Genomic DNA, 144,179 nt, shown 5'->3' with positions numbered 1-144,179 from the left:
GGATATTGCTTTGAGAGATTTTGTTTAAAACATTTATTGGAGGCATATATTACAGTATATCATTTACTGGCTGGAAGCCATGCAATATGTGTCTTTACAAAAAAAAAATTACCTTGTAATAGGAGCCCCTCCAAGGCATAATTATATAATAAAGTTCTTATTGGGAAAACTGGAAGTAGGCCAAGCCTTGTCCAAATATAGTGAATGTCAGAGCCAAATTTATTATCCTTAGCTATTAACAGGAGAAGGCAGGTTTTGTTTACCAAGCCTAATTCTCTCCTAATTACAGCCACTATAAAATAATTACTATCCATGGGATAACAACACAAGACAGAGTGACTAACAGAAGTAACTGCAGGGGTTAGAAAACAGAGTGCAATTCTGTGTCATTTTGAACAGCTTGTGTACTGCCATGAACAAATTAACGAACTTCATTAAGGAATTATGTTTTAAGAGTGGCTTTGCGGTGAAGCAATAAAGCAATTAATGCATCTTATTTGGTCCTGGATCTGAGTTGCAGGGCAGTTTGAGACAGCAACTAATTTTTTTTTTTTAATTTTTTTGATGTATCAGGTTTAATAGGATACAACCACATTACTGGGCAAGATGGTTAATGAGTATAGAGAAAAGACTCTGTTTTGGACAAATGATATCCAGCCCCTGCTAACTTGTTCTGTTTTTATGAGCAGATTTCTTACCGTAGCAATTTTAATAATCTACTGAAGACAAATGCAAACTTTTATCTAATTCCATTTCACAACCTATTCTTACGTCCTAAACTCTGTTGGATTATACTCTTGATGAAAGGTGTAGCTTTCCAAAAGGCAAGACTATTTTCTATATCTATCTGAGCCACAAAACTGTGAACTTGAAATATTATTTCAATATTTTATATTTGCCTTCCACACAAATCAAAACGGAATATTATCCAGTTGAAACATGATGCTTCATTAAATTCTCAATGTTTCTCATTCCCACATTCCTTAACCTCTTCCATCTCATCACAGCCCCAGAGGTGTAAAGAAACCTTGCTGTAGATCTTTGTTCCCTTAACACACATATACCACAGTCAGCCACTATTCTTAAAACTTGTGCACAATGGCAAGGGTGAAAGGTCAAATTGTGCCTCTTGATGGTTCAGTGTCTCTTCTCTCTCTCCACCCCCAGCCCTACTTCTCTCTGTAAAGGGTCACTTCTCCCTGAAGTAGGAAAAATGCTTCTGTTTTGGTGACTTGGTGAAAACATACAAACTCAGCACACTTGAGGAGTCTGTTTTAGATACTCCTTTTAATAGGCCTCCAGATGGCCACATAAAAGCAAAAGGATTATTATAGTAACTCCCAACTGGGCCATTAGACATAAAGGTGGACCAGAGTTTCCTTTAAAAACTTTTTTTTTTTTTTGAAAAATATATGACCTGATCATAAAAGAAAAAAATCCTTGGTATAAAACTAGGGGAAGAAATTCTAAATCCAGAAATTCATTTTTGTATTCTATTTAGCTCCTCAAATGTCCTTTTATGCAAATCAAGTCTCTCAATTTAAAGTCAGAGCATCAACATGTAATCTTAGATTTTTTTCAACAATACTGTGCATGCTTTAGATTTTTGGTTCTTTTTTTAATTTAAAAAGTTCCTTTTTTTTTTTTCTTTCCTTTTTATTCTCCAGACACTGAATGTTTCTATAGGGAACTAAAGTTAAGAAAGAAACAGGCAATAAAGAGATTCAGGAAAAACATTTCATGTGGAAAAAGAAAATGTCCTATCTCAAATATATATATATATATATTCCAAGTGGCTTTTGAGTTGTAAGGTCGACATGAAATGAGGGTCCCTCAGTGGCTGAACACCTCCTCATTGTACAATCAATTAAAGAAGTGTCATTGAATGTCTCCTTTCCTTCTTTGTCAGAAGTCAGAGTGGCTCTGGGGTTGAAAGGAGTACTGGCTGGTTTTACACAGTAGAATCATGGCTTCTTCTTTCCCACTTTCTTCTTTTCTATATTTTCCCAAATATTACAATAAGGATGGTTCATTTTATTTTTAAAAAGTTTTGTTTTGGAAGTTTCCACCAACATCCCCTACTAACACACATACATAGATTTTGTTCCCCAGAAGGCAAAGCAGACATATGAGTCAGCCAGAGGCTATTGCCTAAAGCCTGGGCAAGCTACTTTTCATCCAGCCCCAGTAAACTTTTACTACAAATCAATTTCTCCCAGATTCTAGAGTTAGCTTGTTGGTTTGTCCTAGTTTGAATGGTGGCTTTTCATCTTTTCTTATGCTTCCTTAGGAGTTTTAGTGAAAAATTAGAAGAACCAGGATTGAGAATTACTAGCTAGTTCCCATTTTGAATTGGAAATTCCCTTTATCTTTTTCATTATCATTATTATTAAATATTTAAAACACATAAAAGCACAGAAAATAATAAAAACATATAGTCAATAAGATTTAACAAATCTTAATGCAATATAAAGTTTTCATGTTTGCTTTTTGTCTTTCTTCCTAATAAAATGTCACAGAGAAATTTGAAATCCCCTCTTGTATCCTCAGCTGATGTCATGAGCCCTTTGGCTGTCATTTACCGTTCCTTCCCAAGAGTATAGTAGCCACTGGCTTAAACTTGGTTTGTGACTTTCACATGTATGTTTGTATATGTTTACTACATATGTATATGTCCATAAATGATATATTATTCTATGTTTTTACATTTACATAAATGTTATTCTATGACTTGATTTTTCATTCACTATTATGTTTTCAAAATTTATCCATGTTGATGCATGTATTACAAAATTGGTTCATTTAAAAAATTGTTATATAAGCTTCTGTTGGGAATCTGAATATAACGCAGTTCACTAATACATTGTCCAACAGATAATGAGGCTTCCCACGCCATGTAATCAAACAGGTGAAGGAAAAGAATCCTTTTTTTTTCTGGTTTGTGATATTTTAATTTTGATACGACAAAACTTTTGTTGTTGTTGCTTAAAATTGTTTTTTAAATTGTTGTAAAGCATGACAGTGACAATACAATTACCACCATTTCTAGCAATTCACACCAGTGGTGGTAAGTGTAAAGGTGGAGAGACCAGGACAATGTGCTGCAGTTGGGAAGGAAGTTTCCATCATGTCCCACAGAGTAGAGGGCAGAGCTACCAAAAACTCTGTCTTCTTCATGATGAATGAAGAAGCTGGTCCAGAAACTTTTAAAACTTATATAGCCCAGATTCAATTAATGTTATGAAAACAATGCATTGACATGGTGGATGGCAGAGGAGTTGGCAATGTATCGTGTCAATCATGGGTTCACATATTCTTAAAGGCCCCGAGTTAAGTATCAGTGTGTTGTTGTACCCTAATGGTTCTGCAGACTCACCGCATTAATGCTGAGTCTATAACTGGTGTGATATGTGGTGTTCATTTAAGCATTTACAGACTCTCTGTGTCTTCATTTGAATTGCTCTATCCAGTTTAGAGCCTTTTAAACTCCATTTAAAAAGTAAACACAATTATAAATGTAAAATGTTACAGTGCTATCAGATATCTAAAGATGGCAAAGATTGTTGACTCAAGATCACTAACAACCATTTACCAGACATTAAGTGTAAAATGTTGCATATTGAGGCATCATTTAATAAGAAGTAAGAACAGGCAACATTGATGCCATTATCACTCGTCTTTCTTCCCAAGGATTATAATATTTCAATTCTCCTGTTCACTATGATCAGCCATATACACAGGTAAAGTAACAATTCACCTTTGAAGCATACTTCAAAAAACATGGGGCAAACAGAGCTTACAGAAATCTCCCCCCAACATGCCACATGGTTTAAAATTCTCATCATTTGAGTTAATTCCTGGTTTGAGGCACTTTATTTACAAGAGTCCATAATATGAGATAACTATGACTCAGCAAAATAACACAGTAAGAGTTTATTATTCATTAAGACCTTAGTGGGGATATGTTCATAGGAGCTGTTTACCAGTAACCTGTCAATATTTTAAAGATATTGGACTATTTCACTCTTACGCTACGACGAATGAAGAGAAGTCTATATTGTAAGAAGCAGAAGAGAGAACCAGAGGAAGCAGCTTTGGAGGCTGAGGAGACAGGATAGTTAAGTGTTGAGAAAAAAACACCAAAGAACAATTGTGTGTGTGTGCGCTGAACACATGAAATGTATACATGAAAAATGCCTACTTTAGGATTTTGCTCATGGCTAAGCCTTTCTGTGAAAAACGAATTATGTCACTCCTTATACACGTATTATTTTATGTCTTTAATCTAAAACTAAAAAAATCCTAAATACTTCAAGATATACTCTATAAATTAATTATTTTAGCCTTGGATAAAAATGTACTTTAGTTTTTTTTCTTCCTTGAGTTTTTATTTCTCCTTTAAAAAATTTATTTTATGCTTTGTGGCAACTGAAGGAAATATTCCTACAAGTTTAAAATGCTGACACTGCAGAATATGTTTGCTTGTTGGAATTTTGTTTGTATAGTATATGCTTCAGGTAAAACACCAAGCACTTTAATATTGAGTAGGAATTAATTTAAATATTTGCTTCATAAACAATGCAAATTTGCTTACAATTACACTTGAATCTTGATTTAAACCAGCCGTTTTTATGTAACAATTAACAGCTCAATAATGCTGTTAGGGGAGGCCACTTTCTATATGCTTTTTTGACACAAAGCCAAACCTGGGGGATTAAGACCGAATTTCCCCTAAAAAAAAAAAAAAAAAAAAACAACATGTCAACAACTGACCTTGGCCGCATGCTTACCAATTTACCAATTTCAGCCACTGGGAGGCAGTATTGCGTAGTAGTTAAAATCTTGAATTTTTGGCATCAGCAGTCAAAGGTTCAAATCTAACATGATTGTGAATTAGTTAACCTTTAAGCTTCATTTAACTCGTTTCTATTTTACACTGTTGTGAAGATTAAATGAGATATTGTGTGTCAAGTGCTGAACACATGCCTGGTGCTTAGAAAACCCAATAAATCTAATAGGAAAGCACACTATATACAGATGTATTTCAACCTGCTGATGCTTTTCTCCCTCCTCATATACTCACCTAACCTTACATATTGCTCTCTTAGAAACAAGTGCCATGGACGCAGATGCAGAAACAAAAAAAAATTTCATGAAGAGAACTTCTCGCATTAGACCAAGGTACTCAGCAAATATGTTTCTCCCAAGTGCCTCCCACTGACTTTTTTGTTTTAGGATTGCTCAATAGCTCTAGCACTTCCCATTTTCTAATTTTTATCATTGTCTCCTAATACAATGTCATCTATGACAACTGCATTAACCACTGGATACTATGGGCATTTATCACCTCAGTAAGAACATGATGCTATTAAGTTCAAGAGTCTAGTGTATCACTTAAAAAACAAAACTGTATACTGCCAGAGTAGTCTTTATATCCATATCATCAAACTTATCACCACCTCATACTAAACTTAAATGTTCCAAGTAACACATATATTTCACTAAAGGATCATTGGTAAATATATCAATTATGTCTACAGAGATATACAGAAACATCTATTCTTGACATTGCATTAACATTCGGAAACCTCATAGTAGTTGTAGTTCTTGAGACAAAGAATACTTTCAAAGAAAGGCACTGTCCCAGGCATATGTAGAACGCTCATGGTGGAATCAACAATTGATCCTGTATCCAGCATATTCCCTGATCTCAATTCCACTGCTTACATCTGGCCTTTAACGAGTATTTTGATGACTTCATTCACAAGTCATCTTTCAAGTTTTATTAACCATCGACTCTAAAAAAAAAAGTAGCCTATAGATTCTTTGGGACCTACACCAGTTTCACTCTATCTTTATCTCATAAGAAGGGGAATTAATAGTAGTTCAACATTCATGTTTATGGTTAAAGTCCTCTCACATCCTTTAGAATTTTAACACATTTTCCATTTAGTATATGATGAATCTATAGATACATAAAAATATCATCGATTATCAGGTTCTTCTCATGATCATCCTATAGTAAGTTCATCCTGAAATGTAAGTAAATATATCACATGTTCTACAGTCATTTTACTGACATATGAAGGGTTCCTGTATTTGCCCTTAACTCTTCTGGGCAGAAATTCAGAAGCAGAACTCTGGCCTGTTAAGAGGCACAGCTGTACCCTGCAGGTAGAATGAAAAAGGTCCTAGATGAGGTCTCGAATGCGTGTCCTTACATGCTTCATACTGCAACCTAATGTACAGTTGCAGACCACCCCACCTGAGATAATAAATGAGAAATTCTCAGGGCTGTTGAGCACTTTGCAAATTTTCACAGTGGATCAGCACAAACTTAGTTAGCACAGGTGTTCATGTAATTGTGATTCATTGGAAAAATTCTCAGTGCTCAATAGCCCTCACACTCTTTTCCCTCCTAGGTGCTGGTTAAGTGTGAGTATATTGTTGGGAAATGTGCCATGACGTCGGGCTCCAGTGGTGCTTGGCTAAAAGGTGTACAGCTGATTTAAAAAAAAAAAAAAAGAAAGAAAAAGAACTGCTAAATGTGTCCATTTTTCTGGGCCCATTTGCTTAAGTTTCCAACACCAGAGATGACATGTATTCAATACTTCAATAGATAGAAACCAAGTCCAACATTTAAAAAAATCTTTTGAGAGTGGATAATATTAAAACTTTTCCTACAGTTATTTTAAAACCATTAAGTCCCAAACAATGTGAGGATCTCATTCCTGATTTTTTTTTGCATTGTAGCAATGGTCTTCTGGGGAAGTGTGCTCAGTACCAGCTAATTGCCAGCTCTGCTTCTCTGCTAATGTTGGCCACCCTTTAGAATAAGACTCAGGGAAAGCATTCTGAACTAGTAAGACAGCTCACTCTGCAGTCAGCCCTGGTATCAGCCTTCACTTTTCTATTTACAGAGTGAAACAAAATCACATGATGTAAATCTCTTAGTAATGATACAATATTTGCATAGCTTTTAATGCAGCAAATTAAGTGACTTGGATTTTTAAAAACCTGACCGTATAGTTAATGCATATTGATTAGGCTCCTACATTATTTCTGACTCTAGTAAACACCCAGAATTTGAGAGCAAAGGAAAAGCAAAACCATTTGCCTATGATCTCTGATTTTTTAAAATAAAAGCTGACTTAAAGGGATTTCAATTTTTTTTTTTTTTTTTTTTTTTTTTTTTTTTTGTGGCTATCTCCATTGGAAATTGATTCAAATCGTATTCCTAATAATCTGCTCAGGTGTGTTTTCTGCCAGTTCCTATGTCTCTGTCTAAATGAAAAAGTGTCTGTCTTAACAATATATTGATTATTTCCCCTTAACAGAAGTGATTAAACAGATCATATGTTGGTATTTTCTTTCAACTTCTACTAATTTCTTTCAAGTACTTGGCATACAAGTGTATCCTGATTTCAAGAGCTCTATAGACCTTTACTAACTCCTTCCTAAAGAAAGAGCAAAAATGTACTTTCATAAATTATTCAGGTGATCAACCAAAAATATAAACCTAGGCATAGATGGAAAAGTTCTCAGTTGCGCTGTTACCTCAAACCAAGAACCTACCTGGTAGCATTTCAGTGGAGAGTCTGGTCTCTTACTTGATACTCAAATACCAGAGACTCCCTGAAAAATGGATGTTTTGCCTTTATGTGCAATAGAGAACAAAGCATTGGTACTGACAGGAATCTCGAACTCCCCAGCAGCTACCTTGTGTTTGCAAACGAGACACTAGGCAAATAGACATACTATAGCATATGCTTTAGCTACAAATCTTTGTATTGTCTCCTGTGTGTGTGTTTTTCTTAATCGATAGTGGACCAGGGTGTTCCTGTGATTCCATCTGCCTCAACTGGACACAGACTTATATGACCTTAATAGCTCCTTTTCCCCAAACCTTTGCTGATCTTACCAAGTCTTATTAGGTCTGTGTGTATTAAGAAAGTCATTCCAAAAGAGAAGAAAATCATATTTGAAATACAGCAAAATTTTCATGAAATACCAGAAGAAAAGAAAGCAATTCAAAGAGGAAAAGTTATCAGAATAGAACACTTCTAAGGAAGCAAAATGTTTATATTGCATTTCTAGAAGTTTCTATGGTTTGTTCTTTATCCTTATCAGAACTTGTTTTTAAGAAAACAGGGCATGGGAAGGGCAGTGAATACCCTGAGCAGAAGTGTAAGTTTGCTACTCTTGTCCCTTTAGGTGTGAGAGTTTCCAACAAATGAAAAGTCATTCTCCAATTTAGTAATGAGAGAGAGAAAATTTGTTAAAAGTTAGTAAAAGACTTTTAGAGTCTCAAATGAAAATATTAATTCTTACTGATAAATAGATGAACACAGAATCTTTAGTATAAAAATTGTGGATACATTACATTGCAAATAGCTGTACAAGCATTCCTTTGTCCATAAATGTTTATTCAAGATGGCCTCTAAAATCTCCTCTTAGAATTTTGAAATTATATAGACTATGTATAAATAAGAAGTAATATTTGAAGCCAGATCAAACAGTTAGCAAATTCATGATGTCAGGACCTTTTATTATCAAGATCATTATTTTTTTATTGTAAGAATTTATTTTTACCAGATAGCTAAGTTCATAAAAATAGTTGTAAACCTCTGATTGCTACAGAATATTATAGCATTAATTATATTTTAAACTCTTCAATCATTTAGGTTTACTATTGTCATCCTAAAATTAAAATTTTTAGATTTCTATTTAATAGTATAAGTAGACTTTTATTAATTTGTTCAGTTTTGTTTCCAAATGGTAGGATTACTTTCTCTCTCCCTCTTTCTGTCTTTGCCAACTCTCAACACCATTATAAGTGCTAATTTATGTGGTGATTCTACTATTCTAATGCTATTCTATAATTCACAAACTATTTGGTATTTCTCAAAATTGTTCTCCAAAATACTGCAGTCTTGGTCTGTCATTTTCCCTGTTTCTGACTTTATATAACTATATATTTTTTGTTTACAATTATTACAGTGGGGTGTACTTAGTTTTGCACTGACCACTAAAGTGATCTTCATTAGAAATAAAAGAAAAGTATTCCTTTTTTTTCTAGATTCCTCTTTTTTCTGAAGTGAAGCTGGTCTTGGACAAAGTTGAGACCAGTAGTGACAGTTAGAAATATCATGATTTTAAAAATCTGTGCAGTTGGGGGTAGGGATGTTTCCTGAAATGTTTGTATCATTATTTCTTGTACTATTCCCCTTCAGAGCATATTAAAGCAAAGCAACTTCTCTTAGGTTTGGGATGCTTTTTGGTATATTCTTCCTGAAGGCAGTAGAATGGACGAAATCCGTTCTTCTCCAAACCTCTGACTCCCTATTTCATGGTTAGAATATCAGAAAGCCAAATGTATTGCCATTTTGAGGAGGGGATTTTTTCAAGTTGGCCTCCTTTTTATCCAGATATTGTTTAAGCTGCATTACTTACTTGTATTAGAGAGAGCTGAATTTCTGTGATATTGGAGAGGGGAAAAAAAGTCCTCTTCCATTAGATTCAAATGTTTTCCAGATCTACTGGTGGTAATTGACATAATTCATTTTAATGAGTTAGAAGTATTTGAAGAGCTTGCAGTGAAAACATGTGGAGCCGCTCTATAAATTCCTAGGCTTTTAGAATTCTCTTGGTCTCCAGTGTTTCTGCATTTGCTCTATCCAGTAAACTGATAAACAAAAATGATTTATTGTAAAATAGTTTTAAGTAAAGAAATGTCCTCTGAGAATACAATAATTGTTTTCATTTTCCTTTCCCCAGTGCCAGTGGTATAATAAAATGTTAATAGATGCAAATTATGCATGATCTTTAATGCATACTAAAGAGGGACCGTTTAAAAATCAGGTACCTTTTGTTGGTGAGTAAGCAGTAGAATATTGTTTCCTTTTAAAGATCTTGTGCAAACTGGAGGGTTTCTTTCTTGATGGCCTGCCTGCACAGGCCCACCTCCAGACTGCTGCAGTTAGACATTCCAGAGGAGGGGTGGAGGCGGGATGGGGGAGGAGAGGCAAACAAAAACACCTTTGACTCCAAATGATTCCATAAGGAAATCTTGGAAGAAAGAAAAACAAACATCAGTCCAACAGGACAGCCACTGTGACTTAAAGAAGAGAAAATTGAAATACATGAAAAATCAATGAGGTAATAATTAAATTGTGGGGCACACCATACAGCAGCCAGGACTCTTCATGCATTTAGTAATGGAGACACGGAGCTGAAGTCATCAGTAGTTAAAAGGGAGCAAAGAACAGCCGTCATCCTGAAGCTAATTTCATGATGAGACACTAAAATACACATACCTGCTACAGTATTGCAGGATATTTATAGGAGGTTAAAGATACAAATTAAAGTCCAGGAGCCTATACATTCCTGATTACCCAGCATTCTTAAATCAGTTCTCCTCAGTCTCACACCTGGGGTCTCAGCTGCAGCGTAGCTGTCATTTACGCTACCCATGGCCCAGGATTGATGACAGTCATTCGCTGATGAAGCTGTATACATCATTTCTGTCCGAGCTGCACTGGCCAGATGGACCCTGACCATCCATCGCCTGTCAGGAACGCATCTGTTCACACTGCTGCTAGGGGTACTAACAAGTCATTGGCTTTCCAAAAGGACAGTGTCAGCTGGATAGGGCACAACATAAAAACGGGTGTTGTTGAGTTTTTCTTTCTTTCTTTCTTTTTTTTTTTTTTAATCAGATGGAATTTTTTTTCCTCTTAAAAGGAAATACACTGCATTAACTTTTTAAAATAAATAATAGAGAGATACCCAAAAGATCAAAGATACATTGTTAACTTCATAGGGACAAAGCAAGTTGATTTTCCTTCTTAAATTTGCCGCTGTTTTAATAAAATATGGTCTATTTGATATGATGTTAAAAAGTTTGTAAAGATCGAGGGAGTTTCTTTATTAGTAATTGTTTCTATAAAAAAAATCAAGATATTTGTATATTGGTTTTTCTGAATCCAGGTTACTGTTGTTAACTATTTTACTTCTTAGTTTAAATAAAAATTATTTCCTTATCTGAAATAAAAAGTAATCCAAAGAAAGTTTTACAATAAACTTATACATTTAATCAATAATAACATATTTCAGGTTTAGTAAAGATCATGTTTACATTTTAATTTATTCCTATTTTAAAATATTTTTTAAAAAAGACATTGTTTTATTGTCAGGATGAAGTAGTACCTATAATTTACCTGATCTTTGCATGTCAGGAACCATCTGAGTAATTACCCTATATTATTTCAGTTGCTCTTCACATCCTTATGAGGCATAAATCTTACTATCCCCATTTTCCAGATCAAGAAACCTAAAGAATAAGGAGTTAAATAATCTACATCTAGTGTTAGTGGTAGCGAGGCTGTGAGCTCAAAGTAGTTCAGACACCGAAACAGCTTAATTGCTTTTTGATTTGGTCTCCTAAACATGAACTTCAGATACAGATCAACAGTCATGGCTGCCAGTATCTTAATACATTTCTAAATTCTTATTTTTGTTGGCAAAATGGAAATATTTTGCCTCAGCAAAAATTTAACAAAAAGATGTTAAATTAAGCCAGAATGAGGACATGAGTCAAAATCAGACAATTAACTGTTTTTTTTAATTAAAAATAAAATTTAATATTTAAAAATGAGTTTGTTATTTGGACTCATTTCAAAAAAATTTTGTGATCAAGAACCACACAAATGTTCTTAAGTGGATAAAAGTGTGTAATCTATAGATGGAAAAAACAGATCATGTGGCATGACCAGTCTTCACCAGGTAATCAAAGCAGAGGCAACTGTTAGGATGAATATTGAATGTGAAGAGGTATGTTTGCAGAGGTCCTTAAAATACAATTTATTTATAAGTATATGTTTCAGATACAGTCTCCAGCTTTTTATTGCTTCAGTTTCCTGATTTAGAAAATTATATTTTACAGATTTGAACGAAAACCTACTGCAAAAGAAAAGAATCTAATTTTATTAGATGGAAAACTGATAAAGAGATGAAGGCCATTTTCAAGGTCACAGAGAAGGCATTTCTCTATTGGCAAAATGTGAGATACACGGTTGAAAAATATGAGTTACTCTAAACCTCATTTTGGCTGTCGGCTTTGGCAGCAGCAAAAGATCTACAGGGAAATTTCTCCATAATTCTCCATTTTGGCTTTATAAATTGGCAAATCACATGGTTCTTCTTGCTATGAGGGCCTTAACCTCCAATTAATTTACTTTGCTATTTTCCTTACAATTTTTCTTTATGTATAAATATGGTAAAACTTTGAAACAAAACAAAATTTCTTTATGCCTTCAACTATTTTAAGTCACAAGCAAATACACTTTACAAAAAAAGTTTCCACAAATATTTATAGTAAGTTAATATATAGTGATTGCCATGTTTGGTTTCTCCTGTATTCAAATAGGAATGGGCCATGATCTAAAGGAACTAAGGATTTCTAAGAGGAGAAAGGAATATATACAAATAACTACAAACAAGCTAAACTATCTTTAAACTGGAAAAGCAAGGTATTATATGAAATCTGACATGAGATTGCTTCCAGCTGGAATTGTCAAAAAAGCATTATGGAGGAGGTAGTATTTGAAATAAGTCTTGAGGACTTTATTTCAAATACTTGTGTTAAACCAAAGTGGTATATCAGGCAGAGAGAACAGTTCCCACATGGGCCTAGAGTTAGAAAATCAAGGGGTAGAAGAAGCAAGAGTGAGTAGACTTATTGTCTGTATCTGCAATAATCGGCAGCCGTCCGTCTCGAGAGACGATGGTGTAGCTTCTTAAGTGTCTATCTGCACCGCCGAGAATGGTTGTGCAGTCCGACTCGGGAGTGACACGGTATCTGTCTCCTCCCGTGTTGAATCGACATCTTGCGATGACGCTGGACTGTCCTCTCCAGTGAAGCTGAAGCTACAGAGCCTGGGCAGGGTGATATGGAGGGTCTGCTGTTGCCCATGCAGCAGATCCCCCCTCTCTTCGCAGCTGAGGGATCCAAGGGAAAGACGGAGTCAATACAGCTTGGCTTCAGGTGCGCCGCAGGAGTTGCCGGTGTTGACTACAACGTCAAACCGCCTTAGGGACTCCGGCTCCGGATTTTCTGTCGGGGTTTACTCCCTTAGCCTTTCCCCTGAAGAGGTATGCCGCAAGGCAGCGGAGGTTTTTTGGAGTCAGAGTTTTCCTTCTCTGATGTGCCCTGACTGGAAGATCGAACCAGCGACACTTAGCTCGCAGGCCGACGCTCAACCCACTGAGCCAAACCAGCCAGGGTAATCTGCAATAATATGTTACTTATAATAGATGCTTTGTTAATGTTTCCTAAATGAGTGAGTGAATAAATGAATGAAAGAGTAAAAATGAGTTAAAATTATTGAGGGTCTTATGTGTGAGTGAGATTTTACAATCCCATCATTAAAAAAACAAAAATATCTATTGTGGTAAATATAATATTATCCCTTTCGTAAACAACTGACTCTTTAATGATAATCCCTAGGATTTACAAATATTTTCATGGTGAAGGGGACTTTGCAAATATGATTAAAGGTAGGGATGTTGAGATGTGGAGACTATCTTGGTTTATCCAGGTGGTCTTCATCTAACAGCATCAGTTCTTAAAAGTAAGGATATTTCCCACTGTGAAGGGGGGTGGGATGGAGATGGGGACTGGGGAAGTCTAAAAGGGATGACATTGCTGGCTTTGAAGATGGAGAAAAGACACCACAATCCATGAATAGAAACCCTCTAGAAAAAAAAAGAAAGAAAGAAAGAAAAAAATGGATTTCTCGCAGGAACTCCTAGAAAGGAATATAGTCCTGCATCTTGAACCTGTTCTGACGTCTGGCCTACAGATAATAAATGTGTGTTGTTTTGAGCCACTAAGTTTGTGGTGATGTGTTAAGGCAAATACATCTAATTTGTGTTGTTTGGGCATTCCACAGTTTATGGGTCCATTAGGGTATTTTCAGTCATCATGTTGCTACCTAGGAAGTCAATGTTGAAAATGTGTATCTAAAATTTGGTACCAAGTTCTAGAAATAAAAAATAAATTTATTATTATAATGTATATGATATATTTATGGTTAAATTAGGTAACATTAAATTGACCCATTAAATGTTGTATTTATTTCTCAATATTGAGATTAATACTAGAATACTGGTAATTTTCATTATTAATCAAGATATTTTAGTTCGATCATTGCTTTGTAACTTTGTGATGCTTTTTTGCTTTTGATTAATAAGGTTTCTTAAGGAACAAAAGAAGTTTGACAGAGCAGCAGAATTATTAAGTTGCATATTGTGTAACTGTCTATTCTATCTTGTATATTCTACAGTAAGTAACACAATGCTTTGTTAATGCTACAATAAATAATTATTGTTTGATTTGAATGGTAAATTCTGTAAATATGATTAAAAAGAATGAGTTTCCTGTCCCATTTATCCATCCATTCAAAAATAAATGGCTATTCAGTGTACCAGACTTCTGTTTACATTTGGCTGTCTTTAGATGCATTAAGTGTTGTTTGTGATGTAGCCCAAAAGAAATAAGTAGAAGGTCAAGAATTTATCTGATACTTTAGGTGGTATATATGATCATTCCAAAGAGAATCGAGAAAATATTTTGTTGACAGTGTTTTTTGGTAAAAATTAGGAAAAAATCTTATACTGACAGCTCTGGGTGAGAGGTTGGGGGTAGAGGTATAGATCAAAGAAGAAAAGGGACTCAAGGACACGGGCAATAGTGTAGTGATTGTGGGCGTGTAGGGGGGTGGGTAGAGTTGGAAGAGGGTGTAAGGGGAATAAATGGTTAATGGAAAAAATACATTTAAAAACGGCAAAAAATGAGTGTAGAATTTTGTACTGAAGTCATTTTTAGTGTGTAAATTTGTAGTATTATAGATATACTGAGCAACCAGATGGGGAAAATAATCCACACAGAGTACATTTCTTTAGTTAAATCACTACTTGCTGGCAACAGGACATCAGAAGCACTGTCTCTGAGCTTTCTGGCCGGAGCCCTTGTCACGTCCACACCAGGCTGTGGCTGTTTGCAAACATCCCTGGTCTTCACTTGCTGTTCATACAGCATTTCACTTGTTGGGTTTTTTTTTTTCCCTTCACTTCCAGGTTCGTACTGACAGAATTTCTTTTTTAACTTTGTGCCACACAGCACCAAATTCCACTGTTCAATTACCCCTCGCCTCTGAATCGCCACAGAGCTGCTCAGAGAAAGAAAGTGAGGTCAGGTTGGCTGAGCAAGATACTGTTTCCCAAGATGAGAGGCTGGATTGGGTGGGAAACTTCCTGCTGCTTTGGAGGCTCTGCGGAGCCCTGAGGGAAAGTGTGTGGGTGCAGCGGGCCCTGGGGGCCCTGCTTAATCTCACAACAGGAAAGTACGCTCCAAACAAATCACCAACAGATTAAAATATTAAACCAACCACATTTCTTTTCGTGTTTGTGAACCCCGGCTTGGCCACAAATTTCACTTCGCCTTGTTGAGGAGAAGCAGTTTGGTTTATTTTTGCTTGCTTCCCTTAAATAAAAGAAAAGTCAGCTGAGTCCTAAGTGCAAAGCATGCCGCAAGCCGTGGTGACTCTCCTATCGTTGGCACCTGAAGCCAAACTCTGTTCTCTACCCCCATGGAACGTGCTGGTTTCCATTTCTTATTTTTCATGTCCTCAAGGTGTAAAAAATAAAAAGGAAAAGCTTTCCTTTTTTTTTTTCCTGCTAGAATAAAGAACTTTTATGAGTTTACACCACCCACTTCCCTGACACTGTTTTCCATTCCACCTCATTCACAATGTTTTCATCTTAATTAAGCTCACTTGAAGATCAGAGGGTGTAGAGGTAAACAGACCTGAGATCATTGCTCATTCTCTCAGGTACTTGCCATGTAACATAAACAAGACACATAAGCTTTCTGTGTCTTTAGTTGTAAAAATGGGGATAGCATCTAATTAATTTATTCATGTATTCATTCTACAAATGAGTTTGACTCTACTAGGCAATAGAGCTAAAAACATAAACGGTACCTGCCCTCAAGGGGTTTTAACCTCCTAGATACAGATTGTGAATTCAAAGGTAATCACTGTAAGGAAGTGAGAAAGGCGTTAGGAGGCGAAAAGCTCCTAAATGCTGTGCGATTGGAGCACCTGACAATGCCGTTGCCTGCAGGAGTGTGGGCAGGATTAGGGGAGAAACATAAAGCACCAGGACCCTAACAGGTAATCAGTAAAGGTTTCTTCCTGGTCCAGAGGATACTCTTAATTAATTGGCACTGTGTTTTCACTTCTTTTTATGATGTTTCACAAATGGATTTTTAATATTTTTATTCCCGTATTTTAAGATCCTGACAATGAGACCTCAGGTTTCATGTTTCTTATTAAATCTTTTACTTTAGTGGCAATGAAGTTAAGCTCTGGCCTCAGACTTCTAGTTAAAAAATTCATCTGTGACACCCAATGGCCATTGGACCTTGGATAACTTGCTGAACCTCTGTGTTTTTGTTTCTGTTTTCAGCAAATGAGAATAACATGTTTGCCTACCTCACAGGATCATATCTGGCTTAAAAGTCAAGTATAAGTAGTTAGCAGAAAATAAGTATTAATTGATCCTGGTATTATTGTTGTTGTTGTTATTATTATTATTATTAACTCTCTTGCCTTCTTCAGAGTATGAGATAATAAATGCTGAGTAACCAAAACTCCAGTTTTGCTCTCTTATAGCATAAGAATAGCAAAATGCCATTCAGAGACCATGTTCTACGGTTAGTTGAGGAGAAGGAACGGAGAGGTGCAACACAGTCTTTTCCATCTGCAACACCTAAACAGAAGCTAAACAAGAGGTTTCTTTTTATCAGGATGATCTTTTCCTCCCCAGTGAACTTTTTCAAACCTGTACTTCCATTGAACCACAATGCCTGGCATGGTGTCCAAAACCTGGTAAGATCTTGAGTATTCCCACATCATATGCACATTTAACTTTATATAAGGATGAATGAATGATCGAAATCAAGATGGTTATAGATTGTCACATGGGGCTGGTAGATCCTGAGACAGCTCATTGAATCTATGGAAAATATCTGTAAAAAACATGAGCATTCCCTGGGAAAAAAAGCTTATAAAAAGTTGCCAAGTAGGTTACCTGACCAAAAGACATGAAATAAAAAGCATATTGGTGAAAGAGGAAGAAGAAAAACAGAATACATTAAAAAACATGGTCCCTTAAATCGGAAAAATCCATATTTATATCTTGGCTCCATCTTGTTGCAGATATCTTGATGAGATACAAAAACTCTAATATTTGGTTCCCTCATTTGTAAAATGGAGGCATTCAAACCTGCTTCAGTGGACACGGTGAGGATGAAAACAAGTCACGCACGCCAAGTGGTAGCAAAGCGTGGCAGTTGAGAGACTGATCTATGGGCTCTGACTATCTGGGTTTATAAGATCTGGAAAAAGTCCAACCATTGTTAATATAATGAAACTGTTTGCCCAGCATCAACATAACCTGGCAGCTAAGGAGAGTGGGTTGTAATGCGCATGCGTGAACATTGACAAATTCATTGTACTAGTCAATGGGAACAGTAGACGTGTTGAGTGAGCATGTGTACTGTGTGGCCATTGCATTCAAAATGACTGAGAGTGTGGAGCAACGAATCTGCATCAAATTTTGTGTTAAGCTTGAACATTCCTCTGCAGAGACTGTTTGGATGATTCAGAAGGCTGCAGCTATGGGCAACTGGTGATGGGCAGCTTCATTATGACAATGTGCCTGCTCATGCATCACCTTTGTGCAGAGTTTTTTTGTAAAACGTCAAATCACCCAGGTGAGTCAGCCCCTTCAGAGCCCATATTTGGTGCCCTGCAACTTCTGGCTTTTCCCAAAACTATAATTATCTTTGAAAAGGAAGAGGTTTTAGTCTGTCAATGAAATTCAGGAAAATACGACTGGGCAGCTGACGGCGATTGGGTTAACTGTGTGAGGGGCTAAGGTGTCTACTGTGAAGGGGACTGAGGCGGTGTTGTCCTATGTACAGTGTTTCTTGTATCTTGTATCTTCTTTAACAAATGTATTTTTCATAGTACATTGCTGGATACTTTCTGGACAGACCTTGTAAATCTCAGCTTTTCCACCTAATAGCGGTAGGTGTATTGATTCACCTTTTTGTGTCTCAGTTTCCTTATATATAAAATGATGATGACAATAATTAGGGCTTCTATGAGGATTAAATGGATTAATAGCTGTTAAGGTGCTTAAAACAATATCTGGCACAGCATAGAGCCAACATATGTTTTCTATTCTTATTTAAACAATCTGAGATACTGTAGTTATTTTCTATTTGTGATTCTACACAGGCTATAGCTTCCTGATCCTCAAGTGACTAATAAGAACCTCAGATAAGAAAATTTATCATCCTTGAATTTTTAATTGACTGATTCTATAGAAGGTTAATATTTGGGATCTGAAATTAGTTACCAATGCCCATAGAAACTATTAATATTTGGATTTTACTTGAACTACTTATCATTTTGTTTTTGGTGCAAGAAATTATATAAAATATAGTACTATCATTCTTTAAAAAAACCTCCTTTAAAGAAATTAAACATCTAGACTGAGATGAACAAGATATATCCTATAAAATAAAAGGAGGTATTCCAGATGAGACAATAGCTATCTGCTCACAGTCTTTTGAGAAGACGAGGCACTTGTTTGCTCCCATGTACCTGGCAAACAGACATTGCTACAGATATAAAATCTGTGTTTTTGTTTTCCTTTTTTCAACCTGTGTCTAAAATTACCTGGTTTCTTTCTCTGGTCATCTCAAAATACATTAAGAAGAACATTTAAGGCTTTAGAATATTAAAATGTTACAGCTAAAAGGAATCAGAAATAGCTCTAACTCTTCATTGTACAGATGAGGTGAATTGACATTGCCTAAATTTTTTTTTCACTCATTCATTTATTTAAAAATAACAACAAAATATCATTGATCACTGTACCAGTTGGGGTTCTCCAGAGAAACAGAACCAATAGCATGTTGGTAGATGACAGAGATTTATTATAAGGATTTTTCTCATGGAATTATAGGGCTGACAAATCCCAAGAGTTGTAGGGTGAGTCAGCAAGGACAGTCAATGGTGTGGTTTTAGTGAGGTCAGCAGGCCCAAGACTCAGGCAGAGACGGTGTTGTAGTTCAAGCACAAAGGCAGGGAAAAGTTGATGTCCCTGTTGGAAAGCAGTCTGACAGAAGAAATTCTCTCTTACTTGGGTAGAGGTCAGCTTTTGTGTGCTATTCAGACCATCAACTGATTCAACGAGGCTCACCCACATTAGGGAGGTCAATCTGCCTTACTCAGTCTACTAATTTAATTGTTAATTTCCACCAAAAGCACTTTACAGAAATACTCAGAATACTATTTGCCCAAATGTCTAGGTACCCCCTAACCCAGTCAAGTTGACACATAAAATTAAGTATCACAGTCACCTAACTGAATTGTCAGACATTTTCTAGGCCTTGAAAAGACAAATAATGTGTTTAAAAGGTTTAAATTCTAATAAGAAAAACAGAAATGTCGATGACACAGTGTCAGAGAGCATTTAATGCTATGTGAGTCAACATGTCACATCCCCCATAAACTAATGGGAGATCTCACATGCATTTAGTATTCATGTCTCCTCTAGAACTCATAGTGTTGAAGAGTCCAGGCCAGTTATTTTTGTAGTCTACTCCTAACTTTGTGTTTTCCATATATTTTCTCATAAGTAGATTGAAATTAATGTATTTCTGGTGAAAATAATACAGATATTGTGTCCTTCTCAATACACCATATGAGAAAGTACATGGTATTCATGTTAGTTATGTAGGAGATGTTAACTATGGTCACTTGGCTAAGGTGATGTCTGTCAGGTTTCTCTAATGAAAAGATCACTTATATCTGGAGTTCAGCCAAACTCAAGGTTAAGGGCGCAGTCCTCCAGAGTGAAAGTCTGCCCAAGAATTCTGACAGCATCTGCAAAGAGTTTATTAAATTGCAAAGTCTGAGAAAACACCCCCCATAAGACTATCAACAGTTTAAAAATGTAGGAGCTCCCAGGAACACCTTCAGGTTCAATAGTTTGCTAGGAAGACTTCCAGAACTCACACAACACTATTATATTATACTTAGAGTTTATTCTAGGCAAAGGATGCAAATTAGAACCAGGCAAAGGTAGGGAAGCATGGGGCAAAGTTTGGGAGGTTTCCAAATACAAAGCTGCCATCATCTGCAGGACAATGTTATCCTCCCAGCATTTACTGAGACAATACTCAGAGTATTGCCAAACAGGCAAGAGTTTTGGAGCTGCAGTTACCGGAGTTATTTACTGGGGTCTCATTAAATAGATATGGTAGATTGAATCATTGGCTGCAAAGTTGAACTTAATATTCAGTCCCCTCTTCTCCCCCTGATAATCATATGGTTGGTATTTTGGGTGTCAGCTCTCAGCTTGAGTAATCTCATTAGCATAAACTATATAGGGGCCCAACATAATCCATATTTTTAACAAAAACAATTAAATGTGGTGTGGTCTTAGGAGACTGTTATGAATCAAGCTGACTTCTACTGTACACAAAATTCCATGATTTTAGAGCTTACCTGCCAGGAACCAGGACAGAATGCCAGACCATTTTGGGGGATTGAGACAATATTATTTATAACTCAGTTTTCTTTAGATTAATAAGTGTCTTCTGGGAAAATGCTTTGAGGTTGTATAGTCTCATGTGTAAATATCCTGTTTCTCTTCATATTTTGCCCACTAATTTAGCATCCATTTTTAATTTTTCTCTGCAATAATTGTTACTATGATGTTTGCCAAATGATGAAGGTCCTTGTTTTTAAGAGAAATACACTGGAGGATTTATGGGTAAAGAGACATCATATCTGTAACTTACTATCAAAATGTTAAAAAGAAAGAATATGTATATATTTTAGACAGAAAGAGAAAACAGTAAAGAAAATGTGATGCTAAATTTTGGAGGAATCTGTGTAAAGGGCCTTTGGAATTCTAAACTACTTTTAGAACTTTCCTATAGGTCTAAAATATGTAAAAATAAGCAGTTTTTTAAAATAATATTTATATCAATAGTATATTTGATTAGGACTATTTATGAGTTTGAAACAAAGATATGTGTGTATTGACTTTAAAGATAAATCTTCAAATTATGGCTAATAGCAATAGGTTGTCAAATATGTTCTAAACTTACCAGAGTATTCATTTATTCCTAATTCCCAAATAAAAATACAGAGTAAACTAGAAAAGCTATGTTTTTTGGGTAATATCTGTATTCTTGCTTCTGAAAATAGACATAACAGAGGGTTTAAATGTTTGCCTGACTATTAAGTATCCTTTTTAATTAAGTTGTCATAAGTTCTGTTCAGGGAACTTATGAAGTAACTCCAAAAATAACAAAATTTTTTTTTGGCTCCAAGATTTTTAGAAAATGCTCATTAAAATCTTGTTAAATTTATTTTAATCAAACTAAAAATTGTGGAGATTCCAATATTAAAATAATGGCTCTGTAGAAAGGATAATGATAAAAGTTTCATTTCAGTTATAACTATATTTTTTAAAAGAAAATCTCTAAAATGTTTAAAATACAGTTTTTGTAATAGAATGGTAGACTAAAATTTGAGGCAAATTCTCTGGCAAAAGAAAAACTGGTTAAGAGAAGAAGTATGTAGTGAGACATCTGTAACTCAGCTCCAATTCCTAAATTTGTTTGACAGTTGTTTCGGTGTTTGTGATGAGCAGTTGCTTTCCCTGCAGTAAATACTAGTTTGTTAGAACCATGGCCATGTTTTTTCCCTGCATTATCACAAGATGTTGGCTTTCGAGTAGTGTGGGCTACACTTCCATTAGCAGCAGATTATATTCTGTCAGTTCATTGGGATGAGCCTGGCAATCAGTTTGCCAATGTGCTGGGAGAGGTCCAACAACTCTTTGAGAGTGGAATGGCCTTACCTGGAAGAACTAGTAGTCGGCATGGGGCAATTCCCTGGGCTGAGCCCAACAGCCTGCAGACAGGAGTCATAGGAGTCCTCTGCTGGCTAAGGCTTAGGTGACTTCAGAGAAGCCTGCTGGGAGAGTTCAGCAAACCACTGAGAGAAAGCCACTGGAAACAGTCTGACAATAAATTAAGGGAAAATTTAATGGCACTATTCCAAAAGCTATAAAAATAACCCATTAGAATTTAAAGGCATTACATAAATCCACAAGGTGAATTCTTAGCAGTCTGGTGCATAGACTAATTTTTAAATTTTTTTCTTATCTTTCTTTTTCTTTTGCAATTTATTACAGAGTAGCATCCAAGTGATACAGAAACACCAAGTATATAATTTATAAAACATATTTATATATTACATTAAAATATGGGAAGTAATAAAATCTCCTAAAATTATAATAGTTATGTGTAGCTCACAGCTAACTAGTATAGAAATAAGTTTGGTTTACATTTTGTACCTTCTAGTATTTTTAATATGATTAAAGTTGGGTGTGGGTTGAAAGACAATTTATTATATGAAAAGAAATTTTTCTTATGAATGAAAATCAAATCTGTTCTTTAGAACCGGAAAAAAAAAGATAAACAGCAATTTAGTCTTGAAATTGATTTAGTTTTGTTTCTCTCTGGGCAAAAACATTATTGATTTTTAATTTAGTACTAATAAGAAGAAAATTCAACCTCCACCCTTTATCATGCCCTAAAAAGTCTATTTATTCACTTACCTATTTATATCAGGCAGCTTTAAGTAAATAAAATTTCAGAATTAATACCACTAACAGACATTTATAAAATGACATTTATTTCACCATATCAAAATAAACCAGAAAAGTTAACAAAAAAATGACAAATATTTCTGTTGTGAATTTTTACTTTTTAAATAGCACTTTTCATTTGAGATATAGTAACAGTTTCTAAGTGATATTGATATATGAGTCAAATAAGTACTGACTCACTGTAAGTTGCCAGACTAGTATTTTAATATTACAGGGAAGTCACAAAAGGGATGTAAGACACAGCCCTCACTTTGCAGGAGTTTACCATCTTAATCTATTCCCATTGCTGTTTCTCATTCTTAATCAAATTAAATAAAGAAGTAAAACATACTGTGCCCTAAACCCAAAATAGCTACAGTTTGATCATGTAACTTGTCTCTAAGTAACTAGCAGTAAATTACTCAAATGACCAAAGTATTTTTAAAAAACCAACAATGATTTTTCATTTATGACATCTGGATGGATCAGGAAAAAGTATGATTAAGAAAGGAAATATAAAAGTGGGAGTGTAACAATTTAAAAATGGAATAAAAGCTTTCATCTGTAAGACATTCTTTTGGAGTTTGTGTACAGTAATGTGTTATTTGTTTTAGATAATAAATAGTGGAGAGGACTTAAGTTTTGTACAGAATAGGATGGAGACATAAATTTTCTTGCATGATTGGAACAAAGCTATTTTAAAAGCAGCTTGGTGGACTTTCTGATCTTTGGTGTATGGGACAAGGCAAATGGGAGCTTGCTGCTTCTCTAGAGTGTTGGTAGCACACCTTACTTTCTAGGAGGAGAACACAGTATATGTTATTTGGCTGATTTCAGAAAAATCCATTTACCAGTTGAAAATTATATTATAAGATAAGAAGAGGGTAAAATTTATGATGCTTGCAAAGCATGTATTGATATTTAATCAGGCTGTTGTTTAAACAGCTGATCCTGTGGAATGTTACACAAATATTGAATTTTTCTGGTATTATTCTAGATGTATTCGAGGACTCTTCCCTATTGCTTTTCAAGTAACAGTATCAAAATAGTGTAAGTTTATAATCATTCAGCCCTTAAATTTAAACATCAGCATTTGTGCTCTGTTGGAATAACTGCACTGAATCTGGGGTTTGAACACATCACACATAAAATATTTCCAGACCTTCCTTTTGTTCCTTTGTCATTATAAGTGATGAACATAAACAGGTCATTATAATAGCATATGATTTTCAAATAAAGTGGTGCATGATTTTCATACAATGAAATGTATTTTTACATAAATATGTTACTTTATATGTTTACTTGTGAAAAATAAGTAATTATATTTTCTTAGAAGGTCTTTGCTAATTACTATTGCAAGGGCAATGCATACTGTTCTGCATGGGGAAAATTAAGAGTCAGTTAAACAACAAAATATATAATTAACATTTCTATATTAAATATCTCATGTAACATGTTTACATATGTTTTCCAACCTAATACATATACGAAAACTGTGAGTTACTTAGGGAATATAGTTTCCCCCCACATATCATAAAAGGAATCACTAATTCAAAATAATTGACTTTTAAAAGGTCATATTATACAATTAGTAATCTGCAGAGAATAGAAATAAATTCAAGTCCTCTGATTTTATATGCTTTCCTACACAAAATTTTGCTAACCTCAAAGTTTCTGATTCATAGACAATAATATCTAGATTAAAGTTCATGCATCATGTAAGAAACGCTAAGTTTGGAACATAATCACTTGATAAGGTAAGATTCAGGTAAACATAGACAAATAGATTCTAAGTTTAGTGAATTTAATACAGTGGGAGAAAAAGTTTGGATATAGATAGTTTCATGCATGGTGCAGCTGCCATTTTCAGCAACTTGGGCTTTAGTTTCTCTCCCACTCATGCCTCCTTATCCCATTATGGCTGCTGTAGCTCCAGACATCATATTTGCACACTCATGCTCCAAGCACAAAGAAAGAAGAGGCAAAGCCTCTTTTCTTTTGTCAGAAAAAAACACATTTCTATCAGCAAATTTCCACCTTGATCTCAATGGACATAACTGGATCACATGATCACTCCTAGCTGCAGACAGGCCAGGGAAGTGAGTATCTGGCTTTTTCCAGTCTCTGTAGTGGTTGGTGGTCCAAGGAAATGAGCTTGGGATGACTGAGGACTGGTCAGTTAAAGTGTCCGCCACACAGTAGAATGTTAGGGGGGAAAAAAGCAAAAACTCCCTGCTCTCATGAAGCTTACATTCAAGTACCAGGAAGAAAAAGAAGTACGTAAATCACTGTAACACATGTTAGGGAGTGAGGTGTCTCCTTCTCATTAGAAATAAAGATTAAAGCATTCTAGCTACTCAGAAAAAGGAACAGTTATAACTCTCCTTGCTAACACCTGCATTAATCAAGACACTTCATGCAGTAAATAACAGCAGACTGAGGAAAAGAAAAGGAATGTACGGACTCATAACTGAGCATTACAGGCACAGCCAGACCCAGGAGCTTAAACCAATCTCATCAGGGTTCTGTCCTCTTTCTCTCAGCTCTTGCCTTTCATGTGCTATGATTGCAAAAATAATGGGAAGCTCTATGTTTATTTGTTCATTTTACCTTCAGTCTCAACAAAAATAAAACTATACCTATTTCCGGTAGCTGTCTCCAGTGAAAGCCCTGGGGATAGTCTGATTACCCTGGCTTGGTCATATGCCCACCTATATACTGAACCTGTCAGCCTTCATGGTGACCAGGGGTGTGGGGAACCTCATTGGCATGCCTGATGATAGCTTTGTGTTCGGTGTGTGTGTGGGGGTGGAGGAAGGGATTGTTTTAGGGACATTAAAGGTTATTTATTAACTACCTCCATGTCAGAAAAGAACATTTCTTAAAAGGAAAAGACACTAAACTCACCAAAAGTAACAATGTCCACTACAAAATAAGTGCTCTCCATTCAAGCAAAAGGAATTGTGAGTTTTGACACACCACAGTCCCACAGAACCTCAGGAGGGAGATGCTAACACAAACTGGTTTGCTTAACAGGGCAGTAATTGCACCAGCTTGTGCTGACACTGTTCAGTGTTGCTAATGTAAGCGTCACATTGTCATTCCTGGTGAGTACCTGTTGCAGCAAAACAGGAATCTAAATTTTATCTTCTACCAAAAATACACCCCTGGAACAGGAGGCTGTGTGTGTGTCATTGAATATTAAATTTATCTAATGCTTTTGATCATATAATCCTACTTATTCAGTATATTAGAGAAACATAGCATATTTCGTATATTCATGCCAGATACTTGATTTTCATTTGATCTCATTTTATAGAATGTTATCTATCCTGAACGAACACACACTTACCCTACAACTTTCCTTGACCCTAATTTTCCTTTTCCTCAGATGAGTGGGCTATTCTTGCTGCCACCATTTATCATAACTGTTTTTCTTCTTAGACTTCTATAATGTGGCTTCAATTCTTAACGCTCTCTTGAAACTTCACCCAGGAGTTCACCTAATTTAGTGGCCCCATCTCTGTCCAGATCTTCCCTGACCTTTGGCATCTTTTCTGTTAATCAACTTCTACTTTTCTCTCTTTGCTTCCATTATGGCTATCCAGAATTTGACCCTAAATTCTGATCCAACATGGTGACTCACTTTTCACTTGCCCAGAAATAAAACTCTCTTCATAAAACTCTTGCTGAATCTTCTGTTTGGAGTTGCTTATTCTCCAGTCTAAATCCTACCTTTCCTTCAAGTTTAACCTCAGAGTTTGCCAGACATTACAGTCTGCAATAATTTCTCCCTTCATTGTTCTCCCATTTTTTCAATATCACTCATTTTGATAATTGTCTATTTCATGAGTTTTTCATTACTGATATTGTGAATTCCTGGAAAGCAGGAACATTTTACTTAATTTATCTCCTAAGTTATCTCTAAGTTATTGTTGAACACGTCACAAGTACATTACAAAACTGTTTTTCTCTAAATAAACATGTTTAATATTTCTACAAAACCATAGAAATTTAGCTGTAGTAACAAAACATGTTTTAAATTTAAGAGAAAAAAAATGAAAAAAATTAGTCAATTATGTAAATTAAACTCTCATGTCCCTAAGTGCAGAATTTCTGGGAAAAGAAAGGTGTGTAATGCCATATCTCAAGGGATGAATACATTCCAGAAACATCAAAGAATAACACTTTAATCTTCAGTGCAATTAATATCCATTGCAAAAATTAAACCCTTCAGAATTAATATCAGCATAGCAGTATAGAGATACAATATTTTAACATCTCTACATTTTAATAAGATTTTAATAATATGAAAGTAATGCCATTATAAAAGACAGTTTACATTTTTACTAATTCTAATAATTTAGAATTTCATACACAGCAAAAAAAAAATAGTCTAAAGCATAGAAAGGATTAAAGGATACAAAGTATTTTAATTAAGAGCAAATATCAAAGCCAGAATGAACACAACTCAAATTTGAATTTTAACATATCTAAATACATTAATAAAAGTAAAAATGTTTCTTCCAGTTAAATATGTCTGTTTAAATTTGTCTTGAAACACAGCATTTCTTGAAACAATCTACTTTCACAGATTTAATGATACCAGGCATCTCTTGTCTAGTGTTTCAATGACTGAAAAAGTCCAGCTCATACTCTATGCTTTCGTTGTGATAAAACACAACCTTCGTTGTTTCAAACTTCAGCTCTTAAATTTCCTTCTACTTCCTTTTGTGCATTTTAAATGTGTGACAAGCAGCATTCTTTTAGTCAAAATTCCTAAGACTTTTGAATGCAGATTATTCTCATTGGCTATTGAAACAATCCTAAACTGGGTTATTTCTTGTTTACTAAACTGCACTTTTTAATGTTTGTTTTACACATAAAGCTCACTACAGACCTTCACTGGATATTTAAAAAGTAAATTTCATTTGTTTTCATCTTATACAGCAGTTCCAGACTCTACAAAATAATTTCAATTTTCTATGATCATTATCTCAAGGCCAAGCTTTTTTAAAAAGTCATCTAGTGATATTGAGCAAAGACTATTTTTAAAAGGCACCTCAGTTTTTCATGTTGCTTCTTCACTCGGAGTTGTAGAGACTGGTATCTTTCCAAGTCTATTTCCTTTTCTTAGTTGTCTATTTATATGAAGTCTGTGTTTCAGTTTTATGTGTAATTCGTGTTTAGATGGCCATTGTAAAATTAAATTTGCTTAATAACCAAAAAGAATAGAATATTCATCTTTGATAATCAAATTAATTCGGTGTGCTAATATCGCTTCAGTAGAAACTCATGTGTTCCTGAATCATTCACATTTCTGCTGCTTGTTCTCTGTTTTCCACTGACACATCATTCATTTGGTTGGGTGTAGGTTATTTGTGTGCAGAACATCATCATACCTTGTAGTACATCTCCCTCTTCTTTTTATCCTCTCAGCACAATGTTCATAACTTTTAGGATTTATTTGATAAATGAATGAACAGATGGCTTTGTCATTGAGTTGTCTGAAATTACCAACTGATTTCATTTATTCCAGAAATGACACAGCTGTACTACCTTGAAGTCTGCTGTGTTAATAACACCAAAAATTCCTAAGAAAATTTTGGACTCAAGATTAGTGATGAGCAACATTTTTGATAAGGGATTTAGTGTAGAACATAAAAATGTTTGCAAGTATATTCTGTGTGCCGAAGAATGTTTTGCTATCCCTATTCTTAAGCATTCATTTATTATTTATCTGATAGAAAATGCTTCTTTTCTTTTCATTTTTAGCTAGTATGTTGGCATCTATATACCTGGAAGCTATAGAAGTAACTGACTTTAATACTATGCTAGCTAACAAATTTTACTGTTTAGTAAAATAGCTTTTAAATTAATCTTTTGTCTTTTCTTGGCTTATGAGATATTTTATTAATTAAAACATTTATAGTATATTCTTTAAAGGAAATACTTTTCACCGAAATGAAACAAATAGTATACATTCTCAGTGAGACGTATCTCTCATTACACTTCCTTCAAAACAGGCAATGTTCACTACTCATTTTCTTGACAACAATTTTAGCAAGGATTTAAACAAAGTATAAGTGAATAAGTATACGTAATACAATTGTCAATAACAACAAAAACTCTGCCCTTGGGGCAGGGACAGGAAGCCATATTAAGCCCAAGACACAACACTGACCCGAAAAAGTCCTCTGCCCATGATCAACAGCAGACATGAGGCAGGGCTGGAGTTCTGCAGGCAGAAAGTTCAGGAACTCTAAGCAAGTTTTCTTTTAAAGCTTGGATCAGAGGGCCTGATTGAGGCAGACTGGAGGTGGATACCGGACCTACAGAAACTCATTCACATGTGGCTGTGTTCATGTACAGCACTTTTTAGAAATTGACTAATATTGTTTAAAAATAGTAAGGACATTTTAAAGTTCAAGAACTAAACATGACCACATTTTGCCACTTTCCAAAGGTAGATAAAGACTAAGTGTAATGTTTGCTGACCAAAGACTGCAAAATTAAATAATATTTTTTAAATGATGAATTACGGTTTAAAAATGTACTTACACACTGGGTTGGCCAAAAAGTTCATTTTTTCCCCCATGAGGTGGCTTTAGTAGTACTTAGCTGTCTTTAACCTCATTTGAAACAATTTTGTTAAATTGCATTGTGACAGTTGTCATATCAGTGTGCATTTAAAGAAAAAAAAATACTTATCAAAGTTAGCAAATTTTTGTGTAACCATTTTAATATTGGAGATGGAAAAAAATAAGCAACACTTTTGGTGTATTATTCTTTATTGTTTCAAGAAAGGTAAAAAAGTGACTGAAACACCCACAAAGATTTGTGCAGTGTATGGAGAAGGTGCTGTGACTGATTAAACATGTCAAAAGTGGTTTGCAAAGTTTTGGGCTAGAGTTTTCTCGCTGGATGATGCTCCCTGGTTGGGTAGACCTTTTGAAGTTGAGACAATAATTGAGAACAATCAACATTTTACCACACAGGAGACAGCCGACATAGTCAAAGTATCCAAATCAATAAAGTTATTGGTGAAAATGAAAAAGTATCTTTTACTTTACCGAAGAAAAACTCAAACTTTTTTGCCAACCCAATACAGTATGCTATCTGATCCTTAAGAACATCTCACTGGACAGATGGTTTAGGAAAAAGAAAACAAAAAATATTGTTTAGTGACTCAGGAGACATGGGTTTCGGCCTTAGTCTACTATCAGCTAGCACTATCCAATGAGTTATCCTACATCACTCCCAACTTTTATTTCTTTAACTATAAAATGAAACATTTAAATAATGTCAGTTGATCTCAAGCAGAGATTCATAGTCAATGGGTCCTGGTGATGACCAAGTAATCTGATACAGGTGGTCTTAAGGATAGACTTGGAGAAAGATGCTGAACTCAATGATTTCTAATGCCCTTTTGGGTTTTAACAGTCTATGAGTCTAAGTAAGTGGGACAGATATTATTGTTGTTATTTTACAAGTCAGTAACGGTGACCTAGAGGTTAAGTAACTAGGTAGGAACCATGAAAATAGTAAGTAGATAAATACAATTAAAACTAATGTCTTCATATTTCTCAAAGAGTGTTTTGCTCTTAAGTCATTTTGTACACTATGACAAACATCAGTCAGTTATTTACTATTATGTTCATTTTTTTCTCCTAAGCATATAGAGAAAAGAGATTTCCTGGTCAGCCATAGGACTGAATTTTCACTGATAGCATTTGGAAAGAAGTAATAAACTCAAATTTGTAGTTGTCCATAAAACCCTCCCATACAGAATCTTCCAGACCCTCCCCTACCTGCTAAATGAGTAGGGATATAAATGGGTACCCAGATTAGGGAGAGCCACAAGCAGGAATGGGCCAGAGCTCCTGGATGACAACTTGGTGCTCAGTCTCCGCAACCTTCATCACCCACCAGACCTGCAGCAGATTGTGCTGTGAGCAGGAAATAAACCTGTTTTGGGCTAAGCCACTGAGAAATTAAGTGATTTAGCAAAGAGTCTATCAGATATATAATCCTCCCACATTATACCTCAGTAGAGGTATAAGATGGCAACAACATCTAACTTTGAGATATTATCCTGTTTTTCTTTTAATTTTTGTTTTGTCCTTTGACCTTTTTTTCCCTTCCATGGCATGCATAACCTCAGGATCAGAAGATGGCGTGGGCTGAGGACTTGGGGAAGCGGCTGATCAATAACACAAATTATAAATCTGTCTCATTTTATTTGTAAATGCGTAAGGCCAGAACAAGGAGAGAGTTTGTGAATGTAGATAAATTATTTTAACCAAAAGCAAGAAGGAAAAAGTCTTTCCCAAAGATTACACAGCAGAACAATTTTTAACATAATTCTTGTTGAGTTCGACTTCTCAGCTGTTTTAGATTTAAATAGGCATGTTGATTTAAAAACTGCAGTTAGTTTTCTTTTATCACGTCAAGGTTTTTTTTTTTTTTTTTTTTTTTTTTTTTTCTGTGCAGCTTATCTTAAAGTGACCACTCTAGGCTGGATGGAGCCTGGATCAAGGGAAGTACGAATGCTCTCCTATTGGCTGAGAGCAAACTTTCCTCGAGTGGGGAGGGGTTAGGGATGACCTTGGAGACCATCAATAGGTTCATACTTGTCTAGGCTATTCAGTTACACACAAGACAGCGTGGTGAGAGGTTGTGTGCTGTTCTATATAGTGAATCATATTCCAAAGTGTAGTCCGAGTTCTTGTATGTATACAAAAAGTAAGCAGAATTTATTTTTTAAATTACATATGCACTTATTTCCTTTCCTTCAGATCATGTCTGCCTCTACTATTTCTTGTCATAGGTGCCTAAACAACCCTGATTCATTTTGCTATCTCTGTGGCAGATTCACCATTCCCAAAGGACAAACATCAGTGCATTTGTTAGGCAAGCCTATTCTGCATATTGCAAAGTAAAACATGGTAATCAAGATAAATCTTGGGCCCTCACAAAGTGTGGAAGCAGTGTGTCAAGAATTTATGGATACAGTCAAAGGGAATATGTTATAAATTGCCATTTGATATACCTATGGTTTGGCGAGAGCCCAGAGATCACTGAAGCGACTATCAACTTTTGTACTGTGAAAACGTCAGGATATAACAAGAAAAATAAATGTAAAATAGAGTATTCTAGTCTACCATCAGCTATACACTCAGTGCCTCATTCAGCTGAAATCCCAGTGCCAGTTTTCATTGAACTACCCTCTTTCAAAAAACAGGAGTACAGTGAAAAATTAAGTGACAGCAATGATAAAGATTTTGAAATTGAAGATGACTGAGTTCATAAGGGATTTGATCAGCATGAACTGAATGATTTGGCATGAGATTTGGGACTATCCACAAAGGCTTCGGAACTCCTAGCATCAAGACTGCATGAGAAAAACTTGCTTGAAAAAGGAGCAAAGGCATCCTACTTTCAATCAAGAGAAAGTGCATTTCTGCAGTACTTCCAAAGTGACAGTGGCTTTGTGTATTGCCATAACATGCATGGTTCAATGGAGGAATCGGGAATTCTAGTCTAGAATGCAACTGAATGGCAACTGTTCACCGATAGCTCAAAGTGGAGCTTGAAATGTGTCCTCCTCCACGATGGCAATTGATCTGGTTCAGTCCTAATTGGTCGTTCAGTTTGTTTTTGTGAAAAATATGAAGACATAAAGAGAGTCATTGATCTGTTGCAATATCACAAGCACAATTGGATCATCTGTGTTGACCTTCAAATGGTCTGCTTCATTCTTGGTCAGCAACACGGATACACCAAGTATCCCTGTCTTCTGTGTATGTGGGACAGCAGAGCTCATGAGAAGCATTGGGTGGAGTCAAATTGGCCTCCAAGATCTGACCTCAAACCTGGTGATCCAAACATTCTCCATGAGCCACTTGTTGACAGCAAGAACATTATAGTCTCATTTCTGCACATAAAACTGGGTCTCATGAAGCAATTTGTTAAAGCTTTGCCAACTGAAGGACAATGTTTCAAGTATCTCACTTTGGCATTTTCTAGACTGTTGTTTGAAAAGATAAAATACCTTAATATGTATGTTTGGTAGCAGAACTTTACTACTTGTACACAATTTGACTTACAGTAACAATATATATAGCCTTTATATGAATAAAATAACTCTAAATAGATAGTCTATTCAGCTAATTTTTCATTATTTTCCTTTGTATGTACATTTTGTATGATATTTGGGACAAAGGGAGGGTAACCTGTACATTAAAAAGTTGATGTGATAGCAAAAAACTGGGATCATTTTTGGATTTAGATGCCAAAAGTTAGTAAAAAACAAGTGTCATATCTAACTCAACTAAAATGATCTTCCCCAGTGTTACAAAAGGGTTGCCCTGTGCTATAAGGAAGGTGATGCAATTGGTGCCAGAAGTACTTTTCCTGCTCTTATTCCTCACCCTTTCAATGAACTTTAGGTAACTAGAAACTGCCAGCAACTGCATCTCTGGACCTGAAGACATGTTTCCAAGAACTGCAGGAAGCCTCACTTCTCCCTGGAAAGCAACAGGCTGGGAGTATGGAAGAATCGACCTGCCCCAGGAACCTTTGAGAGTCCTTGGTTTACTGGTGTGTTTTTCTATTTCTTCTGAGCATATCATTGAACCTCTCAATATCTATCATATAAATACCCCAGTTTTCTCTCTCCTCAGGTGGACTAGTTCTTTGTCAGTATTTCCATGTAAAGTGAAGCTCCAATATTCCACTGGCTTGATAGCACACATCTTACCGTCTTTCTTTTCCTCTATTATTTCCCCCCACAAATCTACTAGTGTTCTCTGCACTTCTAAAATAAGATCCTTAAATTTAAATTCTTGAGTCAGGGTCTGATCCTGGAAAGATCCAGACTACGACATACAAAGAAATCTGTGGATCGTAAGGCAAAAGTCACTGTATCAACTTTTATACCACAGATACTAGAAGTGCTAGGAGAACTGAGTTGTTAGGACCTGGAAGCAGAAGGGGTTTACACCTTATTTCTTGGAAGAAGCCAGCAGTGGTATGGCAAGATCATAGGAGAAATGTTTCCATGGAGTGTCTAGGAAAGCAGGGTCATGGGCAAATTCACAAATTACCCACTCCCAAAATTCGGAGCAAAAGTTACGGAGAGCTGAAGGACCTGAAGATACCACATAAACCTGATGTCTCAGCAACATCTGATATGCAGAAATGAATGAGGTTCATATTCTACCTAACGTGACATACTAGAAGACTAGAAACTGTGACATGACCCAGAGTGGGATAGGAATGAGAGGAATCAGAAAAAAACGGATTAAATTGCATCAGTTCAGTGGCTGGGAGCTCAAAGATTGAAAGTTAAAGAATGTTATATTTCTTGTGTATCTGAGTTCAAAAATCAAGATTTATGCCTTTTATGATACTGTGGTATGTTGGATTATAATTTATTATTCTTAACTCTTTCCTTTCTCAAAGAACTTTCAGTGTATCCTGTGGGAAAAGTATTAATCCCTTCTGTGATTTTGGACTTGGCCCTATGACAAATTTTGAGCAGTAGAATATAAATAAGTCTGCCAAATATCATATCTGAAGAGTTGTGTTTCCATTTAAGAGTTATTCTTTCAGTTAGAATCTTAGAGTGAGAAGATATGTAAAGCCAAAACTAGCTGACCTGTGACATACATGTAATGTGGATGAGAATAAATGTTCCACGTTTAACCACTGAAAGTAATGGGATACTTGTTTGCACAGCAGAGTTGACCAATACACACTAAGGGAGAAAATCAGACCAAAGCAACCAAGAGAAGGCTGTAATACAGGAATTGCAGTGACATCTTCTAAGGATGGGACAAAAATTCCAGGTTAACTCAGTGTTGATATTCTGCATTCCAAATCTATCAGTCACTATTTTTACTCTCTGGAATTCAAAAAGCAGTTCCACTAACAATTGATGAAATTTATCAGTATATGAGAATAGGAGAAAAGGAATTCAAAGACTAGCACTCTTTTAAAGCTTTCTGTGAGGAAGTTTTGATCTCATTATCATCAAGAGTCCAAGGCATTCTCTTTTCAAATGATTATAAAGTTTAAATGCAAGTGGGGAATTCACATGAATACTTAAAACTGTGTCACTGAAAAATCCTGGAAATGGCTGTTAAATGGTTTCACATACCTCCTCTCAGCTAAGCCTTTCTCAAAGCATTCTATGTCTTTGGAATATAAGGTGTACATGAAAGAATAAAGTAGCCTGTCAACTTCTTGTTGGTATTTTTAAATCTCCATAAACAGTATTTATTCTATATATTAAAGGCTTATTTTTAGGATGATTCAAAATAGCTTTCAGATAGCAAATTAAAGAATAACTAGTTGAGTCTGGTAATAGTAATACATTTTTTTATGCCGTGAAGACATTATTTAGTGTAGGATTTCAGTAATCATTTGCTGAGTGACATCATAATCTGAAAGATAATTATTTTTTTATTTTCTTTATGTGGATCATTCTATGTTTCAAATGTGCCAAGTTTTGTTTTTAGTTTATTGACATACAGGAAATTTTTAGTTTCATGTATTTCTATATTATTATATATGGTCTCTTGACTCATTGACACACACTATTTTAAAACATAAATCGTTAACCAGGTTCTTATTACTCATCCTGCTCCAGAAAAATTTTGATGAAGTACAGAGACATTTCATGACGGTTCAAATGTATTTTTAAGCAAACCACTGAGTTCATTAACTTTTCCATACTTTCACCTCTAAATTTGCCATCCTAATATTTTGTCATCCCTACTAACACAAAAAGTAAATTATCCATGCTTCTAGTGATTACTAGTTCCTCTGTTTCTGGCCAATATCCCAGGCCTTCATGATTTCTCAAGGATTTTTACTGTGGTGCCTGTTACTCTGAAGTCCTCAATTTTTCCCTTTCTCCTAGATTCTTTACAGCAGCAAACAACATAGTCATAGTCTCAGTGTTGGGGTTGGCTGCCTTTGGGTATGACATAGATTGCTAGCTGGTCACCAAACCTGTTTGGTCTTCTTCCTGACCACTCAATTACATGTCCCCGCCTTCCCTACATATAGGAGCAGTCATGTTACTAATTTGTGATCATGAAATGTGAGCAGAAGTGATGTACCACACTTTAAGCCTTTCCCAGGAAAGCCTCCTATGTGTTATTCTCCATGATATTTACCTTCCCTGGTAGATGTAGACACAAAGTGATGTTGACAACTTTATAGTAAAGATAATGATTCTACACAAGTCCTTGAATTCCTCTTAAGAAAAGTGCTGCTTACAGATCAAGACTCACTAATTCAGCCTTGCAGGAGCCACACAAAAAATTAACAGTGTTTGGCCACTGAGATTCTGGATTAGTCTAATTGAGAAGCTACTATTATCTTTCCTAACCAAAATACAAGAGTGGAAACAGGAAGACCAGCTGGGAGGCTATTATAATATTCCATTTCTTTACTCCTTTTCAAAACTAAACTTCTCCAAAGAATTACCAGTCTTCCGTTTCCATGTCATCACCAAAACTTCTTTTGATCTCCACATTGCCAAATCTAATCTTTAGTTCTCAATCTTAATGGTACTTATGGACACTAATTTTAGCATTGATTGTTTTCTATGCATAAATGCCCTTTTCGCATCATTTTCTTGGTGTCACTCTCCCTTGGCTTTCATTGAACACAGTTGCAGGATCTCCCTTATCTTCTTGATCTGTACATGTTTCAGTGAGCCAGAGCCCATTTCACAAACCTCTTCTCTTCCTTCTTAATCCCTAGGTAATCTTATCCATTCCACATAAATACCATCCATTTGGTGACTGACTACAAAATTATAACTCCAGGTTACACCTCTACCTGGTATGCCATATACACATGTCCACTGGCCCATTAAGCCAATTCACTATATGTCTGATAGACACCTAAAACTTAACATATCCAAAAACAAAATCTTGATTTTTCCCTACCCTCTCATCTGTTCCTGTCCTAACGATCCCTATCTCAGTGAATGAATGATAACTCCATTTTTCAGTTATCCTTTTCAAAAATCTTTGACTCCCTTAACTTTCCCACATCTCATATACAATTTACTAGAAAGGTCTGCTACCTTTTCTGCAAACTCTTCTCATAGCTATCTTAATTCAAGTTTCCATGAGTTCTTTCCTGGGTAATTTAGTAACCTCTTAAGTGGTTCCTCAATTCTACTCTTGACTTCCTAGAAGCTGTTCTCAAAAGAGTCATGCTTTTGGAACATATTTCAAATTATGTCATTTCTTTGTTCAGACTCTCCCATTGTCTTCCATGCCCACAAAACACAATTGTACATGCATATAGTCATCAGCAAGGTTCTATATTTCCTAGCCATTCATTGTATCTGCAAGAACAATTCTTATTATTCAACCCTGGCTTCCAGGCACCTTGGCCAACTGTTGATGCTCAAATACACCATGCACTTGTTGTCTATGCCTGAAATGCTCTTCTCACTGCTTTTTACCTGGTTTATTTCTACACGTTATTTGGGCCTCACTCAAATAGCTCCTTTCCAGAAAAACCTCCTCTGACTCCCTTATCTAGAAACAGTGCCCCTCCCCCAACCACCATGCTCTGCCTTCTTGCCATGCATTATTTCTTCTTTAGAGTCCTGATTACTATTTGACATGTAATGCATTTCCTTCTTTATGTATTCTTATGTCTTCTCCATTTAGAATGCTAGCCTCCTAGATCTGAGACTTGATCTACTTTTATTTTACTATTGTATTCACAGGACCTAGAAAAGTGACTGGTACATTGTGGGTGTTCAATAAATATTTGTTGAGTGAACAAAAAATTGAAGTAAATTGGATGATAAGGTGAAAGTGGAAACAAATCAGGATGAGCTAGGTAGAACCGATAAGCCTCTGGCTTCCTAAAGGAAAAAAAAAATCTATATCTTATTTGCAACTAATCTTAAAGACTCCAAAATAGTAACAAATGTTTATTAAATGTCTACTATATGTTAAACATGACTCTAGATCTTGGAGATTAAGTAATGAAAAAATTGACAAAAATTCCTGACCTGATGTCATTTATACAACAGGAACTTCTCCTGATTTATGGGTGAATTTCATTTCTTGTTTGAGGTTGTTTTCCAAATTTTACAAAATGTACATAAAGTATTTTACAATAATAACTTGTGATTTTATAATAAGAAAAGATAACTAATGAAAATATGTAAGTAAAAATAAATAAATAAATATTCAGATGTTCAGACATAGTCATAATCAAATCCAAACTACATATATATGACTTCCACATTTCTGCCATTGGATAATTTTTATTTTGGCTGCCCTTCCCAAATGTGAGTCTTTATTTATTGTAAATGGTTTTTGTCTAATTTTATTTTATACTCTTGTTTTGTATAGCCTTTTAAAAATATTATAAGAAATTAGGATATAAATAAAACATAAAATAAATTATACAAAACAGAGCACATACAACACTTTAATATGAATACTAAGGCTTACTGTAATGCCCCCACTAAATCTTCTGGGAAAATTTTCCACTCAGGAGCAATTGTGCAAAATATATCCTAATCCTACTGATCCTACTAATCTTTGAACCAGCTAGGCAATGCATGGGAATTAACAAATTTTCTTCTTTTACGTATTTCTCTGCCAGTCTAAAAAATATTATAAGGGCTCTCTCTCTATAGATACCTATGTGCAGTCTCCTCAGCCCAACCCCTCATGTGCACCTTGGTTACCACCATTATTCCTATGACTCTATAAATTTGTGACTCAGACCCAGATAATCCCTTTCGAGCCCTAGACTCACATATCCACTTGGAGGTCTCACAGACACCTCCAACTAGAAGATTCTAATACTGATCTCAACTGCTCCACCCCTGCCCAGTTCCTTTTCCTCTTGGGTTCTCTGTCACAAAGAATGGTATGCTACCATCTGTTCATTCATCCAAGCCTAAATTGCAGATGTTTCCTAAGCTATGCTTTCTCTGTGACCTACCACAACATTACTTCCTGTTAGGTCTACCTCGCAAATATTTCTGATATGTGCACATTTTTTTCCATCTTTCCCACCACCCTAGTTTAGGCTCCTTACATCTCAGAACTGAACTTATGCAATTGCCTTTGAACTAGTCTTCCACTCTTTTTATCTCCTCTTCAATCCAGTTGTACTCATAGCATGAATGTTCTCAACCATATTGTGGGTCCCTGAACATACTGTGAATCTTTCACCTCTGTACTTTTACACGTTTTTCCCTTTTCTTGACATGCTCTCCTCCACACATTTTAACGTACATACTTGCTCTTAAGCTGATATATCACATATTTCTGAGAGAATTTTCTTTCTCTCTGAGATGTATATATATAGTTAGGTGTTCCTTTTATGGAAGCAATCTGTTAACCTATCATTGCTCTTGCCATTTTTAATAATGAAATTCCCTTCTCTGTGAAACTGTAAACTTCTTGGGGGTATAGGTTTTGGAAGGCGCTTGGGAGATGTTACATAATAAATACTTATTGAAATTAATGAATAAAAATAAATTAATAAATAAGAAATGCCAAAGTGGTTTGGGTGTGAGGCAAATATATATATATATATATATATATATATATATATATATATATATATATATATATATATTTAAATTATATATAAAGGTCTATATATATAGACTTGAGAGGGCAATAACACCTCTGGAAAAACTTTTAAATTGACTGAAAGTTTGTTGATAATACCTCTGGTATGATTTCTTAACTCAGAGTCAGCCTGAAGGGATACCCTGTTTGTATTCCTATAGTAATCTTTTGAGCAGATCTGGGTTTTAATTTCACACCTAAAGTAGGGCCAGATATCAGAGCTGTAATTTTAAAAAAATTTTAAGACTACATTTTTTCACAGAGGTCAGTCTCAAGGCTGATATCATATATTATTAATAATTGAAGCTAATCATAGAACAACTAAGGCTATATGGCAAGTGACTTTCCATATTACTTTATTTAATATTCCTGTAATTGTATAATAGTTATCTATGAAATAGCCAGCATTAACCCCATTTTGAAGATGTGAAGGTTTAAGTGACTGGCTCACTATTACTCTGTTATTAAGGCCATGTTTGTCAGACTATAAAGCCTGTATTCTTCCTATGGTCTCACACCATCTCTTGGCAATTTCCAAAGTTTGTAGTCTATCAGAGGGTTTAAGACTGTAAGCTGTAAAGTCAATCAAACAGTGTTTGCATTCCAATTCCAATACTTGTTGTGGATACTTCAACTAGCTACTTAACTGTTTTAAATCTCAGTGTCCTCATCTTTAAAATAAAGAATAGTACCTATCTCATAGGGCTACTGTAGGAATCAAATAAAATAATTCACACAAAAGTACTTACTATGTAATAATGGCTCAATGAGGGAGAGATATTATTATTAGTGTGAAGACATTAGCTTATTCCATTTTCTTGTATTAACTGCTTAAATGTACTATACCTCATAATTAGCAAATTTTATATATTATATTTGATAGGTGATAGGTGATAGATAAATAGATTTCTGTTTCTCTCTAACTACCTCTGGATAAACCAGGCAAAAATTCTATAGGTAAACTGTAGCATAGAGAGTGGAAATTACCTACTACTATAGGCTCATAAAAAGTAGGAATCAAGATGTAGAATTTGTGTCTGCTGTTCTAGTGTGAATTATACTCTATCACATTGCCTTAAGTTTTCAGTAAAGGAAACATGAGGAAACTTGTTCTGTATATGGAAAAACTTCTCAACTAGAAGTCTCGAAAATATCACTAAGGGAATTGTATAATCTCTATTTCTAATGTTCCTCCTCACAGCATAACAGAACATGGTTCTTTTTTGATACTCCAGATGTTTAGTGATTGTAGGCAATTGGTTGAACCAGATCATTTCTTTTGTCCCCTTCTAATTGTGTAAGTTTATGAAACTATGACACTATTTTAAAAACAAATTACTCTGGGTTCTCTATTTTGTTCCACTGATACGTGAGTCTGATTTTATGCCAGTACTATGCTTTTTTGATTTTTAGATATGTCCATCAATAGATTAGTGGATAAAAGTTGTTATATATATACAATAGAACATTACTCAGCCATAGAAAATAAAATCTTACCATTTGCGGTAGCATGGATGGACCTAAAAGGTATTATGATGAGTAAAATAAGTCAGACAAAGACAAATACCATATGACTTCACTTATATGTGTAATCTGAAGAGAAAAATGAACAAACAGAATATAAACAGATTAATAGATTTGAGGTCAGATTTATGGATTCCAGAGGAAAGGGGGAGTTAGGGGAATTGAGTAAAAAAAGGTGAAAGAATTAAGTTGCCACCAGCACAGGTTTGTGATATGTCATTTTATTGGTCCTGCTCTCCTGTAAGTCAGCTGGGCAACTGCTCAGCTAGCAGCCTGCTGAGCAGCCCTGCACCAAGGAATAGACAAGAGTCACACACAGTAACTATACTGTTCACTCACCTTTTATTGAATGCAGGTTCACTCAGAGTAGAACATAAACATACATTAATATCCTACTCACAGTCTAACAATCTAAGAGAAATATAACATACACACAAAGCAATCAAGGAGGGATAATGAACCTTAGTCCCAGAGTCTCAGTCTGCAGGTCCTGGAAATAGCACAGAGGGAGTTAGTCTTGCATGGACGGATCTCCAGAGCCAGGTTGGCAGCAGGGCAGTCAAAGTCTTCCGTCCAGTAGGGGAGAGCCTCCAGCAGCCTTTATTAAGAGAGATTAGCGTGGTGTGGAGCAGCATCTTGGTGTGTGTATCTCAGCTGTCTCAGCCGTGGTCTGGAACCTGCTTCAGTTATGCCTTGAAAGTGGTCTCCATCCTTCTGTGTCTTTTCATGTATCTTGGCACCCCTGATGGCAAGTGGGGAATTTGCCCAGGAGTTTATCTATGGGTGGTCCCACTCTGCAGACATGGCTGTTCTGATCACATGTGCAGATATTTTAGGTATGTCTCCTTGCCAAATGTGTCTGCTCTGACTTAAGTAGTTTTCCTCTTGAACTAAAATGCCATGGCTGACTGGCAGCCATCTTAGTTGACATGAGTGACTCCACTTTGTTTTATATTCTTTATGCTATCTTAATCAGACCAGTGCCATTTTATTGGTACTGCTCTCCACAGAAGCACAAGTTGGTAGTCACGAAATAGTCATGGGGATGTAAAGTACAACATAGGGAACATAGTCAATAACACTGTAAAAACTATGTATGGTGCCAGGTAAGAGATCGAAATTTGGAGGGAACACTTTGTACAGTATATGATTGTCTGACAACTATGTTGTACCCTTGAAACTAATACAGATTAATATTAAATGCAAACTGTAATTGAAATAAAACCAAGTGAATCTGTATATCCTTTTACAGTCCTGATGCTATAAGCCTTAAGTCAAACCAGGGACGTTCAACTTCAAGGCAAATGCACTATCGAGAAGAATGGATGAGGGGCAACCCATATGCTGGCCCATCTTCACTCCTGCAAATTGCATTCCTGACAAGAGAACTGACATAGAGTGAAAGCTCCCTTTTAGGTCAATGGATCTGAAAATGAAAGTTTCATCATGATTACACAAAAAAAGTCCCTGACCAATAGCAAAGGCTGCCACAAAGGCACATAAATAACAACAACTAGTACTAATAGGAGACTCTTACTAACCTCAGAGCTTCTAGATACTAAATTCTTGGGCACCACTTACAAAGTCAAGATGCCATTGGATAAGTGAGGCTACATAAACTGATAAATTAGTACAGCAGGTAATTAACTTAAGTTTCAATTGATAATTTTACCTTGGTGGTTTTTATTTTATGTGCTGTTTTTCTCTGGAACCTATATCATGCCAGACAAAAATCCATTTTGTGGAAGGTTAGTATTTAGTTGTATCTAGTCAGGAATCATATGCAAATTAAGTGCTTCAAGCAGTTTGCATACCAGATCAATAGCAGCATATGGTATTGCTCAGCAGGTTCAGTCTAAGGGATTGGGGACATTCTTTCTCCCATAAACAATGAATTTCATATACTGATATGTGTGCTTTTTCTTCAGGAGTGGGGAGCACATTTGCCAGAACCACTGAGAGCTCAAACACAATATTGTGCTTATTTTAAATGGTATAAAATGAAACATTATTTTAGCAGGGAAAGCATTCATATTTTAAAATATTCCAACGTAGTGAATTTTGAAAAAATTCATCTGAGATGTAGGAGGAGTGTTATTTTTATTTAAAAAATTCTATAAATAATTGCTTCATGTTGATTCTTGCCATTTTAAGCACAAAAGTGTATTTAATTATTATTTGTTGGTTTGCTTGTTTGTTATTGTATTGTTTCCATTTATTACCTCTATATTCTCTTGGAAAAAAGATTGCAATATTACAGAGTCAGCTTTTTCAATTTGCCCAGTAGATTGGAGTTTACCTGACAACAGTCTTTCAATGGACTGATATTAATATCTCTTAATTCAGACTCTAAGCCAGAGGTTAGCTTTTATCTGAAAGTATGTTAATAGTGCCGCTTGAGTTGTAAGCCTGTCCCCTCAGCCTAGAGAGTTCATTAGTTTCTCTATGAGGTGCAGAAGAGGAGCAGGAAGCCAGTGCGAGTTATTCATCGCCTTATGACTCAATTCTAATCATTCAGCCTGTGTGACTGACAGAGAAATGCTCTCCACTGTGATTGAGAGTATTGATTTCCCAACCCCTTTTGGGGCACACTGGAGAGACACAATCAAAGGTTTCGGCTTTCAAAAAAACCTCTTCATCTGTCTTAATCATCTGATCGATAATCAGCATCAAGACTAGGGATCTTCAACAAAGCCTCCTCCAATGTCTTTATTTCTTTTCTTCCATTGGGCTACAGATCTGCTGAGTCAAGGTGATCTTAATAGATCAGAAAGTGAACAGTAAGCAACAACAGTTGTAGTCTTTAGTGACGGTTGTTAGATCTAGAAGTTCCCATTATAAAAAAATGTAACTGTCTCCCTCTTCCTCTTCTCCACCCACACCCTTCATGGGCCATTGGCGGCAAACTAACCCTTGCGAACAGGACCAGACACTCTGAGAACCAGCAAGTGAAATCGTTTCTCTGACCCAACCAACCGGAACAAAGAGTGTGGGGGAGTGGGAAACATTCATATACAATGAGATAGTTCATGAGTTTCAATTTTAGCCTGGAAGACTGTAGGCAAAGTGAAGTCTGAATTATAGTCGAAGATGGAACAATAAGTAATGCTAAACATTCGGTTTGTCCAAATAGAGTATCAGTACATAAAGCTTTCCGGTTTAAGCTCCTGAATGTTTAAAAGTAAGGTTTCTGCTCTGTTATGAGCATTTTATAGAACATTGCACATTTGATTTTTAAAAGGATTTTGTGAAGTGCTATTTGAAGCTCGTTTAAAAATAAAATCGAACTACTGTTGCCACGTCCTCCAAAAGTGCTTAATGAGTGTTTAAAGTTAATTTGTAAATTGAAAGGCTATCATTAAATTCTGACATTGCCTTCTTTTTCCAAAAAGAGGTAACATCACCAGCCTTAAAAGTTTGCTTTGTTAGAATTACAAGAGGAATTCTGTTTTCTGTAACTCCACAGATTTGCTGTACTAAATGGTTAATTTGTGATTCTATTTAAAGTATGTTTTATTCAGCTCTGAGAATTCCCTACTGAATAAAAAACAGTAACACTTATCAAAAACCATCTATATTGCCAAAGTGTGAAACGTTTTCAATTAAAATTTCATTCATGTTTAGCCAGTTTTTCAATTGAATTTAAGAAGCATAAAACACCTATAATCTAATGTATCCTCTGTGACGAGTGGGTCTGTATTTTGCTGAATTCAGAAGAACCTCATCCAATATAATCAGTGCATTCATTCCAAATATAAGAGCGACGTTGTGCTGCAGACTTCTTACATGCTACGGGACGGCAAGAAGCAGGCGCACAGCACTAATACTTCCAGTGAAAGAGGCAGCGGTTTCCCACAGCAGCTCCTTGATTTAAATTACAGAGCACATTTATTATGCCTCTGTTCCTCAGACTGCGAAATACCAGAGTACAGTAGCTTTGTTCTGACCCCTTCTCCAAAGCCCTGCCTCAAAGTGTGACTAATCTAGTGCCGGATGACAGCTAACTTCAACAGCAGACAACACAAAAATTGAAGACACTTTTTATCCTCTTGCCAATCTGCGAGTGTCTGAATAAGCCTAGTCAACTTCATTACAAACTCATCATCTCTTGTGTAGATAATGATAGCCTAGGCTGGTGGAGAACTCAGCTTCTTGTTGTTTTTACTGACTTTCTCTGCCTCCAGGCCAAGCATCTGTGGGGATAATGAATGGAGCAATTCTTTTGGCACTAAACAAAAAGCTCTTGGGGTGGGGAAAGGCCCATGGCGTCAGTCTAGGTCCAGCTCTCACAAACGAAAATTCTTTGTTATGAATTGGTTCTCAGAAAATAGCTGTCGTAACCAGAGAAGTGAAGGACACAGAGTAACTTTGTACTGTGGCAGGAGGTTAAAGGCAGTGACTATGTGAAAGGGTTCAGAGGGATTTGATTCTTCTTTTATTTTTGTTTTATTTCATATTATTTTTTGAGTTTGCTTTGGCTAAAACCTATTTGCACCACATAAAATAAAAGTATAGTACCAGCTGGACTATTTAGGATACATTCCTCCTTGCTTTCAAGATGGTAGACTTTCTGAATTATTTCTCCTAGAGCTAAACATAAGGCATATTTAAAGAATATAGAGAATATGAGGTTATAGCAGCTGGAAATGTACACAGATCAAGGAGTACTTTTTAAAATGAAACTCATCCATTATTATGTTAGCGTGTGAATATGTATTAAATCTTCCTTCGTCTCCTTAGGTACAATAATAAGTTAGACTTCATAATGATACATAATTTAAAATATTAAAATATGTTTTTAATATTTGGATGGAAACAGGTATGATTTAGAAAACTAGGTAACAATTATATATGCCTCATAAGTCTAGTAGCTTTATTTAATTTATGTATATTCCTAAGAGCTATTTGAAAAGGTTAAGTTAGCAGATTCTGCTAATGCTATTAGAAATAGTAACCTGTGGCACATTTAGTAAAAAGGATGTCTGTTAAGTACTGCGGTTAAATATGATAGTTATTGTGCCAGTTTCTTTTCTTTTCTTTCTTTTTTTTTTCTTTAAGAATGTGAAGTTGGTATGACAACTCCACAAGAAAACCTATTCCCTTGGCATCTGATTATTTACTTTGAAGTGATATTAAGATGATCAAATTATTTAGCTCTATCAATATTTGTTGGTTATAAAAATAAATGTAAATGTTCTGACTCCTACCAATTTTAAATACCTTCATACTATATCAACTAATCTATATGTGCCTAACTTATAAAGTAGTTGACTTGTTAATTTTGTTTATTTTAGATTGATTTTCCATTGTTACTTTCATGTGGGCAATCAAAAAAGAAGGAATGAATGAAGATGATGCCTTCAAGTCAATTTACAGTGTTCTGAGCAATCCCAATAATAACTGTAGAGTCATAGAGTAGGAGAATCAGTAAGAGCTAGGAAAAAAAAATTTACAAATCTTTAGCTAAAAGATAACTATTTTCTTATTCTTTGTGTTAAATAATATACACTGGCATTTATTTCTCATAATTAAACAGTAAATGCTGTATTTTACATGGAAATACACTGGTATCTTGTGAAGAGAACAGATTAATGTAATGTTTTGCTACCTTTGACCTTGTATCCTTGAGTCTCTTGATTCTATGTCACCAAACATAGCACTGTAATAGAGTTGAGGTCCAGCTAATAGTGTGCGCTATTCTGACTGTCATGCTCCATCATTGTAACTTACTTCATGAGGTCCCCAAAGTGGTCTCGTGAGCACATGTGCACATGCACGCACACGAGCATGTGCTCTCCCCCCACCCCCCCCCACAATGCTCATTGGCAGAGTCAAAGAGGTAATCAGGCAATGCTTTTAAATACAAATTCTTCATTAAACTCATAAAAATAAATCAACTTGTTCAAGGACTGAGTTCTAAAATGTTATGTTCAAAATGAATTTAAATCCACCTCTTTTTATAAAGTTTATTAGAGGGCATCACAAAGCATCCAAGTCCTTTCATTTTTTACATTATGCAATTATGGCAAAGTTTTATTAATGTACATTTCAATGTTCGTTTCCACCCATACACATTAGGATTTATAAAGTAAGTATTCTATGATGTTTATGTGTGTATGTTTCTTGAAATTGTTTCCCCTTAGATGACCAATTAAAAAACAAAAAACAAATACATTGTTTTATCAAACTAAATTTATTAAATAACTTACTTCTTTATTATCTATTTCACTGTTACTATATAGGAATATATGTATGAGAATGGGGGGCTGGGAGAGAGAGAGAGAGAGAGAGAGAGAGAGAGAGAGAGAGAGAGATTTTCCTTCCAACTAATAAGGAAACTATGAATTTCAAGCAGTTGAGCATTATCCCAAAGCTATTACCCAGCTCTTCAAAGTTGAAGAGGGGATTAAAATTCCTTAAGAACTAGTTTTCTGATGAGTCTTAAAACATAAATGAAGAAGTAGCTGTAACTGTTTCTAACTGAAAGAAATACTCAAGAATTATTAAGCAGCTTGTCCCTAACCCACTATGGGCTTTTAAGTTCCCATCTTCTGCCTCTCCCCCATCCTGTCATCTCTTCTCCCTCACCCTCCCCTCTTCCTCCCCTCATCCTTTTCTCTTCTTTCCCTTCTCCTTCCACCTCTCCATTCTCCAGACTCATTTTAGTGTCCAATCCGTTAAGTTATAATGGTCAATTTCTGCTATCTGGTCATTAATATTGCTTATTTCTAAATTCACTTGAATATAACTCTTGGACTATATAATTTCAATTCCAGATATTATCCCAGATGATTGGTCTGCTAGGTCCAACAATATTTTCTTTCAAAGTAAAAATCATAACTAAATAAACATTGGTTATAATGATTGAATCTATTTTTAAAACACCACAAATATTTTATTTTTACTTAAAAATATGAACAGTTGCTATTTTTGTTACTTCATTACTATTTTTTTGCACAAGCAAATTTAAAAGAAAAATTCTCAGTTATTAACAGTAAATATTACCTAGAAATAATAATAGTCACTTAGAGAAATGTTTCTATCTCTACCTTATATAGACTGGAAATAGGAGTAATTTTTAGCCAATAACATTTTTATATGTATGTCAGCATTTAAATTACATTTTATAAAATTTTAAAACTATTGCATATATTTTAGTTTACTTTTTTTTTGCACCTGAAATTTTACTAACTGAAGTTTCATACCAAAAGCATGATGCTTATCTGAATAAATTGAATATTAAGTATAAAATTATTTTTTAAAATCTAAAGATAAAAATGTTCCCCTTCATGGCACCAGAGTAGAAATGGGTTACATCTGCTTCCTAATATGGCCTACCTAGATACTTATAAGACCATCTGACAGATCAGTATATATGTAAACAGGATACCAGATCCCAAGTGCAATTAGAACATCAGATTAGAAATTCTTTATTCTACAATTAAAGCAAAGGGTTTAAAGAAAAAACAGTACATTTCCAATTCAATCAACTAAGTACAAGTTAGTTACTACCATATCCCATTTCTAAAATAGTAGCTTTTGTTGGCACATGTTAGGAAGTAAATATTTACCCAGAGAAATGTAATTTTCTTTTTATTTATTTAGAAAGTTCATGAGCTGGTCTCTGCTTTCTAATTTTCTTTTTACTAGTTATAAGGTAGTAGAGAGACTTCTCATTTTCTTCATTTTGATATTAGAATTACATAGTTGAACTTGTGCATATTTAAAAGGGAAAGACAATATTTTCACGATGTTAATTAGCAACTTTCTTACTTCCATTATGCTTTCTTTAATTAGAAAATCAACCTTGATATAACATCGATGCTTATTTTCAAAGTTATTTTGAATAGCGTCTGCTGATGAGAAGTATGCAAAAAACTTTCATGTCGTAAATGTAATTAACTAATAATTTCATCATGATTGCTATGACTACAATTTATTTATTCTTAATTTATTTTTATACTGAACTGCTTCAGTAAAATGACAAATGATTCCATTAGCTAAGAAACTAAAATGTCAATTTACATTGGTCTTTGATGACTAATTTGCTGAGTTGAGGTTTTTGTTTTTGTTATGATAATATTTGGCTATGCTCTGTGAGCAAAATTTATGAGGTCTTAAATATTAATCTTTCAATTTACTGAAACAAGGTAATTTTCAGCTTTAAAATGTGAGTGGTTTCTTTTCGGGGTCTTGAAAACACAAGTTTTAGGCACAAACTTCTGAAATATTGTCATCCAAAAAAATAATGCTCACTTTGTTTCCTGGGATCAAAATAATCCTTTTTCACTAATGACTGCAAATATCAGCTCATTTCTAACCCAGTTTCCAATGGCAAACATTATTCAGTTGTCAGTAACAGAAAAGGGATTACATCAGCATTCAGGGGGAAAAAATGTTCTGTTCCTTCTCACTCCATAGTCTATGTTCAATCAGCCTGGAGCTAATGGAAGCCCTCCAGTGCTGAGAAATAAACAAACAGTTGGGCAAATAGTCCAAAATCAAATCTAGTATATAAGGTGGACAATACATAGTTAGTTCCATTACTGAATCCTCCCTTGGGAACTGGAGCAGCTCAGAGCCCTTCTCATTACACACCAGCACCATCTGTAGCCAGCCTGCGCCTGATTTGGGAATGTATAAAGTACACACACGCACACAAAAATAGACTCAGAATCAGGAGCCAGAGAATCCTATTTCAAGTTTAAATTTTGCTTGTGAAAGATCATTTGGTTTTAGACTCAGCAAACAGTGGGCCTCATCACTCACAATGAGGGACGCATGCAGCAAGGATTACTTCAGATCAAGGAGATTGAAGGTAATTGCTACTTTCCACGGGGATATATCTAGCTCTCATGTAGCTCAGGAGAGGTACAGCGTGGTCCCATTAACAGCGGCAGAGCTTCCATTCCACTTCTAATGGCAAGCGCCCTTTCCTTGCGGTGTTTGGTTTAGTGCTGCTGTTGCTGAAGTGCAATATTTAATTCTAAACTGAAAATGAAAAGGAAACCAATGGCATTGGCATCTTTCAAAACCGGAGACACTTTGCATATGAATGTGTGTGAATTTCAAGAAAAACTCGGACTTAAAAATGGGGCAAACGACCCTTATTTACTAAAAATAAATCACAAATTATTATTAACAGGAGGTAATGATGTCGGTTGTTTCTGTTTAGGGGCTAAAAAATGGGGACATTTTTATAATCTTGAAATACATTGCAAGATTATATGCAGTAGTTGCATAATTTCATCCAAGATATGCCACCTTTCAGCAGACAAAAGTCACTCTATTATCGATTTTATTCTCTTCCTACTTTCATTCCCCTCCCCACTCCCCGCCTTCATCTGGTATCAGAATGTCTCTGGAAATCTGATCTTCCTCCTCTATTTGAATGATTCTCATACAGAACTGAAAATGACTGCGGTTTTTTGACTTTTGAAAGCCACAAAAAGTCTATATACATACATATAATTGAGGGAGAGAGCACCACATACAAAATATCTAGGGAATCATAGGCAAGGCAGACCACATTCATTTCAGCAGATCAAAGAAGGCACTCTGCAGTGTTTTGATATTGGCTTCCTGCCCAAGCAGAGGCTCTACACCATGTAATCTAAACCCTGGAAGTAGCAACCAGCCCCAACCTGGGAAAACCCACAATCCCCAAATTGCATCTTCCACCTGCCCCCCTCAGCACACAGCACAGACTGGAATCACTCATGATCTGTAAGACTGCTCTGGCCCTCACCTGCTCCTAGAAGTGTTTCCAGGCAAGTCAAACTTTAGATTCTTTTTTTTAAGTATATTTTATTGATTATATTGTTACAATAGTTCAATTTTTTCCCCTTTGCTCCCCTCTGCCAAGCACCACCCCTCTCCCAGCAATCCCCCCACCCCCCAAGTCCATGCCCTAGGGTCGTACATACAAGTTCTCTGGCTTCACCCTTTCATATCTTCTTCTTCTCCTTCTTCTTCTCCTCCTCCTCCTCCTTCTCCTTCTCCTTCTTCTTTAAAATAATTAATTAATTATTTTAACAATAAAAAATAACAATCCCTTCCTCTCAGACTTAAGACCCTTTATAATCTTATAAAGGCCAATGGGCGAAGGTCTCAAGCTCTTCTAGCTGCTTCAAGCTGGACATGGTTGTCGTCCTACCTACACTTGGGTCCAGAAATCCCTAGTAAGAGTGTGGGTGTGGAGGGGAGGGTGGCCTTCCCACATGGGGAAGGATTGTGCAGACTCCCGGTCAGTTGGCTGTCCTCGGACCACGGCGTGCTTGGTTTAACAGGCTGGCATCCTTGTTGTATTCTGGGGGCAACAGATTTGGCAACAGGGCTAAAAGGCATCATTCAGTCCATAACCACTAGATGACAAAAGGCAGGTATTAATTTTTCAATGTCCCACATTAGGGAAAAAGGGGGCTTCTTTGGAGGAAGGTGTGGTAGGCACATCTCACCTGTCCAAATCTCTTTTGTCCACTATACTTAGTTTGGGCTGAGGGAAATAGTTTAGGTTTCCCCCCTCTCAGACCTCTGGGCCCTTTCTGTCCAAGCCATTAGGATAGAAAAGAGAAACCAGTTTTAAAGTGAAGCCCACAGACCACTCTATACTTCACCAACCCAGCCACTTAGTTCAGCCAAACCATTGAGTCTCAGGAGGCAGCCGTGCAGACAGGATTAAGTGAGGTCTATATGTACAGACAATCACTCAGGTAATGAGATGATAGGCTTATGCCCTTTGAAAACAGAAAACACATGTTAATTTCTGTAACATAACCCACAAACAAATCTCTAAATCTGTAAGACTGTTATTGGAAAGACATCCAGTTGCAAGGCATTTGACATTCTTCTTGCCTGTAAATTAAACATCTTTGATGATACCACAGACATAGTTTAACTTTCAAATGAAAACAAATTTTAAATGAAAAGAAATTTTAAAGACAGTTAGCTGCACTACTTTATAGTCTACCACTGAGCATTGTGATTTTCCTTGATCCTTTTAATGACACCATGTGGCTGCAGGAGCATTAGTTTTACTCGCTCCTGGTTTGGGGGTGATAAAGACCTCAGCCATGGCCTGGCAGTATCCTTAGGTGACACCCTAAACCCCTGGCGTGCTAAGCTAAATTTTAGACACTATCCGGCAAATATATAGATATTTCTGTCCCCACCCAACCTCATACTCTGAAATGTCATTTTGTTCTAAGCAAACAATTTTAAGTGGGCAAAGTTGTTGCTGCTCCTGATGGTGGTCTCTCTGATCCATCCTGTGAGGTAGAACTTTGGACTTCTTTAGAATTTGACTTTTCATGTGTTTTGTCTTGGTTGAGAAAAGTCAACAGTCCTTCAAAATACTCTTGATAAGTTTTATTCATTTCTGTTCTTAGCCTCAAGTCTTGTTTAGTAAATCTCCTTCACTCTAGATTCTGGCACTGACCTTTTTTAGAACTCTCCGGGAAGGGGAGGTGGTGAGGGCTGGGTAGAGGTAAGCAAAATGGGGGAAAATAGGGACATCTGCAGTAGTGTCAACAACAAAAATAAAGTTCAAGAAAGGAACTCTCATAAAAGATGGATCTGGAATCAAATCTCATTTCTATAATTATCTGGTTGTGGATTTGTATAAATTACTTTTTCTAAACTTCTGTTGCCTCAACTAAAAAATAAGTATAATAATAGCACTTACATGATAATATTATTTTGAGTATTGAATAAATTAATCTATGTAATGATCTTTATCAAATTAGCCCTCAATGAAATTTAACTATCATTATTGTTACTTGGTAATAATAATAACATAAACCTGCATTGTAATTTTTCTGATGCTTAAGCTTCTGTTCAGTAGTTTTTGATCCTCCTTTATACCTATCCAGTTTTGATAACTTGTTATAGTGCCCAAAACAATGTATTTAAATAACTTCTTATGAAAAGACAATAGCTATGATTTACCAAGTAGTTCCTGTTGCCAAATACTGAGCTAAGTGCACTGCAGATAAATCACACTTACTTCTTGTAACAATCACAGAAAGTATAAATTAGTAATACTTTCATTTTACAGAAGAGTAAACTGAGGCTCAGGAAGGTTAACAAATATGCTCAAGTGCACAAGAAGTAAATAACAATGTCATGATTTAAATCAACCTTTGTATGTGACAGAGATTATCTTGAACATATCAATACTTATTTCTTTCTTCTTGTGGCTTCACAGACTGTATTCTCCAGCTTTCCTTGCAGTAAGGCACCTCTGTACAACTGGGTTTTAGTCAGTGGAATGTGAGTGAAATTGATGTGCACAATTTCAGTTCATCACCCCTTAAAAATTCCCATTCAAAATATTCTAGGATTTTTTCCCCACTTCTATCAGCTGGATGTCAATAGCACATGGTGGAAATGGCACCTTGATCCCTGAATAACAGCATGGAGTAGAGCACTTCCCACCATTCACTCACTTTGCCAACTAAGCTGGAACAAAGTTGGTCTGTATTTGAGTCTTATGCTTTCTAGTCTCTTTCTTAATCACTGTCTGAAGTTACTGTGACTAATACAGTGTCCAATCCTTCTAAAGTATTCTGACTTTACCATTACAGTATGCCATCATAAGACAAGACAGAAAAGTGTCACAATTTGCTGAATCACAAATGAACTGTTGAACAGATTCACAGTTGGGTTTCCTCCACTTTGAAATAAAGGTATCCAAACTTTCAATCAATTATTTCAAGGTAATATAAAATGAAGCCCTTACATTAGATAATTGTACATTTCAAAAGTTTGTTACTTTTCATGTCTTTTGATAATCCAAAATGGTATAAAAATGATACAGGCTGGATAGCTTTAATCAGGGGACTCAATCCCCTAAGCTTTTTAAAAAGCTCTTAAAAAGTAGATATTGCAGCCTTGATATTGTAGCTCTCTATGTAAATGACACACTTTCAACTGAACTAAATCTTGGTAGTCTACAAAAAAAGAAGTCAATTACATTTTTATAAAAGAATAGCTGTCTGCGAAAATCATCTGCATATTGAGGGCCAGTAGTATGATAATTTCTTAAATATTGCCTTCTCTTAATCCATTGATTAGCAACATCATGACAAGCAACTAATGTTCTAATTTACAATGTACTCAAAACTTTTCAAAATACTGATTTTGACTTACAAACATTGAAATTTAAGTCTCAGTGCTAATGGAGAGAAGGTAGTGTAATGTGTAGTCAAGATAAAATGTTTGGAAATTATACACTTTTATCATAATATCCTCTTCTACAGTTGCCAGCTATGTGATTTTGAGAAATTTATTTAAAATCTCTTGGCTTTATTTTTCTTTCTGTAAAATACAAACAATAAATACACCTCCTTTAAGATAGGATATAGTAAATAATATGTCATCGAGGAAAAGCATATTAACTAACACATAATAGGTTCTAAGTAAATACTAGCTTTTTAAATGCTGTAATTACTACAAGCCATGTTTTTTTTTTCAGAAATACTTTATTTAAAACGATGTTTATTTTTTATCCTATCCTTTTTCTGAAGAGATAAATCATAAAAAAATATTGCTAAAAGCAATGTTTGGGATTTTATTGTTTATGTTTTTCTCTAGGATTTTTTTCTCCTTTCTATTGTCTTTTTTTTTAAAGTATATTTTATTGACTATTTTGTTACAGTAGTCCCAATTTTTTCCCTTTGCTCCCCTCTGCCCAGTACCCCCCTTCCTTCCAGAACCCCACCCCGCTTAGTTCATGTCCATGGGTCGTGCATATAAGTTCTTTGGCTTCACCCTTTCCTATATTATTTTTAAATTCCCCCTATCTTTGTCGTACCAACAAATTATGCTTCCTAATCCCTGCACCATTTCCCCATTTATCCCCTTTCCCCATCCCTGCTGATAATCCTCCAAATGATCTCTATACTTATGATTCTGTTCCTACTCTGGTTGCTTAGTTGGATTTTGTTTTTATTTTTTAGATTCAGTTGTTGATAGTTGTGAGTTTGTTGTCATTTTAATGTTCATAGTTTTGATCTTCTTTTTCTTAAATAAGTCCCTTTAACATTTCATATAATAATGGCTTGGTGATGATGAACTCTTTTAGCTTTACATTGTCTGGGAAGCACTTCATCTGCCCTTCCATTCTAAATGAAAGTTTTTCTGGATAGAGTAATCTTGGTTGTAGGTCCTTGCTTTTCATCACATTGAATACTTCTTGCCAGTCCCTTCTTGCCTGCAAAGTTTCTTTTGAGAAATCAGCTGACAGTCTTATAGACATCCCTTTGTAGGTAACTCTCTGTGTTTCTCTTGCTGCTTTTAAAGATTCTATCTTTATCTTGAACCTTTGGCATTTTAATTATGATGGGTCTTGGTGTGGTCCTCTTTGGGTCTAGATTGTTTGGGACTCTCTTTGCTTCCTGGACTTGTATGTCTGTTTCCTTCACCAAATTTGGGAAGTATTCCTTCATTATTTTTCACATAAGTTTTCAATTTCTTGCTCTTCCTCTTCTCCTGGCACCCCTATGATTCATATGTTGACACATTTAAAATTGTCCCAGAGGTTCCTAAGCTTCTCCTCCTTTTTTTCAATTCTTATTTCCTCATCTTGTACTGGTTGACTGTTTTCTTCTTCCTTATATTCCAAATCATTGATTTGAACTCTGGTTTCCTTCCCTTCACCATTGGTTTTGTGTGGATTTTTCTTTGTTTCACTTAGCATAGCCTTCACTTCTTCCTTTATGCATTTGCCCTACTCAGGCATATCTGTCAAGCCTGTGAGCATCTTTATCACCAGTGTTTTAAACTCTTCATATGTTAGGTTGGCTATCTCCTCATCTGTTAGGTTGGCTATCTCCTTGTCACTTAGTTCTCCCACTGGAACCTTGATCTGTTCCCAATTATGGGCCATACTTCTCTGTCTCCTTATCTTGGCAGGCTCCTGTGTTTTTTTTTTGCCTCTGTGTCTTAGGCAGAGCTGTCACTCCTGTTATGTTGTAAGGGGTGGAGCCTTAGGTATTTGTCAGTACAGCATGACCTGTTTCACCACATTGTGGTGCTGTGTGTTGAGGTGGGGTCAGAAAGGGAACAATTCAGCACTCACCCCTTTTCTAGGCACTTCTCCCACTTGCATATGGGACTGGCATCTCTCTAGATGTTGCCAACCCAGAGTGGGTGGGTCTGTGGACATTAAAGGACCATGGGGGCCCTTTAAACAAGTGGAGTCTGCTGAGAGACCAGCAGTTTCTTCCTCCGCCCCAACCCTCACTGGTTTGCACAATCAGAAGCAATGAGGCTTGATTTTTCCCTGATGCTGGGACTGTGAGCTATGTGGTCTGGTCAGGAACTGGGACTGCTCCCCAGGTATCCCTCCCCACTTTTTGCTGGCCTGCCACTGTTGCTGCTGCCACCACTGCCACTGCTGCTGCTGCCACCACACTGCGTCCTCTCTACCCTGGCTCCTCACATTCTACCTGTATGGATGAGTATTTCTTCTTTATATCTTTGGTTTTTGGACTTCCATGCAGCTTGATTTTCTGGAACTTCTGGTTATCTCCAGTTTTGAGGTAGTTGCATTCCTTCCTAGTTGTGGAAGGAGACCCAGCATGTCTGTCTAGGTCTCCATCTTGGCTGGAAGTCCTCTCCTTCTAGGATTTTTATAGTTTTGGGTCTATATTTAGGTCTTTCAATCATTTTGAATTTATTCTTGTGTGTGATATAAGAAGGTAATCTAGTTTCATTTTTCTGTACATATCTGTCCAGTTTTTCCAATACTATTTATTGAATGAACTACTAAATCCATTGTATGTGCTTGCTTCTTCTGTCAAATATTAATTGACTATCAAAGTATGAGTTTATTTTTGGGCTGCCTATTCTGTTCCACCAATCAATGTATCTGTTTTTATGCCAGTACCATGCCATTTTGATTACTATAGCCTTATAGTGTAAACAACTGGGACTACATCAAACTAAAAAGTATTTGAATAGCAAAGGAGACCAATAAAATAAAAAGACAATCCACAGAATAGGAGAACATATTTGCCAATATATCTGATAAGGGGTTAATATCCAAAATTTATAAAGTATTTACAAAACTCAACACCCAAAAAACCAAAAAAGAACAAAACAAAAAACAAAAAATCCATTTAAAAGTGGACAAAGGACCTAAACAGACACTTCTGCAAGGAGGACATACAGGTGGCTAATAAACATATGAAAAGACACAAAATGCCACTAATCATCAGAGAAATGGAAATTAAAACCACAATGAGATACCATTTCACACCTGTGAGAATGGCTATCATGAATAAATCAACAAACAACAAGTGCTGATGAGAATGTGGAGAAAGGGGAAACTTTTTGCACTGTTGTTTGAAATGCAGGTTGGTACAGCCACTATAAAAAGCACAATGGAGATACCTTAAAAAATTTACAAATGGAACCACCTGAGGAATGAACAATTCTACTTCTGGGAATTTATCTGAAGGAACCCAAAACACTAATTCAAAATAACATAAGCACCCCTAAGTTTATTGCAGCATTATTTACAATCACCAAGATATGGAAGCAGCCCAAGTGTTCTCCAGTAGATAAATAAATAAAACAATTATGGGACAATTACACAATGGAATACTACACAGGCATAAAATAAAATTTAAAAAAGGAAATTTTACCTTTTGTGATACCATGAATGGATCTGGATAACATTAGTTTAAGTAAAATGGGCCAGTCAGAGAAAGACAAATACCACATGATTTCACTCCTATGTGAAATCTAGTGAACAAACTGCACTAACAAGGAAAATAGAGACAGACTCATAGATAGAGAGAAGGATGGCAGCTAATGGGGTTGGAGGAGGGGAGAATGTGGAGGGATCCAGGAACAAGGAAAAATAACTCATGGACGTGGACAACATTGTGGTGATTGCAGGGGGAGAGGAATATAAGGGGGTTAAGTGGTAATGGAAAAACTGCAACTAAGAAATTAAAAATAAACTAAAATAAATATAAAAATACAATGATCTTTACATTATAAATGCTGTGTTATATCAGATAGTTTGGACAGAAAAAAATGTGAATTATATTAGTATTTGCTATGTCTTATTAAGAGGCAATAATGTGAATGAAAGTGATATATTTCATAGATATTTCCAAGAGATGTGGAGTTCTAATTTCAAATTCCAGGAAGCAGTGACTTAACACCTAATATTTAAATGACCAGAAAAATGTTTTATTTGTGGTCAAAGGCTTTTTTAAAAAAAATTAATGTAATGATGTCAGAGGATTGTGGAGCTTAATCAAGCAAACCAGGGCCCAGCCATGTGATGCCTTGATACATGACCCAACAATTAGTGTTGAAGGAAACGGGTTTTAATGGGTTTTTATTTACAGGATTCCAACCTCGGGTCGGGGGGTGGGGGCTGAGAGCACTCCTGCTCAGAGCCCTGTTCTCCCATTTGACCTAGCATTTCCCCTGCTCCCCACCAGACTATAAGCCAAAGCCGTGCCCAGAAGTTCTCCATATCCTTATCTGTTCTTAAGCTGGCTGTGCAAACAGATCTCCATTTTCTCTGGAATGTGCACTTGTGGGTTTCAGAGTTGCCATCCTCTTGCAGCAGCTCTCTCCTTCAGGAACTGGGGTACATTGTCCTCAGCCTCCTCTGTGCTTGGTTAGGCAGGTTCCCACATAGCTCATCTGCTCTCTCCTTATGCCCTTTCAGATCATATTGTACTGCCTCTCTAAGCCCACATGGCTTCTACTCCCTACCACATCAGGCTGCACAGCAGAATCCCACTACAGACAGTATGGCTGCTGCTTTCTTACTACACCAGGCTGTCTGGCAGAACTGCTACACCACAGACCATGTGTCTGCTTCCTCAAAGAAGAATTAGCTCCTTTCTCCTCACTGAAGACAGCATGGCAGAATTCTGTTCTCTTTCAGACTGCCCTTATTTTAAATGCTCAGCCCGGAACTTCCGTTGTGACCGCATATCTGGTGCCTCCTGCGACGTGCTACTTTTGCCAGCTCCCCCCATAACTTTAACCTTTTCTTAGCTGCCATCTGCAATCAGGGCAAGCATTCCCCGTGACACAGGGGCATCCACCTCTCCTGGCTATGTCACAAGTCACTATACTCTGTGAAAGTCACATACACCTTTTGCCCAGGGTGGCAGGCAGCACAGCTATCCAACTTTCCATTGTTATGCAAAGTATCTTAAATACCATATAGTCCACTTCCCCTTTCCCCCAATCCAGGTTTGTTAGGCCATTGTGGGGAATACTTCAGGGAACCCCCACCCTGTACCCTTTTAACACAACATTCTTCTCTCTCAACCTGATCACAAACAGTGATGAAATAGAATATTCATCAATTCTCTCCTCCCCTGAGAAAAGAGAGTGAGTTAGGAAATAATGAGTCTCTTTATTTGGAGATTAAAAAAAAAATATTGATTAATTTGAGAGAGAGGAAGGGAGAGAGAAGGAGGAAGGTAGAAAGGAAGAGAGAGTAAGATGGATGTTTTTTTACACTCAGGCACTCACTGGTTGACTCTAGTTATGTGCTCTGAGAAGGGATCAAACCTGAAGCTCCAGGGTATTGGGACAACTCTCTAATCGATTGAATTACCAGGGAAGGGCATTGTTTCTTGTTTAACTGTTTTTTCTTTTAAGAGCTAGAAAATTTCAGTTCCTTTTCTTCTATTACTCACCTGTCTTGCTTTCAGATGAATTATTTTAATTGGTCCTCTTTTGGCAAAATTAGAGGCACCTCTTGAATCCCACTTTTATTCAAGCTATAGCTCTAGAGGGTAGAATCAGAAGGACATCAACAAGATTTTGTGTATGAGCTTTGGGAGTTTTTTTACCTACAAGACCCTCCTTTCCCATGCTACCTCACTGCCAATATAGAAACATCTTAAAAGGAAACCCTTCTGCACGATTTAGCAGTACTTCTCATTAGGTAATTCTGAGCCTCCACTTTAGCCTCCACCCATCCAAATTGTTTCCCTGCAGGCAACTGAACTCTGCCTTTCCCCCACTAAACTCATTCTGTGCTCTCCATAAAGCCCTACTTTCTGTTTCTCTATTTTTGTTGATAGCATCATCATCTTCTCATTAGCTCCAAATAGAATCTTTAGTCATCTTTGACTCCTTCCTCCCCTTCAAGTTCTAAAATCAGGCACAATTAACTGAAATATCACTCATATTTAGCCTCCTTCTGTCTATCTTTGTAGCTTCTTCTATAGTCCAGGCTCCACTCATCTCTTGCCTAGACTAACATGTAAGTTCCGTTTCTGAACTTTTTGCCTCCATTCACTTTCAACCCACACAAACCCCAAACCATTCTCTATTCCTTTGGTATAGTTCTCTTTCTAAAGTATGGGTATAACACTGATACTCTCCTGCTTAAAACCCTGGAGTAATTTATTACAATATCATCTCATGCTTTGTCTCACTCACTTTTCCTTTCTGTCACACTAAATCTTTCCAAGCTGGTAGACAAACTTGGACTTTCTCGAACAGAAATTGCAAGGTAGTAAGCAGGAATTGCTTGCAGAAAACTACTTTTGCTAACTTTTGATTCTCACAGCCTGAGCACTTTGAAAGGATTATTCTCCTGGGTAGTAGGAGGAGAGATTCTTTGAAGAACTGAGGTGTCAAGCACAACACTGAACACCAGAGGGTTTACAAAAGCTTTTTTTTTTTTTTTTTTTTCATGAGGGATAAGGGAAAGATCCACTCTAGAAGATGCTGGCAATGGAATGAGTGTTGACTTGATGTCAGAGAAGACAACAGCCACATTAGGGTAGAATTTATGACAGGTAGGGTTTTCTGGAAAGAGACATGAGACAGCGTGTTGTGAAAGCTGTTTTTAGGATCAACATTTACTAAAGAAAGGACTAGGGAAGCAGGATTGAGTACTGGAAGCAACTCAGTTGTGGTGCAGGCTAGGCAAAGTCTTGGTCTATCCAACAGGGAGCCCTAGGGTGATAACTGTCTACTAGAGCTGTCTTGCATCCCAGGCTGCCCTGAAAGGGGAAAACCTTGAATGAGAAGGTTCTTTGCTGCTAAAGGAGATCCTGAAGTAGCTGAGAACTGAAGGCTGTCTTCTGAGCATATCCCTGGCAACTGAGTGGCAAGCCGTGTGCAAAGGGACTGGGTGAGCTTCCCAGTGACCAACGCAATCTCTGTAGGACCATTTGGGGTCTGGTCTGAGGAAGCTCCTTAGTACTAGAACCTTTGGGGAGGAGAGCAACTTTGCTTGAAGACTCACCCTTTCTCAATTAAATGTATGAAGTATAATTATAATTTAGTGTAGAGGATTACTCCTAGTGAGAGCAATGCCTCTTCAGTCCCACTGAAGGAAGCAGATGGAAGCAGACAAGGCAAAAAACTCAGGAGCTGAAGTCCAGCCTCAGAGAGCTTAGCAAAATTTGCAAACCCTTCAACAGCCAAGGGAATTGCCAATAAGAACCATTCATGAACACACATGAGCATTTCTAAAAATTTTCAAACATTAGGCATTCTTTTAAAAAATTTTTATTGAACTTATTGGGGTGACATTGGTAAATAAAATTATATATGTTTCAAATGTACAATTCTATAATATATCATCTGTATATTGTATTATGTTTTCACCACCCTAAGTCAGGTCTCCTTCCATCACTTTATATCCTGCCTTAACACTCTTCTGCCTCCACCCAACCCCTTTTCTTCTGGTAATCACCATACTGTTATCTGTGTCTATCTTTTTTATTTAGCTTAATGCCTTTACTTTTTTCATCCAGCTCCCCAACTCACCTCCCTTCTGACAGCTATCAGTCTATTCTCTGTATCTATGAGTCTGTTTCTATTTTGTTAGCTTGTTTTGCTGACTAGATTCCACATGTAACTGAAATCCTATGGTATCTTTCTTTCTCTGGCTGGCTTCTTTCACTTAACATAATACTATCCAGGTCCATCCATGCTGCTGCAAAGGATAAGATTTCCTTTTTTATTTTTTTAATGGCCAAGTAGTATTCCATAGAGTAAATGGGCGACAGCTTTTTTATTCACTCATCTATTTATGGGTACTTCAGCTACTTTCAAATCTTGGCTATTGTAAGTAACACTGCAATGAACATAGTGTTTCAAATTAGTGTTTAGGGTTTCTTCAGATAAATTCCCAGAAGTAAAATTGCTGGGTCAAAAGGCATCTCTATTTTTAATTTTTTTGAGTTAACTCCATACTTCTTTCTACAGTGGCTGCAGCAATTTTCACTCTCACCAACAGTGTGCAAGGGTTCCCTCTTGTTCATATTCTTGCCAACACTTGTTTATTGACTTATTGATGATAGCCATTCTGACAGGTTTGAGGTGCTATCTCACTGTGGTTTTGATTTGTATTTCTTTCATGATTAGTGACACTGAGCATCTTTTCATATGTCTATTGGCCCTCTGTTTGTCCTCTTTGAAGAAGTGTCCATTAAGGTGTTTTGCCCATTTTTAAATATTTTGTATGTTGAGTTGTATAAGTTCTTTTTAAATTTTGGATATCAACCCCTTATCAAATGTATTATTGGCAAGTGTATTCCTCCATTCAGTGGGTTGTCTTTTCATTCTGTTGTTGGTTTCCTTTGCTATGCAATAACTTTTTAAATCAATGCAGTCTTATTTTTCTTTTTTCTCTTGTCCAAATAAATATATCAGAAAAAAGTATTGCTGTGAGAAATATCCAAGATTTTACCATCTATGTTTTCTTTTAGGATTTTTATGGTTTCTAGTCTTACATTTAAATCTTTAATCAATTTTGAGCTTATTCTTGTGTATCGTGTAAGAACATGATCTAGTTGCAGAAATCAAACAAGAAGAAATAAAAGGCATTGAAATTGGGAAAGAAGTAAAACTGTCATTATTTTCAGATGACATGATACTATATGCAGAGAACCCTAAAAAGTCCACTAAAAAAGGAAAAAGAAAAGCTACTAGACCTGATAAATGAATTCAGTTAAGTAGCAGAATACAAAATAAATCTATAGTAATGTACCAGTAATGAACTATCAGAATGGGTAACTAAGAAAAAAATTCCTTCTGTCTGCTGGGTGGCTCACATACAAGGTTGCAGGTTCAATCCCAGGTCAGGGTGCCTACAGGAGGCAACCAATCAATGTATCTTTCAATTTTCTCTACTCTCCTTCTTCTCTCTCTAAAAATACTTTTAAAATCTCCTTGGATGAGGATTTTTAAAAAATCCCATTTACAATTGAATCAAAAAAGTAAAATTCCTAGGAATAAACCTAACCAAGGATATAAAAGATCTGTATTCAGAATATTATGTGACACTAATGAAAGAAATTGAAGAAGATACAAATAAGTCAAAGCACATATCTTGTTCATGGATAGGAATAATTAACATCATTAAAATGTACATTATACCCAAAGTGATCTATGGATTCAACACTATTCTTATTAAGATACCAATGGAGTACTTCTCAGAACTAGAACAAATATTCCAAATATTTATATGAAACCACAAAAGACCTCGAATAGCCACAGAAATCTTGAAAAAGAAGTTGGAAGAATCACACTACCTGTATTAAACTGTACTACAAGGCTATGGTAATAAAAACAGTATGCTATTGGCATAAAAACACAAAAAGACCAATAGAACAGAACAGAGAGCCTGAAAATAAACCTGCACCTTTATGGTCAATTAATATTTGACAAAGGAAGCAAGGTCATACAATAAAGTAAAGACAACCCCTTCGATTAATGGGGTTGATAAAATTAGACAGATATGTGCAAAAAGAAAAAGAAAAAGAAAAAGAAAAAGAGAAACTAGACCTCCCTCTTGCACCATACACAAAACTTAGGCATTCTGAAGCCAAGTAGTTGCAGGTTGAATCACAAAGATTTTAGCATTATGTGTGATGTTCTAATGGGAAATTCTGTGATGTTTGGCTTATAGTATTTTCATACCAGTTGGGGTAAAAGTAGGTGTACAGTTGTTCATATGGAAAATAATACAATAATTAATAAATAATAATATCAATACAAGAAAATATTCTGTGTTCCACATATAACTGTAAACCTAAATTTGCCCCACCCTCTATTTGCACGTTTGACTTCTTTACTAGATTATAAATTTGACAGGATTGAAAATATCTCTTATTTGCTCACAGGACATTAAAAACAAATACTCTCTTATACTTTCCATCAAAACAATTGGTTGTTTAAAAAGGACCATATATATATATATTTTTTTTTTTTTAATGTGAGAAAGAAACATCAATTTGTTGCCTCCCACACATGCCCCAACCAGGCACTGAACCCACAATTTAGGTATATGCACTGAACTGTTGGTGAACACACTCTAACCAATTGAGCCACACCAGCCAAAGCCAGAATAATATTTTAAGTGTATAAAATAAAATACAAAGTGTTACAAAGGATTACAAATAAAACCAATCCTATTGAAATGAAGTTATCAAAATATTTTAAAAACAAACATGTATTAAAAAGGATTATATTTTTAATAACCATAAATTTGATGGCATTGTACATTACCTAAAACAGTCCTCCCCTCCTGAGTATCTATGGAGAGGGGGTAAAGAGGGATGCTTGTGCTTGTGAAATGCATACTAGAAAAAGAAAGAGAAAGAAAACAAGTTACATAAATGTAAAATTTTCCTCAGAAGCTCACTCTTAAAATAAAAATGTTTAGAAAACACTGGTCAAATTTTCTGAGAATAAAAAGATAATAAAAAATCTAATTGCTACTATGTGTCGGGCACTGAGCATACAATATAATTAAGAGAGAGGAGAATGAAATGAGTTTTCAGTCATATATAATAACTGATATTTGTAAAGTGCTTTCACTTAAATTTTCCCATTTGAATAACTAAGGCACGAATCTTAATAATCCTCAGTTTACATGTGAGGGAACTGAGGTCAGATGCTTAGTTGAAGATGGAAATATGATTTTGAATCCATGATTTTTGATACAATGTCCTCCTTCCTATGCCATGTTTATTAGCTACTGAAGCTGAGTTGAAAATGTTCTTAAAGTGGTACATATTACATAATATTCACTCACCTTTTCATTTACTTAATTCACAAGAATTTAGTTAGCCTGAGGACTAAGGGGATACACAGATGAAATGGACCAGATTCTAGCCCTGAGAATGTCTGTATTTTGAATCATATGACTCTGTAGAAATTAGGAGGTGATGTTCCGGGATGTGCTCCCAAGCTAAATCTAGGAAGAAAGAGAAGTAAGAAAGTTCCATGAAGATAATGTCAGGAGAGGCACTCTAGAGTAAAACAAATTGACTCTTTCTCATGGAGATTGTGATGTCAGATCTCTATGTGGATAAATTTGGAGTAAAAGGGTGGAGAAAGATAAGAGAAGCCATACCCTGGAGGATGATGTCTATACTACTGAAGAAGTAATTCTGTACACAATAAGGGCTAGTAAATAATTTTAAGCTGAAGAATCGGGATTTTGGATCCAACACCCTCACCGTGCAGCAATGTGAAAACTGCTTTCACTTAGGAACACAGTAGCATTGAGGAAAATTAAACCATAGCAATAGTCAATGGGAAGGAATGTTGCAGTCCAAACTAGCAATGTATAACGGGGTGGGGGGTGGGGGGCTGGGTGGACAGTCTTAGAGTTACTTAGAAGAGAGACACAACTAGATTTCATGATACATTCCAAATAAGAAAAGTTAGGGAACAGGAGGTGAGATGCTTTTTCTCTGGGATAGAAGGAAACCAGACAAGAGTAGATTTATTGGTGGGAGCGTGGGAAATTGAGCAAGTTCATGTCAGATTTTTTGTCAATGAGGAGGCTAGGTCATCTGCTATAGGGAGAAAAACGGTCTAGTGTGATGGAGGTTTGGCATAACCTCTGCATGAGATGAAGAGCAGCAGGTAAACACATCTCTGTTTGCTACCATGGACCCATCTGCCCCGCCACACCCTTGTTGCTGCAACATCATACAAGGAAATATCTCCAATGACCCTTAGCACCTCACAGCTTGAGCCAAACCTGCAGAGCTGTGTGGATCCAGCTCTCAGGTGTCAAGGGGCGGTTTGACAGAGGGATGGGACATGAAATGTTATTTCAAGACTTCTGAGGTGGGCACAAGAAAAATCATGGGGGATTATAACCAAGACTTGGAAGCCTTGATGAGACAGGAGATTGGACGTAATGGGAGTACAGATGAGAAGAACCAGAAGAAGGGGTGACATGTCAAAGAGGAATTCACAGTGTCTGAGTTCATGCAATATTTCTGTGCACGGCGCAGCAGCCCTGTACAGCATTTTATTATGCAGAATGGCACGTTAGAGGAAAAAAGGACTTTAGAGGCTATTTATTCTCATCCCCTCATTTTACAAAGACAGAAGTGAGCCCTAGAAATCAGGCAGCCAGCCAATGCAGAGCTGCAGAATGGAACATGGACTTTGCCCTGTTTTCTGCCCACCTCAAATACAGCCAAATAACAAAGACTTGTTAAACACTTGCTGTATGTAAGCCCCATTAATTAGCAATGATTGATATATAATCGCTAGTCTCAAGGAACTTACTATCCAGTGCCCTATTGAGAATATATATTAAATTAAACATTCGGTGACATTTGAAAAACACAGCAATCCAAACTCCTTCTAAATTAAGTAAGGTTATGTCTTCATAGGGTTGAATAATTTGCCTCTTTTTTGTGAAGTCACATTTTTTAATCACAAACTGAATAGATAGTGGCATAATTTTTATATTCTAGCTCTTATATAATAGCTTCTATAAATAATACCTGCTGAAACCAAAATAAACTAGAAAATTATTTCACGTTTTTTACTTTCCTATCTATAATATTATACTGTGTTCATTGTTTCCTTAGCTTTTCCTGCTAACTACCAATTTCTGGTGAGGCTGGAATTGAAATTGTGTACAAAATGCTTCATTCTTTCCCTCAGCAGTTATTTTTTATGTTCTTCATCTCTGGTGAAATGACCTCTACCCATTGCATCATTTTGCAAGAGGCAATCAGGAGCTTTACAGGAAAAAAAAACAAAAACCACAAGTATTTTATTAAATTAATTTTAAAAGAAATATTTGTACATAAAAATCTGCATAGTATAAATATTTTATATGGGAAATAGCAATAAAAATTAATATTTAGTTATATTATTCATACATAAGGGGAGAACCTGATAACTAATTTGGAAGCCATAGTTTTCCTCCTGGAATATCCCAAACAACATATATGCAATGACTTTGCTGATCCATATTTTAAAACTTGCTTATATTAACTCTGTTTTGCTGTTTTAAAATTACTAATGATTATATTTCTCACCAATTTTGAGGGCTCGCATAACACAGAAATATAACATATAAATAAACTAATGTAAAATTCACACAACCACTACAACCAAACAGGGAACTCTCAGGGAAATGTGAGACTGAGATGTTCACCAGCACTTCCCCTTATGTGCATATTGCAATATTTAAAGAGGCCAGAGAAACTCGCACTGCATTGGCTGCTCTGTGGCAAGGAGTTCTGTCTTCAGGAGCAGTAGCATCCTTCTAGCCTGGCTCTCAGAGCACTATTTAGAACTGTCAGGGATGTCTTCCTGGCATGAGTAATTTAGTTCGGATACTCAGGGTTCTTTTCTTGCACAAAATAAAATGTCCTCTAGGAGGACCATCAGATTGAAATCATTCCTGAGCCTGTCACTTTTTTCTTTTAATTTTTTGGTCTGAACTTCTTGCACAGAATATAGAATGATTAGAAAAGTAAGTTTCTATAACGTATTTGTAAGATCTTACCATCTTTATCTATGTATTTTCATTGTGTATTAAATATTTAGCCTCTGAAATGACTTGTGAGTAAGATGGAATATCTCTTTCTTAGCGAAAATGCAAAGCAGTCTCCACACTGGTTTCAATCGTCCTTACTGTTCCTTCAGAAATAAATAGCATGTGTTACATTGAGACTTCGCTATTTTCTAACCATAACCTATTTCCAATTAAAGGAGAGCTTATTTAATTTAAGCTACTTGTGGGGAGCAGCTAAGAGCAGTGGTTTCAAAATGTTGTTCCTAAACTAGCAGCACCAGCACCCCCTGGGAATTTGTTTTAAAAAAAGCAAATGTGGGGCCATACCCCAGACATTCTTAATAAAAAGAAATCTTAGGGGTGTTGCCCAGCAATCTGTATCTTAACAAGTCTTTGAGATTATTGTAACATAAATTTATATTACATAATTGCCTTAGAATTATCTTCATCAGCAAGGGCCCATTGTTTAGTATAATATACATTGTGGTATTCAATGAACGATTTATTGAAGGTAGAAATACATAAACAAATGAGTTGTAGTCTTTGAGAGAGTCTTAGATTCCCACCCCATAGTAATGAGAAACACCAAAACTAGGTAGAGTATCATTAGATAAATCTCAGACAAGTATTCCATTATTAGTACTTGGTCACACTATACTGCCAATGCTCTTATTCACTGACTAGCATATGAATTTTACACCCCAATTTCAAAATGAGTGTATGGAGCTGTATGTCTCAGTTCCTGGTCCCTTGAATAGGCCACAGTGCTGGTAAGACATGGACATAATTAAACAGTGCCATGGCATTCTACCCTACTCACTACTAGAAGTCTGAAAGTTCTGCTATCTGAGCTTGAGGACCCTATTCTATGGAAATTAAAACAGGTAAGGGAAATGTCATCTCCACAGATGATGGGATTAGCTCAAACTATAAAACAAAACCTACTAAGACTGCTGAAAATCCTTTACAATATATAACTAAGATGCAGTTTAAATAAAAATAAAGTCTACTTTTAGTTTCTGTGACATTTAAAATGTATAAAATTTTCTAGGTAACTCCTTGAATATGTTTTCTGTCACATGTGCCATTTCTGCTGGGCAAAAAGTTCAGGAACGAGAGAAAGGAAATAACTCTCCTATTAGATGTCTCACTCATCCACCCTATTCTTGAGTTTCCCCTGTTTTTGAGGTCATATTTCCAAATGCAAAGTCATGCAGAGAAGGTGAATTTATTGAATTTGTTAGCAATATGCCAACATATAATGAGAGTAAATAATAAGCTAAAATGGGTGATAATTATCTTATTGCTCTGATAAATCCATTAATATACTTCCCTCACTAAAATAATTTCTTGGGCTTTCAAAAAAGTAGTGTAGACAACATTATAATTATTTTTATTTGACTTGCTTTTCCTAATTCTTTTTTGGGTTTGAGGTCATTTAGACATTTGTAAAATAAATATTACATACATATGTAACATAATATAATATTACATATATAAAGAATAACTCACTGAAAGTACCACTTAAAAAACATGGGAAAAGCCAATGGGATTTTTATTTTGTCAGAACCTTGTTAGGAATGTTTTGGTTTTGGATTTGCGGTCTGTGGAGTATTTTATACTTCTCAAATTTCTTCTGTTCACTTGTGACTCTCAAACCTAATAGAAATCTCCTTTTCCCCTTCAAGTAATACTTGTCTACTTTTAGGGCTATCAAGGGAATACTTTTTAAAAAATTGTTGAAACCAGGCAGAGCAGTGCACAAATACATACTGAATAGAAGCATACTGAAAAGGAGCCATAAAAATAGCCAAAATAATCTAAAGGCTCATGTAAAAAAAAAAAAAAAAACAACAGAGAACAAAGTAAAAGGAGTGCCTTAAGGGCTTAGTTTCAATTTCTGGAATAATCCACCATTTCAGATAGAGTTAATTCCCTGGACTGTGTACATATGGATAATTTAATTCCACAGATAATCTCTAATATTTGTTTGGGGATAAAATGTCAAAGTTTTCCCACTAAACCTTTTCACCTCACCTTTGGAAAAGTGGTCAAATGGTGAGGGATTTGTGGTTGCCTCTCATTTGCCTGACTTTATATGCCAAGGGCAGTACAAACAAAGTATGAATTGGATCTCTCCCCTCTCTCCTATCATATCCCCAGCTTCATTTAGCCTGGTTTGGGGGAGGAAAGTGAACAATGCAACAGTGAAATGTAAAAGTTAATGTTTTTTAAAGAAATTTATTTCAGTAAATAGAGGGGTTATTGCAATATTGTGTTGTGATATATAAAATGAAATCATTCATGAAGAAAACAGATATCTGGTTTTTCTGTTTGATTAAGGCAATATTGGAACAAGCCTAGGATTTTGAGGCAAATGCATGGGTTTCAATTGCAGCTCTACCACTTTGTTAGCTCAATAACCTTTGGAAAGTTATGAAAATCTATGAATCTTAGTTTTGTCACCTATAAGATGAGAATAATAATGACTTTCTCAAAATGTTTTTGTGTTGTTATAAGGATTAAATGAGGTCATGCACATGAAAAGCACTTTAAAACCATAATTGCCTCATAGTTGTTATTTATTAAGAAATAAAGCATAGAAATGTGGAGAATTCTAATATTGGTTGTATGTGAGTCCAGAGTGTTTCAGAGTAGTTGAACTTCAAAACATCATTGTCAGCAAAAGTCAGTGGATTTTTCCTTGGGCTCTTATTTTTGATACAATATACCCCATCATTGTCAACATGTGAGATACACAGTAACTGCTCACTATACATTTGCTAACAACTCACAAAATCATTCACCAATAGACAAGTTAAAATTCAGAACAGTAACCAAAAGTCATCCTGTTCTCTGGCTGGCTAAAGATGAACAGCTGGAAAATTAAAAAATAATTTGCTTTAGTCAATAAATAATTACAAAATAAATTTAAAATATGTAACATACAGGTATATTAAAGTGGAAATATTAAACTATAAAACAGAATTCTCAAGTTGTAGGAGAAACCAAATTCTCAATAATTAAGACCCCAGTTTTGTTACAAATATCAATTCATAGAATTACGATCTGTTGTGTATTTATCTGAGGCCAAGGCTATGGAGTTGTAACTTTATAGTTTTTTTTAAAAACCTTTATAATCCCCAAAATAAGATCCTTTATGAAATATGAAAAAATGTAAAACATTGTGATTTATAAGAAATTGTAAGTGGTTTCCTTGTTCTATTTTTGCATAATTAAATAAAGAATCTGTTTTTTTTTAGCTGCACTTATCTTCACCAAAGTAAATCACCTCCAAAGAGAGAGTTGTGAAACAAAAAAAATTTACACCTGGCATAAATCAAATAATTGCTCATCAGATAAGTTTCAGTTGTGTTAGAATCAAGTCTAGTGAGCTCAAGGAACAAAAGATAAATGCATTGGCTCTCTCTGTCTCTGTCTCTCTTCTTGTTTCGTGTGATCTTCACGCCATCCTGCTGCCACAGTTCTCTTGTCCTGGGGTAGGACCATTGTCACAGCAGCGTGGGGCTCATACCTTCAATAGCTGTGTTACCAGAGGAAAATAGAATGTTCCCCCTCCAATCTCCAGTTATATGTTTTATACTCCTTGGTCCAATCTTGGGTTAAGCATATGTGAGGGTTTGAGCCTAAGACCAGAAGAAGTGTGGAAGGGAAAGGAATTCCGGGAAGAGAGAATAAATAGCCTTGATATTTACTATAAAGACAAATTATTTTCATTAGTAAAAGAATGTTTTAAGAAATTTCAGTAAGTTCTGTTCATTTGAATGAGTGTTTTTAGCTAAACAATGTAAGAGGAAATGTTTGAGTTATATTGAAACATTTCGAACACTGTTAGAGAATTATACAGTCTTACACATTATCTGAGATGAAGAAAAAAATTTTAAATATAATTGCTTAATTTGAACAAATTCTGAAAACCACAATGAAATGAATGTGTGACGTTGAGAGATTTATGGTGCTTTTATACATAAAAGGCAAACTTTGTTTTACTCCTAACAAAATAAACTCACAAAGGACTTGCAGCATTATATTCCTCAAATGTACCATTTTCTATCAGCAGGGCTGAGAAGACATTATGACTTCAAAAAACACTTCAAAGTAATCACTACTTCTCTAATATAAACCACCAAAATAGTAAGGAAATGACGATATATCAAATAAAACCTTGGAAGAGAGCTAGGTCCTAACTGCCTTCTCTCTTTTGATAGTGGTCAGTCATGGATCTCTTCTACAGATTAAGCAATTGAATTTGCCTTATTACTGCAGAACTTTTCAGAACCTTTGATGAACTACCATGTAACATTTCCAAACTTATTTGACTTATTGAACACTTTTATGAGTTGCTCCCATGCCCAGAACACTTATTATCTTCTTCTGTAAGAGTAATACTATTTAGTAACTGCTTTCCAAATATCCATGACTTGGAGCTTGCTAGTACTTACATATTACACGGTTCTTTGATGTTTTTAAAAGGATACCATATATCATTAGTAAATTCACCCCGTTAAATCTTCTAAAAATAAAATATTTTAAAAATCTAATGTGTCATATATTTTTATTGTAATTTATCATTTTAAAGCAATAGAATATTTAAAATTAACACTTGAATAATTTCTGCTATTGAAGTGGCTAAAAATATATTTTATAATGCTTTCACCATACCACATCTTCCTCGGTTGCAGAATGTAAAAGAATGCTAAGAATCACTATGTTTTGCAAACTCTGCTATTCAGCCATCCCAGTTTAGATTTTCTAACATTCTGCACAACCAATGTCCAAGATTCAGTTGACTATTGCATTGCTCAGAGGAACAAACAGGGAATTCAGTAAGTCATGCATATCTTTGACTACTGGTTTCTTCATTAAGAAAAAAATAGTACTTATTATTTTATATCACAAGGTTACATTCTTGTGAAGAATAATTTTGGTACTATATGGGATTATAAACTAATTATGTTACATAAGTAATTTTTTATTAATTTTCCATAGTCTCTGAGAAGATATTTCTACCTCCAGCCTCTCCAATCTTCAGTAATCCTACGCAATGAGAAGGAAGCATTTATAAAATGGATTACTTCTCTATTGAGAAGTCCTGTTGGGTTCCTTCTATTTCCCCTCTGTATTCCCTATCTTCCCTTCTTTACCTTGTCTTCTTTCTCAGAGACTGACAGGCATTGACCACATCAACCATCACCCTTGTATTCTGACTCCTGGGTGGATTTGACCAATGAAAAGCACCAATAGGAGATGAAAGAGAAGCAAAAGACTAAGTTCAGGGTATTCACCCTCTGATTCTTCATATAAGAGCCTGGCTGCTAGCCTAGGGCAGAGGCCCAGCTCCTATAAGGTTCTTGTGTCAACAGCACCCTCTGTATCTTCAGGTTCCATTATCTGCTCACTCCTCAAGGCCTGTCAACCTACAGGTGGTAACAGAGAATGCAAGTACCATCCTTAGATGAAAGCACAGAGTTTCTGACCTGAGCCTAATGCTTTCAGGAGCCCCACTCTGATTATCCCCTGGTGAGGCTTTTCCTCACATTGAAAAAAGTCTTCAAAGCCAAAAAGATGTGCCCATCCAGAGCCCACTCTCTTCCCAGCTGGATCATTCTCAAAACCTTAGAATTCCCTGTTCAGCCCGGCTTACAATTACTTTCAGGGTTATAGTTCTACATATATGTTAATAAGTTGGTGATTTTATTAATCTACTGTATTTATTATGATGATATTCAACAGAACGTGTTAACTCCCAAGATCATTGATAAAATATTTGATAGTAAAATGTATTCACTTTACAGATAAGGATATTAAGTCTTAAAGATTTTATGAATCTTTCCTGAGGCCATACAATAAATTATAAATGGCAAAGCCATTTTTAGAACTCAGGTTTTCTGACCATGAATCCATTAGACTCAGATAGCAGCTTCAATGTCCCAAACTAAGATAAATGTAGTTTTTTTTAATCTTAGAATCAGTTATGATATTTTACAAGTGGAAATTAATATTTTAATATCTGCAGAATTATTTATCTTATGTTATTGTTTTGCTAAAATGCCATGACAAGTATGTAACATGATTTTAAGCAACTTTATAGAACTATAATACCAATTAATGACTTTATAAAAAAATTATTGAATACACTTTCCACTTAGCATTGAGGAAATGCCTTGGTTCAGCAAAATGCAGTAAGTGAGCACATAAATAATTGCTTATTAAATACTTTATATGCAGAATATTATAACCTCTACATAGTAGCAATTTGATAATGAAAACATTATGATTTACTTGCCACTACCATTAGTAATTGACACCACAGATTATATAATATTACTTCCTGTCAGTAATTTTCATTGAAGCAAAGGAGAAGTGGCCATGAAATATACATTTATAACTCTTTGTGAATGGTTAATGAACTCTTTAACTTTCTGATACTCATTGACAAGCTGTATTAAATTTCATTCCATGGCATCTGTCAAAGGAAATACAAAACTATTTACTGGACCAATTAGAGAGAGAAAGAATGTTCAATCAAATTTATGGGAGGTTTGAATAAGTTATATCACATTTATCCCTGGATAGGAAAAGAAAACGTTCTTAGACTTTTGCACTTTTGATATAGGAAAGAAACTGAGAAATTGACTGGGAGATCATGGCAAAAGGAATTTTTGCATGGTCATAACATATCGGAGGTCCCTTTGATGTAGGCAACCTGAAGATGTGACCCTCAGCAGGAAGAAGAATGGCCAAGATCTTCATGAGGACCACAGGATAATACAAGGGTATTATGATACCAAAGTTTATAAAGCCCCATTCCTTTCGTGTTCACATTAAGACATGGCTATCTGAATACATTTATCCATCAGGGATTCTTCTTCATAAATAAAGTCTGAAAGCATCAAATCTGTCTCCAATCTAGAATTTATCTAGGTGAGATGGAATCTCTATCCCTGAGGTAAAAGGAAAAAAAAAAAAAAAAAAGTGGCAAAACCAGTAATCCATGTGCAATTGCAAAAACTTCTGATATCTCTTGCAGAATAATGCTACTGTCTGAACTATGTATGGTCTGCTATTTTTGTCTCAGCACACAAATTCTTAAAAGGGAGGAACAGGGGAAACCATGGCTTCTAAGTGCCAAGGGAGGTAGAATTTAAGGTCTTTTCTGAAGATGACCTAAGAAACAGAAACACATGAGCCAAAAAATTGAAGAACATTTGGCCCATGGCCCCTTTAAATTTTTCCCTCAACTAAACAGACATCTAGTCATTTAGAAGAGGGCCCACCCCCTTGTTAGACTAGCTGAGGGACAGTCCCCTGTTGTCAGTTTTATTGTCTGCCCTGGAGAAGGAGGCAGCTTGGGATGCCTAATGGAATCTTGATTCTATTTCACAGCTACAGAGCACAGCCAGAGGCCCGTGGTGCTTTTGTGAGCCAGAATCCACGGAGGCTAATTTCGGCTGAATAGAGGCTAAAGGGAATTCATTTTTCCATGTTACATTTATTTCACTAAAATGGTTCAAATTCACAAGATATTGCTGGAAGGACACCAGCAAGCCCTTCCTAATTGGGGCCCCATTCAGTAGCAAAACTGACTTTGCAGGTACCAGTCACAGAGGTGATGAGAATTTCAGGAGCCCTAAATGCATGGAAATTAACCTTAACACAGGAGACATAAACGTTATCTGTACTTAGATGTGGAATATAATCTGGAGGCTTCTGTTTCACATACTTGCTGGAAACTGTAACCATGGCTCTCATCTTTCCGTTGCTACATACGAAAGGTTTCATGTCCGGACATCACCAGTAGATTTTGCTGAGCATGCTCAGGGAGATAATTGCTATTCCCCCCCAAACACTGAGAGTCTCTAGAGATAACTAGCAGCAGTCGAGTATTAACCAGTTTTCAGGAAGCCAAATGGACAACAGAAATACAGGAAAAGTCATTTTGCTTCTTCGTCCTACTTCAAATTTTAATGAGGAAGAACAAATTTATGTTTTTTAAAGTGTGCAACATTCTGGTTCCATAAATTATCTCAATGTTAATAGCACATAATCCTATTCTGAATTTTAATATTCACACATTCTGATTATTATTCACAGTTCCAATTTTTAACTTGTTTTTATCACAATAATTAATAAGGAAAGCATTTAAATTGCTAAAATATTAGAGAAAAAATTGTAAAAACCTTGATGTGTGTTGAGATTTTTTTATTTTCTATGGCTTTTTAAATCTTTGCTTAAAGGCAGCAATACCTCATAAGGTACATGGAGACAAGTATAATTATCCCCATTTTACAGATGGAAACAATGAAGCTTATTAGACTGAAGAGTGCCCAGTGGGGAAAAAAAATTAATTCTTCCATCTTAAAACTCATTCTTTTGGAATCAGCAACATACACTAAACCTTTTTTTTTTTCTCAAAATAAATAGAAAATATGATTTGTATGTGGATAATGGTGTTTCAGAGAGGAAACTTGGGGACAAAATGAATTTCCCTGTAACAGGTACTCCACATTGTTTGTTGTCCAGAGGGTTCTGAGGGTAGTTAACCTAAGCACAGTGGCATTAAATATTGACCCTGAGGGGCAATTTGAGGCTTTGCTAATGGGACAATTTGGGTCCTTAATGATGCAGACAAAAAGGTCCACAGTCCTACTTGATGAAGTGAAGAGGCTCATTAGCATGATTTTCAAGGGTGGTGCTCAAAGAATTAGCTTGCCAACCCAAGCCATGTCTAACCTGGTCACATAAAGAGCTCTTCATTTAGCTAGAGTGCTATATTTGACCAGCATCTCCATCTTCATGTGCATTTGATTTTATTTTCTAAGTTTTTTACCCCAACCTAAATGAAGTCTCTCTGACTTCTTATAAAACTTTGAGATCATAATATAAACATTGTTTCTTAAAGCAATATAAAATAATAGGGAAGTTAATGTAAACTGAACCCAAACCACTAATTATCTCTACTAAAGCAAAGTTCATAGAGAAAATAATGGCACATTCTTTAATCTCCTGGAATTGATGCCAATTTCTAATACTCAATGATGGCAAATTTAGGAAATAAGTCATGCCAAAACATCTTTAAATATATAACAACTGAGCAATTAATGCTATCACATATGTAAGTTCAGTGACATGTGTGGAGCTTTTGTCAGTGCTTAGTGAATTTAAATCCATAATGCATTAAGTAGACAAATGTACTTTAAAAAAGTAACGCACATACACACAGTGCAAACTCACATGTCAATATTAACTCACTCAAGTAGAAAAGGCAGCTGTACATATACTTAGTACTTTATCATCAGAAATTCACCTTCAATGAACTCATAGACAGCAAGAATTATCAACAGTGACGTAGAATTTTCCTCATTCATAGCAAATGTGTTTAAAACACTTAGAGATATAATATTCAATACATATTAGAAAATATCTTACAAATAATTTAATCAAGTAAATACATAAATTATATTTTTCTCCTTTTAGAATTTTATGTTATATACAGGCACACTGTCTAGTTCAATTAGCGATTACGATTATAGACGATTCTTTGACTGGTTCTTAACCAGCAGACTAGATAGACTAAAGCACCCTCAGCTTTGCCCTAGGCTCTGACTGTCTCAAACTACTGCTTTAGTGACTGATTCAAGGGAAAAATAGAGAATAAAAATTCAAAATGTGACACTTTTATTTAATCAACTGAAAGATAATTTCCTTTCAGCACTGGTAACACATATCCTCTTCCAACATATATACTCTAGAGTTGGCTACAATCTTTGTCATGAACACATTTTAAAAATGGAATAATGTAATTATTATCAAAACTAATTTGTACCTCAAACAGCCCATATTAAATTCAATAAGCACAGTGGAAATTACAGTGATTTAAGTTCTGGTGTTTTACCTACTAAATTTTTAATTGTGGCAAATATGTTCTGCTTATGGGATGTAGAATAAGAAGAGAGCAAAGCTGCCTGACATTCCCCCATATAAAAATGTTTTTGTAATCACTCTATTTAAATAGTAACATTTTATTTTTTTAAGCACTTAGTTTCTTGATCAGGATCCATATTCATGGGGTCTCACTGTAATCCACTTTACCACTTAATGTTGCAATTCAAATGTTCAGTCAGAAGCAAAGCCCTCCAGAATAAAGCATGAATATTACCGTGTGGGGCTGTAAAGAGAAGACTATTAGAATATATCACCAACACACTAGGGGACCATTTAGTCCACTGCTCTAAATACATCATTTAATTACAATGGAGACATTACTTCATGTTTCTACTGATGTAAGTATTATTAGAATTCATGATATTCGCAGGCTACTGTGGGCCATTACATTGGCCATAAGCTATTCCATAAGATTTACTACTAAAGGCCCGCGAGGGTATTTGAGCATTCATGGATTCTGTGGCAGTAGGCTTTTATCTAAGACACATAAGTGAGGGACAACCAAGTTATTATCTCTAAGAAACATAGCTTAATATTTTGGATTCTAAAGGTTAAGGTACCATAAATCCTGAATTACTATGAGATATCACATAAAAAGACACTTTTATTTTATTTTACTCTATTCTGCCTCTTAAAATATTTTATGATGGCAGTTTCAAGAGTTGTACCACATTGTTTACATTCAGTCCCTGGATGCATCAAAACACTGACACAGCATTTTATAAACTGTACTAATGAAAGCAAAAATATATTTTTTTTGTGTGTGTGTTTGTGTGTGTGTGTGTGTGTCATGTCTACAGTATAGAAGGGATACAGAGGTTAATGAATGCTTTATATTTTAAAGACATACCCAATTTCCACTTGAAGAGTCTTGCTCAGTCCTTTGGCCCTTTTCCTGATGGTTGCATTGTGTTGGTCTGAGCTGAGCTGATCTGCCCTTGGATGGCAAGCTGGGATCCTGTCAGGCAGCAGACTCTAAGGACTGCACAGGGAAATGCGGAATCAACCGCAGCTTCAGAAGGCTGCCTGCTTTTCAGACAATGAAAATTGCAACCAGAAAACTCAGGAAAGACTGGTGAAGGGGCTTGGTAAATTTATCACAAAAATAAGCAGAAAATAAAAACTTTTCACTATTATGAAATGAAAACTTCTATGTAACTGCCCAACAAATGAAAGATTATGGGTTTAAGAAAGCAATGCTCTTAAAAAGCCGGTAAAACATGAATTCACCTAGATGATACAATTTCCCCGTAAGAGGGAAATGCCAGCTTTTACGTTTCTGTCTTAGTTCTTTCTTGGATTGTAAGGCACTTGTTAAGCTTCTGAGTCTTAACATATGAAGTACATAACTTGCATTTTCCAGGAAAATACTGGGCACATTCGTCAGATTGGCTGTCTCATCAAGAGATGGCTCTAAAATGGCAAGCAGAAGCAAGCAGCTAGGAGGGTATATTAGGGTACAGGGAGAAGCTGTGTTTACTGAGAGACAGGAAGAGTTATTGGTTTAAACACAGAACACCTACAGAAAAGTTGGGCAATCAAGTCAGATGTTCAGTCTCTGAATTTGTTACATTGGTGCCTTACTTCTGTGGCATATTTTTTAATCACCAGTCTTCCTCCCTACCCCTTACCCAACACCAGTCAGTTCCCAACATATACTGTTCTGGGGCCTTGATACATCTTCTACTAGAAAAATTGTTACCACTGCTATACCATCACCAGAAGGGTTAGTCATTGTTCCAGAAAAAGTCTCAGATTCACAATGCATTATTCTTATAACTTTGTATAAAATTCGAGAGCACTAAAATGTTATCTTTAAGGCATGGAAGTAAATACAATTAGCAGAACTGTTTTGGAAAGTTACTTTAATTAAATAAAAAGCATCAACTTATATGCACTAATAATATTTATCATAAAGTCACATTACTGTCTATCTGTTTTTCCCAATTAGAATGTACTAAAACACTGCCTTTTGGGGCCAGTTTTCTAGATTTAATTATTCTGTGTCATGCAGGAAATGTATGCATAACGCATGCATTTTATTCTCAAACATGCTCAGTCTAAATAATATTTTAAAAGCTAAGTATTTTGAATTAAATGTCAACTCTACAAGAATAAATAAACTTTGAAGAAATATTATTATTTTTAATGAAATCGCTGTACTGTAAAGACCATCCAAAATTTCTAAATCTCTATGTATTAGCCTTTTAGTTACTATGTAGCTGTTGATAATAGTATAATATTGGAGCAGTGTGCCCATTTAAGATAATAGTTAGGCTATCGGTGTAATCAGCATAAACTAAGCGCATTATGAGTACTATATCATTTAGTCCTGACAATAACCCTATTTTGCAGGTATTATTATCATCTTGATTTTATGAATGGGAAACTGAGGCCTAGATAATGGAAGCACCCTAAGCAAGGTAATGTAATGAATCAGCAGCAAAAGCAAGGATTGAATTTATCCAACTCTCCAGCCATACTCGTTAAGTGTCTCCTGCTCCATAGAAACTCAATACATATGAACTTGCATGAACATACAAATGGCTGGGATTAAAGAAAGAAAAGGCAGGAAGCACACCATCTTGAATGTTCATAGAAACTTTTTTGATACTTGCAACTTTATTTTTATCAGTTAGATCTTTAAGATACCTGAACCTGCTTATGCTCCCCTCATTTTCTTTTCTAAAACCATATTTTTTCCAACAACAGATTTTCCCAGCCACATACATTCACCAATTTCATGTTATTTTTTTGATTACCTATAAACAAATTCATCAATCCCTGTTTTAAAAAGTAACAAACATCACCATAATCATTACTTTATCTGCATATACTTCTTGTAGAAATATATAATGGACCAGGGAGGTTTTTCCCTGCTTTCTATTTCCAAGTCAAGAGTCTTCTCCTCTTCAGAAAGAGCAAGAGTGGGAGGTTGGGCTCAGGGAGAGGGTGGAATCAGGATCCCAATGGAGAGAGCCTGCATAATTTTGGCAGCATCTGAGTCAGAGGCACCAGTGGCCAAGAGACCAGAGCTAAGAGTCAGGGCTCCCTTATTCACATATGATGGAAACTTTACTTATGGAGCCAGGGTGATGTCCAACAGAAACACCTTGGGAGGATTTGTGGGTTGACCTGGTTCCCAAAGAATGTGCTGCATAAGTAGACTGATGCTTAGAAAGGGCTAGAATTCCATTAATTCATTCATCATATTTATTAAGTAACTACGATGTACAAAGGACTGCTCCAAAAGGCGGGGATACAATAAAACAAACAAACAAAATACAAAGAAGTGAGAAAGAAAAAAGAAATACGGTCTTTTGGGGCTATCATTGTGGTAGGAGTAGGTTCATATCAGCTGCCCAGAAGTACCTATTACCAAGTGGAGCATATCTGATTGTAGCTTTACAACACAAGGGGCTTAAGTCCTGGGTCCCTGAATTCAGATCATGGAATTGTCTCTTTGAAGCCATTGTCCCTTTGCTTGAGGCGAGGAAAAAGCCCTGATAATTTCTCACCCTCATGGACAGGAGGGGTGCTCAACATACAGACAACTGTCTCCAGAGAAATTTTCCTTCTCAGCTCTAGATTATACACTTTCCCGGCTAGAGGTATATGATCCCTAATACCGGGGAGATGGTTTTACAATCTATTAGCATGGCAAGACATGTTCAGGGGATCTAAAATGATGCTTTCTGTTCTCTTTCATATAACCCTAAGTTGTTAAATCAGGTACCCTCATGCGTATTTTTAGGTTGATAATTAAAATGTTTATCCTATGTTTAAATAGTTTCAAAGGACAGAATTACTGACATTAAAACAAAACTTCTTTCGTTACTATTGTAACATATGCAATGAAATCTATCACCACAATCTTATACCCACCACTGTCCTTTTAAAATACACGAACAAGTTCTTCTCTCACAGTTGGATATTCTACAAAACCCTTTTACTCCTTGAATTTGGTCCATTCCAATTTCCTCCACAGGAGGTTTGCTTTAAGTAGTACGTTGTAAAGCTTAAACTTATTTTCCTATCATACTTTTCTGAGACTAAAATATGCCTAAAAATTTTTATGACTGCAAGTTTCTAAGTATTTAGAAATATTCTGGATTGAACTCTCATTATAATTAGGATTACTATGTAATTGACCAAGAGGAACAAGCTCTCACTGTTTCCAGGGTTTCTGATAATCACACTCTTCAGAGAGATGCTATCTGCAGATATTCAGTAGATCTGCTCTCCTGAGAAGTAATTTCTCAGTGATTCTAACCTTCAAGTGGTCCAGAGAGGCTTTCTTATAATACAGGAATGTATACTATAAAATCTAGTGTATTCTCCAGCAAGCATAATAATCTATTGTGAATTTTATCATCTAACTGCTTTTTACATGTCTGTTTATGTTAAAATTCCTTCTTTTTCCTTTTAGTTTCCTTAAGAGCATAAATGGTATCACAACATTTCTTTATATACCTCTAGTGTTTGGACAGTTATAAAAAGGCAGAAACCTAATTGTCTCCAGGACAGAACTTAGTTACAAGGAACAATGCCCTAACTAATTATACCTTTCTTCTTACAATTACAAATACTCATTTCTGTATGGGATCCCAGGGAAGACAAATGAACATCAGTGCTCTAAGCCTCTTCGGCAGCACCTCCCCAGTTTGTAGCATATTCCTCTCCACAATTGCTAATATAAACTCTTAAGCAAAACAGGGTAGGTACCTCACAGTTAGAGCTCTTATGAATTATGTGTTTTTCAAGTAGTATAGAATTAACAGGTACCCCCACTTCATCATTTTGGTGCCCCCAAAAGAATTACTGCATCTTTCACCTTGTGGTTCAAATAAGTTCAAAAGAGGAAGACAGCATTACATGATGGAAGGGGCCTCATGATCTCAATTAGATTAATAAGACACTCACCTTAATCCAGGTCCACAGTTTCTAACAAGGAATAAGTCTTGCTTTATAAATAATAAACTAGTAAACATAGACCACACCATAGCCAGATTCACTTTTGTTTGATATATATTCCCAACTAAATCTAGGGAAAGAAAACAATAGCCATTAATATTTATTGAATATTTAATGTGTACCAGATTTTATAAATGGATTATCTCATGGTGATATTAATCCTATGAGGTAGGTACTGCTATAAGCCTCATTTAAAAAAAAAAAAAAGGGAATTGAAACTTAGAGAAAATAAAATGTAGTCACTAAACTTGTATAGGTAAATAAATGAGGAAGGATTTGTGCCTAAAAGGTCCCATATTCATAACCACTATCATTACAGAAAGGTTTGAATCTTCCCAGTACTATGTACTCAAGGCTGAGTTCTCTAAAGATGATGACATCACACATGGGAAGTAAAAGATCTGGTAATTCCTAGCTGTCATTATCTCCCTGTATAAGACACAATAGCAATTTGTAGGTAGTTCTTATCAACAAATTCTGTAAGCTTAACTGAGGATTAATGGTGAAACTTACATCAGAAACAGTACGCACAGTGATTCTTGGGTAGGAATTAAGTGCCACCTCTGAGCTGTTATTGGTGGCTGGGACGGAAAAGAGTGCTTTAAAGAAGGGTATGCACCAAAATACAGATATCTCTCTTTCTTGCGTGGTCCTCCAAAAAGCAATATCCATGATATATGCAGACTTTTTGATTGTTCTTATTTTCATGGAAAGGTGGTTGCCTTTGGTAGAGCATGCATAATAAACTTATAGTGTTTTCAGTATCCAAATTAATTTAAGTTCACTAGATACAACTCTTAGTAACCATCTTCATGAAAACAATTCCAAAATCCATTGTACAAAGTTCAGCCAAAATAACAGGATGGCTGTCTTTTTAATGATAGGAATAAAATTTCCACAGGGGGGTAAAATATCTTTTGAGGAAGATGATGTGTGGTACTATTTTGTGAAATGGTCAAATTCTTCAGGAAACTCTCTTACTTCTATATATACTTTAAAACAGGGGATACTGAACCAGCCTAAGAATTAAAGCAATGCGTTTGTTCCAACATGAACACTTTTCACAATGGTGGCACATTTATTCTGAGATCAGCAATGGGCTATCATTCAGGACATAACATAAAATTGAAGTCAAAATGAATACAAACCGAGAGTCACAAGCATTTTACAAAAATATCCAGATGACATACAGGTTGTGTTACTACCATAAATGGAGTCAAATTATCTAAACACAGAAGTAGTTTCTGTTTCCCCTTGATGAAAATTTGCAATATTTGTACTGTGGTGGGATGAGCAGAATTATGTTAGATTTCAAAATTTCCAGTTACTTCAAGTTTCTTTGAAAATTTGACCATATATCTGATACTTTTGAATGTCACATTATGTTTATGATACATTAGCTTCCTATTGCTGTTGTAATAAATTACCACAAACTTAATGGCTTAAAACAACACAAATTCATTATCTTGTCATTCTAGAGGTCAGAAATATGAGATGGGTTATAAACATGACTAAAATCAAGGTGTCCACAGAGCTCAGTTATTTCTAGAGGCTCTAGGGAAGGATTAGTTCTGGTGGAAACTTCTACAACTTCTACAGGATGACAGCGTGCCTTGGCTCATGGCTGTATCACTTTAATCTGTTCCTGTCATCACATCTCCATCTCTTACTCTGACTCTCCTGCCTCCCTTATTGAGCCCACTTGGATAATCCAGGATAATTTTCCGATCTCAAAATGTTTAACTTAGTCACATATGCAAATAAGATAACATATAACTTATGCCATATTGGGTAACATTTTCACAGGTCCTTGGATTAGGCTGTATACATCTATGGAGGAGGGACAGCATTAGTCTGACTATTACTTGTGGTGACATAAATGAAAATGCAGTTGAGGGTTATAGTGGAAAGAGCCTGGGCTTTGTATCATTTGGACAGCTCTGTGATCTAATTCTAACTCCTCAAAATCAGGCTGTATTATCTGTAAAGTGGCTACTCCTCGGAGCACTCATGGAAGAGTTAGGTGAAACTTTTTCTTTTCTTTTTTTAAAATCAGGCCTCACCCAGATTATAGGAGGAACTATTAAAGTTCTCAGGAAACTTTTCATTCTCATTGACTGGAATTTTGTATCGTGTCAAATCCCAAACCTGTAAGGAACCTGAGCAAGGGGATAGAATTATTCTGCACATCACAAATCAGAGCTCACTTATGGAGCTGGGTCCAAATTGATTCACAGGCTTTAAAGAGAGAGATGGATAATTAAAAGTAAAAATAAAATAAGGGAAAATAATGTTCTCTCAAGAAGAAAGAAGAGAAAATGAATGTTGAATAGGCAACCAACACTATCCATTGCCAAGCTTTTAAATCTTAGCCTAAGTAATAATTAAAACAAAGAATAACTCTAAACACACAATTGTTTTTATTCTGTAACATGAAGTAACATGTTTAACATATTTAGAATATTGTTTGACACACAATAAATATTCAATATATATTAGTGACAATTAGTATATTATTACTATTACTCACTGGCTTTATTACAAATTTTCTTTATTAATGCTGTGAACAAGCATTAAAAGTATAAAATAGTAAACCTTAAGGAACAGGAATTTAAGAATCCCAAAATACAGAACTGACACTTAAGTATTGAAAAGTTTCAAAATTTTGAATTGAATTTTGAATTGCCTACTAGTGACATTTATGCCACATGTTGCTCTCACTCTACAACTCCACATGCAGTCTTAGATTTTGTTTTCTATTTGAGTTCTTGTCCATCAGTTTGTTCACATTAGCTTTCAAATTCTATCAGGCATTTCTTTCATGTGACTACAGGCTCTTATTCACAATTCCTTTTCTATTTTGGATCACTCAGCCCTCTCCTCTCTGCTTGACACATGTAATTCTCCCAGGTTTCTGATGTTATTTTTCACCTCTTGGGTGATAAGCATGTCAGCCAGAAATCCTTGTAGCTCACTTACTTTTGGGATGCTGCTCTTTGCTGCCCTCATTGGTCACACCCATTACCGCAGGCACCGACCAAGTCCATGTGAATGCATGGAGGACAGCGTATCCGAGGGGAGCGGAGCTCTTATGTGCCGTTTCATTTGTGAAACTGAGATTCCCCAACATGAACTGGTAATACAGGAAAGACCTATCTTCTTATTAATGTGCTGATGTCACCAAACAGCCTGGTCTTAGTAGAGCAAGGCACATGTGGGACCAAGTTTGGAATAAAACACTCCCGTGTTCAGGGATTTCTGTCTTGGTTGTTTTCAGTTGGAGTTCAAAGCTCTCATAACAGGAGTCCAAAAATCAATATAAACAACATCTAGCTCTTTAATAGGAGAGTATATTGCCCATTTTACTAAGAGAGAATATTCTCCAAATTTGGGGGTGAAATTTGGTTTACTGAAACCCTTGTGAATGTTTTCCACTATAGTTAAACTTTTTTTTTTTTCTTTTTATTGAATGGCCAAGTGTGCTAGGTTTAGGGTAGATATGACTAGGCAGAGTTTGAGCACTAACTTCATTGTATCTACAAAATCCATAGCAATCCCCTTCCATTTTCTGTAGCTTATAAAGAGCTGGGCCTGTATAGAGAACTGAGGTAGGTTTCCCAGCTCATTAGATGTCACTCACCAGCACTATGGACAAATGAGCATGTAATAAGTATTTTGGGGGGATAATGACTTGCTGGGTTTTGTGATGCAACTTTGAAAGTCTTCTAAAAGTCAATGTGTCCTCTGATTATGCTTAATTTATAAGGGAATATCTAAACAGTGTTATACTGTGTCCATTGTATTGTTCAACATATAATACCCTAGTATGCTTTTCACCTAGAATTTGTAAAACTGTTCCTTAAAGTAGATCAAGAACTCTCCTATAATCCTCCCACCTCCCTCTCTGTGAATGTGCCATTCTCTTATTCACATGCTCCCTACCTTATGATCTCATTACTTCACTTCTGGGTATATATCTGAAGAAACCCAAAACAGTAATTCAAAAGGATATATGCACCCCCATGTTCATTGCAACATTATTTACAATAGGCAAGATATGAAATCAATTCAGATGTCCATCAATAGAAGAGTAGATTAAAAGAACTGTGGTACATATACATGATGAAATAACACTCAGTAAACAGACAAACAAAATAGATACAGAGAACAAACTGATGATTGCCAAAGGGGAGGTGGAGTGAGAGACTGGGTGGGAAAGGTGAAGGAATTGAGAAGTACACATTAGTACTTACAAAATAGTCATGGGTATGTAAACTACAGCATAGGAAATATGTCAATAATGTTGTAATAAATATGAATGGTCCCAGAAGGGTACTAGAAATATTGGGGGAATATTTTGTAAAGTATATGATTGTCTAACCACTATGTGGTACACCTTAAACCAATACAAAATAATATTGAATGTAAACTGTAATTGAAAAAAATAAAAGTAATAAAAATAAATAAACTCCCCAGGGGTCTTTGTGATGTCTTTGGACTTTCCACCATCTAATCTAAGCTTAATCTCTCCTCAATATGTCCTTCATTTTTCTACTTTTTGCACATCACCCCTACCTCAGTCAAAAATGCCTGTTCCATTAAGGCATTAGTTTCAGATGTTCAAAAAAAAATTGAGACAACTGTAAAAGAACAATAAAAAAAGACAACTAAATGAATAAGTTAAATAATTTCTTATGTTTGTAACCTTTCCGTCTAAAAAGCATTTACACATACAGTTTCTTATTTGACCTTTATAACAATTTTTTTAAATATTAGTAGGCTGGACATTATTATTCCCTTTTATAGATGAGAAGGTTGAGGTTCCCAGGAATTCAATGAATTATACTAGTCTACATAATAAGCAAAGGAAGGGAATTGGGGCACGCTGAGACACTTGTGTAAGTTTTATCCTTCTCACTTTATGACTTCATCACTGAGCCTTCTAAATCTTACAGAAACATTTAATTTGTCCAGGCATTAATCAAAAACATAATGGCTGTGACCATTGGTAAAAATAAGTGGTTTAAAAAAAATAAATTTTCCTTAGGTGGATGAGTACAGTAGTCAGTTTTTTTACTGGTGTAATTACAATCCTAAGAATTTATTGTGTATTTGAACCAGAATGTTCAGCTATTTCATACTTACACATGCTTATCCTTCTTACTTCTACCCTATATAGGTAAAAATGGGCAGAAATATAAACTACAGTACATATATGCTTTCAACCAGAGGGCCAAAACTAGAGATGTGGTAATTTTTGGAAATCTCCTCTCAAGACTCAAGGGTCTCAGGGAACTGGTAGTGTTTAGTAACCTTCAGTGGCAGTCTATCCTATTTGGAGGATTGAAATTGATGTTCTTCACGTTACCCAGCGAGAATCCCAGCCTGCGACCCCCTGTCGGTTGGTTGCCTAGGAGTGTGCCGCCCGCTACCAGAGGCTGATGTGTGAGCACCTGGTGTTGAGAGACTCATAAATGGGAGCAGCAGGGTTCTCACCTGCTGCATTGTTTTGAAGTTATTCTTCCAGATTGTGCTTTCATTTCAGTTCATTCTTCTTCTCCGTGTGCTGCCGCATGGCCTGGCTCAATTCTAAACATGCCTTTTTTAGCTTCTGAAATACAAAAATTGGTTAGCCACTAACTGATTTTATTTGTACTATAAAAGCTCTGGGACGGAATTTTGCAAACAAAGCTGAAAGCTATATGGGCCACACTGTATTCACTACCCTATACAAAGCGACCGAAATTATCAGAAGTTGAAGACCTCCCTCCAGGTGTTGGTCAGCCAAGCTTTCGCAGCAATCAATGGCGTCAGCAAAGCGACTTCACAGAGAAAGCGGAGAGGCGGCACTCTGTGAAGCTAATGAAAGTTAAGCTGCTGAGTCCTTCCTTCGCATAGGCGCCTTGCAAGACCCCGAGAGAGGGTCCTAGCAGTGTATTTATTTGGTCACACGTTTCTGTAAAATTCAAACAAAGGCAGTTAGCTTGCATTGTTTAAAGAGTCATGTTTCTCTCCACTCCACACTTCCTGGGTGTCTGGTGGCGTTGGAAGAGCCACAGCATTTGCGGGATCTGGGTTAAGAGAGGTGGAGTTGGAGATACACTTAGTTTAGTCTTGCTGGAATATATATATTTATGTAATTCCCCGGCATGTCCGAGTGCAGTGAAGTCATTGTGGTTCCATGTAAGAATAGCTCCCCGGGGTGCTCCTATGGCCCACTGTGCCAGCGCACCTAGCATGGTGACAGCAAATGCAACAGCAGAGATTGCCTCATGACAGGAAAGTGTCCCTGTGGAAAATTCTAATGATCATAAGACTTTTCAATTTGTCAGCAAAGAATTAGACTCTCATCAACATCTAGTGAATATAAAAGTAATCTCCTGTCAGGAATATACTGTACTTAATAATGCAGCATGTTGGGCTCTAAGCACACCAGCTACATAGCTCTTCCAATTTATTTTTCATGGAAATCACACAAAATAGAATTTATCAGAATTCCCAAGTTTATAGGGCATAAGCTATAGCAGAGACAACAGGAAGATTATTTGTAAAAATTCACATAGGAAAGAAACCTGATAGAGTTTCCCCAAATTTTATAAAAACCGTAATGTTTCTAAGACATTACTAATAATGATTTGTGAAGATGAAAAAAATTCAAAACTAAAAATAATGTGGAAACTATAAATATGAGTATCATGCTATAAAAATACTGAATTATGTTAATAGTTATTAAAATATAGACAATTTTGTCATATAAAGAAACAACCATAGAGTATTCAACCAAAAACTAAAGGAAAAAAGGTAAGTCTGTCAGAAAATTAATTAGTAAAATAAATCAGATTGTGAATTTATTTTTCTGGCATTGTAGATATGGTGTATTTGAACATGTTTTGTTAATTTGTCCTGATTTTTTTTTCTCTTTTTAAGGTAATGCTCACATTTGAACAAGTCCATCAACCTAACATTTTTGGGACTAAGAAGCAGTACAATAGATATATAATCATACCACATGTCTAAATACCAAAGTTATAAATACACTAACTGTAAGTAAAATATGTTCTTTAGTCTTGACCAGCATACCTCCATAATGATAAATGAGGGAAAAATGTTTAAAAATATTGTTTTTAGGTGACTAAAAGTTGGTCAAATGTGAGAGAGGACTGTACTTATTATATACAGCTGGCTATTCCATTAATGCAATAATGATTTATGGGTGATAATTACATAGAGCTGCACATAAATCATGAAATAAATATATTTAGTCATATTTTTTACTTTTACCCAAAGCATTATATATATTGTAATAACCAGCACTTCTAAATAATTTTTATTTTAGTAATAATGATGTCATCATCAACTTTTTTGAGTATTTTATAATATTTTATTAAATTCAGTTTGGAGAAACTTTGATGTCTTGGGGCAGTGGTGACTGAAATTTTTAGTAAACTTCTTAAAAAAACACTTAGCTTCAGAAATAAACTTAGAATTTTGAATATCATGTTCAAACATCACAAGGAGTCATATATGATAAGTATATTATTGTTATTATGGAAAATATTATAAAATATTTTAATTTTATCATATAAACAACTGTTACTTAATTGTAATTTATTCATCTTGTAAGACAATATAGAGAACCATACAGTGAGTAAAGAATCTATATTTATTATACTTTAAGCATTTATATCTCTATCTACACAAATTTAAGAATAATAGGAGTTGCTTGGTATTGAAAACTGTTTCCTAACTACCATTTAGTGCAAGTGTTGTGAACATCATGTTGATTTTTAGAATGTGAATAGAAGCATAGTGAATGAATGAATCCTTGGGACTACTTGAAATGATACTTGAAGAAGCCAGACTCTTGCAGTCATGCTTACACAGAGAAAATAATTGATAAGATAATCAGTCTTTTCTGTTATCCAAGTACTTTTGCTACTTAAATCCTCTTTAAACTTCAAAGCAATGCCCAGTAACCTTTTTTTTTTTTTTTGAGGACATGGAACATGCATATGGAAGAGACTTCCCTGTGGCCTGAAGGGTGTTAGTTGTGAGCTCACATGTGTTTGGGTTTACAGTTTGTTCCATGCTAGTGTTGCGTGTCGGTTCCCAAGTGACACAGGATCTGGGCTCTTTAGTAAACTTGTGTGTGTATGTCCAGAACAGGGGTTCCTCTTGTCCAGGTTTAAGAAAAACACACTAATTTTGTATTTATAGTTTTTTTTTTTTCTTAAAGTGGGCCCAGGAAATGTTTAAGCTTCAGCCTCCACAAACTAAGATTTACCCCTGGAGACAACTTCTGGATAAGCATTGCAAATTATATACATATCTGTTCACTACAACTCTTTTTCAAACCCCAAATGCCTAACTAGTAATTTTTATTTAAAGTTATAAACCTCTGAGAGAAAACACTGAAAAGTATCCAACAATAGAATTTAGAAATCTGAAAAACAGATGTGTGAGTGGTAACTGAATTAGCAGTCAAGGGAAAATGAAAATGTAAGATGTCAGTCAACCTTTGAGCCAGTTTCTTTCACATCCAACAATCATCTTCTCAGATAATTCTATTGGGTCTACCTTCAAAATACACCGAGAATCTCATCATTTCTCATTATCTTTACTAGTACTGGCTATTTTTGTGGGTTAAATTGTTGCTCCTAGATGACATTTTGAAGTCCTAACCTCTGGTACTTATGAATGTGACCTTATTTGGAAATAGGGTCTTTGTAGATGTAATCAAGTTAAGATGAGATCATATGGAATTGAGGTGGACACTAAATCCAATGACTGGCATCGTTTTAAGAAGAGAGAGATTTGAAGATGCAGACACACAGTGAGAGAAAATGGCGAAATAAAGACAGAGGTAAAGATTGGAGTTATGCTGCCACAAGCCAAAGAATGCCAACAATTTCTGGCAAATACCAGAAGCTGGAAGGGACAAGAATGAATTCTTCCCAGTAGCCTCCAGGGGGAAAATGGCCCCACTGACACCTTAATTTCACACTTGTAGTCTCCAGGAAGTGAGAAATTAAATTTTCATTGTTTAAGAAACAAAGTTTGCGGAGACTTGCAGCCAAGATGGAGGCTTAGACTGACATGCTCAGTCTCCCTCTACAACTAGAAAGGAATACAACTACCTCAAAACAAAAGATAACTAGAAATTCCAGAAAATAAAACCACACGGAAGTCCAACGTATGAAGTTATAAACCAGCGGCACTTGTCAGACAGGTAAGAAGAGCGAAAGTGGGCGGTGCTGTTTGCAGTAACACCAGGGACAGTGGCAAGGAGAGCAGTCCTGGCTGCAGTTGAGCCCCAGCAGCTCCCGACCCCAACGCTGGAAAAAGCAGCCACCGCATTGCCTCAGATGGTGAGGCTCAGAGGGCAGGAAGATGGATCCCAGTCTCCTAGAGGAGAATAATGGCAGGAATCCATCTTGGACCCCCGCCCCCACACAAAGCGCCACAGCACCTCGAAAAAGGTTGCGGATCGCTGCCAGTCACTGGGTTGTGACGAGTACACAGGCTCTACCCCCTATAGCCGGCCCAAGAAAGCAAAATGCAAATCTGTCAAAATGAGGCAGACAACTATAGAAATCCGGTGGCGCAGCTCACCAGGCAGCAGATGAAGAATCTGACAGATGAACAAATAAGAAATCTGTCAGAGGCTCAGTTCAGAGCCATTGTTATTAGGTGGCTTACAACATTAACAAAAGATTTGGAAAAAGACGAGAAAGGATTGAAAACCACTCATACTGAAAAAAACAAAAACACATATGAGACAAATGGTGAGGAAATAAAATCCAGAGTTCAAATCAACAAACCAGAACATAGAGAAGGAACAAACAGTCAACCAGTGTGGAATGAGGAAACAGGAAGCAAGGAAAGTGAGAAGAGGATCAGCAACCTCTGGGACAGCTATAAGAGATTAAACATAAGAATTATAGGATTGCCAGAGGGCGAAGAAGAAGAACTAGAAATTGAAAAATTAAGTGAAAATATAATAAAGCAGAATTTCCCAAGCTTGAGGAAGGAATAGACTTATAGGTCCAGGAAGCACAGAGAGTTCCAGAAAAACTGGACCCAGGGAGAACCACTCCAAGACACATTATAATCAAATTGTCAAAAGTTAAAGATAAAGAGAAAATCTTAAAAGCAGCAAGAGAGAAGAAAAGAATCATGTACAAAGGGGTCCCAATTAGACTATCACCTGACTTCTCAAGGGAGGCCCTGCAGGCAAGAAGGGACTGGCAAGAAATATTCAAAGTAATGAAAAGCAAAAACCTACAACCACGAATACTCTATCCAGCAAAATTATCATTCAGAATAGAAGGGCAGAGAAAGTGCTTCCAGGACAAAGTAAAATTGAAGGAGTTCATTAGATCCAAACCACTATTATATGAGATGTTAAAGGGACTGGTTTAGAAGAAGGAGGATCAAAACTATGAAGACTAAAATGAAAACTGCATCACAACAACCAACAACAGAAGCTAGGGAATTGAAACAAAGGCAAACTAAATAGGCAACAAGAGTGGAAAAAGAACTATAGGTATGGGGAGAATATTGGGGAGAGGTCAGCAGGGAGGGGAAAAGGGAGGGAGATGGTACAGGAATTAAGAAGCATAGTAGGAGGGAGTGGAGTAGACAGGAAGAGGTTGAGAAGAACTATATGCACAACCAATGAACATGGACTAAAAGGGGGGAACAACTGGAGGGAGGGGGACCACTGGGTGGAGGGGAGCAGAGGGAAGGGAAATTGGGACAACTGTAACAGTATAATCAATAATACATATTTAAAAAAAAAGATACACAGTTTGTGATAATTTGTTATGGCAGCTCCAGGAAACAAATATACCTACCCTTATTACTTGCCTGGACTAATGAAATAACTCCTAATTTTTCTTCTTCTACCCTGGCCTTTTGTTCACTCTATTTTCAACATGGCACCAGTGATCTTCCTATAATATAAATCAGTCCATGTTGTTTCTATACTTAACACCCTGTATTGACATTCTATTTTCTTTAGAGTAAAAGCCAATGTCTGCACACTGGCATACAAAGTCCCACATAATTAGAGCCACCCAACCCTGTCATCAATCTGCCTTTCTCAGCACTTCCTACAGTTTTCTTCCCTCTACTCATTCCACAAAAGCCACACTGGCCTTGTGGCTATTCATCAAACAAATAAGGTAGGTTCTTACCTCAGAAACTTGGCAGGAGTTATTTTTCTATTCCTTCCATATCCTTGCCATGAATATTCTCTTGGATAACTCCCTCCCTTCCATCAAGTCTTTATCACAGTTCACACTCTCACTAAGACCTATCATGACTATCTTTACTAAAATTGCCACCTGCCTTTCATCTTCTGACACTCTCTCTCTCTTTACCCTATATAATATGTTTTTTTCCATGACACTTACTATCCTTAACATATTCAAGAATTGACTTAACTATTATGTCTTGTTTATTGACTGTTTCCTACACTCTACAAACCCCTTGAAGAGAGGGAATTTTGTTTTGTTTACTGTTATATCCCTAGTGCCTCATCCTTGCCTGGCACATGATAATAAATATTTGTTGAATGAATTTGTTGTATTGATTGAAGAATCTCAAAAGCATGTTAATCTCCATCTGAGAATCCCAGAAATACTAAAGAACTCATGAATAGCAGAACTTGTAGAAATAGGAGGCATTTGGGACTGAGATGAAAAATATGTATGAAACATTCTGTAAATAGCTAAATATTTATTGAGGGTTTACCGTGTACAAGGCATTTTGGGTTGCTGAGAAAACATACCACCATTATTGTTGGTGCACCATTACTATGAGATATCTAGGACCAGAATTAGTACTTTAGTTTGGTGATCAGAGAGCACTGGGACAAGGAGATTTTTGTCATTTAGGAGAAAATCCCACTGTGGAAACTATTCTCAACTGACAGGACCCATATTCCTCTGAAAATTTGGCTTTGATGAAGTTTCTGGTCTTATTTTTGCCTAATCAAGCACCCACCTAGGAATTCCCATGGTTTATTAAATCAGAAGAGACAGATTACATTTGACATTTTCTCAAAACATTTTAAGATTCCACCCCCACCTTGCCTCCACCCAGCCATTTTATTTTCAGCTTGTGAAGGGGGCCAGCAGTTCAACAACACCAAAAAGCTTATTGGCTCACGCAATTACTTGATTTCCTCTCCTTGAAAATGTCATGTACATTTTAAGCACATTGACAAGCAAGTTTGAAATACCTGTCACATTTGGAGATGCTACAAGGAAAAATGGAGCACTGGATTAAAAGCTGTTATTAGGTCCAATCTTTGTGATACTTTTTTCAATTTTCAATGTAGAAACAACACTTTCCCCACATATTCTCACCTCCCAATGTTTTCTGAGACACATTGTAATAATTAAGATTTTCTCAACTTCAACCAATAAGAACTTCTATTAAAATTTATTGAAACAGTATAGAAATGATTATTTTCACACTAGAAACCTAGTGGATTCCAAGAAAGTTAATTCGTATGTTCAAAGGCATTGCCATCTCTTGCTTTTTCATTTTTGGAGATAGTGCCTTCCTCCTATGAGTAATAAGATGACTGTATGAAGTCCAGGAAACACATTTAGACATGAAGACACCAGAGGAAAAGAGACTGTTTCTTCTTAAGGGTGGTTAGGGGCAAAACAAAATTTCCCAGAAGCCATTCCAACTCTCTGCTCTCTATATCATATCATCGGATCACATGTTCTTTCTGAATCAATCACAGACAATTATGATTACATGATATTAAAAATCTAGGATGGAATAAATGAAATGATTGTTGGGGAGTTAACTACACTCTTCTCTTTCCTTTCACTTGTTTCTGACTGGCCACTTTTTTTCTTTTGAATTTGGCTTTCCTCCTTTATGGCTGAAATCAGTTTGATGAATTAGAATGTGCCTGTTCCAGACCACTGTTAGCACCATTGCAAGGATTTATTGTTTCATCTTCAATAATTTAAATTAAATGATAATCACAAATTTGGGATTATTATCACTTCTTGCTTTCTACCACAATACACCTTCATTAACAGACAATTCAGAGCAAGCTCTTTGTCACATCTACTGTGAGGATGGAGAGCATTCTCAGCACTCAGGCTGTCGACTGTCAACATTGCACAAAATGTCGACATCATTCTAAAGGGACGCACAGTTACTGTGAAGGGCCCCAGTCTCACCCTGTGGAGGGACTTCAATCATATCAATGTAGAACTCAGTCTCCTAAGGAAAAAAAAAAAAAAAAAAAAAAGGAGGCTCTGGGTAAACAAATAGTGGGGAAATAGAAAGAAACTGGCTACCATTCACTTTATGTACAGAACATGATCAAGGGTTTTACACTTGGCACCCGTTACAAGATGAGGACTGTGTACGTTCCCTTTCCCATCATTGTCGTTACTCAGGAGAATGGTTCTCTTGCTGAAATAAAAGTTTTCCTGGGTGAAAAATATATCTGCAGGGTTTGGATGAGGTCAGAAGTTTCTTGTTCAGTATCTCAAGCCCAGAAAGATGAGTTGATTTTTGAAGGAAACGACATTGAACTTGTATCAAATTCAGCTGCTTTGATTCAACAAGCCACACAGTTAAAAACAGGATATCGGAAATTTTTTGGATGGTATCTATATTTCTGAAAAAGAAATAGTTCAGCAAGCTGATGAGTAAGATCTAAGTTGCCCAACTACAGGAACAGTAAGATGCTGAACTATTCTTCAAACTTATTTACGCTATTTTAAAGATGTAATAAAAGCCATATATTAAAAAGAGGAAATTGTGTAAGAGTAAACAAATGACAGTCTGCCAGTCTCAATTTATGCATTAATAAATTGGAAGTTATTGAGTTCCTATATATAATTGAGATCTATTAGTTCTATTAAATAAGATAATATAAAACCATGCTAAAATTTTAAACATTATGCAAACCTACAGTCATTGAGGATTTAGACAGGTTCAGTGTTAAAAACCTTAACAGATATTTTATTTGACCCTGAAAATAATTTTGTGAGGATAGTATTATTGTTTCTGTTTTAAAGATGAAAACGTTGAGGCAAGTTTAAGTAACTTGCCCCAGTAAGTGGCAGAGCTGAAATTTGAGCTACACCCTTGCTTGTGTGACTTGAAGTTCATGTGCTCAACTGCTGTGCTCTATAAATATACATAACTGTTATTACTATTTCAGAAAATTCATTCATATATGGCATTTTTACTATTCCTCTATTAGGTTCTATAATACATTAATCAAAAAATATTTGAGTACATACTCTATGTTAGATATTAGGCCAAATGCTGAGAAGGATCCAGATAATTATATGATGTGCTTCCTGTTTTAAGGAGGTTGTAATCTAGTCAGGGAAACTAAAATAATTGATTATTCAAAGCAATATAAAATAAATATGAAGAGACTGGCACAGGCAATAGCAGCTGCAGAATGTATGTACTACGAGAGAAGGGGGTTAAGGATGTGGGTAGCCTGAAGCTTCAAGAAGAAGTGGACTTGAGCTGAACAGTAGAATGATCATAGGAAGTGAGGATGAGGAAAGATGTTCCAAGCCCCTCAGTATGGATCACCAGAGCACACAGCCTGGAATAAGAGCTGTGGTGAGAAGTAAGTCAGGACTAGAAGGTGGATGTAAAGAAACCGGAAGGTTGATGTTGATGAGGTACCACTTTAAGAAAAGTTGCACCCAGAAAGAAACTATTTTCTCAGGCTCAGGGGTTGGGGTTGGGGAGACTGGCCCACGTAATAAGTAAGAACTCCTCTGACAGGGTAATGGCGGGGTCAGATTTTATCATTTTCAGATTTGATAAGACTGCTTCTCCATGCTTGTTCTCTTCCCATAAAACTCTTTGTGTCCACATATTTTAATATTTGCAAAAGGACTTTATGGAAAACATTTAGCTCTCTAAAAAAGCTAAGGTTTAGGAGTTTAAAGAAAAGCAAAAACTTCCCTCTTAATACTGTAATTTCTTAAGAGAGACTCTCAAAGACCATTCCCCTCTCTCATGCATTACCCCACCCTTTCAGATGCAGGGATTTATGTCAGGGTTCTTGAACTTCCTTGGATTAAATAAAAATATTTTACAACTTGAATCTCAGTTTATCCACTTCAGGATACTTAAAGCTCTCCCTCTCCACTGATACCTCCCCCTACTCTCAGCCACACACACAAAAACACCAGATTTCAAGTATAAGAAACATTAAGTCCCACCTTATACTTTGTCTCAGAAGTCCCGTTGTAGACCAGAACTATTAAAATATTAGTTTCAAGTAAGTCATAAAAAGATTTAAAATACATAAATAAAGGTTAAACCTTTTAGAATTCCCTTGTTTTAATTTTAGCCACTTTATTGAACTGTATATATATAACAGCATATAATAAGTGTGTTCAACTGGATAATTAGACTCACATAATCAAGATACTGAATGTACCTATGTCCATAGCATTGTTATTTACAATAGCCAAGTGCTGGAAACAGCCTAAGTGCTCATCAGTGGATGAATGGATCAAAAAACTGTGGTGCAATTACACAATGGAATACTACATAGCAGAAAGAAAGAAAGAAATCCTACCTTTTGTGACAACATGTTATGCTAAGTGAAATAAGACAGGCAGAGAAAGACAAATACCATATGATTTCACCTAATACAGGAACCTAATGAACAAAACAAATAAAGGAACAAAATAGAACCAGAGGCATGGAAACGAGGAACAGACTGACAGTGACCAGAGGGGAAGAGGAGGGGGGAGGAGGAAGAAGGGGAGAGGCAGGGAAAGACGAGGAAGGGTCTAGTCAAAGAACTAATATGAATGATCCATGGACATGTTCAACAGGGTAGGGATTGACTGTGTGAGAGGGGGGAGGTGGGTGGGGCATGGGAGAATAATGGGAAAAATGGGATAACTGTAATAGAACAATTTTTAAAAAAGGAAAATAACTTAAACTGAATATTTCTTTAACATCAAAGTTTCCTTAAATCTATCCCTTTCCTACACCTCTGTCCTTAGCAACTACTAATCTGTTTTGTATCACTCTAGATGAGTGTTGCAGGCATCAGCAATTTGCCTCTTAATTAGTGAATAATATTCCATTGTGCTATTATACCAATGTTTGTTTATCCATTCACCTATTACTATTGGCTGTTTCCAGTTTGGGCTATTATATATAAATCTGCTATGAAAATTTGTGTATAAAGTTTTGTATGGGCATATATTTTTAATCCTTTACATAAATGCCTTGGGGTGAAATAACTGGATTATATGGTAGATATATATCTAATATTTTAATAAAACTGCCAAACTGTTTTCCACTGTGGTTTTACCATCTTACATTTTCACCAGCAGTGTATGACAACTTCAGTTCCTCTACATCCTTACTACATTTGGCATGGTCAGTTTTTATTCATTAACATTCTCGAAAGCCTAAATTGGTTTTGGCTTTAATTTGCATTACTTGATGAATAATACTGTTAAGCATCTTCTCTATATTTATTTTCATTCATATATCGTCTTTCATGAAATCTATGATCAAAATTCTTTTATATTGGCTTTATTGGGTTATTTGTCTTCTTACTGAATTGCAAGAGTATTTTGCATAATCTGGATACCAATCCTTTCTCTTCTTTGTTGCAAATATTTTTTCCTAGTTTTGGCTTGCTTTTTTATTTTCTTTGTAGAAAAATAAGTTTTCAACATTAATAAAATCTAATTTATTGATTTTCTATTTTTGTGTCTTAAATAAGAAATCTTTGCTTAATTTGAAGTCATAAAGTCCTCCTCTTATGTTTTCTTCAAGAAAACTTTATGGTTTTACGTTGTATGGTTAGGTCTATGATCCATATCAAATTATTTATGTGTATGGTGTGAGGTAAGGGTTGATTCTTATTCCTCATGAATATGCAGTTCTTCCAGAATCATTAATAAAAAAGACTTTTATTCTTTCAAGCAATTGCTAAGATAACTTTGATAAACCATTGTCCATTTATTTGTGGGTTTATTTTTAGAGTTCTTACTAAATTCCATTGATCTGTATGCTGACTTTTTTGCAAATATAACACTACCTTGATTACTTACTATAACTTAATAATATCTTGAAATCAAGTGATGTTAGTCATCCAATTTTGTTCTTCTTTTAAACATTATTGGTGTTTTAGATCATTTGCATTTTTATATACCTTTTAAAATCCTTTGTCAATTTCTATATTTTTATTGAAAAATATTTAGTCTTCCAGTACATAAATATAAAATACTTTCCATTTACATGGTCTTATTTAATGTCTGTTATTAATTTATGATTTTCCTTAGAATCATCTTGCATATTTTTTTTAGATTTATTCTAATATATTTCATGCAATTTTGGCACTATTTAAAATAAAAATTTAGTTTTAAAATTTTATTTTCTTATTGTTTATTGCTAATATTAAAAAAAGATAACTAACTTATGTCTGTATTGCCAATTCAAGTGTCATAGACTAGAAGAAGTAAGCAACCAGAAGTCCACCTAGACACACAGTCTATGGATAAGACAAACTTTTGATAGAACTGTATATATTTATGATAGAGAAAATTATAACTTGTCAATCAAATCCTGCTTCTGATTCAAATTAATTTACCTCATCTTAAGCTGCACCAAGTAAAAACAATAAAAGGCAACCCATCAGATATTGTTAATTTTTTAGTCTTATAACAACATTAGATGTTAATGACCATTGTACAGATGAAGAAACTGAAGATAATACTTAAATAACTAAGGCCACCGTCATAAATCAAGTAAGCCATAGTCAACCAGTTTTATACAGTGCTTCTTACGAAGTTTGCTGAGACCTTCTCTACAGAGTTGAAACTAGTAAATTCATTTGCGTATATTTGTGAACTTTCACATATTAAAGCATAATTCCCCTCATATAAGAAGAGTATTTTAGGAGTTCAATCTTAGAGCAAAACATCTAAGAGAAAAAAATAAATTCTAGGAACTAAAGTGTTGAAAAGCATATTGGGTTATGACTTAATGGGAACAGATTTAAGTTACATTTTGAGGCCAAGTGAGGGAAGATGCTAGAAAGAAAGGAGCTTAGAGATTAAATAAAAAAGACAGAAGCTAGGATTTTACTCTCATTGCTATGCTGTACCTTCTCCAGGAGAAGCAATGAGATTATTAGTTTTATTCTGCTATCACAAGAATTAAGAGACACAAAGTCTCCTAACTAAACACTGTTTATAAGTTCAAAACTAGGATAATTTTATTCCAAAGCTCAGACTTTTTCCATAGCACACCCCTTTTTCCACCCAGTCTCACCAAGGATTTTCTTTGGAAGCAAATTGAATACAGTAGAATGAAGGTTGGGTAGAAAAAGTAAAGATTCATTATAGAAATGCAAAATTGATTGAACAACGGAGTTTGACATATGTCCCAGCAAGGTTGGCTAAATTCAGGGAAAAGAATATTACTCTCGGGGTTGACAAGGAAAGAACCAACATTACCTCTTCTCTAGATATTCCGAGTTTGTTGGCAGTGGAGGAAATATCAGATGATGTCTCAGCAATACCAAGTTTTCAGAACATGAAAGAAAAAGCCTTAAAAAGTACTAAAGAGAGACTCTAGTTCTTTATAAATGCTTTACCCTAGATTTTCTATCCAATTCACCAAATTACAAAGGGAAATGGAAATTTATGGCTCCCTCTGCCCTCATATCTGATCTTATCTATTAATTTACAATAAACGGTCAGCTTTGACAAAACTGTAGCATTTTAAATCTATTTGTATTTTTAAGTCAATGATATGCCTATTATTGAATTTCAAACATTCTGAAAGAGTCACAGAAAGAATTTTGGGGTCATTTCATTTCTTTAGGAATGAATGAGAAGGCCAAATTTCTTTGAGTGAAGTTGCTCCAAACCTAAGGGAGATTAAATGTACTCACTCCTTGACTGATAAAACAAATATTTATTAGAGTCCTTCTTATGTAGTCAGAAAGCACTATGCAGTTCTAAGTTAGAATTAAAGGGCTGTTTGCATTTCCACTTCATGGTCCTGTAGCTTTATCTTATTAGAAACAATTTCTATTAATGAACTCAGAAGCAGATGGACCTCGGCAGTAGAGTAAAGTGTTATTTTCAAGATTTAGAAAAAAAAATTAACTAAAAATATCCAGAATTTGAGCCAAGCAAGTACTAGCCTTCTTGGACATTTAATATTTTAAATATATACTTTCTGACAGGTTTTGGTGCTACCATATGAGCTCACTTATGAAAAGAAGGAAAATAATATCAGGCTGTATACATATTTTTTTCAATAAGAATACTATGGTGGTTAGATTTTATTCATTTTGCTTCTGTGTTCACATAACACAAAAACATTGCAATGCTATGAAGTTTTCTTACAAAGTCATGTAGTTCACATTCATTCAGCAGTAGGTGCTAAGGAAGGGAGAGAGGAAAATAATTTTTAAATATGTAGGCGGTTCCACCTGCTATTTCACTTGAGCTTATATAGTCTCTACTATTCCCGTAAGTCTTGAAAGCATTTGAATAATTCTTAAGTATACATACATTACACAGAAATTGTCTCCAACAGAACTATTTCATTTACACACAAACCCATATACACTCTATTTTATGGGTAATTAAAAGGATTTTCAAAGCAATTTTAACTGACTTTTACTTATGTGCTAATTTTTTAAAACCCTGAACCAAAATCTTTGTGACATATATTTCAAGCCAGAATTTTTTTAAGTTGTCAGTTATAATGAAAGAAAAGTTTACTGAGTTCAACTCTGGACTTATCTATTGATAATTTGTATTAAAAATAACAATTTACCTACAGAAATAAAAACAGTATTTTCTAGCTAACTTTTAAGACATATGTATTCAAATACATAAAGTTCAGCAAATTCTCAACAAATGTACAAAAGTGATTCAGTAATGTACGTATTTTAATGTTTTCCCAATTGAAATTCTTCCACTGACAGGGAAGTAACACATCCCATCATCAGTTCACAATGTCCATGCTAATACTTGTTAGTGCTAATAAAAAGGACAGTATCAGATTCAGTGTTTGTTGCTGCAATAGCAAAAGTTAGAGTCAAGTAAAAGAGAGAAAAATGGAGAGAGAGATCTAATACTAAGAAAGTAGAAGAGACAGTTAGCCTAAGAATTCATACTTTGTGTCAGCTGAGATTTTTTTCCTTGACTTTATTATAAGTTTATTAATTTTATCACTTCCTATATTCCCAATGTAGCAAGGAACACTGCTTTGTTGACATACATGCCTCACTGGAAAGTAAGATTCTTTGTTAAAATGTATCCCTCACACTAGGAAAGTCACCTTATATTTGAATGCTCATGAAGTCTTTCATATTATACTTGTTTCTCAATTTTCTTTTAAAAGCAGAATATTATTTATTCAATTTTCAACCTCACTACATGCTTGAATCATCCAAGAAAATTCTAAACATGCCAGTGCATAAGGCTGTTTTCCAGATATTCTGATTTAATTTGATTTCAGATGGACCCTTGGCATTGTAAAAAAAAAGTAAGCATCTCAAGTGATTCTAATGTACAGCCAGGTGAAAAACTACTGCAGAATCTCAATATTAGTTTTAGACACTTAAAAATGTCACCACATCAAACCAAGTGTAAAGTGGCAAGGAAAGTAGATTTAGTAATAGTTACCTTGGGTATGAATTTATGATTATAAATGTTGGATTTCATGGTAAGCAACTTTCTAAAGATGGTTTTAAAAATATACATTGAATGATAAATTGTAGATAACTTGACTATAAGTACATAAAACAACAATAACAATGTGCAGAACATTCATTGAGTACCTAATATAGACAATGAACACAAAAAGAGAATTTTCCTGAACTTATACAAATGGGCACTAGAGACATGGTCAAAACTCCCAGTAAAATCATTACACTAAGATGTTAAAAGTGATTAATAGCAACAAAAGGAAACATGGCTTATACCTTATTTGTAACACCCTTATGGATTTTAGTTACTGTTCTAAGAACTTAGATCTTCATATACATGATATATATCACTTAACAACAATATTTTCATTTAATCTTAGTTATGAAATTATTTATCAAGATGTGACATTAATTCAAAATTAATATTAATACAATCAATATTTTATCTTTAGATTTTTTAAAAAATTATTTCAAAAATGTTTTAGCTACTAAATTTTTTCTTATGACTTAGTATTTCATTAGTAAATAATTCTAGGACTTCCGGCCAAGAGGGAGGCTTAGACGGACACGCTAGGTCTCCCTCTACAACTAGAGAGGAATACAACTACTTCAAAACAAAGGATAACTAGAAATTCCAGAAAATAAAACTACACGGAAGTCCAACATATGAAGTTATAAACCAGCGGTGCCATTTGGGCAGGTAAGAGTTAAAGAGGGCAGTGCTGTTTGCGGTCGCACCTGGACAATGGCGGCGGGGAATCCCGGATCCGTCAAGCCCCTGGCGGTGCGCGACCCCAGCGCTGGGGAGAGCAGCCGCCGCATCGCCTTGAACAGTGAGGCCCAGGGGGGCGGGAGGACGGATCCCGGTCTCCTAGCTGAATAACTGTGTGAATCCATCTTGGACCCCCGCCCCCAAAGAAAGCACCACAGGGCTGCGAAATAGGTCGCGGACAGACAGGCACCAGTCGCTAATTTGTGACGCGTACACAGGCACTGCCTCCTATAGCCGGCCCAAGAAAACAAAACGCATCTGTCAAAATGAGGCAGACAACTATAGAAATCCCGGTGACACAGCTCACCAGGCAGCAGATAGAGAACCTGACAGATGAACAGATAAGAAACCTGTCAGAGGCTCAGTTCTGGGCCATTGTTAACAGATGGCTTACAGAATTCACAAAAGAGCAGGAAAAAGATATGAAAGAAGCGAAAAACTTTCATAACGAAAGGAACAAAACCGCATACGAGACAGAAGGAAAGGAAATAAAATCCAGAGTTCATTTCAACAAACTGGAATATGGAGAAGGAACAAGCAGTCAACCAATGCAGCGAGAGGAAATGGGAAGCAACAATGAAAGGATCAGAAACCTCTGGGACAGCTATAAAAGGCCCAACATAAGAATCATTGGTTTGCCAGAGAGCGAGGAAGATGAACTAGAACTTGAAAAAATGAGTGAAAATATAATAAAGGAGAACTTCCCAGACTTGGGGAAGGGAATAGACTTGCAGGTCCAAGAAGCAAGGAGAGTTCCCAAGAGACTGGACCCAGGGAGAACCACTCCAAGACACATTATAATCAAAATGTCAAAAATTAAAGATAAAGAGAGAATCTTAAAAGCAGCAAGAGAGAAGAAAAGAATTATGTACAAAGGGATCCCAATTAGACTATCAGCTGACTTCTCAAGGGAAACCCTACAGGCAAGAAGGGACTGGCAAGAAATATTCAAAGTAATGAAAATCCAAAACCTACAACCACGAATACTCTACCCAGTGAAATTGTCATTCAGAATAGAAGGACAGAGAAAGTGTTTCCAGGACAAAATAAAACTGAAAGAGTTCATTAGATCCAAACCACTGTTATATGAGATGTTAAAGGGACTGGTTTAAAAAAAAACAGAAGCTAGGGAGATGAAACAAAGGCAAACTAAATAGGCAACGAGAGTGGAAAAGGAACTGTGGGTACGGGAAGCATATTGGGGGGAGGTCAACAGGGAGGGGGAATGGGGAAAGGGAGGGAGATGATATAGGAATTGGGGATCAAGGTAGGAGGGAATGGAATAGACGGAGAGAGGTTGGGAGGAACTGTATGCACAACTAATGGACATAATCTAAAAGGGGGGGACAACTGGAGGGAGGGGGGCCACCGGGTGGAGGGGAGCAGAGGGAAGGGAAATTGGCACAAATGTAATATTTTAATCAATAAAACACATTAAATCTGAAAAAAAAAATCTAAAAAGCTGAAAATGCTAGGTATTTAATTTGTCAATTGTATGTTGAATGAATGGAGGACATAAAAGCTCTGTATCTTCTTATTTTTCCTATATAAATATTAAGCCCTTTTTTCCTCATCACATTATCTCAGTGACAATCAGAGGAATATACTGGCGCATCTGAAAATAAATTTATTAATGTGGCAGCAGCTCTGAGCAAACCCACTTCAGTCTGTTTGTACCTTGTTCTATTTCATTTGCCCTATGAGAGATTAATGTCATCTAACAATACTAGCAAACACATGCTTCATTGCTATGTGCTAGGCACTATTCTAAGCATGTTACATATATTAGCTCATTTAAGAACCCCATTAGTAATGAAGCTTCAGCTTACATTGTACGGGTCATCATTATTTATAAATTCTAAAAAAAAAAAAAAAAAAAAGAAAAAAGATTTTAGGCAGAGCTGATTATATCCAATTGGCTTCCAAGAAATATATATCAGAAAACTAAATCACTAATTGTATTTTAAATATTCAGAAGTGGTTTGTGGAACAAAAGTAGTTGCAAAGGCATTATTCACAATGATCTAACTCTTGATGAATTCAAGAATGACTCTGCATTCTAATTTTTTATTTTTCTCATGATTTTTCTTATTTTCATGTTTTTCACCATTCCCTCTAATGAATAATCTTCAATAATGAAGCCAAAGTTGACTTCTTATACCTGTTGCTTTGACCATACCATCCACTTTCTGTAATCTCAATGGTATTTTAGGTCAAAACCACTCACCTGATTCAAAGACATTGCAAAGGCTGCCCTGGCCATTGCAATATACTTTTGCTATCTCCCATCCCCTTTCCCAGATTCCAATCCTCTCAGGCTCACTTTCTGTCCATCTCTTCTTCCAGCCATCCCATTCCATTTTTCTAACTTTTTTTTCCAAACTGCCCATTGAGGATAGTTTTCTACCTCCATTCCTCTTGAACTTAAAAAAATGGGTCAATGAAAGTCTTTCTTAGTAGAAAACTTATGCCAGTTTCCTTTAGCCTTTTTGTTATTAGAGAAGTTCATATATATCCCCTCAAATTCAAATGTTGAAGTCCTAACAGTACCTCAAAATATGACCTATTTAGAAATAGGATTACTAAAGTGGTAGTTAAGTAGGTTAAGGTTCTACTGGACTAAGGTGAAGCCCTGCCCCCATATGACTAGTGTGCTTTATGAGAAGGGGACATTTGGACACATACAAGCACTCATGGAAAACAGCATGTGAACACGATGGCAGGGATCAACAATGAATCTGGGAGTCAAATGGCAAATACTGCCAGCAAGCCACCAGAAGCTAGAAGGGAAAAAAACATGGAACAAATCCTTCCTCAGCCTTCAGAAGAAACCAAGCTTGCTGACATGGGAGCTTAGACTTTCAGCCTCTGGAACTATGAGACCATGAATTTCTGTTGTTTAAGACACCCACTTTGAGGTGCTTTGTTACAGGAGCCTTAGAAAACTAATATAGAAACTAAATACCTAGCTACTTTATTAATGTACTTCCTTTTCTACCTCTATACATAATGGGCACTTTGAACCAGTTGTCTTTAGAAATGACTACAGTGGGAGGGAGCTGAATAGTAGGATGGATGAATCACTGAATCAAACAATGGAGAGACTTAGTATAAAGTTTTCTTTCCCCCTCTTTCTTGCAAAGCAAATTTGGGGATGATTTGACTTTACCAGGTTGATTTTCTCACCTGTCAAATGAGATAACAACACAAGCTATTAACATGAGGTAGTATAGATACAGAGAGTCTGGGCTCTAGAATTAGACAGAGCTAAGTTCCTTGTCAGCTCATCTACTTAATACCAGTATAAACTCAAGGAAACCTTCAGGTTGTTACTTCTTTTGTAACAGAATTAAATCTCCTGACTCTAGATATGGGAACTAGACCTAAGCTGAACCAGTAGGATAACATCTTCTTAACCATGGCAGTTTGTTCACCAGTAGGCAAGATACCTAAACCAGGCCAATAGGCACACTGTGGATGGAGTAGCTGGTAGAGGGATAGGATCTTCTGTCATGTTACCTCAATTGGGAAATTGAGCACAATCATCTCCTAACTATTGGACCTTAGGCAAAATCTCTTGACCTAAGTCTGTTTTTCTTATTTGTTAAAAAATTGGATACTAGTAACTTGTTCTTGGGAATTTTGTGTGATGTACAGTTTTCAAGACAGCTCCAGAAATGAACTATTATTAGTTATATTCTTATATGTCCTTTCTAGGTTGGTCATGTTGGAGGTGGCTGGGAAGAGTCTCTATTCTCTCAGATTACAGAACAACTAGAATGCGACTCCAGAGATGCCAGTAGCCACTACACCAGAACCCAGAAATTAGTAAGAACAGGAAATATTTAAAAAGACGGTTCTGGGACTGTCTGATCCTCTCTTCTAGTAGTAAGGTCCCCTTGCTTCAAATTTGTGATCTATTCTGGAGTCTACCAATAACTCTTCTTTTCCCATTTAAGTTATTAGAAGTTGAATTTCTGTGATTTATATATAACTTAATCTTTCTTAGTCTCTTTCTTCATCAATAAAATATAATCAGTAATAGTGACTACCTCATTGGATTATTGTGAAGATATAAAGTTCTTAGCACAATGCCTGGCACATAATAAACTACTGATAATAATAATTATTGATTTTACTACCACTTAGAGTTATTAAGAAATTATAAATATATAAAAATATTTTGGAATATACCTTGAAGCATATAAGGATAATATTATCTGACAATAATAAAAGTTAATTTTGATAATCTTATATAAGGAAATTTACTGTCAAATGGCCATTGTTCTTGCGCAAAGCTTCTGTGGGTTCTGCCCTGTACATATTTGATTAAAATTGTGCTAATAAAAAACTTCCTTTAGTTGTATGTTAAGAAGAAGGAAAATAACTTAATACATATGCCCATAATCAGCTCATGACATTGGCACTCATATACCAAAGTTGTACAGGAATAAAAATTCCAAATACACTACTTCCTGGGCATATTATTTTAGGACTCTGAAACTCGATTTTTAATTTAGGTCAGCATATTTATTCTCAGTTTTCCTGTGGTTGTAAGTCAGAAATCAAAAAGATATAAGTATTTTTCTGATAAACATTACCCTATTGATAGCCAACCTCCGCAACACCATTCCCAGAAAATATCCAAGAAAACTAAGCTTAGGAGCACTGAGCAAGGTGTTTCAAGTAGGAAAAACAGTCAGTGGTAGAGAAAGAACTTCACTGAATGGGAAAAACAAAATTTCCACCTTACATTTTGGATTGAAATGGAATGAAAAGTGACAATAATAGTCATTTTTTCTTATTAAACCTAGAATTTCTCAACATTTCCTTGATGGTGTCTAAGTGACTGTTGTCTAAATTTACATTTCAGTGATTGTCAAAGGAAAAAGTTATTTTAAGAATGGACGGTTGCTAACATTTTGTGAAGAAGACAGTGCCTGGCAAAGAAGCTAATGCCATCACTTTCACCCTGAATTTCAAAAGGTTGGTATGAACACATATTCTAATTTTTTTCCTCTCAGGTGATTTAATACATTCAACTGGCCTTTTTTTTTTTTAATTTAAAAATATATTAACATTAGATTTAAGTATAGTGTCAACAAGGTAACTTGAAGTCAGGTCATTCTTGTTGTTTTTAGATGTTAGATTTGGAAAACCTATTTAACTTTATAAATTTAAAAAGCAGTATAAATGACAAAAAATCAAAAACAGAACTGAACATAAAAGTTTACCTTGATCTTTTGCTCAGCAAAATACTCAGAAAAGCAGTGTAATGATTGATGTTACTTAAAATACCTTAGAAATCTATATTTTGTTTTGCTATGAATATTGCTATAAAAAATTGAAAATTTATAGCATCCTTCTGGATGATGATAAGATGTTAATTTTCATAAGTTATTTTACTCCCATGTCACCTGTTAATACTAATTTGTCTATTAGTAAATAATATATTTGCTTTGTTTATCCCTTCTGTCCTCCTGTGTGCATAGTTGTTTTAAAATATTTGTCTTTTTATTTCTATGAATACCACATTTTAAAATCCACCCAACAAAGAAATATTATCTTCAAAGCATTTTTAAGTTTAGGGTACAATGGTATAATTCTTGAACAGAAAGTTAAGCTCTCTTACTGTAATTTTCAATTCACAGTCACAGTATTAAAAGAGAAAATAACATTTTAAACTTGATGAAACAACGAAAGTATTAAAAGGAGGACTTGATAAAAATCACAACTTTAGTCACAAAGAACTAAAGTTAGAGTAAATAGCACAATGAGGGCTGAGATTGCCTCTAGAAATACAATGAAATGAGGTCAGGGAATATGACAAAATATCAGGACATTCTCTTCCAGCTTTGTTCATTCTAGCTGTTTTCTAAATCATGCTTCTGGAATGAGTGCAATTGTTTACATTTCAAGTGTTTGGAGACATAAAACTGACAAATATTTTGCAAAAATAAAAACTTAAAAAATCTTATCTCCTCAAGCTCACACCACTATTAATAAGCAGAGTATTGGCTTAACTGAAATTTTTAATAGTTAAAAACTGAATCAACCCATGTCCAACTTTCTCTACTCTAGAACCATAGAAATCTTGAAGGTAAAAATTAATAAAAACTGAAAAACCTTAAGTAAATTTGAGAATAACAAAATATTGTTATTTAACAACAATGTTTCCTAGGTGGTAGAGTCCTATTAAATGGAAGATCTTCTGGTCCTGCAGAGCATGTTAATGGATTTGATTATGCAACGGTTTCCCTGGGAACAGCCACTAGAGATAGTTTGGTTGTTGTGCATGGTGAGACAGCTTTGATGCTCAGAAGGAAGCAGGTGAGGAGGGAAGATGAGAAGGAAAATGGAGACAGACCAACCAGCCAGTTTTCTGAGTTCCAGTCAGTATGAATTGTCTTGAGACAGATTTCAGTTATATAATGGCCTGAAGAACATAAAGCCTAATATTCATTTGGGATTTCTTTACTATCTGTAATGAAACAGTGCTTCATCTCTCCAAGAAAAGTCGAATGGCATGTGAATACCCCTGTGGGGAGGGTGGCTTTATGGAAATAAAATAAAAGGTCTCATTTAATAAAGTGAAGAATAACATTCTTGCAGTGGAAGAATGTATTCATTGAAAGCTTTAGGTGCTTACTGCATGAGCCTCTCCACAGGATTGCTTGAAAAATTCTAGCTGGCCATGTAAAGTAGGAAGCAGATCGCTGCTTGGTCATGCCTTTAAATGAGACCACAGGCACGGCTAACAGACTACAGATTCATCAGAGAGCTTGAGCCACAAGCACCTAGTTAATCTGTACCCATAGAGACTGCAAGATTAAAAATGTTTATTGTTTAAAATCTCTGTGTTTTGGAGCAATTTATTGCACTATGCACACATTAGTATGCATATAAGTAACCCATATCCTAATTGAGAGTAACGAAGAAACTTGGCACATCAGGCACTACTCAGAAACCCTCAAATTACATACATACTGAAAGTGCTAAATCTTGCATAAAACAGAAAATCACATTACTAGTCTTAAACTTAATTTCTTTCAAGTTTCCAAGGTGATGCTACTCACACAATTGATTAACTTCTTTGAAAATTTAGAAGCTGTGGGGACTTCTGGCCAAAAATGAAAACATAGACAGACATATTGTGTCTCCCTCCACAACTAAGAAGTAATACAACTACCTCAAAACTGAAACAAACAGAAGTTCCAGAAAACTGAGCTGCATGGAAGTCCAACAAAGATATAAAGAAGAAATACTCATCCAGACAGGTAGAAGGGGCTGAGCCAGGGTGGACAGGATGCAGTGTGGTGGCAGCAGTGGTGGTGGCAGTGGCAGGCTGGTGGAAAGTGCAGTTACGCCTTTTAAAAAGTCAGGAGGAACACCTGGGGAGCACTCCCAGCACCAGACCAGACCACACAGCTCACAGTCCCAGCACCAGGGAAAATCAAGCCTCATTGCTTCTGACTGAGCAAACCAGTGGGGGTTGGGGTGGAGGAAGAAACAGCCGATCTCTCATCAGAGTCATAGAATATCCACAGACCCACCCATTCTGGAAATGACAGGCAGGGCAACAAATAGAAAGGCAACCAATCCTATAAAAAGTGGGAGAAATGCCTGGAAAAGGGCGGAGTGCTGAGCAAGCACATTGTTCCCTCTCAGACTCCTCCCCCACATACAGTGCCACAACGTGGTGAAACAGGTCACCCTCTACTGACAAGAAAACTAAGGCTCTGCCCCTTACAACATAACAGGAGTGACAGCTCTTCCTAAGACACAGAAGCAAACTAACACAAGAGCCTGTCAAGATGAGGAGACAGAGAAGTATGGCCCAAAAGGGGGAACAGATCAAGGTTCCAGTGGAAGAACTAAGTGACGAGGAGATAGCCAACCTAACAGACAAGAAGATAGCCAATATAACAGATGCAGAATTCAAAACACTGGTGGTAAAGATGTTCACAGGCTTGGCAGATATGCCTGAGTACGGCAAACACATAAGGGAAGTGAAGGCTGTGCTAAGTGAAACAAAGAAAAATCCACACAAAACCAATGGTGAGGGGAAGAAAATGGAGGTTCAAATCAGTGATTTGGAACATAAGGAAGAAAACAACAGTCAACCAGCACAGAATGAGAAAACAAGAATTGAAAAAAATGAGGAGAGACTTAGGGACCTCTGGGACAACTTGAAACATGCCAACATCCAAACCAAAGTGGTGCCAGAAGGAGAAGAGGAAGAGCAAGAAATTGAAAATGTATGTAAAAAAATAATGAAGGAAAATTTCCCATATTTGGCAAAGGAAGTAGATATACAAGTCCAGGAAGCACAGAGAGTCCCAAAAAAGCTAGACCCAAAAGGGACCACACCAAGACACATCATAATTAAAATGCCAATGGTTAAAGATAAAGATAGAATCTTAAAAGTAGCAAGAGAAAAGCAGAGAGTTACTTACAAAGGGGTGCCTATAAGACTATCAGCTGATTTCGCAAAGACACTTTGCAGGCAGAAAGGGACTGGCAAGAAGTATTCAAGGTAATGAAAAGCAAGGACTGATAACCAATATTACTCTATCCAGAAAAACTATCATTTAGAATGGAAGCGCAGATGAAATGCTTCCCAGACAAGGTAAAGCTAAAGGAGCTCATCATCACCAACCTATTTATTATATGAAATGTCAAAGGGACTTACTTAAGAAAAAGAAGATCAAAACTCGTCGTCGTCGTCGGCAGCCGTCCGTCTCGAGAGACGATGGCGTAGCTTCCTGAGAGTCTATCTGCACCGCCGAGAATGGCTGTGCAGTCCGATTCGGGAGTGACAATCCCTGCCGCACTTGGTACAGGTGAAGGCAGATGGCTGTTGTTGCTGCTGCTGACGCTGCTTCCGCCTCGATCTTTTCTGGACCGCCTCCTCGTTGCGCGCAGCCTCCGCGCGTGACGTACCTTGCCTGACCGCGAGCCTCCAGGCTAGGCGGTCGTCTGCTTGAACTTCCCATGTGTTGAGATTGATGGAGCATTGTGTCATGTCCTTTTTGCAGATGTCTTTGAACCGCAGTTTGGGGCGCCCTGTCATCCTCTTGCCTTCTGCTAGCTCGCCGTAGAGGAGGTCTTTGGGGATACGGCCTGCATCCATTCTTTTGACATGGCCGAGCCACCTGAGGCGTCTCTCGCTAAGAACTGCATGCAAACTGCTCATATTGGCTCGCTTCAGCACCTCGGTGTTGGGGACCTTATCCTGCCAGGCGACATGCAGGACGCGTCGCAGGCACCTCATGTGGAAGCTGTTGAGTTTCCTTTCGTGCCTTGCGTAGGTGGTCCACGTCTCGCTGCCATAGAGGAGAGTGCTGAGTACGCAGGCTTGGTAGATGCGCAGTCTGGTTTTCTCAGTGAGGCTGGAATTGTTCCACGCTCGCCGGTTCAGTCTGGCCATAACTGTGGCTGCCCTGGCGATTCTCCGGTTGACCTCCAAGTCGACTGACAGAGAGCTCGAGATGGTGGACCCGAGGTAAGTGAAGTCGTTGACAACCTCCAGGGTGTATCCGTCGATGGTGATGCATGGGGGAGTCCCCGTGCCTTGAGCCATAACATTCGTCTTCGTCAGGCTGATGGCTAGTCCGAACTCCTTGCATGCGTGGGAAAGGCAAGTGACTAGCTGCTGGAGTCCCTCTACGGAGTGTGATGTCAAAGCTGCGACGTCGGCGAAGAGCATCTCACGGATGAGCACCTCTTTGACTTTGGTCTTGGCTCGTAGACGGGCCAGGTTGTAGAGCTTGCCATCGGATCTGGTGTGAATGAAGACACCCTCGCTGCAGTCCTTAAAGGCGTATTGGAGGAGCATGGAGAAGAAGATTCCGAACAGCGTAGGCGCGAGGACGCAGCCCTGCTTTACTCCGCTGCTGACTGGGAAGGTCTCAGAGGTTGCGCCGTTGTAGGACACCGTGCTGTGCATGTTGTCGTGAAAGGACATGACCACAGCAAGCAGATGTGGTGGACAGCCAATCTTCCGTAGCAAGCTGAAGAGTCCGCTTCGACTGACCAGATCAAACGCCTTCGTGAGGTCAATAAAGGCGAGGTAGAGTGGTTTATGCTGCTCGTGACACTTCTCCTGCAGCTGGCGTAGGGAGAAGATCATGTCCACTGTTGATCGGCCAGCTCTGAAGCCACACTGGGACTCTGGGTAGACGCGGGAAGCAAGGGTCTGCAGGCGGGCAAGAGCGACCCGGGCGAATACTTTGCCGACGACGCTGAGGAGAGAGATGCCCCGGTAGTTGTTGCAGTCGCTGCGGTCTCCTTTGTTCTTGTACATGGTGATAATGTTGGCGTCTCTCATATCCTGGGGGATGTAACCCTCCTTCCAGCAGAGACAGAGTAGATGGTGGAGCAGCTGTAGCAGGACTGGTTTCCCGCTCTTTAGGATTTCTGGAGGGATTCCGTCGCTTCCTGGTGCTTTCCCGCAAGCAAGGCGGTCGATGGCTTTGCCGAGCTCTGCCACAGTAGGTGGGGTGTCTAGCTCCTCCATGACTGGTAGGTCTGGGATGGCTTTAAGAGCAGTGTCTGTTATGGTGTTCTTCGTTGCGTACAGCTCGAGGTAGTGCTCGGTCCACCGCCGCATTTGCTGTTCCTGGTCAGTGATGACCTCACCTGTCTTGGACTTAAGGGGGGCGATCTTGGAGGGGATTGGGCCTGTTGCCTTCTTGATACCCTCATACATTCCTCGTGCATTGCCTATATCGGCGGCTTCCTGAATGCTTCTGCACAGGTTTAGCCAATAGGTGTTGGCACAGTGGCGGGCGGTCTTCTGGACTTTGTTCCTGGCAGCCCGTAGAGCTTGAAGTGTACTGGGAGTAGGCGTGACCTTGTAAGCCAGTAGGGCCTTCCTCTTAGCCTCGATCACGGGTTCCATTTCTTCCCAGTGAGCCTCGTACCAGTCAGCGTTCTTCCGCTCTTTCTTCCCGTAAGCAATAATGGCGGAGTTGTATATGGCGTCGCGGAGACGTGGCCAATTGGATTCGATAATGTCATCTGCCGCCACTCCCTCGCCGAGTGCATCTTCCATCTTGTTGATGAATTGCTGGGTCTTAACTGGGTTGCTGGCACAACTGGTGTTGATGCGTGGGCGACCCTTCATCTTGGAGTGGTGCAACCTCTTCGGCATTATGCGCACCTTGCTTACCACGAGGGCATGGTCCATGTCGCAGTCTGCACTGTGGTAGCTGCGGGTGAGGAGGGTGCTGCCAATATCCGTTCTTCTGGTGATGACGAGGTCAAGCTGGTGCCAATGGCGGGAGCGGGGGTGCCTCCATGACACCTGGTGGATCTCTTTGCACTTGAAGAATGTGTTTGTCACGCACAGGCCGTGGTGACACAAGAGCTCAAGCAGTCGCTGACCATTCTCATTGATCTTTCCTCTCCCAAAGTTTCCAAGGCAGGTGGGCCAGGCCATGTGGTCGGCTCCTACTCTTGCGTTGAAGTCTCCAAGGAGATAGAGAGCGTTACTTCTGGGAATCTTGGATAACGCTTCGTCCAGTGCATGGTAGAACTGTTCTTTCTCTTCGGTGGTGGCGCAGAGGGTTGGGGCATACGCGCTAAGAATGCTGACTGGGCCGAAAGTTGTTGACAATCGGAGGGTAAGTAATCTCTCTGTGCCTCCTGTGGGTGGCTCTATGGAGTTAACAAGCGTGTTCTTCACAGCGAACCCAACACCGTCCTGTCTTGGTTGGTCCGGAGACTTCCCTTGCCAGTAGAAGGTGTAGTTGGTTTCTCTGATAGTTCCGTTGTCGGCCAACCGGGTCTCCTGTAGAGCCGCAATGTCGATGTTTAGTCGTGCCAGTTCCCTATCGATGACAGCGGTTTTCCTGGCACCCTTGATCCACGGAAGGTCTGCAGTAAGTCCGGGGCACATGGTCCTGATGTTCCAGCTAGCGAGGCGAAGAGTCGGAGGCTTCTTTCTTGTTGTTTGCTTGGAATTAACTGGTGCGGGTGTTTTGTGGCCCACTTTTCGAGAGGCGCCTCTCTGATCCCCACGCACCCAGTGGGGCAGGCGAGCCATGGCGAGACGGTAGCTGTCCAGTGAGGTGCGATGACCTCTCCCACCGTCAGAGGAGACCCCTGGCGCTCGTTTCCTTCGCCAATCAGATGAGCTTATAACCGGTATCTGTCTCCTCCCGTGTTGAGTCGACATCTTGCGATGACGCTGGAGTGTCCTCTCCAGTGAAACTGAAGCTACAGAGCCTGGGCAGGGTGATATGGAGGGTCTGCTGTTGCCCATGCAGCAGACCCCCCCCCTCTCTTCGCAGCTGAAGGGTCCAAGGGAAAGACAAAGTCAATACAGCTTGGCTTCAGGTGCGCCGCAGGAGTTGCCGGTGTTGACTACAATGTCAAACCGCCTTAGGGACTCCGGCTCCGGATTTTCTGTCGGGGTTTACTCCCTTAGCCTTTCCCCTGAAGAGGTATGCCGCAAGGCAGCGGAGGTTTTTTGGAGTCAGAGTTTTCCTTCTCTGATTTTAGAGATGTCCTTCCTCTTTCCTCCTTTACAGTCTTGAGGGCAGCATTTACAGGCTAAAATAGAAAACTGGCAGTGTAACCTTCTAAGCAGATACTACCAATACCCTGCTTGGGTATACTCACCCAACAATACACATCTCTTAAATGTCCTCCAAGTGCCATGCCTCGAATTAGTAAATGGCAGTGCAATGGCAGCCAAACATTTGGATCAGTTTCACTAAGTAAACCACCAACACAAGTAGGTTTTTAAAACAATAGAATAGTGTCTCATTTTATTAAAAATAATAACTATTTTTAAGCAACTTACCAGCAACACTGAATAAAAACCTGGCTGTGTTTCCCACTGTTTCAACTGCTCCTCAGCTGGCTTTAACACAGCAGTATCCTGACTGGTGGCCTGAGTTAAGACTTGAAGAACAATAGTGCTGGCACTATTGAGATCCATGGAAACCAATTGGCTCAGTCCGAATAGCCCGGCTCTCCAGCTTCCACTGTCCAACACGAAGTGGCGTCGGTTGGTCCCGCGCCCCACGCTTGCAAGTCCACGCGCCGCCGCCCACTGATGCCGAAAGCGGCTTCTAGGAACGCGCCATGTTCTGAGTCGCAGCTCTAAACGATGCGGACGCTAGAATATCGCGTCACAGACATCCACAGCAATAAAAAGATCAAAATACTGATACACAAAACAACACAAATGAATCTCAAAAAGCATTATGCTAAGTGAAAGAAGCAAAGCATAAAAGTCTACATGAAGTTCTAGAAAATGCAAAATTATAGAGACAGAAAGTAGATCACTGGTTGCCTTGGGCTATGGGGCTAGAGGAAAGGATGATACAACAAGACACAGGATAATTTTTAGGGAGATGGAAACTATGAACATTAAAATGACAACAAACTCACAACTATCAACAACTGGATCTAAAAAATAAAAACAAAATCCAAATAAGCAAACCAGAATAGGAATGGAGTCATAGGTATGGGGATCATTTGGAGGGTTATCAGCTGGGAGTGGGAAGGGGGAGAAATGGGGAAATGGTGCAGGGATTAAGAAGCATAATTGATTGGTACAAAATAGACAGGGGGAAATTAAGAATAATATAGGAAAGGGTGAACCCAAAGAAGTCATATGCACAACCCATGAACATGAACTAAGGGGGGTGAGATTGCTGGAGGGAAGCGGGGTACTGGGTAGAGGGGAGCAAAGGGGAAAAAAAACTGAAACTACTGTAACAACATAATCAATAAAATATACTTAAAAAATTTAGAAGTTGCCACTTTCCAAAATTATTTGAAATCGTTAGAGTGAAACCAGGACACAGAAGAAGAGCAGGAGTATTAAGCAAAACAATTATTAGCATGAGCCACACAGTGTTCCAAGTGCTTTACATAAGAATGCATTTGTTCTCACAGCAATCATGGAGTAGCTGCTATTACAAGCCTCATTTTATAGATGGGAAGACTGAGGCACATGGAAATCAAGTCATTCACCAAAGTTATACAATTAGTAAGTGGTGGAGCTGAGACCAGAGATAAGGCTGGCAACCACAACATGTTTCATCACTATATTATATAATTTTCCTTTTAACAAGTATTTACATCCCTTCCCAGCATGACAATGATACGTATAGGGACCTCTTTCTCAGTAAGGTTAATACTTAGAAGAGAGGGTGCGGTATTAACTTCTCTTTATTTCTACTTTTATGCCATCCTAGTAAAGGAGAAGGAAAAAGATGAAGAGAGAGTCCCATTTATCTCAGTAACAGAAAGCTCACTTACAGTGGTGGGTGTCCTACCGAAGCATCAGTGAAGGTTTCTTCATTCAATGCCCACATTACAAGTCATATTTTCCTGAAGGATAAAAAAATAAAATAGATGCTCCTGTTTAATTTTTTCCTGGGTTAAATTTGGAATATTTTAATTTTTGCTACTACTTATCTACTTACTAAGAACAGACCTTTCATTAAATTCTTAAGGGATATTGGTGTCCTTGGTTTTGTTTGAATGATCCCCTATTCCATCTGTCAAATGCATAATAAATTCTTTTCTGGCATTGTTTAAAAGAAAAATAGTGCACATTAGAGATGAGAAGAGTGGAGAGATTCATGATATTTTATAGTCACGATAATTAGTACAGAACATTATACAGATACAAAAAAAAAAAAAAAAAAGCTCCCTGAAGTAACAGTATTTCTCACTCTAACCAAAGAACATAATACTTCAAGAGCTCACAGTTAGTAAGAAATCTGACTTGTTGACAGCTGGAAATATTTGTGAATGTCATTCTTATATTCTTTGTACTGCTTAGATAGTTTTTTTAACACTTAAATGTCAACAAGTTTGATTCAGTGTAAATAGGTTACCACATCAGTCTGTGACAGCAAAATCTCAAAATGTTAGAAAAGACAAAAGTTGAAAAGTTTCTCATGTTTTCTATTTGTCAAAAGTTCATTTATTCATTGTTCATTGCTGATAACTCATAACCAATATCTCATAAATGTTGGAAGGATTAACAAGTTGTCTCATAATTACTTTTATCCCAGTGATAAATGATTTACTCATAATATGGAGCCTCCCATTTAACACAGGGTTAGGACCAAAACGATGTGACATTGTCTTATAAATGAGATCAGCATGTCATGGGGTCTTTCTGTTTGTTAGTAACAACATTCCATTGGAAAAAACAAAGTCATGAGCATATCTTATGCTGAACTCTGACTTAAAAAACAAAACAAAAACACATTATAAGGAGATGCCACTATATATACTGTAGCATTTTTGTATGAATATTAGACTTGTTACCAAAAACGGGCATAGCACCATGATGTTTGAATTTATATGAAAGGATATCTGTGAAAACATTCTAGCTCCATCATATTTCTAAGATAAATTTGAGTCAGAATTGGAATAATGTCTCCAGTATAAATAGAGAATCTGGAAGCAGAATCAAGGTCTACTGTGAACCACAGAAGTTCTGAGGGCCTTGGGAGAATATTTCCTTCCATGCCACAGCACTAGAAATATAAATAGAAGAAAAGTCATAGATTGCACCTAGATCTGAGAAAGGAATAAAGAAGCGAAGGTATTGGTGCATGTTAAGGCCATTAAGCTTTCACAGAAGTCTTAAGAGGAGAGCATGTTTCACAACATTACACTGGAGAACACAATTTTCGTTGAGTTAGATATGACACTTGTTTTTCACTAACTTGTGGCATCTGAATCCAAAAATGACCCCAGTTTTTTTTAACATCAACTTTTTAAGGTACAGGACACCCTCCCTTTGTCTCCAAAATCATACAATATGTACATACAAAGGAAAATTAAGAAAAAATTACCTAAATATACTGTTTATTTAGTTATTTTATTCATATAAAGGCTACATGTTGTTACTGTAAGTAAAATTGTGTACAAGTAGTAAATTTCTGCTACCAAACATACATATTAAGGTATTTTATCTTTTCAAACAACAGACTAGGAAATGCCAAAATGAGATACTTGAAATAGTGTCCTCCATTTGGCAAAGCCTTAACAAATTGCTTCATGAGACCCAGTTTTATGTGCAGAGGTGGGAATATAATGTTCTTTCTGTCAACAAGTGGCTCATGTAGAATGTTTGGATCTTGGAGGCCAATTCAACTCTGCCCAATGCTTCTCATGAGCTCTGCTGTCCCACATACACAGAAAACAGGGATACTTGGTGTATCCACGTTGCTGACCAAGAATGAAGCAGACCACAGATGATCCAATTGTACTTGTGACATTGCAACAGATCAATGACTCTCTTTATGTCTTCATATTCTTCATGAAAACAAACTGAATGGCCAATCAGGACTGCACCAAATAAATTGCCATTGTGGAGGAGGACACACTTGAAGCTCCACTTTGAGCTATCAATGAATAGTTGCCATTCAGTTGCATTCTAGATTGGAATTCCCAATTCCTTAATTAAACCATGTATGTTATGGCAATTCACAAAGCCACCATCACTTCAAAAGTGCTGCAGAAATGTACTTTCTCTTGATTGAAAGTAGGATGCCTTTGCTCCTTTTTCAAGCAAGTTTTTCTCATGCAATCTTAATGCTAGGAGTTCTGAAGCCTTTGTGGATTGTCCCAAATCTCATGCCAAATCATTCAGTTCATGCTGATCAAATCCCTTATGAACTCAGTCATCTTCAATTTCAAAATTTCATTGTTGCTGTCACTTAGTTCTTCATCATACTCCTGTTTTTCAAAAGAGGGTAGTTCAATGAAAACTGGCTCTGGGATTTCAGCTGAATGAGGCACTGGGCCTATAGCTGATGGTAGACCAGAATACCCTATTTTACATTTATTTTTCTAGTTATAGCATGATGTTTTCATTATACAAAAGTAACGGTCACTTGAGTGATCTCTGGGCTCTCACCGAACCATAGGTATACCAAATGGCAATTTATCACATGTTTCCTTCATCCACATCCATAAACTTTCAACACACTGCTTCCACACCTTGTGAGGGGCCCAAGAATTATCTTGATCACCAAGTTTAACTTTAAAATATGCAAAATAGGCTTGCCTGACAGATGCACTGATGTTTGTCCTTTGACTGGGAATCTTGAAACTGCCACAGATGTAACAAAAGAAGCCAGGTTGTTTAAGCACTTACAATGAGAAATAGCAGAGGCAGACATGATCTGAAGGAAAGGAAATAAGTATGTATGTAAATAAAAAAATTAATTCTACTAACTTTTTGGATACAGACAAGAACTCAGACTATAATTTGGAATACGATTCACTATATAGACCGGCACACAACCTCTCACCACACCGTCTCATGTGTAACTGAATAGCCTAGACAAGTATGAACCTGTCACTGGTCTCCAAGGTGGTCTCCCATCCCTCCCCACTAAAGTAGGTTTGCTCTCAGCCAATAGGAGAGCAGTAGTGCTTCCCTTGATCCAGGCTTGATCCAGCCTAGAATGATCTCATTTACATAAGCAGTACGGAAAAAAAACTTGACGTGGTAGAAGAAAACTAACTGCATTTTTTAAAGTATATTTTATTGATTATGCAGTTACAGTATTCCAATTTTTTTCCCTTTGTTCTCCTTTTCCCAGTATCCCCCTTCCCTCCAGCAATCCCACTCCCCTGAGTTCATGTCCATGGGCTATGCATACAAGTTCTTTGGCTTCACCCTTTCTTATATTATTCTTAACTTCCCCCTGTCTATTTTGTACCAATCAATTATGCTTCTTAATCCCTGCACCATTTCCCCATTTCTCCCCCTTCCCCCTCCCAGCTGATAACCCTCCAAATGATCCCCATACCTATGACTCCATTCCTATTCTGGTTTGCTTAATTGGATTTAGTTCTTATTTTTTAGATCCAGTTGTTAATACTTGTGAGTTTGTTGTCACTTTAGTGTTCATAGTTTTGATCTTCTTTTTCTTAAATAAGTTCCTTTGACATTTCATATAACAAATAGCTTGGTGATGATGAGCTCCTTTAGCTTTATCTTGTCTGGGAAGTATTTCATCTGCCCTTCCATTCTAAATGATAGCTTTGCTGGATAGTATAATCTTGGTTGCTATGTCCTTGCTTTTCATCACCTTGAATACTTCTTGCCAGCCCCTTCTTGCCTGCAAAGTTTCTTTTGTGAAATCAGCTGATAGTCTTATAGGTACCCCTTTGTACATAACTCTCTGCTTCTCTCCTGCTGTTTTTAAGATTCTCTCTTTATCTTTCATCTTTGGCATTTTAATCATGATGAGTCTTGGTGTGGTCCCCTCTAGGTCCAGCTCGCCTGGGACTCTCTGTGCTTCCTGGACTTGTATCTCTATTTCCTTTGCAAAATTTGGGAAGTATTCCTTTATTATTTTTTCATATAAGTTTTCAATTTATTGCTCCTCCTCTTCTCCTTTTGGCACCCCTATGATTCAGATGTTGTCACATTTAAAGTTGTCCCAGAGGTCCCTAAGCCTCTCCTCATTTTTTTCAATTCTTGTTTCCTCATTCTGTACTAGTTGACTGTTTTTTTTCTTCATAATGTTTTAAATCATTGATTTGGACCCAGGTTTCCTTCCCTTCACCATTGGTTTTCTGTGGATTTTCCTTTGTTTCACTTAGCACAGCCTTCACTTCTTCTCTTATGTGTTTGCTGTACTTAAGCATATCATCTGTCAAGCCGATGAGCGTCTTTGTCACTGGTGTTTGGAATTCTGTGTTTGTTAGATTAGCTAACTCCTTATCTGTGAGGTTGGTTATATCCTCGTTGCTTAGTTCTTCCACTGGAACCTTGATCTGTTCCCCTTTTTGGGCCATACTTCTCTGTCTCCTCATCTTGATAGGCTCTTGTGTTTGTTTGCCTCTGTGTCTTAGGTAGAGCTGTTGCTCCTGTTACGTTGTAAGGAGTGGAGCCTTAGGGATTCTTTAGTATGGGGTGACCTGTTTCACCACATTGTGGTGCTGTATATGAGGGAGAGGTCTGAGAGGGAACAATGCCTCTTGCCCAGAACTCGCCCCTTTTCCAGGCACTTCTCCCACTTCCGTATGGGATTGGTGCCCCTTTTGCTATTGCCCTGGCTGTCATTCCCACAGTGGGTTCATCTGTGGATGTTCTAGGACCGTGGGGGCCATTTAAACAAGTGGGCCCTGCTGAGAGACTGGCTGTTTCTGTCTCTGCCCCAACCCCCACTGGTTTGCACAGTCAGAAGCAATGAGGCTTGATTTTCTCCGGTGCTGGGACTGTGAGCTATGAGGTCTCGTGAGGAGCTGTGAATGCTCCTTGGGTGTCCCTCCTGACTTTTTAAAACATGAAACTGTGCTTTCCACTGACCTGCTCCTGCTGCCACCATACCATGTCCTCTCCACCATGGCTCCACCCCTCCTACCTGTCTGGATGAGTGTTTTTTCTTTATATCTTTGTTTGTTGGACTTCCATGCAGCTTGATTTTCTGGAACTTCTGGTTGTTTCTAGTCTTGAGATAGTTGTATCCCTTCTCAGTTGTGGAGGGAGATGCAGTGTGTCTGTCTACGCCTCCATCTTGGCCGGAAGTCCTAACTGCAGTTTTGATTTCAGCATGCCTATTTAAGTCTAAAACAGCTGAAAAATAAAACTGAACAGGAATTACATTAAAAATTGTTCCCCTATGTTATCTACTCCAAACCTTTATTTTTTTGTTCATCTTGTCATATTCACTTCTCTTCAACTACGGACTTCATACATGCTCCAATGGATTATCAATGAATTCAGCACATTATGTTGTAAAGGTTTAATAATATTTTTCAACTAATTATTTTATTTTCCAATATGTCTGAAAAAACATTTTTAGTAGATCATGTAATTTTTTAATATATAAGATCAATTCATGAAAAGTTTTTCTTTTTTAGTTGGCTGAAGGAATGAATATTGATAGGCAGATAAACTATATAACTAAATTGGTATACTAACCAGGCATCAAACCTGCAACCTAGGTATGTTCCCTGACAAGGAATCAAACTGCAACCTTTTGTCGTATGTGACAAAGCTCCAACGAACTGACCCACACCAGCCAGGGTTGGATATCTATGTTTTTTGGCAGAGCTCATCAGACATTCCAGGTCTGATTTACACTGGAGTATTTATTTTTCATCTTTATTTAGCTAAAATTGGCAAATATAATTGTAATATGAAGTGTTACAGTGTGATTATTTGATATATATATATATATATACAATGTGAAAGAATTTCAATATTAAGTTAATTAAAACATCATCATTCACATTTTTATTTTTATTTTTGATGAGAACACAAATTCTTCTCTCAGCAAATTTTAATTATACGATGTAGTATTATCAACAATAACCACTATGCTAAACATTAATCCATAGACTTTATTTATTTTGTACACTTGACCAACTTGCTACCCATTTCCTCCACACTCCAAACCCTGCCAACCATCATTCTACTCTGTGTTCCTTGGTTTAGCCTTTTGCTTTTGTTCTTTTTTTCTTTCTTTCTTTATCCATTCACACATCAATTGACACTCAATTTGTTTCCATACCTTGGATATTATGAATAGTGCTGCAATGAATATGGGAGCAGAGATATCTCTTTGGTGTCTAGTCAAGAAACTAATATGAATGACCCATGGACAGCTAAATGGGGATGGACTGTGGGAAGGGGGCAGATTGGTGGAGCAGGGGAGAGCAAAGGGAAAAAATGGGACAACTAATAGAAAGACGATAAAATAAATAAATTAAAAAATAAAATAAAATAATTATTTAATTCTCGCTGGATACATAATGAGAAGTGGGATTGCCGGATCAGATGATAATTCTATTTTTAATTTCATGGGGAATCTGCATACTGTTTTCCATAGTGACTTTACTAATTTATATTTCCACCAACAGTGCACAAGTGTTCTCTTTTCTCTGTGTCTTTGTCTATCTTAAGTTATACCTCGTCTTTTTGATAGTTGCTATCCAAACAGATATGAGGTGATTGACTCACTATGGTTTTGATTTTATTTCTCTAATTATTGATGTTGAACACCTTTTTGTGTACCTGTTAGCATTTGGCATCCAGAATCCAGATTTATAAAAAATTGTATATTTATTCTTACATGTCATCTTCAAAGTACTCTCCATTTGATACAATATGCCTATCAAAACATTTTTTCCACTGCTTATGTTTTTGAACTCATCAATTCTGATGCCTTTTAGTGCTTCTGTCATTTTTTGTTTCAGCTCTTCTACATTGACAAAATATTTCACTTTGAGGAGTTTTTTAATTTGGGAAAACAAACAAAAAAAGTGCTTGGGGTGAAATCAGGTACATAGGGAGGGTGGGGTATGAGGGCCATGTCATTTTGGGTCAAAAACTTCGGAACATTCAGTGTGGTGTGGGCAGGTGTGCTCGCAAATTGCCCATTATGAAATGGGCAAACATTTTAAAAGAATCCTCAAAGAAGTTCACTGAAGCTGAATGCAGCCTCTAACAACACCAGTTGGTACACTGATACAGGTGAATTTCTAGAACACTCACCTAGCAGGGCAAGCCTATACTAAAAGGAGCCCACCCTCCAAAATGTAATCTTGTTTTTCAGTGGGCTATCCCCATGTGTGTGTCTGTGTGATATGAAACCATTTTATTGAGACCCTCTTGGGAAAGAAGTCAAAGAGGACAATGGTAATCAATATCCCTGGCCCAACTTTAATCTCCCCAGCTTCAGAATCAGCATAAACCTCTGTTGGCCCTTTGAATGTCTTCTTTGGAAAATGGTTATTCAGATTCTTTACCCATTTTTCAATTATTTGTTTTCTTGCTATTGAGTTGAATGAGTTGCTTTTATATGTTAGATACTAACTTTTTATCAGATATGTGCTTTGCAAATAGTACCTCCCATTCACTAAGTTGCTTTTTCATTTTGTTGATTTCCTTTATTGTATAGAGGCTTTTTAGTTCAATATAGTCCCACTTATTTATTTTTGCTTTTGTTGCCTTTGTCTTGGTTTCAGATCCAAAAAATTATTGCTAAGAGTGATTTTAAGGAGATTTTTCATTGATTCTCTTCCAAGAGTTTTGCATGCTTAGACCTTACATTCAAGTCTTTAATTCGCTTAGACTTGATTTTTGTATTGTGTAAGATAGGGGTCCAGTTACATTCTTTTGTATGTGGATATCCAGTTTTCTCATAACACAATTTATTGAAGAGACTATATATTCCCATTGTATATTTCTGGAAATTTTTGTTGAAAGTTATTTGTCCATATATACAGGGGTTTATTTCTCAGGTTTCTATTCTGTTCCATTGACCTGTGTATGTTTTTTATGCCAAAACCATACTTTTTTGATTACTGTAGCTTTGTAATATAGTTTAAAATCAGAAGGTGTGATGCCTCCAGTTTTGTTCTTTTTTCTCAGTATTGCTTTGGCTATTGGGGTTTCTTGTGACTTTACAGAAATTGTATATTCTGGAGTATTTAGTTTTTCCCCATGACCCTGGAAAGTAGGTTGCTCTTGTGAAGGGTCCATCATCCACTGCAAGACATTATCACTGCATTTTTCTAACAGATTGTTAAATACTTATGTGTATCTGATGTTGCTAAGAGATAAGAACCCCATATCATGACCACATTCTTACTACTTCCTTGTTTTTTCTTTTATGTTAGAGTTGACTACAAAGCTATCCCCTCAAATACCCTGTACTAGACATATTTTATAAGAAGAAATGTAAGAATTCCTCCAGTTTTTGGTGCTGTCTCCAAACCCACAATTCCCCAGCTTTATTAGTACCTCTATCCTGTCTCAACACAAGAAGAATAAGAAGCATTACTATTTATCATCATAGAACCACAGAGTAACATATATTAAATCTGCTGCTTCCCATCTTCTAGTTCGAAGAAGTTTCAGACAGTAAGAAACATTTAAACCATAGAAAAGTAAGAAAGAATTGCATCCTTGCGTGTTTTATTAAAATGCAATTTATATAATTGTATAGTAAGATATAAAATGTGTGTAAATCAATATATTTTATAATTTTATCTTAGCATTAAGGTTGTTTTGGTAAACAGCACAAGACAGACAGATCCTTGGCTGCTAGCATTGAGATGACCATTGAACCCTGGAGCTGACCTGCCCTCGTTATGTGATATAATAAATGTCCTCATTGATTAGGTTACTTTCAGTTGTATTTTCTGTTACTTTAAACTGATAACATCCTAGAAAATGCATTATATCATTAATGCCTTTATTATAGTACTTGAGAAGGTTGAATAACCAATGAAGACAAAGGCAAGGAACTGAAGAAAACAAGAATCTTTGTGAAAAGGAATACTGTTGGGAATTCAGAGAACTGTTGATTGTAATAACCCCTAGCTTCACAATTTGGTCTAGGATTAGTCTTATTGTAAATTTCTGATTCTCCAGTGAGTTGATAGATGGTAATGGATTGAAAATATCTGTTGCTCCAATGAGGTGATATTTTCCCCCTTTTCACTGCTTAAATATAAGATTGCTGTCACTGTCTCTATTTTGAAAGTTAAATCACAGAAAATTGATGAATAGCTAGCAATTTTTAGTGTTAAAAACCTGGGAATTTAAGGCATTAATTGTTTTCCTCAAGATGTTCCAGGTAATAGGTAAATCCAGAACTAAAAAACAACTGATTTTCAAAGACTCTAAATCCTGGATTCTACCTACTATTAGAAATATTTCACTGAATACATATAACCTTCTTAAAAGAAAAATAATTTTTATTTTACTCCAAACAAGCTGTTGTGGTTTCCTAGAACTACAAGGATATTAGCAATTTAAAAAGTTACAAGTTTTATACATGTGTTTATATATTTCTTGAGTAGAAGTATACATAAGTACGTATATAAGAAAACATAAATTTATCTGAAAAAGCATAAAAATACATTGTAAATTAAATTTATTTAAAAATAAACTTTATTAGAGATTTTCTAGATGTATATCTGAAATTACTTATTTGGAAAATAAATACACACTTACCTTTTGTGGCAGCATGGATCGAGCTGGAGAGTATTATGCTAAGTGAAATAAGCCAGGCGGCAAAAGACAAATACCGTATGATCTCAGCTATAAGTGGAACGTAATGAACAAAACAAACAAATTAGCAAAATAGAACCAGAGACATGGAAATAAGGAACAAACTTATTGTGACCAGAGGGTGGGAGGGAGGAGGATGAGATGGGAAAGAAGGGGAAGGTGTAGTCAAGGAACAAGTATAAATGACCCATGAACATGGACAACAGGGTGGGGATTGACTGTGGGGGGTGGGGCAGGGTGGGCAGGGCAGGTGAGAGCAATGGGGAGGAAAACTGAGACAACTGTAATTGAACAACAATAACATTTTTTTAATGAAAAACAAATAAATAAATACACACTTAGAACTGATCTTATCTCCAGTTAGTACAAACACAAATCAGCAAGTTTCCTTATATGACATATAGATGGACAAACAAAATTATTTTAGGTTAAAAATAACCAGAAAAGAAAAGCTCATTTTGACATTCTGTGACCTGACCTATAAAGTTAACTTTTAACTTTTTTGTTTGTTTGTTTTCTTTAATAACAGTTTTTTTTAAATATGCTTTATTGATTTTGCTGTTACAGTTGTCCCAATTTCTTTTCTTTTTGTTCCCCTCCACCCAGTGACCCCCCTCCCTCCAGTTGTCCCCCACCCCTAGTCCATGCCCATTGGTTGTGCATATAGTTCTTCTCAACATTTTCCTATCTACTCCACTCCCTCCTACTATGCTTCTTAATTCCTGTCCCATCTCCCTCCTTTTCCCCCATCCCCTTCCCTGCTGACCTCCTCCAAATGTGTTCCCTATACCTATAATTCTTTTCCCACTTTTGTTGCCTACTTAGTTTGCTTTTGTTTCAATTCCCTAGCTTATGTTGTTGGTTGTTGTGACACAGTTTTCATTTTAATGTTCATAATTTCGATCCTCTTTCTCCTAAACATTTCTCCCTTTAACATTTCATATAACAGTGATTTGGATCTGATGACCTTTAGTTTTACTTTGTCCTGGAAGCACTTTCTCTGCCCTTCTATCCTGAATGACAGCTTTGCTGGACAGAATAATCATGATTGTAGGTTTTTGCTTTGCATTCCTTTGAATATTTCTTGCCAGTCCCTTCTTGCCTGCAGAATTTCTTTTGAGAAATCAGCTGATAGTCTTATTGGGACCCCTTTGTATGTAATTCTCTTCTTCTCTCTTCCTGCTTTTAAGATTCTCTCTTTATCTTTAACTTTTGACAATTTGATTATAATGTGTCTTGGAGTGGTTCTCCCTGGGTCCAGTTTTTTTGGAACTCTCTGTGCTTCCTGGACCTGTAAGTCTATTTCCTTCCCCAAGTTAGGGAAGTTCTACTTCATTATTTTTTCACATAATTTTTCAATTTCTAGTTCTTCTTCTTCGCATTCTGGCAACCCTATGATTTGGATGTTTGCCTGCTTATAGCTGTCCCATCTCACGGATGAGCACCTCTTTGACTTTGGTCTTGGCTCGTAGACGGGCCAGGTTGTAGAGCTTGCCATCGGATCTGGTGTGAATGAAGACACCCTCGCTGCAGTCCTTAAAGGCGTATTGGAGGAGCATGGAGAAGAAGATTCCGAACAGCGTAGGCGCGAGGACGCAGCCCTGCTTTACTCCGCTGCTGACTGGGAAGGCCTCAGAGGTTGCGCCGTTGTAGGACACCGTGCTGTGCATGTTGTCGTGAAAGGACATGACCACAGCAAGCAGATGTGGTGGACAGCCAATCTTCCGTAGCAAGCTGAAGAGTCCGCTTCGACTGACCAGATCAAACGCCTTCGTGAGGTCAATAAAGGCGAGGTAGAGTGGTTTATGCTGCTCGTGACACTTCTCCTGCAGCTGGCGTAGGGAGAAGATCATGTCCACTGTTGATCGGCCAGCTCTGAAGCCACACTGGGACTCTGGGTAGACGCGGGAAGCAAGGGTCTGCAGGCGGGCAAGAGCGACCCGGGCGAATACTTTGCCGACGACGCTGAGGAGAGAGATGCCCCGGTAGTTGTTGCAGTCGCTGCGGTCTCCTTTGTTCTTGTACATGGTGATAATGTTGGCGTCTCTCATATCCTGGGGGATGTAACCCTCCTTCCAGCAGAGACAGAGTAGATGGTGGAGCGGCTGTAGCAGAACTGATTTCCCGCTCTTTAGGATTTCTGGAGGGATTCCGTCGCTTCCTGGTGCTTTCCCGCAAGCAAGGCGGTCGATGGCTTTGCCGAGGTGCTCATCCGTGAGATGCTCTTCGCCGACGACGCAGCTTTGACATCACACTCCGTAGAGGGACTCCAGCAGCTAGTCACTTGCCTTTCCCACGCATGCAAGGAGTTCGGACTAGCCATCAGCCTGACGAAGACGAATGTTATGGCTCAAGGCACGGGGACTCCCCCATGCATCACCATCGACGGATACACCCTGGAGGTTGTCAACGACTTCACTTACCTCGGGTCCACCATCTCGAGCTCTCTGTTAGTCGACTTGGAGGTCAACCGGAGAATCGCCAGGGCAGCCACAGTTATGGCCAGACTGAACCGGCGAGCGTGGAACAATTCCAGCCTCACTGAGAAAACCAGACTGCGCATCTACCAAGCCTGCATACTCAGCACTCTCCTCTATGGCAGCGAGACGTGGACCACCTACGCAAGGCACGAAAGGAAACTCAACAGCTTCCACATGAGGTGCCTGCGACGCGTCCTGCATGTCGCCTGGCAGGATAAGGTCCCCAACACCGAGGTGCTGAAGCGAGCCAATATGAGCAGTTTGCATGCAGTTCTTAGCGAGAGACGCCTCAGGTGGCTCGGCCATGTCAAAAGAATGGATGCAGGCCGTATCCCCAAAGACCTCCTCTACGGCGAGCTAGCAGAAGGCAAGAGGATGACAGGGCGCCCCAAACTGCGGTTCAAAGACATCTGCAAAAAGGACATGACACAATGCTCCATCAATCTCAACACATGGGAAGTTCAAGCAGACGACCGCCTAGCCTGGAGGCTCACGGTCAGGCAAGGTACGTCACGTGCAGAGGCTGCGCGCAACGAGGAGGCGGTCCAGAAAAGATCGAGGCGGAAGCAGCGTCAACAGCAGCAACAACGGCCATCTGCCTTCACCTGTAACAAGTGCGGCAGGGATTGTCACTCCCGAGTCGGACTGCACAGCCATTCTCGGCGGTGCAGATAGACTCTCAGGAAGCTACGCCATCGTCTCTCGAGACGGACGGCTGCCGACGACGAGCTGTCCCATAGGTTTCTGAGCCTCTCTTCATTTTCCTCACTTTTCATTTCCTCTTTCTGCACTGGTTGACTGTTTGTTCCTTCCCGATGTTCTGATTTGTTGATTCGATCCCTGGTTTTCTTTCCCTCATCAGTAGTTTTGTATTTGTTTTCATTCATTTCAGAAGGACTAGCCTTCATTCCTTCCCATCTCATTTCAGATCTGCTGTTAGGTCTGTAAACATTTGTATAACCAAAACTATGAACTGTGCCTCAGAAAGATTTCCTATCTGCTGCTTCATTAGATTAGATATTTGCTGGCTAGTCAGCTGCATCACTGGGATCTCTCTCATGATCTGTGCCATCCTGACAGTTTTGTGTTTACCTTTGCTTCCTGGGTGGGGCTGTCACACTCCTATGCTATAGGGGGCAGAGCCCCGTGCACTTATCACTACCAGGCAACCCTTCTTACCACACTGTCACGTTTTGTGTGGGGGCAGGGGTTGAAGATGTATTCCTGCTGTTCACTCTCTGCTGAGAGTCTGGGAGCCTCCTCTGCCATCCCCATGCACTCCAGGCCTCACAGTCCAAGGCAATGGGGGCTGCCTTCCCCAGCGTTGGAATCACGAGCTGACTGGTTTGGTCTGCAGCCAGGGGTACTCCCCAGGTGCTTCTCACCTCCCCTTAAATACAGGTGTCTGTGCTTATAGATGTCCTGCAGCTACTCCGGCTTTGCCCCTCCTACACGTCCAGATGAGCACCACTTCTTTATAACTTCATATGTTGGACTTCCACGTAGCTTTATTTTCTGGAACTTCTGGTTATTTCTGGTTTTGCAGTAGTTGTATTCCTTCTTAGTTGTGGAGGGAGATGGAGCATGTTATCTAGGCCTCCATCTTGGCTGGAAGTCCAACTTTTAACTTTTTTTAAATTGGGTTTTCCTTTGTATGTCATAGTCTATCATGTCTTTTTCTTTTTCTCTATTGGAATGATTTCTTGGACCATTTTCCCATCCAGTTGCCTCTTTTCCTAATCTCCCTTTTCTCCCCAGAACTGTGCTGTTATCTACATTAGATCTTATAACAAAAAAATGAAACAAAAGTATTCTTTAAGCAAATAAGTTTATTCAAGAGACCCAATAATAGGAGTGGCATGTCCATCACTCCATCATTTGTTAATGTGTTATGCTCAAATGTTGAAATTTACCAGGTCAGTTTCCAAATGTTGATTGGAAATATCATCTAATATGCATTGTATGCAGTGAAGTCACACTTCAATTTCAACACAGGTTTTACATTGTAGTTTCTGCTCATAATTTAAATAAACACAGCATTTCTCAGCTTACATTTGTTTCAGGCATGCTCTCTCCAAAGAATTTAAAAATTAAAATGTCTCTACAGCAAAATGGAAATGTTTATCTATTTAAGATGCTTAGAAATGTAAAGAGTAATCATCTTTTTTTTCTGTGCAATACAGTCTTTTTTGAATAACAGAGATTATTTTGAACTATATTTAACAAGTAGCTTGTTTCAACTTCCATATTAGCTTGATTTACCATCTGCAGAATTACCAATAACATGATGCATTTATTACCCGTAAAAGCTATTAGCAGGTCATTTTTTTCAGTTCATCATATGTGTCTTGAGACACAATCTGGCGTCTAACAGATTTTCATACATTGATGTCGCAGAGAATCAGACTGTTCTTTAATTGATTGTTTCTTGCTAGACTCCTTTTGATTAAAACAGGTTATGCTATTTGCTTTTAGTTCCACATTTTCCCACTTCAAAGTCTGGCCACAGAAAGCAGAAATTATTCTCATTTCTCTGGTTTCTTTTAATTCAAAGTGAATGTATGTATTTAAAAGTGAGCCATAATCAAGGGTTTAAAGAAATGGCTCCAGTTTTTCCAATTTGTGACTCTCAACAAAAATACAATCCTCATCATGCCTTTGAAAAAGAGATTTATCTTCCCCTGACAAGTCTTCAAAATTTGAACTTCAGAATCTCAAGTGAGTACAGATCACAGGGACCAAAGGGAACAGGATGGGCTCCCTCAAAGCACTCTTTCCCTCACAATTTGCATATATCCAGAAAAGCAAAGCTGAACCATGGTGATAGTGCTATATCCTTCTCCAGAGGGAAAAGAAGAAAGATCTTTGCTAAACTGGTTTCAGAAGGCCTATCTCATATTGTCTATTTAAGCAAAGAAATCTGTAGTCTTCTACTCTCCTATACCACCTACTTTCCTCCACCACCCCTCAAGAAAGAAAAAAAGAAAGAAAAAAAGAAAGAAAGAAAGAAAGAAAGAAAGAAAGAAGAGGAAGAAAGAAAGAAAGAAAGAAAGAAAGAAAGAAAGAAAGAAAGAAAGAAAGAAAGAAAGAAAGAAAGAGAAAGAGAGAAAGAAAGAGAGAAAGAAAAGAGAGTGAGAGAAAGCAAGCTCCAAAAGCTCTGTGAACTCTTGGGAGTAAGGTCGCTGCTCCTGTCTTAGGCCTTTTACCCGTGTTCCCCACACAGTGAACACCATAAAAATGAGAGAGCTTCAATCAGATCAGTGCTCATCCACAGGAAGAGGAACAGTTTGCAGGCTCAAAACAAAAGCCTAATTCACTATTCAAAAGGTTTTTGTTTGCCTAATGTCAGAAACAAACATAAAACTTTCTGCCATGTGACATCCATGACACTAGAAGAGAGCAGTCACCCTTCTTTTCGGCTTCTGTCTGTCTCAGACAAAAGCCATCAATAGTTCCTTTGTATTCTACCTCAGCTCTCTGTCTTCATTGATGATTCAGCCAATCATCCCCCATTGTCATCTGCTCTTTCCAGGTGAAATTTCCAAGTTCCCAGGCACAAACCCTTCTGTTCCAGAATGCACTAGTACACGTAATAATATCCTGGCCAAGAGTATTCTTAGCAGACCAAAATTTTATCAGGAGAGGAATAATTTTAGTTCTTATTTAAAATTTTTCTAATGCTTTTACTTGTTGACACAACATTTTTGTGAAATACTTGCTGTTTCAAATTATTTTGGGCAACCAGAAATATATATCACAACTTCTTTTGCCAGTTTAGCCACAAATAACTCCCAAAAATTTATATTAGATTTATACAAAGTGTAGATGTCTGGGGATTCTAAAAGATTTGTAATGATTTAAACTTGAAGGTCACTTTTCAAAACCAGTGATGCAGTGAGGAAAATTATGTAAGTTATATCTTTAGAAATTACTTTAACTCTAGAATTTATTTAAAATTGAGCTGTTCCAATTATTTAAAATATTGCACTAAATTTAATAGACAATCTCTTGGTGGATGTTAAGTTGAAACTGAAAAGCTTATATGGCTTAAAAATAGCTTTGAAAAGTTATGTAGACATATAAGGCAGTTATCACACTTAAATGATGGGAGTTTAATGGTATCCTCATACATTAACCCTCCTCTCTGAGGATGAGAAATGCCTGCAAGTTACTCTAGCTATGGATAAACGTAAGTGTTTAGATTTAGTAAATCTGATGACTTATTTAGCATCTCCTTACCCTATTTGTAATATCTTTAAAATCAATGTGGTTGATTTGTTGGGTTCAGAGTTCATTAGCTATAAGGGAGTCTTCAAATATATAATAAATACTATACACTTAGGACAACTAACTGAAGTATAGTCCTGTGTATTTTTATGTTACTTCCCAGTCTGTAAGACTATGAAATAAAAAAAAAAGCAGCAACAACAATACTATTTTATTTGATGGACTGTTTTTAGCTATTAACACTAACAAGTATTATTTGTCAGCCTATTCTTGAGGAATAAGTATACCCTATTTATAAAAATTCACCTATGTCAAAGGCAATGCTAATTGCTAAAATATAAAGAAATATTTGATTTAGAATGTGAAATAACTCACTTTTTTTGAGAATTTTATTTTCATAACTCACATTTTTTAATAAACCCATTAAGGGAGTCATGTCACATGTACATTTGTGTCTTTCAAGTGTTGTATGAAACAGTTTGTATTTAATACAAAGTGGGCAGCTCACTAAATGGGTTTAAAGATAATATTTTTTTAATGGGAAGCTTCCCTAGATGAAAATGAGAAGGAAAAAATGAAAGCCACATTCTTTGAAGTACTCGTCAGTGTTATCATCTAATCCAAAATGCAAAGTTATAAAATCTGTAGATTTTATCACCAGCCAGTACCATTTACTCATGTTGATGAACAGGACTGGCTAAATATATTAAAATAGCAGTTGTTGTATCTCTCTGACATACGAAGTAATATATATTATTAGTATTACTACTAACATCTAAGAATTTCTATGCATGTCCATGTAGATATGATATGAATAGTACTATAATTTTATTTCACTTTCTGGCTTCCTGAGTAGAGAAAAATGAGATTGAGTACGTTGTTTTACAACTTGATTAATTTTATATTGGACAAGTCTCCTTCTCTATCTTTGATGGTATGTTTCATCATAAATGGATTGTAGGATTTTAACATAACACGAAGGTGTGTCCAGAAAAAGTGCAGCCATTGTTAATATAATGAGAATGGTTTGCATGACATTGATGTAACCTGGCAGCCAAGAAGAGTGGACTGGAATGCATGTGCATAAACAATGACAACTTCACTGTACTAATCAGTGGAGGCAGTAGATGTTGTTGAGTGAGCATGTGTACTGTGTGGCTGTCACATTTAAAATGTCTGAGCAAGTAGAGCAATGAGTCTGCATCAAATTTTGCATTAGCTTTAACATTCCTCCACGGAAACTATTGGAATGATTCAGAAGGCTGCAGCTATGGGCAACTGGTGATCGGCAGCTTCATCACAATAACCCACCTGTTCATGCATCACATCTTGTGCAGAGATTTTTGGTGACACGTCAAATCATTCAAGTGACCCAGCCCCACTACGGCCCAGATTTGGCACCCCGAGACTTATGACTTTTCCCAAAACCAAAATCACCTTTGAAAGAGAAGAGATTTCAGACAAGTATGAAATTCAGGAAAATATGATGGAGTACCTCATGGCAATTACGAGAACTGTGTGAAATTTGAAGGTGCCTAGTTTGAAGAGGACTGAGGCATCATTGTCCTATGTACACTGTTTCTTGTATCTTGTATCTTCTTCAGTAAATGTCTCTATTTTTCATATTACATGGTTGGATACCTGCTGGAAAGACCTAAATATATGGAAAAAAAAGGCTTGAAGATGCAGTTATTTCTTTCTATTTTTCTTTACAAAGAGAAGAAAAGACAAACCTTTCCTTTTCACACTATTTTGCTTTATTCTCCAAGCAGAAATCAATGCCTATTCCATTTTGTGAATGTAAGTGAAAGGTGAGACTTTGCGTAATTTCTTACTTGTGTGTTTTGGAAATGATGTTCTTTTAGGACAAAACTAAAGCAGATATCCCTCTTTCTCTTAACCACCTGCTTACATTGCTTTTCATTTACTCTGTATTCCTCTCTATGAAAGTATACCTTGGGAATACAAACCTCTTCAATGCCAACCATCATGACAGCATGCAGAGAGGTAAGTCAGTCCAACTGGTGCCTCAGTGGCCACCAAATGATGTGATGGTAAAATCACTGAGTGGGGATAAGAGGACATAGGGACTGGTTTCCACCAGGAAGTTTCTAAGTAAATGTAAGTCTAGGGGTCTACTTAATCATCACCACGTTGTTATCTGAATGCTTGAATACACACTCTTCTACTATCTTTGCCTCCTTATTTAATTCTTACTACAATTGTATTAGACATATCATTATTCCCATCTTACAAAAGATTAAATAAGGTCCACAGAAGATAGGAGGGTAAGAGTTGAGGTTTTAATTGGGCTGCAAAGCCTTACCTGAAGCCATTATGCCAATCCCCACATCTCTCAACTGTGTATGATGAAGTTAAACAGGCATTCTGTAATTATACCTACATTCTGTAATTAATTCAGTCTTTTGCTACTCTGAATTAACTTTCACCTGTTCATCCAGTCACATTACTTCTTATTTATTCCATTTAATCATGTCTCCAAATAAGCAACCCACACTTGATCAAGACAGCATTATAACTCATGTTTGAATAATACGTATATTTTCTAATACACATATTTTTGTTGTGATGCCCATCACAGTCTTCTGGCTAGGAGCACTGGACAGAACTCCAGCAGTATGCTGTGGACCATTATAAAGAGCTAACCATCAATAAAAAGCACAAAGATGCAGAAACAAAGCACTAAATATACCACAAACAGAAAACTTGTTTACAGGATGAGAAATGAATAAGAAAGCAGGGCATATCCTTGTTGCCTAATCTTGGAATGTGTGTGTCAGGTTTACTGTTATGCACATGTGAAGTTCTAGAGTACTGATGTTGGGGTTACAAATAAATTTAAGTAAGAAAATTTACAAATACTGCATCTTTGTATAATGAGGATGGATTGTGGTTTGTGTGTGTGTATCTTTTTCTCTAATCTCATTTTTCGGCTTTTCTCCTTTTTCCAGCTCCCTATTGTCCCCTCTTTTTTCTTCACTATGTAAAAATAAGCAAAAATTAAAATTTTCTCTTTTACTTTGTTTCTGCAAACCTTTATTTTTTTCAGTTTTTCCGAAACTTTAGGGCCATCTACACACACAAACACATTATTTTTGATTTCAGATAAATTCAGGATATATTTATGTTGTCAAAAATGTTGTGACTGATTAAAACATACTTATTTTATATAACATGATATCTGATTGCAAGTAGTCTTTACAATATACATAATACCTCAACAGAGAATCAAAAGCAGGTTCTAGGAATTCTTACTTTTTCTTTTCTTTTCCTGACCTCTACATAACCTCATACTATACAGGGGCAATAAAGTCTATATTTCTAAGTTCTTTTAAAGCTTCAAATTACTTGAATTTAATTCAGCAATCTGTTCTTCACTGGAGATCAGTTGAATTTACAAAAGCAATTACACCAGTTTTCAGTGACTTTGAAGGATATATATAGTTGTGTTAATTAAGTAGAAGAAGAGAATGTAGATTGCTGGTGATTTTCCAGTGGAAAAAAAACAATTGTCATCATCTGTGCTGCATTAATTGCTACATAAGGTAAGAGATCAATATTTTTAACATTTTAAGTGGTTTTGCATAAATGTTAGCAATAAGCAAGCCATTTGATGTCTTATTGGTTTGCATTTTTAATAATATTGGAATGTTAGCCTTCCCATTAAGGGAAGATTGCAACAAAACTGAAATAGTGTTTCAACCTTGCTAGTTATGTGCAAACTGACCTCCTGTAACCCCTTTGGGGAACACTCAAAGACAATGGTACTGTTGAAAACATAAAAAAAAGGAGGAGGTAATTTATTTTTAATTTTTCTCCCATTTGTGAATTTAGTGCCATGAGAGGGCAATAGCACTGGCCAAGGACTCCAAGGAATAAATGTCATGAACGCTATATCTTTTCCTTTATTATGTTGTAGTTGGCCTTCTTTTAAGAACTGAACATCTACTTAGGAAGATTGCACCAAAATATTAATTGGTATATTTACTTGTACAAAGAGAAAATTCAACTAGATTCTCTACTATTATTTAAAATGGAGAAAGTATCTGAAAATGTAGTGATGGTGATTCATGTGTTCAACACTAATTACTAGGCTCCTGGGATATACCAGGCCCTGTTCTAAAATTGAAACTACATAGTGAACATGCAAGTTATATTCCACGGGCGCAGGGGTGGTTGTGGCAGAACAGACCATAAAAAATAGCACACTATTTTCAGATAATGCTACAAAACAAAATAAACTGGGTGATCCTTCAGAGAGTGTTTAAACAGCGAGGCCTTCCTGAGGACATGACACTCATGCTGCTAGCCGAATGAAGAGAAGAAGCAAACTATCACAGATATGGGGGTAGGGTTTTCATACAGTGAGAACAGCAGGTGCCAGGGCTTTGACCGTGAGGAAAAGGAAGACTTGCCTGGCTGGAGTGGACACGGGAGTGAGGTGAGACGAGGCTGGCGAGGCCGAAGTCAGGGCCTCGAGGGCCTTGTGTGCCATGGAAAGGACCCTGGATCTTACTCTCAGTGCAATGGGAAGCCATCAGAGAATACTAGCCACGGAGGTGCATAATCTTATATTTATTTATAAAATGAATTCTGGTTGTGAGGAGAATAAGCAGGAGGAAGGTATGAGGGGAGAAGAGTGGACAAAGGAGTTGGTAAGTTATTATTTTAAGTCCAGGTCACACAGAAGCAGAGGCAATGACCCTCCTTCTATGCTCTCAGAGTATTTTTTCTTTAATTGCACATCCATTATAGGTGACCACAGGATTATATCTCCTGTGCCGAGCTGAGGAAAGGCTAGACAGTGGCTCAGTGCCCCTGTTTCCAGGACAGACCTCAGAGCATGGTTAATGTTCAGGCAGTATTTGATGCATTAAAGTGAACCAAATGAAGACAATAACATACTTCTGTTTGAATTTATTGAATACAGCAGGTTCATAATACTAAAGCAATAAGTGAATATCTAATAATTGAAAATAAAGAGAAATCTTCCAGATGTAGATAAAATTTCCTAATGATATTGAAAGCCATCCAATTGTTATCTTAAATGTCAAATGATATCCTGGAAATGTTGGGGGAAAACCCCAGATTCTCAGATTTGTGTTTCTATTAAGTATTAGTTTGAAATAAACTCTTTCTTGATCTATATTTAAATAATATCTGTTTCTTGAACCACATACAATAAATGTTAAGGTTCACTCATCATTGGCTTTCATTTTTTAAAAAGTTTAAATTATTTTTTATCACAATTGGAAATTTTATTCACTGAATCTAGAGAAGTCACTTTATGCAAAGCTTAGTTTGAGCACTGTGACATTTCAGGGACTTTCATCAACAAATAGAACTACCTTCTACTCTCTGGATGTGAATTTATAAATTTCTTTGATAAGCTATGAAATAAAAAAATTCAGAAGTTCAAGTGTTAAAAATCATTTGGGAGGTTTTTCAACAAAGACATTTTTATTTTTCAAGACATAATTTGAAATAAAAGTCCGCTCTGACTGGTGTGGCTCAGCTGATTGGAGCGACATGCCACAGACTGAAAGTTTTCGGGTTCGATTCCTAGTCAGAGCACATACCTAGACTGTGGTTTGTCCCCAGTTGGGGTGTGTAGAGAAGCAATCAAACAATGTTTCTTTCACATTGATGTTTCTCTCTCTCTTCCTTCTTCTCTCTTTACAGCAGTGAAAATATCCTCAGGTCAGGATTTAAAACAAAATAAAAATCAGATATTTTTGCTCTGATTTCTCACTAATGGAATTTCTTCCTTCTAAAATCAGGCAGTTGAAATCCTTTCTTTGTAGGAATATGCACAATCAAAGATCTGGGTGTGGCCAAGTTCCATGGCATGACCTGATGTCTGCTTTCAAAAGGTGAGGTGGACCAACACTCTGTTGGAATTCTAATTAAATTGATAGTGATAACAGCTAATTATGACTTTTTCCCTTATTTGGGGAACTGAGAAACATGCTTTCTCTATCCTCTAATTGAAATGTTATCAAGTATATTGCATGCATAATTTCTCCAGACTGCAATTAAAAATATATGTTTATACTTCTTCCTTTGGTACAATTTGTAATGCATCAGTCAGGTTCTCAAAGGAGTATACTGTAGAAACCCAATGTCCATTTATCCATTTTATCACTTTCCAGTGAAAGAAAATTTAACATATGAAAAATGGCAAAGAGCCCCTCTCCTCAAATCAGCCTTATATTTAGGGTCTTGCCAAACAAGTTCTTTTGCCACAGAAGGGAAATATAGTATATAAGACATGGCATCTGATCTCTTGAGGAGCAATTTGGTTTATCAATACCTTCTTTTAATGTGTTTGCTTATAAATTACCTTATAAAAACTCGATATGATATTATTAACTTGAAATCATGGATGAATAACAGAAACATCATCATATCTTCTCTTCTGAAATATCATGGGTGCCACTGTCATAATTTCTATTATGAAGTGGCTCGTTGACTTTAGTCAGACTATTATTTTAATATGCAGTTCTTATCAAGGTTATAAGGAGGAAGGTGGAGCTTTTTCCATGTTAATTAGTACTACATATATGAATATGAACAACAGATTTAACAAATAGGTCATTTTTTTCTGCCACTGAGGGAAAATGAGCTGATACAGTTTCTGGGGAATTCTAATGCTGATATTGTGATGTTTCCTTATTTGTCAGTGCAAAATCTAAGAAGGATCAAAATAAGGAACTTTTCTATTTCATATTTAGAGAATACACAACACCAGAAGCAGGATCAGATTAAGTAGGATATGTAAATGATAATTTCCCTCAAAACCATAGTCTCCTCATGTGTAAAATGGAAATAATATAGCAAACCCTGTCATAACTCTATAACTGGGATCCAAAAAATAAATCATGTAAACTTCAGGGCTATATTATTACAAGGTTTAGGAAGAGATTACTGAACCCAAAGAGATTACTGATCTGGAACTCCTGGGTCTCAGAACCAACTGCCAATCATATTATGCATGAATTTTACTGTGAAAGTACTTGTTTCTTGTAGTTCTTTTTTTTAAGACTCAATGGCATGATGCATGTAAAGCACTTAACAACATCACCCAACACAAGAAAAACTTATTAGCACAAATAATTTTTTCTTTATCTTCTTTCCCCCTCTTCTTCTTTCTCTTATTCTTCTTAATCTTCTGATTCATAATCTTCTACAACATCAACAAACATCTAACATTCTTGGTCATTTAATCATTCTAAAAACACTTTGTTTCCCCAAACGCCACATTCTGATCAATCTTCTTTTAAATATCTGACATTTTACTTCTCTGTCTCTTTAGAGGACTTTTCCTTGACACTGTTCTTTAATTGATACAATTCCTTAGAATCCCATTCTTGATCCACTGTTACCTTACTTTGTGCACTTACCTCATGTGAGCTCTCCATGTTCCTGGTGTCAACTACCACCTGCATATGGAGATCCCCAACCAGTGTTCTCAGTCAAGATTTATTCCTTCAACAAATCAAAAAGTGAACTGGTTATTGCCCACCCAAACCTTAATGCTAGTATCGACCCCTGTCTCTTTGCCAATTACCAACCAAGTCTGTTTTATCTTATTCTGGGCCTTTCTTTCTACATTTGCTTTTGCAGCCCAAATTTAGGCCCTTTTCTATTCTTTACTGGGCATTAGAGCAGCTCAACAAACTTCACTGTGGTTCTCTTCCGCCTGACACAATTTAATGACAACATCAAAGCTCTTCCACTTAATCTGCAGGTACCCCTATAATGTGGCAACTGCCCATGTCTCTAGCCTCTTTCCCAATCACTCCCTGCCAGACATTTTATGATTCATCAGCTTTGAATACCTCTTCATTCTACCAATATACCAAGCATTTATTCCTTTTGTTCCCTCTGCCTAAAATGTCTTCCTTTCAAACATGAACTTTTTCTAACTAACTCTTATCAACTCTTAGGATAGCTAGGAAGTCTTGCTTCAGACAGATTTTCCTGACATCTCTAGCCTGGTGAGAGTGTTCCTCCTTTGTGCAAATAAATAGTTTACTCTCTTGCTATTGCATCTGGTTTCCACAACTGTCCTGGTCAGCTTGGACTGCTGTGACAAAATACCATGAACTGTGTTGTTACCAACAGCAAGAATTTATTTCTCATAATTCTGGAATTGGGAAATTTTAGAATGAGATACATGTCAATTTGGTGCTCGGTGAAGGCCCTCTTCCTAATTCTAGATCATCAACTTCTTGTTTTATCCTCGTGTGGTAAACAGAGAGAACCAGAGCAAGCTCTCATGCTTCTTCTCATGGGAGCACATATCCATTCATGAGACCTCCACCATCATGACTTAATTATCTCCCTAATACCATTACATTGAGGTTAGAATTTCAAAATTTGAATTGGGGAGGGAAACACAAATAATGTTCATAATACTGACTAAATGAGGAGCAGCTCGACTGGGAAATAATCCATCCTCATTCTCTATAATTCCCAGTTTCTGGTACAGTACACACATTCTAGTGGATATGAGATGCTCAACAAATGTTTCTTGTAAAGCTTAACTAGATTAAGGAAAAGATTGTTCTGTGCTTTCAGAAGTTTATCTTTATGTTGTTTATCAATATTCTCAGAAACACAAAAGACAGATTAGCAAATAAATCAGAATTAACAAAAATAATATAAAACAAAAATTCAAATCATATGTTTAATAAACACATTTATGCAAATAAATCAGACAAATATATACTATAATGATTTTCAAATAATGTCTTATAATGATTAACAGATTGCTATTTTGTGATTGCACGAAAGTTAAGAAATTAATTTCTGTTTAAACTCCTAAGGAAGCCTCCAATAATTCTGTCTATTACTCAGACTTAAAGCATAAAGGCTATAAAATATAGTGCTCAATTTATTTTAATTCAATTAAATTAATTGAAAGAAATATTTATGAAATGTCTGCTGTGTGTAAGAACTGAGTCTGATCTTTTTATGGACTTCATGATCATTATAGTCTCTGTTCTTGAGTAGTGTATATTGTGGTAAGGATATTAGACAAGCATACACATATCTGTAAAGCACACTAGGCTGAAAGTCATACAAGTGCTTTAAATAATGTATCATAGAGAATCTGAGGGAGCAGATCAAATTAGTAGGCTTTGTAAGGACTTTAAGGAGGAGCTAGAATGAATACCAAATACCAAAATACATCAGAAAAATTAAGTTTATTATTCTGAATTT

General features: G+C 36.7%; 1 long non-coding RNA gene and 1 pseudogene across 1 annotated transcript; both read left to right on the top strand.

Moving 5' to 3' along the window:
* Positions 1-49,726: 49,726 nt before the first annotated feature.
* On the top strand, positions 49,727-111,016 carry LOC150022136 (uncharacterized). The gene is made up of 5 exons (XR_016509199.1): positions 49,727-49,788; positions 80,083-80,150; positions 89,629-89,744; positions 109,069-109,181; positions 110,377-111,016. It is a non-coding gene; the product is annotated as an uncharacterized LOC150022136 (long non-coding RNA).
* On the top strand, positions 95,811-96,396 carry LOC150022137 (large ribosomal subunit protein uL6 pseudogene; annotated as a pseudogene).
* Positions 111,017-144,179: the final 33,163 nt, after the last annotated feature.

Source organism: Furipterus horrens, unplaced genomic scaffold, assembly GCF_987537825.1.
Source record: "Furipterus horrens unplaced genomic scaffold, mFurHor1.1.pri manual_scaffold_1, whole genome shotgun sequence".
Classification (NCBI taxonomy): domain Eukaryota; kingdom Metazoa; phylum Chordata; class Mammalia; order Chiroptera; family Furipteridae; genus Furipterus; species Furipterus horrens.
Note: the sequence above shows the minus strand (reverse complement) of the source record. Positions and strands in the feature narration are given on the sequence as shown.